Here is a 144,179-nt window from a genome sequence, read left to right on the forward strand (position 1 = left end):
CACAGCATAATTTGTGGAACGGTCATTGGCCGAACATGGCATCCTTTTGTTCGAAAATATATATATAGATACATTACCAGAAAAAACAGTTTGTTTTTATTCATATGTCTTTAGAATGTCTATTAGGCGTCCCAGATAGAACAGTCTTTAAACAACATCAAACAAACCAAACAACCGAAAACTTTTATTTTTTTACTCAGACATTAAAAGGTCGTGCTTGTGTGGTCCTTTCATTAAAAAAATGTATTGTAGAAAAGTGAATACTAAAATTACATTCATTGCGTAATTATAAAGTTAAATTTGGTTCGAGAAGTCAATGTTTCTGAATCTGACGAGCAGGAACAATTAACTTCTTGTTCTCTATCTCCTCAACAGCGACATCTTCGGGAGGGAAAACAAGAAAATTGCACCGAACTCCCCTTGACCCGAGGATCCCCAGACGACCTTTCGTTCACGCCTCGTTCCATCTGAAGTGACCGATTCCTCTGTTGATGTGCATGCGCGGAAGAAAATTAAACACGTGCTTAAGTAGGGGCAACAATTTTGAAACCTGGTAAAGATTTATGTAGGAATATAAGACCTGGGTTTCTAATTTAGACTCAATCATTGTACATTGAACCCCCTTCTTAATTCAGAATTCTGGCCATTCCATGAGACTTTTTACATTCAAATAAGTTCATCGTCCTCTGAATAAATGCAGCGGATTGTTTCTCGAATTTTAAATGAGCCTTGCCACGATTTTTTTACTGCCAGTTTTTTGTAGTTTGAAATTTAAGTAAAATTATAAATTTTCCATGTTTTCAACCGAAAATAAGAACAGTTAAACACAAAAACTTGTGAGTCAAAGTCCACACTTTAGGGTGAATAATATATCTATCGTTAGGTCAAAACAACGTAAGTTTACAGTATGGGGTATATCGATGAACTTTTGATTTGGGGGACAGTTTATGTTTAAAATACTTCTCATATCAATAAGGTCCTAAACAAATATATTTTCCTTGTGATCTCTCCTCATTATGAATGAATAATGAGCTCTAACTTCGTACCCCATGTGGAAACGACTATAATACTGATCTATACGACGCTCGGAATCATAACGACACGGGAATGCCATGGCAGAATCCGAAAAGGAGGTCAACTGAGGTACCAAATATTTTAAGGAGTCTTTGTGTTTTAAAATACTTCATGAAATAAATGCTAACATACGAACAAAATTGTGATGGTAAACGGGTATAAAACTATTTTAGCAAATATTATGGATAAATATGATAATATAATATTTGGAAGTTAATGTATATATATCTATTTTTTAGAAAATTTCACTGAGTACATGCTTTTAAAATCTCCGGTCATGATCTAGGAAAGAACAAATGTTTCCTTGTTCGGACAAACCGGATCCTCTACTTGTAAAACAAGTTTTAAAAACAAAGAAGTCCGGTTTACATCAGAAGTAAGTTAATGTTCTGTTTTAAAACTCTTTGCAACCGGAGGTGTAATCAGTGACAACAACACTGAAAAGAATCAAATAACAAAAGTCAGCAGAGAATCTCATGTTCACAGTAATATACTTTAAATGGCGAATTCACACCTAGATAAAAATGTTTCAGATGTATAAAACCGGATATCGAGTATAAAAATGTAATTATTTTTATTGTATTCCATGAAATAGCTTTTAATTAAAAGCACGAAAAGAAAACTTTTTTGAAATATATCTACTTGTATACAGTATATCCATAATTGTGTAAATGGCATTTTGATAAAGAATATAACAAATGTGTTTTACTGACACTTATTTTTAAATGCATGAAATATTTGATGTCACGACTTTCTAAATTAAGTGGCTTATAAAACCAGAACCTGACAGAAAACTCTTTCTGCTTAAAGAGAAAAACTTAATTTAAAAATAAATACCATCCAATGCATAGCTAAATGACTGTTGAGCTATGATTTATATGATATACACTGTACTGTACAACTGATTACACGTATATTAAGTATATGTGTATTAATAATCCAGTTTCATTTTTTTAAAAAAGTGTTCAAATATTGTGAAAGTGGGTCTTAAACTCATGAATTTGTATTCAATCTAACTTGTTCTTAAAAAAGAATAAAAATACGTCAAAACAAACTTTTATAATGAAGCTTTATAATTTTATCATGCATTTGGGTGGGGATGGGGGTTATTGCATTTCATTTCATCTCATTTCAGCTACATTCTATATTAGATCTATATTAGATGTATGCCTCGTAAAGGAAAGGGATTACAGATTTGATAAAATGTAGGCATATTAAAAACTATGTCGCCTCAAGAAACATTGACACGAGAATGAAAAATCTCCTTAAAAATGTGGGTCAGTAAACTTTACTGTGTATGCGAATGTTTCCTTACATAGAAAATGATGAAAGTATACAGTGAAGATGCAAAAATGTAGTGTTAAAATACTTATTATCACTGTACAGGGAGATGATGCGAATATGGCAAGCTAGCCTCAATGTAGACAATGCAGCGGCAATTTTATCTTGGATGCGAAATTTGGCAAATTCCTATAGTATTGTTACTTGTAAGATTTATATATTTGTAATAAAAATAAGAAATACGATATCATGCAGACACAATTCATATCATTAAAAGAGTACCATCTAGCGATGTATACCATTAGAATTCGGAATACATCAGTCATCTTCCATCGTGAAAACTAGTGTGCCAAAAACCAGTAACAGGCCAGAAAACCACACTGAAATTGCCAACTTGAGTCAAAAATTCAAATAAACTTAGATATGATATAAATATGAAAAACAGCATTTTTAAAATAAATGTGTTTGTAGTTTTATAAATCATTTAAATCGGCATTTTTTTTTTCAGTTACGAATGTGAAATATAATTGACTTTGTCACATGGTTGCATGTTTGACCATAAGGTCAGAAACTCGCCTTCTGAGCTGGCCAAAGTCTACAGGAAGGCATCCGCTTTTACGGAAGTTGATTTAAGGACATTGCCTTATATAGTCAATGTCTCACCAAGTTAAGGAAACAATGCTTTGACCGATAATATTATTTTGACACTCCATCTACAAACAAAATGCCATTGCCTGATTTTAGAAGTTATGACACAATGTTGGGATTTAATAAACATATAAATAAACTTTTCTTATTCACTGTGTGTAAATATTAGGAGTTGATCAGAGAGGTCAATGCCCTTAGTAATTGTAGGTTGCTTAAATATATTCTTAGTTTAAGTGTGATATAAGATAATAAAATGAGTTTCTATAGAAATTGCTAGGAGCACGACACTTCGTTTTGTTGGATTTCTTTGTTCGTATTGAATTCAGCCTGAAATTCTGTATTTACTACCACCCTGTAAATACAAATTTACCCAAAATCAGCTTAAAACGGTTTTTGTAACATAAAGTAAAACATTCTAGTTCTGCATTAAACTTTAAATTGTTTGTTGCGTACCTAACAATTCATAATTTTCAAGATATTCTTAATTTCAGATTATAGTGTCATAAGATGTTTTTAGACAAAAAAATTCAGCATTCATTACCAGAGTTTTTTAAAAGATAGCAATTGATTGAAATTCTAAGATGATTCACATAAAAAAAATATAAACATTATTAAACGAATATTCTGGATGTTTTTTTTTTAACAAAATTTGTCTTTGAAGAAGTGCACACCACTATATATAGACATTAAAATACACAGTGCACACAGTTCCTTCAAGTATTGAAACTCTTCAACTCCATGGAAAAAAGCAAAAAAAAGTTCAAGCTACGTTGCGTATGTCCTTAATGCAAAGAGACATGAGGCACATTCGGGGCTCCATCTTGTGTTTCTGTTCGGGTATCTTACCGAATCCTGATTTGATTTCATTTCGATGTATGTATTCTAACCGTAAACGAAATGTTGATGCATTTACTCTCTGGTATTGCAGTCTTTAAAACCGATCCAGGCCTCAACTTTGTACTAAACACGAAAAAATAGACCCCATGTGCAACTAAGTTGGTGGTTTAAAAGGAAAATTAGCAGCATTATACTGCATACATGTATATGTACATAGATAAAGCAAACATGGCTTTTGATTTTTTAAACACTTTCGATGATTTTCAAGTGATTTTATCTTGAAAGTGATTGAAAGCGTCAGACAGTTGTTAGAAAGTGAAAATATTGACTTTCTTATTAAAATGCTTTTGGGACCAAGTTATAACATATTAGAATGTCCTCTTAGCTTCCTCACTAAGTATGTGCATATTTATCATTTCACCAATAACTTTAAAGCCCTTTTATATTGAAAGAGAAATCAAATTCCGTAGACTTTAAATTTGTTCAAACAACCTGGGCTTACTTTTCAATATAAATTCATTTCATCTAAAAGGCTGTTCTATGTGTACTGATAATGCCTAATACTATCTATTTTCGATTTTATCAAATAATGTAAAATTTTACAGTGTACTTTACCAATGTAACAAACATTATGCTAGCAGACTACCTGTACTTATGAGTGTATTTTTCTTCCTCCTCTAGTTAAAATTTAGGACGACATTTCTTATTTTTTCAGCTGCCCGTAAAGTTGGTGATTGGCTATATTTGTTCTCAATGTCATTGAGATAACATTCCTCTGTATATAGGTTACTTTTACTTATACTCATTGCGGTATATCTTCGTGCAGAGTGATAGCATTGCAGCACGTACGTTGTCAGGATTGCAATGGTATTATAAGTACAAAGACCAAATATTCAACATGACGTAACAACCACTTCAGATTTCTGAGGTGACATTTCACTTGAAAACCTGCAAAAAGATATGAGTGTATTGACATTTTATGTAATCATTGATGTCTTGATTTAAAGAAAAATGAGTGCAATAAATACGAAATCCCTTTTAAAAGTGTTTTATTTTCAAGCTGTACCGTCAACATCAGAACTGTGATTTAAAATAAAATATTTATATTTCCTCCATTTTTATGGTCACTGAGTGCAAACAGACGACAATATGAGCATATTTTATACAAACAAAAATGCATGCATATTTCACATGTGTTAGTCATTTCGTATTTGCTTGAACCATCTTCAAAATATGTAGACATGCATAAAATTGTGCAAAAAGTGCAAGTTACGTAATTCATTGTTATGAGTTATCATAATAAATTAAGCTTAAAAAATTGTCATCCTTATATAATTGCATAAATTTCCGTGTCAAGGCACATAAGCCATTTTTCATCTTTAAAATTCGAGATTGACAGATTAATTAACGCACTTCCTAAGAAGTTTGGGATCAATCAGAACAAAAGTCGGTATCAAAATGATAAAAGTTAAGTTTGAATAGCAATTCCTCTAATTTTTGGGGTAAATTCGGGATAATTTCATCAGAATTTGGACGTGACAAATTCGTCCTCCAGAGTTCTCGATCATTAGAAAGTTATTTTGTCGTTAAAGACTAAGGAGTGTCTACCATCATAATGATGGGTGTCTACTAAATAGACGTATAATCATAAAGAGGTTTATGGGAAATGCACTTTTACGAAAAATAAAGCGGATGCTACCTTATACGTTCTGTGCACCGGAATTGAACATATTTTATTGACAGAGTCAAAAGGATAAGACATAATTTCTACAACTTCGATAGTCTTCTCCTTATACCGAATTTTATAAACCTGCCATTATAAAGTACAATAATTTTCAGTAACAAGTCAGTTAGTTCTGTGCACCTATGTATCTTCTTTTGAAATAGAAATTTCTTTCGACTAGAAAACTAAATTTGACAAAGTCCCCATCTCCCATCGTCCTCTTTTGAAATGTAAACACAAGACATGCAATTAATTACAGTACTTAAACAAAATAAATATATTAAGAAAATAAATATTGCAGTGTATTTGCAATACAATATTTTCAGTTAAAATAACCGACATCGATCGTTGGTTATAATCTATTATTAATTCATAATGAAAATTTATGTATTTATATATTGATGATTATCGTTGAATATCGATATACTGTACATATAATATGCAATTGTAATCAGCTAGTGTAATCATATTGTAATAATGTGTTCATGCCCCCCCCCCCCCCCCCCCCGTGGGCCCTTGATATTATTATTATATAAAGACAGAATTTTCCTATCTTAAAAGATCAACACTCCTACACATTTCCTTACAATGCTCGACCCTTTTTGTGTATATTTGTAGAGGAAGCTTAGAGAGAGACTTGCAGATTTTTTTATGAATAATAATTGATACGTCTGGCCATCATAATAATATTTCTTTTTTTTCAGTAGATTCGGCAATTGCAATGTAACAATTATGGATTGTAAATCATGGAATGTCGTCTTTTGCGTAGGCATGACATGCAATTGCTAATTTTCTGTTTCCTAGGTCAAAGGTTAATTAGCAAGAGAGGATTTGATGAGGACCAATAAAGGGTAAATAGTTCTATCAATGTAGTACCTATTCCTCCCATTATGTAGGTTTATCCTGAATTTTATTACTTTGCCCCATTTCCCCTAACATCGCCAAAGAAGCTCCATAAAATATCCCAGTGGCTTACCACGTTTATCTAGAGTCCAGCTTTAACCGGGAAAATATATAGATATGGATGTCGAGAGTTGGGATAATTTACGAGTGGCTCCAAAGCCTCCCATAAACAGTGATGAAAATAAAATAGGAATAAAAGGAAAGGTCCCCGTCCAATTTATTATGGAAATTGACAGAGTTCTGGTCCCTGGCCAAAAACTGCTGGGCAGTAATGGAGTACCTTGTCTACCTCCAACGAAGATTTTAAAAGTATTCATCATTCTAGTGCTAGAAAATCAAAGGTCCTTCGTCAAAAATAATCCGTCTTTCAAATGGGGGTTCGACATACCAGGACAGGCGCCTACTGTTCATTTTCTTTTAGTTTACTTTTTACAAAATCTCGGCATTTGATAAGCGTACACCGATGTTTTATGCAAATTTTTATTTAAAATACATTTTAGATATTCAAATTTTTCTTTGAGAATTTCTGTGATGGATATATAATGAATTCCTTACAATTCTCTTTTTGAACTCGATGACGCTTGGAAAATTTGTAAATTTGATTACACAAAATGTAGTAAACTAAAGTTAGTATGATAATTATTTTTTTATTTATTAAACGCATAAAGGTCATAATAATTTTCTCATCCAAGCATCATTTGAAATATATTCAGTTCTAAATAAGTACATTGACCATAAATACTAACAAAATATACGTGAATAGCAAGAAATATTTTTATTTCAAATTTAATCAGATCACGTATTCCTTTAAAGGTGCCCTTAGATGTCATATCTTTGTGTATTGCAAATGTTATTAAAGCTGTGATAAGGAGTGAAAAACAAACACCTTATTGCTAATCATTCCTGGTCAAAGTACACCTGAGTACACCCAAGTACAAGGGCGTTTCTTTATCTCGGAATTTATTAGGGAGAAGTAGATCGTGCAATGTTATTGGCCGACCATTCTTTTTGGCATGATTGATTATCGATTGGACGGAAATCAAGGGGAACGAATAACTTCATGGGTTATTAAAAGAGTAATGAAATGGCGTGGATTTGTATTTTGGCACGATGCATAAACGTATTTAATTTCACAATGCGTCAATTTCGTTTTCAACTCAAAAATAGTTTCTATTTAAAAAAAACAAACAAAAAAACCCGTGTTTGCCCCCTTATGTCAATTTGGTTTATATTTTTTTGCGCAAATTTACCTAAAATGTCACTGTAACCTTTACGCACAATGACTAGTGTGAAATACTGTCCCATGCCCATACGTTTACATCCCCATCTTGTTAATGTCAATTATTTTAATCATTTAATATGGAACGCCATAGCTGCCTTAAGGTATGGTACATAATGTTACATGGTGTGTTCTATATAATAAAGGGTTGAAAAAAAAACAAAATCCGTGTTTGCCCCCTTAAAGAAAATAGTGCCTGTCTCATATACATGTAATGTGCACCAGGGTATATTCTGTAACGTGCTGTCTCTCTTTTGGCTTATATTTGCATTGGCCTGCGCCCCAAGAAGTCAACTTTACCGAAAAACTTTTGTCACTGTAACCTTTACGCACAATGACTAGTGTGAAATACTGTCCCATGCCCAAACGTTTTCATCCCCATCTTGTTAATGTCAATTATTTTAATTATTTAAGGTGGCTTTGTCTGTCAGCAGTTGCCACAGGTCACTATCTGGTCAATGTAAAATGACACTTTCTCCAACATTCTCTAGTTTGTACAAATAATAGACTTTCATAGGAATACCATCAAAATGGGATGGAACAACATCTGAACAAGGATTATGCAATAGCTCTTAGAGTGTGATCATGTTTTCTCTTTTCATTTCCGGATATGTTTCTTTGAATTAAAAAGGGACATTTATTTAGATTAAAATGAACAACTATTTTCTTATGGAAACGTTTTAAGCTATAAAATAAATTGCATCAGAGGTTGTATAGAAAACAACTGTCCCTTTGACCCTGTTGCATGAATTATCTATTAATTAGCTTGCCAGTAATAAAATTAATAAAGATTTTCTTTTGTTATGTAATACCGATAAGAGGCGTTAGAAACGAATTCAACTAATTAGAACAAACTACGTGGAGACATGAAAATCTAAATTGGGATTGTCCAATGTTTGAAGTCGCTGTCATGTTCTTAATGACCGAAACCTGGAACGACCGTTTTCCTGTCTGGACAGAGTATACAGACGTGTAAACAGGCGAGGTTGGGAACTCTTGTGTTTTCAAAATCTTTGATAACAGGGAAAAAGAAAACTTTTGATCTTGTGAAGACCAAACAATGCATTTTAACAGTCCAACACCTTGTAACAATTGGTCGCAATCTTTGTCTTTTGTAACATGCTGTAACTTTGTGTAAGAGTTTGTATAGAGCCTAAGTAAGGCACTTGATTACTAGTATACCGTTAGGCATGCTGTAATAAGACTCGGGCACTTGATTGATCTTGTAATTTGAGTTGCACCACTAAGAGCCCAGTTACCCATCCTGTTGCAATAGTATGTAATGTACAGGACAAGTACTTATTAGATTAAAGAAAAATTTATGACAGGGTCAGTTTACTCATATTTCCAAGTTTAATATTCCAGTTATGTAAAGTAAACAAATCATATATGGAAAATCCTTATTATAAGCCTACCCTTGAGAAAACTCGCCTGTATGATGGACAGCCATATCGGGGGGATATGTAAAATAAATATATTTAAGTATCCCCTTATACACGAACTATGGCTTTCAAGGAGAATGTCAACAGATGCATTCTTATGACAGCGTGTCATCTTTGATTTAGAAGACGAAGTGTCTTCGTCTTAGTCAGGTTATCTATTTGATACAAATAAGGCAATAAGATTCGGCAAAGAGACCGTCTTAATGTCTATATCAGTGACAATACTGCCAAATGGATACTGACAAATGTATGTAAATAAAGGTTAATGGCAAATGTAATTTTAATTAGAAATTTGAGAAATCGAGTAATTAAACAATTCTTTGAAAGAATACACCTGTTAAAGGTATTTGTCATACTTCTGCACACTGCAGGGCGTCGAGAGAACTCCGTTTCCTGACATCTAATTACTCAAAATGTCACAAAATTTTACATAGATCAAGCAATCAAATTTATTCTAATTGTATGTAGATACGATAGTTTTGTTTCGCCTACATAAAAGTACTGTCAACATAAAAGTTTTCTTTTTAAAGCAGCTCTATGTTTTTTGATACGCTCCAATTCGGACGTATATGGACACAATTTTTTGAAATCTGGAATTTAAAATTTTAATGAATTTGTTTATATGTATATGTATGCTTTTATAATCCAATAAAAATCTTGCAGTGTACAGCTTTACTCGTGGGTGTTTATTTGAAAAGAAATAAAAGCAGTAATTTTCGTCATTGTCAGTGTTCGTCTGCTATGGTACTTAGAAACATGCTAATAATTCTTCATTGTGACGTAACTAAGTCTGGTCGTTCATTTGCATTCAATCTCCCTATGATCCAATAATAGCTAATTATTCCCTTGGCAAGCAAGGTGTTTAATGTGTGGTAATATATTAGTAAAAGCATGTCAATTGCAGGAGAAGCCCCGGCCGTTGGACGTAATGTAATAGCCAGTCAACACCTTGTCAGAAACCCCACAAGTCTTCAAAGTTAGCACCATAAACTTGACATTAGCGATATATCGACATTCATATGATGTTTATTCTTGCTTAAAATTAAAGTGATCAAGCTCATACCAGTAATTCAAAAGTCGAATTTTTGGGTTAAATATTGACCTTTTTTCTTTGTTGGTAGTGTTAAAAAATGTACTATTTATAACTACTTCTTTGTGTTAAACTTTGATACTAACTCACTGTCATACTTTCTTTGTCATATAAATAATATTCTTCGAGTCCAAGTCATCAGGATGAAAAAAACTAGAATTTACTACTGTTTTGAAAAAGAGGGGACACCTGAAGCTATAACAGTTATTGGTCATTGGAAGTTCTCTTTCCCTGGAGTATAACCTATGATTACCTGGAGAATGCATTGCATAAGGTAATAACACTAAGGAGAGACAAACAAACTTGTTCAAATGAGTTTTACAAACACATAAAGCCTTGTCGGCATGTTGAAGTAACGCTGTTGTCACAGCTTTATACTATCCCGCTGTCGCCATTATCGGTTCGTCATGATGACGTAACAATAGGCCAAAGGGCACCTGGGATAGAGTGTCCATTAAAATCCATTCTGCTTCACCAAGCGGGAAGATTGATAGAACAGATTAATATTATGCAAGGACACTCGACAGATGACCAATATGTATAACAGGTTTAACGACATGAACATAGTTGGAAATGGACGGGTTTCCGTGTTAATTTGTGTAAAGAAGTTAGAATGTGTCATCCAACTTGTCACATTGAACGATGAAAACAATGTATACTAATTATTATTTTCTAAAGCAATTAATTATGAATTAAAATGATTTAAAAATAAAATGAAATTTAAAAGAGGCCAAGTTTAAGTTTTATTTAAATTCTTATACATGACAGGAAGTGATAAAAAAAGTTAGAAAAAAAATATCTGAAAGAGAACAGACGTACATGTAATCTTTGCACAGAACTTTAAAAGATTTTTTGGTCTTTAGTTAACCTATCATAGTATATGATATTTGTTGTATCTAAGGTCCTAAAAATGAATTCAATGCGGAAGAGTTTAGATTTGCAAGTAAAGCATATTTCAGCAGTTATAGTTGGTTTATTGAGTGGGCTGAAATGTAGGAATTGAAGGTTTTATGGTTTTAAGCCCTTAGCCGGACCCCAGCTGGTTGTCGCATGTCGTGTTTTATTTGTTTTACCTTCAGGCCATAGATAAGATGGCTTTACCTGGAGCTTGATTTAAGATTTTCTGAGATAACTTTCTGTTGCCGATTTTCATTCTTCCATATTCTACAAAACGCATGAAGATGTAACAAAAAATATGTTGTTGCACTGTATTCGATACAGGGGTATAATTTGTCTAAAAGTAATCACACTTCAAGTTTATTCTGAGTTTTCAATTGATTAGCCTCATATTTAGAATGTATATTTGATGGAATTCAGCGCATCTACACAGGAGTATTGCAGCCATCTTTTTAGGGATATTATACCGTGTCTGTATTTGACAAAATGTATGGAAGGAACCAGACGCTATACCAATTAATCTCTTTGAAATATTGCTCAAGTAATATTTCTGTTCATCTCAATTTCCACTTCCATTATCTTTCCACTTATCATGAAACAAAATAAATCTGTCTATAACAAAATAAATCTGTCTATAACAGAGTTTTCATTTTTTGGAAGCAAGCCTATATGTTTTTAACATGTAAGCTTTTGAAGCATTGATCCAGTACCTTTTTTTACTCTGACAAAACATTCCAGGAATTTTTGCTTGTTCAAACGAAGGCAATAAATGAACACTTCGTCACGGTATACAAACAATTTCGTTTACATCCTATAAAATTTTATTCCAAATGTTCAAAGTTACGTACCATGCTATGTGCAGAATGCACATTATCTGCACGTACTGATTTCTGCAAGACATCAATGTCTCCATCCTTTTTTTTTTTTTGTGGTCTGTAATTTATTTTTTTTAACAGGTGGGCGTTATATGGTCTTATACGTCAAGTTTACAGAAAACCAAACCGCACCATCCATGGTAAATAAATGACGTACAACAGCAAACTGCTTGCATGCAATGGGCATACCGTCACACCCGCTTAACATTCAATTTCTTATCTCTGAGTATATAAAGTTTACTCCTTAAATATTTGTTTGAACTGTGAGTAATTAAACACTATCACCTGAAAAGTTTGAGCGTACCCCATCATTGACCTAATCTAAATCCTTATCTGCACGCACGCTGTGCAGTGGGAGTTAGGGGACTGACACCTCAGTATATCTACCCATATTTACCTACTTGTTATATATACCTGATACCTGTCTCATGGCGGGACACGAGGACGGGTTTTATCAGGTAACGTCTGCATAGATACAGAATGTAATATCACCACACACTTTAGAACCCAAAAAATGAGATATAGTCTCCAGCGTATTTCTAAAGACCGCTGATATACGGCATTGTGTTTATCTCCTTGTAAAAGAATTATGATATCTTTGTTCCCACGCCTATGAAATAAAATAGGTTTTATATTTCATCACTTTAATTTCAAACGTAAAACCCATGCCATATATGTGTATGTATTGCATTTTTAAGTCACGGAAAATGCACGTGATAAAATACATTCTTAATGTACTGGATGCTTCACTGTATATATAAAAACTCTGAAATACACACAAAAAAATGACGTGTAACTTAAAACTTTAAGCGTCATATATCTCTAATTTAAATGTTATCTTATGCATACTTTATGCTCATAAATGCTTACTTAGCACAATGGACATCGCATGATGGCAAGAAATTGATATAAATTGTATCATATACACCAAGCGTTAAAACTATTTTCAATTTAAACACAACAAATCTTTGTTTATGTATTAATGCTATATTATATGAATTTACACTATTTTGATTATCAAACAGGTAATCAAAGATAATATTCATCTTTGACCAATGTTAGCTATGAGTAATGACATCGTTTTATGTCAGTTAAAGGTTTCAGTAATATTGCAAAATCTAGCAAGTTTGGCCTTTGTATAGGCTTTATATTTCGTAAAAAATAGTTCCTGGAAATGTTTCAATCACTGGCAAATAACTGTCAGATGCTTCCTTCAGAGTATGTCTGATCTTGTACATCTTAATATGTACCATTTTTGCAAGTATACTTTTTTGTGAATTTGGAATGAACCTGCACCAAAAGCTTTGACGTGATTATTCTTTTATCTTGCAAATAAAGACCATACCGAGAATCTGAAGCATATCTGGTATGTGCATCCCTAATGCAATACCCCTGCGAGTTTAACCCGGCTTATAGTTACCCTAAAATGGACTTGCTACATAAACTTAAACTTGTTTAATCGTCTAGAAAATAGATCCAGCATCCGAAAGAAGTACAAATACTCGATAGGTGTTCTGTCACAGTGAAACATATGGAGATAACGAACAGTATTCAAGATCAAAAGTCCATTAACAATACAAAATTGGATGAGAAAACACGGACCTTGAAAACATCAGAGGTGGGATCAGGTGCCATGGAGGAGTGAACATCCCCTGCCAACCGGTCAAACCCGCCTTGTGCACAGGCACCTGACGTTACTTATTTTTCTTTTAATAAAAAAATATACCCCCTACATAATTATTAGGTAGGGTGTATATTTTTTTATTAAAAGAAAAATAAGTAACGTCAGGTGCTTGTGGCTGTGTGCTCCATCCCACGATCGGGAAACAACGGAAAAATCACAATATGGCTTAAAATTGCCAGTAAATGAACATGTTTCAACAGTTTTAACCTGATTACTCATCGGTAAAGTGTAGGTCAGATCAAGCATCCAATGCATGTAGGTCAGATGAAGAATCCGAAGCATGTCTGGTAGTGTACACCCATACATGTAGATGCATGATCCTTGCAGGTTTGGCGCCCGAGAGATTTAGAGTAATTTAAAAATGGACTTTCTCTGAAAGCTTTTATCTGTTCATACATTAAAAAAATATAGGTCATGTGCACCTTCCGAAGCAAGTTTGACACCCCTAGATGCCTCGGCCATGCGGTTTTTTTTTATCAAGATGGATCTTTATTTTTAATCAGTTTTAATCGGGATGACAACGCCAATGCCAAGATATAGATTAAGCTCATCTCGACTTCGGCGAGGTAAAAAGTGATATTGTATAAAAGATAGAGAGAGGGCCTATCAAGATTTCCTGTAAAACATCAATTGTAAACAAAGAATCAAATTATAATTATGATTACGGTGCGAACTGCTAGCGTAGTCGTCACATTAAGTTACTTTAATTACTGAATAAATTTTGTTTTTATTTTAATAGAATTGCATAATATCATCTACACTTAACCTTTTCAAGAATTTCTGGGCAGTCTTAATCAAAAATGTAAGGAGCATACACATTTAGAGAAAAAATCTTCATATTTAAATTCATTAGTATGATTCATTGACTTGGCGAATTAATTTATTTTGTTGGTTAAAAATGCAAAACTTTGGAGGCGTCTTACAGGTCGTTGTTTATGTTCCAATATAAACTTAGATCGTCTGATTTTTCTATGGACAAAAACTCGAAATCCGTTCTTTAAAAAATAATAATTCAATTCTGGTTGTAACGCTGTATTTGATTGGATAAAAAATTTACTTTATATCGTATAAAATGGGTTGCCTACGTCACAATGACTTGCGTCAAAAACGTATCAATCCGCCTGACGTTACATTCAAATTTTGTACAAACTGAAGTCATTTTGTTAGAACAATCATCTTTTTTTCTTACATCAAATGAATGAAAATTAAATTATAAGCATTCCGTAAATAAAACAAACAAATTTAAAAATGCTATTCCCTCTTTTAATGGGCAGCAACAAAAAATATATTCAAATTTCCTCATATCTTCACTGGACCAGGAAGTTATCAAGACAGGACGAATGTGGTCATCGAATGAGTGATACTAGTACTTGAGAAATACCAAAATGTGTCAAAATTTTGCTGACGAATAGAAAGTTTTTCATGAAAAAGCAACTGCACAAAATATCGGTGAAGATTATATGGAAGGCCTATGTTAGTCTGACGTCAATCCCATTAAATATTGGGATTGTTAATATGTAAATTGAAAGAAGCCCTTCAAAACTTGAATGAATCATTTTAATAGTGTGAAACATACATGGACATAATCTTACGATGAGATTACTAGTATTTTCTAATTTGGGTTTTTCTATTTCGTTCTGATTTTTCGTCGTCCAAAAAAGGGGATCAATTTGCTCGCTTTTCTATGGAGCTGTTGAACCATACCAAATAGTAGTCAATTTGCAGATTTCATGGTTAAAACAAGATTGTGTATTATTTTAATTTTAAACAATTTATAACAAAAACAATGAGATTGTACAGCATAAACTTAAACTTGTATGGACTGTGGCTGAAAAAAATCGCCCTCTTGATCCAGACAAAGGCTCAAGTATGGACCGTGGCTGAGTAGGCTGACCATAATATAGAAGAACAAATTCGTAAAAATTTTCTCTACTTCTGTGCTCCCAGCAGATTAATTGTGTGTATGATAAGCTACTGATGCTGTTCGTTCTTAAATTGTGCTTTGGTTACCATCAAGACCAATGATATGGAAAAAGTGGAATTATTGAAATTATGTCATTTTTTCCCGCATTTCCTGCTTTACTCCTTTACATTTTGCTAATACATGTAAATTATTTGCACTGATGATAATTACGAATAGCGAGTTCTTCACACTCATTTCGAGTTACTTTGCCCAAATAATATTTGTATATAAGATAGCTATCTTTTGTTTTTTATCCATGTACCTTTTAGCTTTTTTTCAAGTGCCCAACAGTATTTTAAAGGTAATGTGAAATAGACCTTTTAGTCATTGACCTTTGCTGGTAGGGGAAGCAAATCATTTCAGGGGGCATGGATTTGTCACAAGTTTTGTTTCTGACAGGTCTCGCCTAACGGGAGGACCTTAAAATACTTTTTTCTACCTGTTCCACTTTACTTTGTGTTCTCAGACAGCGTCCTGACAGGACTAAATGGACTATAATCACTAAGTTTGTCGCCTGTACGAGTTGACAAATTCTTGGTCGCACAAATGCACACCTAGGTAAACAGCTAGTATCTACAGCCATTGCCCCGAGCAACTTCACATGATAAGAAAGGTCTATGTGGTAACTATATCTCTGTACATCTTTGGTCTGTTGTTGCTATCTCAGGTGTACTTGTTAGAGGAAGGTGAATAATGGCTGTTCCTAGTCCCAAACATCGACAAACGCAAACTTAATATTAAGATATGAAGTTTTCTTCATGCATCCTGGTCTAGAGACAAAATGGACAAATACGTTTGGAATTGTTTTACTATGAAAATTTGTACACTTTGTTAGCTTACAAAATGTAAACATAACTTTTTTTTATGAGTTATACATGTATAAAGAAAAAAATCCACAAAAAAAAAAAAAGTCAAAAACACTCCATATATTTTGGCAAGGAATATTGTTACCTTCTGAAACAAGCATAGAACTCATGATGATATGTAAGTAAAACAAATAAATCACATTCCGGTATTATTATTTGAATTCAGAAATCATTCTTGTAATAAATGTCAAAGATTTACCAATCATAATGGCTACTGATTAGATGAATAGCACCATTATTGTGTGTAGTTTAACATCAATGTTAATCACAGTGATTTACAAATAATGCCACAGACGAAGCAAATAATAACGCCAAAAATACAAAATAAACAAACCGATTCTGCGACTGAAAAAAATGTATAATGTATATCAATGCAAAAACAGATAATATCTTCGAGAATGCGAGTCGTTTTCAAAAAAAAAAAAGCCTTACAAATACCATGTTACTAATATCGGTAAGAAATGAGACATTAAGCAGACTACTAATATATATACCGGTATGCATAAATCTGTCGCGTTTAATCATTTTTAGTCTGAAGTTGAATATTAATTTGTCCTGAAATATCCATTTTCAAATTTAGACTGAAAATGAAAAACTGCATATTCATAGCACCTAATAAAATTGTCTTTCTGATCGAATTTCGAAAGCATTTCTTTATAAGAGTACTTTCCCTCTCTTCGATTGACAATTCTGGTATTCACAGTCCTGGGGCTGTGATTATGTCACTTCCGGGGAATTCGAAACACTAGTTTCTTCTCAACGGAAGTGGCTGTGGTTATGTCACTTCCGGGGAATTCGAAACACTAGTTTCTACTCAACGGAAGTCGGAAGGACTTTTCGTACCTCCTCGGTGTTTGAGCTAGCACTCATTTTTCGATCTAAGCTGAGCTGTTGTGTAGATGTCCTCCTTCAAGAGGTTCTTTTTCACTGTTCAAAAGAGGCTCGTCAAAATTGTTTGAGTGTGGCTTGTGTTTTTCCTTAAAGATTTTCCAGAGTTCGTGCAACAGATCTGTAACAACCATATTTGTAGCGTTTTTAGAAATCACATACATAAGGAATACTCCGTCATTTCTGAGATATTCCCTGGAGAATTTTGCACACAACTTCTTATCGAAACCTGTGTTGATTTCATTGTTTATTTTCAAGTACTTTTTAACATATTGCACTTTATTATTTTGGTATAGCTGGTAGAATAACCATTTCAAAAGATTTATGGCTGTCAGAAAGGCGATCAGAAAAAACCAAAACCACAGGAAAATAAAGATCTTTTCGTTGAATAGATTAACAGGAAGTACGCATTGTACTGTCCATCGTTGAAGGTTCTGAAGTTGTCTGATCTGGAAGTCGCAGAGGGTGACGCGCGGAAATCGCGGGGACTCCATCACCGGTTCGTTGTCAATCAAACTTTGAATCACTTCAAACCCGTAAAGGTTGTATTTGGTCGCCATAAACGCATTTAGAATGAAAAATTGTCCAATAACGTTAGCCATGTAGACAACCTTGATGGTAATGAAGAGACCAATTAGATATGTCCCACCTCGGCGGTCGCAGATGAAGAAACAAAATCGTTCTGCTTTTTTCTTGGCACGGACAAATATATTGTTTCTGTATTCTTGATAAGTCCCCAACCATTTGTCGAGATAGTTGGCGAGGTTTTTGATAGTTTCCGCTCTGTCTTCGGGAGAACCAACCTGAGTTTCCTCTGCCATGGCCACAATTTTATTCAGATTCACACCGGAAGCACTATGAGTGAATCGCCAGAAAAGATTAGGGATTTTAAACATTAGCGCCTGGAAAAGTAGAATGATTGGTACCCACTGATAGTACGTTATTTCCGCTTCCTGTCGCGTACGAATATCAATTGGAATGGTTTCCTCCATTGGTATATAATACGTATTCGAAATCCAGCAGATGTATGTAGTGTAGGCTTCGTATGCATCTGTAAACTCGGCCGGGCACCAGCACTGGATTGGTTCCCCCACAAACTGCCCTGTACTGACGACGACAGCGAAGATAACGAGGAGAATAACCGTGTAACGATGATTGAGGCGATCAATCCAGTCATCGTTGTTGTTCCCTCGGAGTTTGGAAATAGAGGGGACCGCACCGAGAATACCTTCCACCCTGAAAATAAAGATAGTGTGATACAGAAAGCATGTCGATAGTAGATTTTATATTTCATTTTTGCTCATGTTTTATAAGAATTAAACTGGTTTTCTTTTGTTTACTTTAAATGTTGGAAAAGAATATATATTTAATTGTTCTCGTCCAAATGTATTTCAATTTTTTTAAGAGAACACAAAATACGAGAATATATTTAAAAAACATACTAGTATTACTATCAGTATATATATTAAACATTGTTTTAGAAAACCTAAAATATTAAAAGAAGCCCAAGTAATTGAATTTTCATAGTAAAGGTAAATTTACAACACTCAAAACCTATAAATTCAAGATTGATGGCAAATTTAAAATACGGCGTTTGCTTGTTTAAGGGCGTGGGCTCTTGATAAGTTATTTTATTTGAGATTTTCTGCACTAGTCCATTTAAAACTTGTATTACTTTTACTCTATGTGTGTAGGCTGACTTATCAGATGGATCAACACAATTCTTTCACCTGTTTGCCTTTTAATAGTTTTCTTTAAAATCATATTAATCAAGTGTAATCAATTTATCGATTTAACGAACACCTCTCAATTGCAGTGCAAGAAACCTTTTTTTGGTGTATGTAAATTGTTCATATTTAAAATTCCAATCAGATATATAATTCAGTTGACTTGACATAAAGCTAATGTTTGTTTATCACCTATCAAGATTACCTTTCATGCACTGAATTATTTATTTTTTTAGATATACATGAAATTTCCAGTTACTATTGCAATCTTTTATGACAACAGCAAAGAACTTTCCATGTAATTTTGCAAAAATATTTCAACAATCAATATACTAGTATTACATTAAAAGTTTAGACTTTATCAAGTTAAACTTTTGTGTATAACAGTATTCAATGGCATTTTTAACAACCAAGGCAATTCAAAATAAAATCCTTATTCAATTATACAAAACATCATAGAATTTAAGAGTGTTACAAAATTTCGATTTATTCAACTTAAGCATTAGAGAGCAACTCGCTGATGAGTGGAGCGGATCCAACTATACTCACGCCGTGGGCGATGCCAACGGAAAAAAGCTAAAGGACGGGACAAAACAAAACATTCAAATTTCGGTCTCGCTGACTTTACACTCATTTTGTGTTTGTCATACAAAAGAGGATTGTGGTTATTTTCAATGTTTTCAAACCAAACAAGCAAAAAGCTAGTAAGCCGCCAGGCAGCAGTTGGTTAGTTAACGTTAGTTCATTTGTTCATACGCTTAGTTTTATACTTACGACGTTGGGTCTCCCCCAATATCATAGATCTTGTGTCTATGGAAACCGGCGGAAATATTTTAACACCATACTAATTATTTTGCAGCAAGTGATCTGCATGTCAATACCTAAACATTTACGTCCACAATTTCTTCTTTTAGTTCTTAGAAAAGCATTGCCGTTTATCAGTTAATGAACAACACTACCTGTACAGATTTCTTGATCAGTGGCTGTTCCATCAATGAAATGAACTATGACGTACATATCAATAAAACAATTATTAAATTTAATCCTATTTTAAAATATTATATATACATATAAAAATATAAACAAAATGTCCTTCTTTGGTTGTTAGTACAGGGATTAACGTCGCAGTTATATCAGATAAAATCATTACATAAAGCGCTTAATTACGAGGTTTATGTATGTATTCATTACTGCAACAGCTGCAACATTAATTTCCGTACTAACAATCAAAGAAAGTTTTTAATTGTATAAATAATTTTCTGTGTTTAGACACCCTATCTTTCTTTAAAATTAACAAACCTTGGAAATTTTTCCCTCTATACCACCTGAATTACATGAACATATATCACACTTTTTGTCATAATTTTACTTACATCTAGGAAACACAACCTATCTAATGCTGATCTTGTAAGATTATGACATCATTAAAGAGCTAACAAATATTGTGAAACTTTAATGATCTTAAGTATGAAGTATTTCGCAATATTTGTATGAGCGCGAGCGTACCGTTTCGATCAGTCTCTAGTGAAAATCTAAGTAGTTTACGGTATAGAAAAGGTTACACTCTGTGATGTTGTAATATATACAAGGCAAGTTTTTCCAGTTAATTTGCTGAATTTTGACTGAAAACAATTTCGACTATATAAATACTTTCTTCACATCACTGAACTTCTACATCTTAGTTAAGTGTGTTCAATGATGTATGCCTTATAAATGTGTCACGACTTTCCACTGCCCCACTTTATCAAAACCAAGAGAGATATGGGCCTTGAATATTAAAAGATACTTCATCAAATGCGACGTGTGTAGGATAAACATACTTATCAGTTATGTCGCCTATAGTCAAAGATAGATTTCCCAAAAATTTGGGGGACAGGATAAGTCTATAATCCAACAAATTTTAACAATTTTGTGGGTTAATTTTCCCCTAAGGTCTTTACACATCATACTCTAAGATTCTTTCCGTGTTTTTTTTTTTACTTGTAAACACAATTTAAAAAAAAAAATTCTGAAAGGTTTGCATAAAAGTGCACACTTCCGGAAAGTTGACCATAAGCACAATTTTAACCTACCTGTAACCCTGAAAAACAATATACTAAAACATCTTCTATAATCCAATCAAAATCTTTTTTTAAACCAATTTGCCCTTAAACTAAACCTTAATAGATATCACACGAGTTTGTGGTACATACACGTAAATCTGTCTTAATAGTCTCGGATTTGAATACCTACATGGTTTAGGATAGTTCCCCTGATTTGTCCCGGGGTTTATGGTCCTCTATACCCACTACACCTGAGTCTCTGACCGTCAAGAAGAGTGTCCAGTTAAAAGTCCACAAAAGTCCCCAATTCACGTTATACACTTATCAATGGAAACTAAACGGAAGAGAAGTAAACATAGTTCTCTGATTTAGTCACACACACCCACAAGTTGGATGTCACGCTTGGCCTGAAGTGAACAGATACTCAGTTGCGGTACAGTCGAGAAAAAATGTGCTGTTCTACCGGTTTTTAAAAATCTCGAGGAGAAATCCTGGTAAATTATGATCCCCCGTTAAACCTTTGTACCTTTATCCGTAAGTTACAGGTATTGCTTGCACTACCTATGGACGTGTGGTATACATGTATTTAGATGGTCATGGTTGATTTTTTGTACAAAAAACGGAAAGATGAATCATTTATGTTACGTCATGAATAATTTGTTGACTGTTGTCCTCTATATCAAGTATCAAATTCTTGAGATAGACCCTGCTGTATGATATTAACACCTGAATTTGTTTTGTTGTTATATATAAGGAATGGGACCGGTCGTTCACCTTTTCCAACCGTATGTTTGTTTAACGTTCCTTCAAGAATCTTATATTCTTATATTGGGACGTCACCACTTGCCGGTGGAGGGTTGCATTTAAAGGTGGGCGAACATGTAACGTTCTTTCAAGAATTTTTCATTCATATCGAGACACCACCACTGGCCGGTGGAGGGCTGGAGATTTAAAGGATGAATTTCAAGAATACCACTTTCTTTTTCAAGACAGACCAAGTGATTTTTCTCGAAAGAATTTTACAAAGAAAATTTTTGTTTGTCAACTACTTTATATATTAATTTCAATTTGAAGCGATTTGATGTCTTTTTATGCCAGCACTTATTACGACACGAAATCTCAGTTTAATACGGTCAGGTCCCCACGTTTCGAAGTGGGATTCGAACCCATGACATTATTCCTCGGCTGTAGAGTAAAAGCTCTAGCGGTGAGTCACTGCGCTACGTGGAGGACTTTCCTAGCATTAAATAGTAATGTAACGTAGAAAACTTGCTCTATAAAATGATTGAATTTGAAATTTTAGAAATTTATAAAATATGACTATTTTCAATTGAAGGATCGAGGTCAACAAATAAGATTGGTTAACAGTCTGAAAAGAATATGTCCCGAGAAGAAGACTTCCTCTCAGTTATCTGTCCATAACTTTTCTTTTTTACTTTTACCGTTTGTCCGTGACTATCGTTTGTACTAGAAATTAGAATGAGCGAGAAAATCTTCAGTGAATGAACAATTTTCACTAGCACTTCCAACACTTTTCCCAAATACTATTTTCTTAACAGTCACCGGAGTCAAAAATCAGAACGTGGTTAAAAGTACTTTGTCACCGTCTGAACCATTCAAAACAATAATAAAAGTACATGTACTTCATCACCAGTCTCAACTGGACAAAACAACCCGAAGAAATCAGAACGTAGAGGTGCCGTCGGTTTTAGAATTAAGAATTAGAGACACCGCCTCCATCCCAAAAAGGATCACTGGAAAGTAAGGCAAGACATCGTAACATTCTTTTGATTGATGATGAAGAGAGAGTCTACCTTTGCACCGTCCTTTTCTAAGAACAACGGGATTTGAACTCCATTTACCCACTGACTGACAATATGAGCAGAGTATCCGATTGCAAAAAAAGTTTGTAGCTTTTGACAAATTTATTTTGCTGGTAGAGTACATAGTTTTTTTAAATGGCTTGATAATGTGGTAATTGTCTAGTTATAAGTCTCATGTTGTCTTTTTGTCGACCAATATCGATAATTCTTGCGCCTTCAGTTTAGAAGCTAAATTGTTGTATTTGTCCGTTATAGAAAACAGGAAGTTTAATATCTTTTCATAAAGATTTGAAAACATGCCCTTGAAAATCAATGAATTGGTCTATTTTTGTTTTTACTATTCCAATAAGGATTCAATAGAATAAACTGAGTAAATCTGGGAAAGATTTTAAATATAGATCATATTAAGGACGATCATTTTTTTTAAAAAAAAAAAAAAAGAATCTGAGTTAATCATTTTAAAATAGGTGTTACATTGAAGTCAACGTTATTTACAGTTCTGGATTAAGCCTGGTGATTTAAATAGGTGAATGTCCAGGAGTCTTGCTTACATTGAAAGATTAGAACTGAAAGGAATTGATATCACAAGGAAAAAAGAATCAAAACTGAACAATGAAAAAAGGTTATAGTTTTTATGACGATATTGTAAATTTGGTGACACACGAACGAACGTTGACAGATATGGATTCGTAAATACCCCTATAATAAAGAATCCGACATTTACATCAATATTGAGGGGAGAAATTGAGTCATATTAATTTTTCAGTTACGATCCTTTGAATTAATCTTTGTACATATAATGAAAAGAAAAAATATGTTATTCCAAATGCAATTAATATGAAAAATGATTTCAAACTTGTTGGCCTTTCCTTTTTGAAAAAAAACCCAGATAATTTGTATGCATGTACAATCATTATGAAAAAATATATGCTTCTCAATCAGTGCCAGACCTTATACATTCATTCTGTGGTGTCTACATAGTTACATAACCGACTTCCTAATATTAAACTCCGAAAACCCCTTTTCAAATTTGCTGTGTCCATGTACCATGGTAACCGTGTTTAAACAGCAGGGTATTACAAACATCGTAGGTTTAGAATTTAACCGTGGATTATAATCTTGTACTATCTAAAGTTGATAAAATTCAGATAACCGGCCAATATTCAATAACCCCCGACTGTGAAAGGTCAATGGTGTAATAGTTTATGAACCCTTTCTCCGTCTTTTTATGTGTCTCTAAGTGTTGATTTGGTAACCATGGGAAGAATTATTGCATATCATGAATGGTATATTATCCCCTATAAATAGCAGAAAGCCCGAAAACTATAGAAATAAAACTGTGAACATTTGTAATTTATCTACTTTGGTTGTGTAATATAGAGCCAGTTGTTACAAATGACACAAAAAGGCACGAAGTTAAGTAGGCCGGTATGTTTCAAAGATGCTCAAATACACATTGTTGGATTGGTTTTTAACAAAAGCAAAGACATGCAAAAAACGCATGGTTAATAGTTTTGACATGTTTTTCATGTATAGGGTTCAATCATGATGTCATTTCCAATAGTACATCTGCAAACTCTTTGTTCTGCTAAATACAAAAACTGACATCCAATATTGCAATAGTAGAAATTCAATCGTGACTTTTTCTACTACACAAAGACATCTATTTAAATTTACACTGTTTTTAAAAAAGTTGATGCTTATAATCTATTGTTTGTTTTTTGATTGTAGGTCAAGGAGCGACAGACGGTATCGGTTTCAACTATATAGGGTATGGATGCAGAAAGACCAACAAACCCCACGACATGTAGGACACTCGAACAAAAGCTGGGATGCAGAGGAAATGCATTTAAACATATTGCATTTTACAAATAATTAAAAGACTGGGTCACGACCCAGATCGATCGTTATTTGATCTATGCTTTGATTTGTAGATAAAATCATTAACAAGATCTAAGTGGTTCGGCAAGGAGCAACATTAACCACCTTTGTTTTAAGGTTAGATGACGGGTCCATTTTCCGTGGGTAGATTGTTACGTGATATTACGTGACCTGGCCTTTTGGTAATTCCTTTAGAATTATCTCATTGTCAGATCTATTAATTAGCATACAGAATAGCCAGAATCTCTTTATGATTTAACATTTAATTAGATTACTTATCGCTGACGCATGGTGCTAAACTTAGAAGATTTACACATTGTCTTTTGCGATAAGAATCCTTATCATTGTTAATAAACGAGATAAAAGATTAAGAATCAAGGTACGTACCATCACAAATCGTGCCAAAAAATAAATTGAAAGCTTGAAATAGATATAATAAAATGATACTCTACGAAAGCTATACCAGAATACCTTACTTTCTTATGAGCCATCGTCCCTTCTCATTCAAAGGGTCACCTATTATATATTAAATCTTTAAAAAAACTTCGATATAGTAGAATATGAAGTCCAAGTTAACTTACATTTTCGCCCCTCCTGTTCTCGATCAAAAATTGGACATCTATCCACAGGGATGGGTCAGTTTGAACTATTGTAGCCTTAGAACTGCTTGTTTGTTCAGAGACATTTGTTCACTGTCAGAGAGCGGGAAGACTTCTTATCTCACGGAAACATGGCCGTGCTAGGTCAAAAGTGGGTCGCTAACGTACATTACACCATATTCATAATTTTTTGTCTGGTGAAAGGGTACCCCATACAGACTTATTAATGCGATTCAGAATTTTACATAAATTATCATATTTAGACAAATTTACAATCTGAGCTACATATTACATAAGATCAAATAATTAAATTGAGAAATCTTTCAAATTTAAATTAAGTATTCATTCAGTTAGGAAATCAAATTTGTTTTACTTTCTTTTGAACGTTATGTATGTATCTTAGAAAGGTATTATTTTGAATGGTTTTAATCAAATTTTAAAAAACTTGAAATGTTTTGTCATTTATTTTACTTTGTCCAATATTTTTTTTTAAAAGTGTGGTTATAATTAACATTTTGTTTAAAGAACATTTACGCGTTTGCCCACGAACTTGCACGGGCTATTCTTCAAATAATAAATGAGAGCTTTTTTCTTTTTAATTTCATCAGAAAAATTCTCTTTTCGCGTTGCCTCTAATTTTCAAAAATGTGGATGGTTGTGAAAGGTAGGAAGCACTACATCACGCCACACAATTTTACTACTCTTTTTTAAAACATATATTTTACCTTTTTCAGACATGACTGAGCTTAAAAAGTAACTTTTCGTACAGCAATTATAAGAATTTGTCTACGTTTTACTTGTTTCGTTGGTGAGGCTGGACATCGGTTGGAAATTTTGTATTGCGATATTTTTACTATGTTGAAAGATGTATTGCAGTATTTTGAAATGACAGTTAAAAGCTCCTTTTCTATATTTTTTAACCTCCATCTACGTATAATTGGAGAGTGTTAATTTGTTAGTTTGTATGTTCTTTGATGTCCTTCTCGAGATTTTTTCACTCATATGGAGACGCCACCACTTGCCGGTGGAGAGCTGCAAACGTTGTCTTATACATGTACTCGGCACTAACAGCCATTGAGCAGTGAGGGATCTTTTTCGGACCGGGTCTCCAAGTCCCACAGTGAGACTCGAACCCGCGACGTAAGGATCAACTCTTTACTTCGCCAATTGCTCTTGAGCAGACGCTGTAAGAGGAATGTGTTAAAAACGGCTCTTGTAATTTCACTGCAGTTTTGGAACGAAATGCAAATATACAACAGTAACTTTATCGTTCAGTACTTTTTTTGGCAAAATTGGAAACGACCCTGACATACTAGTATTGAATTACATAATTATTTTATTTACGAAATCTAAAGCCGCAGAAGTTTGCTGTATATCGGTACTGGAAAAACGTCGCAGTAAGATGTTTCTTTTAACTAATCGCAATTTACCGAAACATCGATATAATTGTGCAGCCCTATTTGTTGGTTTAGGTACATGTATGATTTGTTTAAGCTGTCTGAATTTGCAAAATAAAATTTCTAAAGCGAACCACCCCCCACCCCCAACCGATAGATAGATATTCAAAACAATAATTCAATTTCATATCTTTTTCAAATATGTATAGCGTAGGATTTTTTGGATAGAACAATTACTAGCATATTGAGAGTGTGTGAATCGAAGGGGGGGGGTGTTTCTGACCACAGGTGTCTACCTTTGCTAGTCATTACTCCAATATAATGACCAAAATTACTTTTCGTTCTTGCCCTAATTTTTGTCCAGAATTTATTCTAAATGAAATTCTAATATACGTATTTTGCTATTTTAAAAGTATATAAACTTCTGCATTGCACGACTTGTACTTTATTTCTTTAAATTGTCATAAAAACTTTACAAATTACTATGCAATTTATGCACAAATAATGCAACAACGTAAGCTTGAATTTTTTAGATTGTGTTTAACGAGTAGTATTGTATACACTTTAATAACAGGTCGAATTTAAAAAAAAAATAACAAGAAAATAAAATTCTTCATTATCAAAGATTATTTTACGGCTAAAAAGGCAAAAATTAACTGTAATTCCATGAATTTTCAAGTGGAAGAGGAGGGAAATTTTTGAAATACATGTATTATTTTAACTTCCGTCTATCCATAAAAGTTGTCGATATCAATAGTTCCTCACTTTGGTATATAACTAGGAATGTACCCTATACTTTATCAATCGAGCACCTGGGGTACAACGTGAATTATATTCGGGTTATAGGTTAACACCTTAGTATGGGCATTTTATATATCTGTACATCAAAGGTAATAGAAGAATCTCACTATCAGGGGAACACCACGGTTCACACAAATCCAATTTATCGCAAGGAAACAAAATTAATACCCGGGCGTGAGGGGGGTCAATTTCTAGTTCAAGAAAGGCTGAAAAATCATGTCAGGTAATCGTCGTGTAATATACGTACATTGTAGTATACATTAAAGAAAAAAAGATTTGCAAATATAATTTATATGCTGACGGTTGACATACCGTTGTTTATGAGGTCTAATAAAATCATATGTCGGGAAAAACAACAGTAAAAGCCCTATTTCCTAGTACCTCTAGATAGTTTTAAAAGTGACATAATTCATACGGTTGGAAAAAAGCAATATTGAGGAAAAGGGGTGAAAGACTTGCAATGATGACAGTTAAGGGATTCAATTCACTGAATTAATAATTTTCTCAAACAAAACCAATTAAACTGACTTCTTGTATACGGAGAGAGAGAGAGAGAAGCCACTAACACAAGGGCCATCACATCCATCAAATGACTATAAACGCAATCGCTGTAGGCCATAGCGGAAACAGGCTGGACAATCAACAAAAATTTCCAAAGATTTTCCACAACAAATTATATACAGTCATATTGTCGTATATTTCTATTTCTTATATATATTTAATTTAAACAAATTTCATAAATACATGTATACTTTTTTCACATAATTTCACCAATTTTATATCCCTTTGTTCAGGTGAAAAAAGTAAACAAAAATAAACGCAGACAAGAAAACGCTTACCCTTCTCCCATCTCTGAGGCTGTTTGCTTCCTCTATCCTACTTGGGTATTCCAAATTGTATTTCGTTTTAGAGACACTCAAATTAATTATTTCCACTGATTAGGTGTAATTTGGGGGTTGGTTCAGTGACCCTCATCTAGAGCTGGGAACTTCGTTGGACTAGGTGGCCCGACCTCTCGCGTGAATGTCCCAGTCGGGCAATAATACACCCACAGCGAGCTTGACAAATGCTCGTATCCAATTAAAAAGAAATATACATTAATTAACAAATGCGTATTACGTATGGTCCTACGGAATTTCTATTAAAGCCTCGAGTGCATTTTTGGATGTATATGTTTTTACAGGTGAAATACTAAGAGTGTGATTTTATACTTTTTGCCTGTAGGAAATATGATCTTTTCTGAATCATATAAGTGACTTAACAAATCTTCTCTCCACTGATAAAGTTAAAGAAAATAAAAGAAGTTGAAACGTAGATGTAATGCTCATTTTTCTTAAATAATCGGGTAATTCAACCATAAAATTTCTTATCACGACAGACCATTTCATAAACATAAACAAAACAATTAGTTTACTTTTTTATTATTATTTATTCGCATCGCTGAACAAAGTATTTTTTTTATTCTGTAATACAAAAATAAGCACAAACCTTGATTTTCATTAAAAGGAATGCCTCTCTAATAAAAACAGCTTCAACAAGAATTAAAACATCTCAACGACATGGATGACTTTCAAAATCAAATGCAAGCTTGTGTCATGAAGACAAGATGAACAAATGACAAAAATAATAAAATGCCGAACATTAACAGTCATGAAAACGAGATCACATTTTAATACAGAAAAAAAAGAAAAAATGGGGATGTGGTTACATTTGAAAAAATTCTTATCCGTTTACAAAAACATAAAATCATTTCATCCTACATAAAATATCTGACGATAGTTGGTAGATTTATTAAAATATTTACAAAACTACGTAGCTACAGCGTTGTATACAAAGATATTATAGCATTTTCTATACATAGGAAGACAAGGGATTCGTTGTTGAACCTTTCAGAAACTGAAGGCTGAATGTCAAAAAAAAAAAACTATATAAAAAGTCTGCTGAATCTCACAACCCAGATACAGGCAACTTTCGAGCTCTCACTCCGACTGTTAGTAGTTAAATATGCGTTAGCTTTAAGCTGTGCCAGTTACTATACACTGTCAAATACCATTACCCAGATAATAGTCTTTAATGAGACTAGATTTTGTAATGCTTTGTGTTGTTTCGTTGTTTAACACTGTACATAAAATCATCATAGATATAGACGTTTTTCAAAAACAAATTGACTGTATGTAATATATGGAACGTGAAAAAGCACCAAGTCTGACAGGTGACTAAAAGACTGGCCTAAGGCTATAACTAAAATTCTGACATAAAACGGCTAAAAAATGGGAAAACTCGAAAGGCTAGAAGTCTCGATAATCGAGGCATCACATGAATTGCTTGGGAAGAAACTCTAGTCTTCTCGTCATCACGTGAGTGGTTCTTTAGCCTCATCAAGCATACTGCTTTCTGGTTCAAGTTCTCTGTTCTTCTTTGTGTTTTGTTTGTCTTTGAAGATATCCCACAATTCCTTGACGAGATCCGTGACAACAAGATCGGTGGTATTCCTAGCAATGATGCGAAGAAGGAAAACGCCATCATCGCGAAGATAGCTCTCGGCGAATTTGGCCGCCAATTTCTTGTCAAAGTTTGTATGAAGTTCGTTGTTTATCTTCAAGAACTTCTTAATATAGGCTACCTTATTCCTGGTGAACATAATAAGGTAGATCCAGTTGAAAAGGTTAAAGGTGGCAATGCATGCAACGAAAACTAACCAGAACCAAATAAAAATGAAGATTTTCTCGTTGAAGAGGTTTATAGGCAGAACGCACTGTACTGTGAAGCGCTGCAAGTTCTGAAGTTGACGGATGCGAATGTCACAGAGTGTGACGCGAGGGAACCTTGGGCTCTCCCTCCAAGGACCACTCTGTCCCATGTTCTCCATGAATTCGAATCCGTAAAAGTTGTATGAAGTGGCGAGGAATGCGTTCAGTAAAAACAGTTGTCCGATGGCGTTCACGACGTACAAGACTTTCACAAACAGATACATGGCGGTGAGGTATCTTCCGGCGCGTTTGTTGCAGAAGAAACAGATGAATCGAGAAGCCTGGTGCTTGGTGCGGACAAAAACGTTCCATTTGTACTCTTTGTTGGTATCCAGCCATTTGTCCATGAATCTTGCGAGGGCATACAAATCTTTTTGTCTGTCATCCGGACTGTCGTACTGTGCTTTTTCTGCGAAGTAAACGCATTTATCCATGTTCAAGCCTGATCCGCCATTGAAAATTCTCCAGACCATATTAGGAAGTTTGAATAAAAACGCCATGAAAAGTAAAATAATCGGCACCCATTGGTAATAGGTCAGTTCTGCGGACTGGCGTTGGTCGATGTTGACCGGAATTTCCTCTGTCAAGGGAACGTAGTAGGTGTTTTTCACCCAACAGTTCCATTTTGTATAAGACTCCATATGGTCTTTGAATTCTGCAGGATTCCAACATACTATCGGGTCTTTGAAGAACTGACCTGAGCTAATGGCAACCGTGAAAATGATGAGAAGCACGACTGTGACCACATGACTCATACGGTCCAGACCATCATCATTCGGCTTTCCGCGAAGCTTCCGAAAGTTTGGGACGTGTCCCAGTAGTTCAGACATTCTGTAAATAAAAGAAAATGCTATGATTAACTAAATAAAACCTACTTTGCAAAACAGTATTGAACGAGTAAAGATGTTGTTTATAATGGATACACATTCACTCATTTAGCCAGATTCGAAAGTCAAAATTCTCAGAAATTATCAACAATGTACTAGTCATCCAAGATTTCCCCAAAGTCCCCTTAACAAAAAGTCAATGTATCTACATTGATATATCAGTTTCATATTATCCCCACACTTTTCTTTACAAACCCAACCTTGTACATTTGAAAATGCTTTAAGTAATGGTCATTGAATGGCTGGTTGCTCACCCCCTTCTAAGATAATTATTGTAGCTGTTTGGTAATAATGTATGCAGTCATAAAGAAAGCTGGAACTTACCCCCCCCCCCCCCCACGAAGTTGATGGTGTGTTTGTCTGTGTTTGTTTGTGTGATGGTGTGTTTGTCTCTGTTTGTTTGCTCTGTGCGAAACGGAAATAACGTAATTGGCATCGGGATTTATGTCAATTACTGTCTTGATTTTAAGACACGCATGCTCTTTGCATAATGGTGTTATAGGTTTTTGTTTTCTTTTTCTTTCCCCCAATTTTGTCCCCCCCCTTTAGAAAATAATACTGCGTCCCTTACATCTTACTTCTGATGAAACTTTTTAAAATAAAATAAGATTTTTATTAAAATTGGCTAAATTCTTTAAAAATATATATAAATTAAAACCAAGAAAATAAAACTTGTTGATTGGGTTATATATTAGACCTTAAAATGATTTTTTATCTTCTCCTATATCGTATGCATATCACATCAATCTTCTTCTATCTTTTATTACAGTGCTTGATAGCTGAACAAACGAAGCCAAGCATATAGGTATAAAAATAAACGATATAATCTGTATATACATTGACAATTTCACCTGAGGCAAGTCAACTACAGACTTATGTGTAAAAAGGACCGAGGCTCACCACGGGAGAAAAATCACACCAAATTAATGCCTTTACAAATGTCACTTGCATTGGTCTTTTTGGTGAAGTGAATATCTGCCAAATGTAAGCCGTGTTTTGACAATTACCTATATACAAGCTTTATTTGAAAAATCATAAAAATGTCACATGTGACACACGGAATTTGTGACGTTCTTATAACTTACTATTTACAGAAAAAGACTTTCATATTAATAAATTATTCTTTCTATACTTTAAATTTAATATTTGGCATACTGTTTTCTTCATGTGCTTTCATCATATCATGTACATATCTGGAGATCTGAGACAGAATTCATAAAACTGTCACACCTGACATACAAAATTACATGTATTTGACGTCCCAATATTAAACCATCCAATAAAATACCAAATTAACATTAATAATAAATTAAAACTTTCTTTTCTTAATCACAAAATTCTTTGGAAGTGCTTCAGTTATCAAAGTTTGATGACTAATACTTTCAAATAAAATATCAATTTAAATATTTTTTCAATATATTTTTTAAAGTGTCCCTTACAATTCAAAGAACATTTTTTTAATAAATTGATACGAATACTATTTGATGAAATACCAAAGAAAGCATAGCACAAAGGCCTTGTTATTGACAAGAGGAAAGTGAATACGCCATATAGAAAAACCAAGTTTACATTACGCCACTTTTACATAAATAGAATTAGAAGTATACTTGAGCTGTGATTTCAATGTCTAACTCCTTAATGAGCAATTGAAAATACAACAAAATAAACTAAGTTAAGTGTGGCTTTGTTCAGTCATTTAAGGCCGTGGGTTTAATTTTGTTTAGGCGTAATGAGCTGCAATCTCTCATTATATTTTTTTGAGGGGAAGCCGTATGGCCTCGACGTGTTTACTAAACAATATCAGCTTACCATATCAAAACAAACTGCGTTTTATTGTGACCAGAATTTAAAACATGCCAACAGAACATTTTCAAAAGGTTTCGACTTTTTTTTTCACAGTGGTCCAAGGGCAGATAATTCTTGTATGGCTACCAGACTAGACTCAACAGGTGGATATGAATTCAATATCAATGTCCACAGATTTGTTAATTGTACGAAAAATTCATGGAAAATACATTTTAAAAATTCTTACATTTTGACAACATATGCCATAGAAAATATGAGAATACATATATGCATGAACATTACTTTTAGTATTAATTAATTAATTAGCGATGTGCAAACGAGCAACATAATTAACTTTAATGAGTTTCAACATATCCAAAGGATACACAATTAGTCTGTAAGATAACTGCTAAACAATAACCCAAAATATATAAAATATGGTGGATAAAGTATGTCTGCATGTCTTAGAAAAAATATTGTGAAAACAGTTTTGAGCACAGGGAAGTCATATACACAAGTTCTACACGACCCGTTTTAGACTAACAGTTATAAGACAAACGGACACTCTATGAGTCTTCATGAAATCTAAGACCGACGGTGTAAATGTTTTTGTCTACATTATTAAGGATCGCGAGAGAAATCGCGTCGTCTTAATGAACAAATGCAGTCTGGATAACATCGAGTCCTTATCAGCGGGCTATGAATTGTGTTAAAGGGGCTTTGACAACTTTTCAAATTTAAGAAATCTTACTTTCTTGGATAATTATTTTGTTCAATACTTACCTTTTTATGTGTCAAAACTCCTTGGTTTATGTTTCCCCTTGTCCGAAAGTGTGTTCCGAAGTAAAACCTGTAAAAGTTTCGTGCCTGTTCGTCGACGTTACGGTTCACTGGTCGGCCATCTATAGAGAGGGCCACCGAATTACAAGTCGTGGGGCTCCTGCGGGGAACTTAAACAATAAGGTGACCTTTTCCACAAAATGTTATTTATATTTTAAGCAAAATTATACCATAGACAGAATTCAGTACCAGTTCGGTATATATGAAGTGAACATATACAAATGTTTACTGAAATATTTTGAGTACAATTAATCGAGAAACACAAATATTTTTTTAAAAGGTACAAGTAATATATCGATAACACACATCTCACACATGGTATGGGGATCAAGTACCTTTTTGTGCCATTCGTTTTTTTTTGTTTTTTGTTTTTGTTTATTTTAACATAGTGGAAAAATTAATTAAATTTTTTCGTTTGGTAGCGATCGACGATTTTCTAAGACTTCTCTTCCCCTTTGTACGCCCCAGGGTCTACTTGTTGACAGACATGACATCTAAACAAAATTCTAGCCCCTCCCCTTCCAAAATTTCGTAATCTTACATACACTTAACGAAATAAAATTCAATTATTGCATTCACATTTTAAAAAAATATGGGATTGGTATTTTTGCAATTACTTTTTGCACTTTGTGACTTAAATTTTATTCTTACTTTCTAACATTTTTTTCTTCAATTTTTCAAAATTTTAATTTAATTTCTTACTCAAAATAAATAAAAGACATTATTTTTTTTTATCGTATTATACATTATTTAATAAAAAAAAATATTTACATTAAGAACTTAATGAAATGAAAAAAAACAACAACAACAACAACAACAAAACACCCCAAAAATTGCTTAAATATTTTATGCCATATCTAAAAAGTTTTTTGATTTTACTATTTCAGAAAAACAATTGTATTAAATATGCAACAGGAAAAAATAAATAAATAAACCCATTTAATAATCACTGTTTAGTTACTTATAGTAGACCATAGTTAACAATATAGTATCTTTGTTAGGGTTTTTACGGATGTTTACTGACACTGTTACGATATCGTATGTAGAAATAGTCAACGGGAGATAACTACAAAAGTCCTAAATAAGACTGACAAGAGTGGCATTTCTTGTTTTTGTCAAAAGAGGACCCTTTCTGACCACATTTGTCAGATTTATTTTGTTTCGTATACCCAGCTGTGAGTGTCTGCCTGTCATACCTGTTAAATCTTTTCAGTTGATCGTATTTAAAAAAAAAAATCCCTTTGCTCATTGAAGATGACAACGCCAGGAAGATACACTTTAATTTTAGTTAACGTGTATTAAGCTAGCTAGTTATAGATCCCCCTTTGTAAAACATTGCTTGAACCCGAGTGTCCCATTTTGGTGGTTAACTAAAATAATTTAATGTTCTCTGAAATTGAAGAAAAGAATAATAAAAAAATATATGATATAAATATGAATGGACGTACAACTGTGACAGACGACTTGTCTCCATTTGTGATCATTATTCTATAACTGTGAACAACAGAATTATAGCACAATTTATTTAACTTATCTAAAAATCTTCAGGGAAACCCATTCTTAAAGAGAGGATTTCACAAACAAAGGGTCAAACTTTTAGTAGAATATTGAAAACAATTTTTGATAAACATGGTGATGCATGCACATGCTATACTTCTTTAAAATCACAGCAACTTTTGTGTAAGGTAAAAAAAAGTCTTGAGAGTGCATATATCTGTGATTTCTTTTATACCTTTTTTTTTCGCAATGGAATGTACCTGTATATGTGAATTTTGAAATTTTTGTGTCTTATTTGAAATCAATGTCATGGCTAATTACAGGCTTTTAGAAAGGTAAAGGGGGTCCTCAATAAATTGTCATCATATACTATACCAGTATCCCCCACTCAGTAATGATCATGTGACCTTTTTTTACACCTCCCCCCTTTTACTTCCCTAGAAACTTTTTTTTAAATATAGAAATACTACAAGTGCTTGAGGACAGGAACCCCCCTTCTATATAGACCCCTGGGCTTTTTCAACTTTTTTCTCATAAATAATCTTTCATTGACATATTTGTGATAAGATCTATACCAACAAATCGATTTTTGTACTTTTGTTTACAGAATTAATTAAAATCAGTCTACAAGTGTATGAGGCTACGGGAGGAGAAAAGAATACAATATAAAAGAATTTTACAAAAAATCTTTTTTTTAAAAGTAATTGCTGTTCAACAATCACTATATAACGGTACTTGTTACCGAAAACGGAATAAAACTCAAGAGGGAGGTTCGTTTGGGGTGGGGGTGTTGGGGGGTTGCTGCCTAAGTCAGACGGATACACCAATTCATTAACTTTTCTGGACTTACACCCACGGGTTTAAAAATCTTTAATATTATTGATATATAAATGTAAAATTATTTTCTTCCAATAACAGCTGAAAAGAAAAGAAAATGAGAATTATTTCATTAGAATGACAATGCAATATGATCAAATATATCTTTTTCTTCCCAAAACCAACGAGTCGATCAGTGAAGACTCAAGTGAAATGGACACTACTCACTCAGTGGCGCTCCACTGCAGTCCTCGTCTATTCTCCCATCAGCATCATTGTCTGAAACAAAATCAAATTTATCATTGTATGATCATGTTTTCGTATTGAGGAAATCTACCCTGTTACTTATTAACATTAGTACGCTGTTAATTTCAGTTTACCTTTTCCATCACAGTCCTCCTCATCTACCTCACCGTCACAATCGTTATCGATTTCATCGCCCGGGGACATCGCCTCCGCTTGGCAACCCTAAAAATTACAAAAGAAGCTGAAAAATTTAGAAAGAGTTGTTCTTAAAACATAAAACTTTTAATTTAGAAACTAAAAATTTTTTTAACTGTAAAATTTTCATTGTGATAATATGTCCCCTACAAAAACTTTGTTTTCTTCAATTAAAATATGTACATGATACAATGATATTGCTTCAAAAATAGTTCGGAAATCCTTATTGGCATTTTCCAAACAAAAAAATCTCTGGCAATGGAACTCTGATCTTTAATCATATAAAACGTCCACTGAATATGGTCGACTAACAATCTTCCATGCGAAATTCTACATCTGTCTTCATTTACCCGTACGCACTATAAAACAGCTGTCAGTATTAAAAAAAAATAATAACAAAAACTTTTTTCAATTTCAAGGTTGTTATAATAAATTTCCATTATAAAATACCTATTTATTTTAACTACTTGAACAACAAATGATCAAACTATGTTTGTATAAATTATTCTATATATTTAAGCTATTATTCTAGATATCACTCACAGAATTAACAGGTTTTGTTAGCAGACCAATAGGGAATCCATAAGACTCGAGGTTAGCTTTACCGAACACGATTCCACCAATGACCGTGTTCGGGTTGTTGTGCGTGACGGTGTGGGTTCCAACAGATATTTTCACATATCCCGCCGCTAGGTTGGTGCCAGGGATGTGGACGTACGTTTGATTTTGTGGAAGGGGTTTTCCATCTAAAATTAGGCCCGCCGTCTGGCTGGAATCAACCACAAACATGAAATAGTTAAGATACTGGCCTTTGGAGTATTGAGGTGTAGTAAACGTGTAGTCGGCAGCATACTGTTCGATTGGAGGAATGGTGATCAGGCATGGATCTGCTGCATCGGAAGGCAGATTTGTATGTTTTGCCTGTGTTGCCGAGAGCTGATACAAAGCAATAGGGTGGTTAGATGTCACATGAGCGTACAACTTAGAGCTGTAATTCCTCTGCACATACTGCCCAGCGTGATTAATATTAAAATGATCCGTGAAATTTTTACTATCGATGACTCCAGTTACCCTGACACTGGTGTGTCCTTGGCTGGCAACAAATCTGAAAACATCACCCACGTCTCTTTCAGGGATTGGCACTGTAGCAAAGTTTTTACCCCAGGCCTGGACAGGAAGCAACATTTCCGTCAAATGATCACGTGAATTGCCAGTGTTACCAGCCACAGATACAACAGCTTTCTTGTTTCCGCTGATGACACCCACAGGTTTGTTCGCGATGATATGAGAACCAGTGAGGTCCCCGACAGAAGAGATTTCAAAGGTACTGAAGCGGTTTAGGGTAACGTTTATCCATTGGTTTCTGTGGTACACGTGACCATGGAAATTAACGCTAATGTTTGGATGGTTAGCAAGCTTGATGTGCACCCGAGTGTGGTCGTGGACTCCGATCACTGCAAATACACAGTAGTAATAGGACGGGGAGTAGGAGATGGTGTAGTATTCTTTTCCCAGCACATCAGTAGGCAGTGCCAGGTAGGCATCGTCCGAGTAGACCTCTCTGTTTACTCCATACACCACGATTTCTTCATCAGCCGAGATCGAAATCCCTTTGGTGCTTAGCTCGGTGTGATTTAACCGGAAGTCTTGATCCACGGCAACACGGTGCACTACTCCGTGAGTTATAACAAAATGCTGGTTAATACGTGGATGGTGAGATTTTGGTGACGTCACATTGACGTGTACGGGTTTGTTGCTGGACGTGGTAATGAAGATCTCGGGTTTGATGTCGGTGTGTTGTAGAATCTTGTTATCCATGAAGGTTATAATAAAGTGTTTTCCTTTACTGTCCAGTGCTCCTAAAGTCATAAAATCAAAGCTGGTTGCATAAACACCTTAACATCTGTTTTCTAATTGAGTTTTTAATGTTCAGGATACTAGTATATCATATATAATTTTTTACTTAATTCGAGATGAACACCGTTTTGTCGAACCAAAAAAAAAACTGAACTTTTGCCTTAAGCCCTTAAGTTGAAGGAACATAGTTTGGCCCCAAAATGCAATTAACTTGAAAACAAATTTAATTTTTAAAAAAATACATATATCTTGTGCTCGCTTCCATGACGTATGAAAAATCTTGTTTGGCTTAAGTTTTATTTCAAATGAATATTGTTTAAAATGATTATTAACTTGCAATAAGCATTAATATAAACCGGTACTCATGCATAAGATTTACAATTTTATTTGAAACAACACTTTTTTCTTCGTATTGTCTTCCCACAAATTTCTATTAATATAGAAAATTTGGTGTTATGACTATTTCGAATTCCGCTGACTTGTAGTTTTTATTGATTTATTTTTTATGTTGTTTTAGATTTTCATTTCGCAGAGGGATTTTTCCCAAATCGTTTAACCCTCTGTACAGTCACCAGAGTTAACTTTAAAAACGTATTTTTGTAATATTTTGAATTATATTGGTAACCGGTGACAGTTCGTTTATAAAATTATTTATACACTTTCATCGACGATTTCAAATAATAAACATCAGTAATTAAAAGTATATTATTTCTTTATTCTTTGCATGTAAAACATTTCCCCAAGCGAGTATTCCCCTAAGATCAAACAAGTTCAAGTACACCCCAATTATCAACGGGAGGTCAACATTACCGCTACATTGCCAAAAATTTCAACTCATTACCGCTACATTTTTTCAGATTTTCGACCGATCATCACCGCTACATTTTCGGCAAAAAACAACTCATTACCGCTACATATTGAATCAGCCAAAAGCAACTCATTACCGCTACATATCGACTTAGCCAGGTTTGGTTCGGTACATGTATATGAGTTCTAATCAACAGAATTTGGACAGTGGTTGAAAGTTTTCTTCGGTTTGGTTTTTTTTTTTTTCAGTCTTCGAGAAGTTGAAGAGTGCTTCGAGTTTGATGTGTTTTCCGAAGCACATTGAACGGTCATCGTCATTTCCACCTACAATTTGGGCAGATGCGGATGTTGAGTGTGAAAGTTTTCACAAAGAGTTTGGCACAATGTTTTATAGTTCACATCCGAGCATTTTTTATTTTTTTTGGCCAAGATTCAGTCTGTCCAGACAAAAAGTTACTTGAAAATGCATGCTGCAAGAAACAGGATTCTCCCAGGACGAAAAGAGAATAACAACACAGCGCAAAAAAGGGAACTAAAAGCTATATACGACAGTGGGGAAATGACAAGGAAACAGTATGTAAAGTAAATGGCTTTCAAGGCTTTACTGATTGTGTAAAAACATTTGACAAAACTTAAAAAACATCCTATTCAAAGTCCTACGTTCACCTACCTGTGGTGAGCAGGGGAAACGGGTCTTATGCATATATAGGTTGTACTGTACACGCATAAGTGGCTGGCTAACGAAAGAGGCAATGTAGCGGTAATGTAAGTTATTTTGTAGCGGTAATGACAATGTAGCGGTAATGAAAATTTTGAAAATATAGCGGTAATGATACGCACCCTTATCAACGTGACAGTATTAATTAATTCAGTATTTATTAATTGGATTTTCTCTTTTGAGTTTTGCAAAGCATATTTTAAAAGAGCTCACCATAAACAAATGGAAGCACCACGAGGGCAAAAATCCACAACTTGTGCGCCATAATTTTAGGTAATAGTACAGATAAAGGTTGCAAGTGTCCCTGGAATTCAAAATAGGCTATCTCCAAGATAATGATCATTAGTATGCAGATGATAAAATTACTTGTTACACAAATATTTTCTTCATTTATTTATTTATATGGTTGCGTTTTTGACAATGAAAGAAAAAAGATTGTAACAACATTATTACAACTCAAAAATTGTCAAAAAGAATCAACTTATGTATAATTTTGAAAACCTTTTCAGTAAAGGGGTTTGTATTGTTCAGTTTAATTATAGAAATTTAATTTAGATTTCTATAATTACACTCAATAATACAGACTATTTTTCTTAAAAGGTTTTAAATTTACTAGGAGATATTAAATGCAAAATTTACAATACATTCTCAGAAGTAAATTCAAAAGTTACAACAGGATACTTCCTTGAGATAACTAGGGAAGTTTTATGTTAAGATAATTTTTATTTTAAGTTTACTGGCGACTTACTTATTTGGCATAATATATGAATAACATGTCTTTTTAATCAGCATTTTTGATGTTCTTAGGTTGCCACAGTATCATGAGTCTGTAGATTGTTAATACATCTATGTGGTTGTGGTTTTTCACAAAATTCTTTTTATTAGATGTTTCTGTTGGCTCTTATATGTTTTATTCGTAAAATAAGAATACAGTCATATTTAAAGATCCAATTGTTTTCCAAGTATTGTCGTATGATTTAGTTCCTATTGAGATCTTATATTAATTTTTTCTTGTTGATATTCTAGCACAAACGACGTCATTTTGGACAATAGGTCCATTCTGTGTTTTCATGGAGATCTTGCAATGGAACCGTGTAGATTTTTGTTATTGATGTAAATAAAATGTGTAAAAAATAAACTAGACCGACTTTCTTAATTTTATAGAAGGGAATTTTCATCTAAAAGTTACCGGTAATTCTCAGAGTCTCAATCCTGCCTCTTTTTCCTTCTTCCTCGTCTCCGCCCCCTTCATCTGTCCCTTACAAAGCTGTCTTTGAAAGACCTTTTAAGCGGTAAGTGTGTTCGTACTTAACCACAGTTAGGTGGCCATCGTGGGATCCTACAGTCCTACCGGTATTCAGAGACTTTCCTGCGGTCATCTTCGTTGGCCACATGGTCTGTGCAAGGGATACTCAGCATCTTCCTTTAGCATCTTAATCTGGTTCTCATAATCCTCTTTTCTAGCTTTGCAATAATTATACAGGTTTCTCTTGCACATAGAAAGACCAGTATAGCAAGGGAGCACATTCGTTAGTTGGACTTCAAACGCAGAGTAATATTCCTGTCTCTCCAGATGTTTGTAGTTTTGCTAGCTAATACCGCAGTTATTTGTGCAATCCTTAACATAACTCCTGGTTTAGAATAGTTACCTTCATCTGATATGATGAAATCGAGTACTTTAATGTTTTCATTGTTTCCAGACATATGTTGCACGCACCATGATTTTTGAGGTGATTCCCTGGATGTTGTTGGTCATCGGCTTTGTTTTTTTTTCTGCACTGAACCTTTGCCATAAGCAGAGGCCACTTGGTTAAAGCGTTTTACCAAGCAATTCAGCTCATCCTCCTACACTGCGAGGCCATCTACTAGTATGTCATCAGCGAATCGAATCTTTTCCGATAGAGACTGTGCCTTTGTGATCATGGAGAGCATCTTCCATATTTTTATCAAGAAAGATATCAAAAAGGGTTGGAGGAACCAGGCAACCCTGGCATACTCCTACTGTTGTGTGGAACCAGTCAGGAATGCTGTTTTTCCAGAGAACTGCACTTCTCCCTAATATATAGCTCTTCGACTGCTCAGACTAGGTTGGCATTGCTGTTACATTTCTTCATGATGGTCCATGAAGCAGTCACACTTTGTCGAAGGTTTTCTTCAAATCAATGAACACATGATAAAGGGTTTGCTGGTGCTGGATGCATCTCTCGAAGATGATTTGTAGATTATATAATAGTTGATTAAACATTTACTTCTTCCTTCTTCCTGTTTAAAAGTCTGCTTATTCTTCAGCATTGATGATTTTTACTTCAGTCCATTTCATAGGATCTTCAGCATCACGTTTCTTGGATGAAATTAGATGACATAGACATGTTTGTAATTGTTTTCTGAATTTAAACATGCATATAACCTTGATGTCACACCCGCTATGAACCCTTTGTATTGATCAAGTATTCATGGCGTTATCTTTGTTGAGTTAGAACCCTCCCCCCCCAAAAAAATAACCAAGGTGTATCTCAGTAATTCATGCTCAGTTTTTAAATCACACTGAAAAGAAGACTGCAAAACTTATAATTTTTCCTTATAATATTTACCTCTTGCGTTGAGAAAAAGATTGATTGATTGTTTATTGTTTGACGTCCTTCTCGATAATTTTTCACTCATATGGAGACGTCACCACTTGCCGGTGGAGAGCTGCAAATTTTGTCCTATACTCGGCACTCAGGGCCATTGAGCAAGGAGAAAAAGATTTAAAAAAAATCAATAATCCATTTTATTTACACAATCGGTATACCACAACTATTAAGACTAAAACTAGAAAAAAGTTTAGTGTACTAGTATTTGTTTTATTGATATAAAAACTTCACTTCCTTCCAATAACAACTGAAAAGAAAAAAAATTCCACTCTTAAACATGAAAAATAGTAATAAAGAGGCAAGGATAGATATTCTACAATTGATAATAAATCGAAAAAGGGAAGCAAAGACTACTCACTCAGTGGCGCTCCACTGCAATCTTCGTCTATCCTTCCATCGGCATCATCGTCTTAAACAAAATAAAACAAAATAAAATGCTCAATAATATTACACCGAAACAATGTACTGAAAGTAATGTTTCAGATACTTATTAATAATGATACACTGTTGATCTCGATTTACCTTTTCCATTGCAGTCCTCTTCATCTACCTCGCCGTCACAATCGTTATCGATTTCATCGCCCGGAGACATCGCCTTCGCGTTGCATCCCTTCAAAAAAATAAAACGTACAGTCGTGTATTCTTGAAACATGTACATGTAATGTGACAATAATACTTATCTTGAGAATTGTTATCATTATTGCCATAGATATGAAGCTGATCTATAACTTTACTTGGGTTTCAAACTTAAGGAAAGGATAAATTATAAAATTAACATTCTTGCCTCTATATCTTTGAACTTCATGTACTTGAATAAACATTGGCTAATGCTTATATAAAATACGTTTTGTCACTATTTTTACAGTGATTAAACATGATTTTTTGGAATAAACTCACAGAATTAACAGGTTGTGTAAGCAGGCCGATTGGAAATCCATAGGACTCGATTTTGGCTTTTCCGAACACGAGCCCACCAATAACCGTGTTCGGGTTGTTGTGCGTGACGGTATGGGTGCCAACGGATATTTTCACGTATCCCGCCGCTAGATTGGTGCCGGGAATGTGAACGTACGTTTGATTTTGTGGCAGGGGTTTCCCGTCTAGAATCAGACCTGCAGTCTGACTGGAGTCTATCACAAACATGAAATAGTTCTGATATTCGCCTTTGGAGTATTGGGGAGTGGCAAAAGTATAATCTGCAGCATATTGTTCAATGGGAGGAATTGTAATCATGCTGGGATCTGCAGCATCTACATGATTGTGACCTTTATCCTGTGTTGCCGAAAACTGATACAAAGCAATTGGATTATTAGACACTACATGGGCGTATAGTGCCGAGCTATAATTCTTCTGTCTGAACCCCCCAGCATGACGTATGTTAAAATGGTCCGTAAAGTTTGTACCATTTATGACTCCTGTTACTCTTATATGCGTTTGGTCTTGGCTGGCGACAAATCTGAAAATATCACCCACATTTCTCTCCGGGATAGGCACTGTAGCGAAGTTTTTACCCCAAGCTTGTACTGGAAGCAACATTTCCGTCAAATGGTCACGTGAGTTAGCGATGGTACCAGGAAGAGCCACAACAGCTTTCTTGTTACCACTGATGACGCCCACAGCTTTGTCTGATATGACGTGAGAACCTGTGAGGTCACCAACAGAAGTGATCTGGAGGGTGCTATAGCGATTTAGTGTTGTGTTAATCCAGTCGCCCCCATGATAGACGTGGTTACGGAAAGTAACACTGACGTTGGGATGGTTAGCCAACTGGATATAAACATGACTGTGGTCATGGACTCCGATCACTGCAAACTCACAGTAGTAATAGGACGGGGAGTAGGAGATGGTGTAGTATTCTTTTCCCAGGACATCAGTAGGCAGTGCCAAGTAGGCATCGTCCGACCAGACTTCGCGGTTTACTCCGTATGCCACGACTTCCTCATCCGCCGAAATCAAAATCCCTTTTGTGCTTAGTTCGGTTTGGTTCAATCGGAAGGCCTGATCTACAACCACTCGGTGAACAATTCCACGAGAGACGACAAACTGTTCGCTGATTCGTGGATTGGTTGATCCCGGTGACGTCACGTTGACGTGTACTGGTTTGGTGCTTGATGTCGTAATAAAGATTTCAGGATTGATGTCTGTATTCTGTAAAATCTGATTGTCCATGAAAGTAACTATGAATTGCTTTCCCTTGCTGTCCAATGCTCCTGGAAATATTTACAGAACATGCATATATGTTAATGCAGATCTGACACGTTTGGAATTAGAATTTCATAATATTTCTTTTCTTTCTCCAGATAATAAACAAAACATGCCATAAGTCATAACTAAAATGGAAAATATTACAAAAGATATCAATTTTCCTGGTAAATGCAACCAAATCCAGTTTGGTGGCCCTTTAAGCAAGAACCCATCTTAATATCCAACTTTGTAAAAACTTTTTATTTTAAAAATGCTTTAAGTCAAACGCCAAATACAATAACCAAAGAGACAATTTAGGTATGGCTGTATGCTATCAGGTTTATTAATCCACCCCTTCTTATGTTTGACATTCCTTGGAAAATAAATTTTATATGACCATCACAAGTGTCCGATAAAAGATGCGTATATTATATAAGTTGTGTTCTTTATTCCACTCGTTTGGAACATCAAATTGACATTATTTAAATTACAAAGATTTAGAAATATCAATTGTAATGTATGTCCCGGGTTTATGATATAGACCAATTTAATATTTCAGGGGAGGAAAATTTTATCGATGCTTTCCCCCCAAGGTTTACAAAAAAGTAAGGATATAAAACAATTGCAATGTATGTCCCGGCTTTATGATATAAACCAATTTAGTATTTTTGGGAATGAAAATTTTATAAACCTGTGGCATGATATTAAGTCTTCTCTAAAGAAAATGAAAGGAAAATGAAAGGAAAATGCTCCCCCCCCCCCCAAATGTTTACTAAAAATTACGGACAGATGATAAAACAATTTTTTTGACGAAATTCTGTGTAGCGGTTAAAGAGGAGTTGCGCTGACAAACTGTTCATCTCTATATTCAAGGTATGACTAAACATCTAAGATGAAAAGTACCGAAATTCCCAGGAAAAAATAAAGGAATCGGAATTTCCTTGTACATTTTGTGTCCTAAATATGTGCAAAGTTTGACCGAATTCTGTGCAGCGGCTTATGAGGAGTTGCTCTGACAAACTGTTTATCTCTTTATTCAAGATATGGCCAAAAATCTAAGTTGAAAAGTGCAGACATTCCCGGAAAAAATAAAGGAATCGTAATTTCTTGGTAATATGCACATCTACACATTTTGTCCTAAATATCTGCAAATTTTGACGAAATTCTGCGCAGCGGTTTATGAGTTGTTCTGACAAAAAAAAATAGGACTGATGGACGGGTCAAAAACATTATTCCTCCAGCAACTTGTTTGGGGTATAAAAATTGTTTGTATCATTTGTCTTAACTCGAGAGAAATGTTGTCTGTACGCCCCTTTATGCATAGTTCAAAGATAAGAGAATTCGATTTCACCTGAACAGCTTTAATTCTGGATCAGTGAGAAACATGCTATTTAATATTCAAACACCCTTTCATTGTATAGAAGTAACTTGTTACTTCCTTTTGAATTGTTTAATGTATCTCACCTTTAACAAAGGGGAGCACCAAGAGGAGAAAAATCCACATCCGGTTCGCCATGCTTGTAGAATGGTTTTGTCATTCAACATTCGAAAAAGAGTTATCTATATAAATATTATGAGAGATAACCTCTATCTTATTCCTGGGGTCATTATGTGGGGATCTATAGTACTAGAATGTTAGGAGTACTTTTGATTTTAGCAGAATAAGAAGATTTCTTGATAAGCTGTAGCAACACTCCTACCGCATGTAGAAAGTACACCTACCACATTGTAAAAGTTGCAAACGTCTATTGAAATACATGTACAATAAGTCATTTTCAATTCAGTCTAATTATACAATGTATACTAGTACACGGCGAAAATTTACTCACACGTTTTACTCATTAGCAAATTTGCTCTTGTGTACAAAAGCAAAAAAATTGCTTTGCGTTCATTATGCACTGTAAATATATCATAACATAATTTCAAAATGATGTTTATTTAAATGGATGCAACGAGGAATGTTTTTGTCTCACAGAGAAAGTATCCGTGCTTTAATAACATTTATTGGAATACCAGCCGGGTGCTTCCGTAAAACAAAAAAAAACGTCAAGAAGAACCAAACATCAACTGCCTGATTGCCAAAAGATGGCTTACAGAAATTTAAAATAGATTTCTTTTAGAAAATACTAGGAAATTTTCCTCTTGATCTGTTAACAGCTCCATGAACAAGTGTCACCATCACGCATCATAGGTGATAAAATACTCGGTCTTCAAAAGAAAATGGCTATTGTAATTTACTGGGTTGCATCTTGCAAAGAATGTAGAATTGTAGGAAATCTTTGGGTTGAAAAATCGACTATGTGCAAGTGTTTCCATGATGTTTCGGAAGCTAATATTGATAATCTCAATGAATACACTTTGAATGAACTTTTGAGGGAGATGAATTGAAAGAAGTGATCAGAGACTACAGAAAAACAAATGAGGCTTTCCAAACTGTGGTGTAGCGATAGATGGAACCCACATTCGTTGATCAAGCTTGTCTTTTGAATATCTGACTTCTCAAACCTTATACTTATAGAGCCAATCTAACCTACTAACAGGTACATCAGAGTGAAGATTGCCATAGAAAATACATTCGGGCGTTTTAAAAGAAGATGACATTGTCTTAAGAGATTGGATGTCAACGTTGAATTTGCCTGCACACTTCAATATTAAAGCCCCCAACAGATGGATTGATTGATTGTTTAACGTCCCTCTCGAGAATTTTTCACTCATATGGAGACGTCACCGTATGCCGGTGAAGGGTTTCAAATTTAGACCTATACTCGGCACTCAGGGCCATTGAGCAGTGAGGGTTCTTTATCGTGCCAACGCCTACCGTGACACGGGACCTACGTTTTTAAGGTCATATCCGAAAGACCCATGTCTTTCACTTCTAGTGCCGAGCTCTTGACAAAGGAACAGTCACTACCTATATGTTTACGTCTTAGGTTTGACGCGGCGCCGGGAACGAATCGAACCCGGGCCTCCCGGTCACGAAGCAAGCGCTCTACCACTAGGCTACCGTGACCATCTGATGGAACTCACTGTCATTTGCCCACCTCCGCCAATGTGGTTGTATAAATACTATACATGTATTAGGAGTTTTATGAAGAGACTTACTTTTACATTCGACAGCTGACTTTTACATTTAAGTAATTGGAGTTGGTCTCTGTTTAAATTGTAAAAGTCAGACGTCGATTGTTTCCCTAGTCTGCTGAACTGCCCAGAGGTGTTAGCAAAATCCACAACGCTTTCAGATGGGACTTTTGTACAAAATTGGAAGCTAATACATTCTCACAACCCATGCGCATATTGTTTGGCTAGGCAGAATCTTTACATGCATACTTTTCTCATGCGACAGTCCCCTCCTTCGAAGTTGAAACTCCCTGTGATATACATGTATAACCGAAACCCTATATGTGCAGCTTTGAATATGTAAATTTCAAAGCTTAATTTTTAGTAGTATTACACTAAAATGAGTAAATATTCCACATTCTAATAGTAAAAATCATAATCAAAATTGAAAACAAAACAGAATAAATTTCCCAAAATTTTTCCTTTAAAAGTTTGAGTTCATAAATAATACAAAAAATCCACTGAATTGGTACTATTAGTTGTTCAGTTTTACTTCCTTCCAATAACTGCTGAAAAAGAGGAAAAAATATTTTTAAATTTAACAAAAAATAAATAAGTACAATTTGTGTGAAGTTAGCATATTAACTAATTTAGCTTCAGAATACCAATTCTACTTACTTAGTTCAGTACCGCTACAGTCTTCGTCTATCCTTCCGTCTCCATCGTTATCTGTAAATCCAAAAATCAGAAATAAATACTAACTGTTCACATGAAGACCTCTCTAGACTGAATGCAGCAAACACAGAAAAGTCTAGAATCGTTATGACGTCATTAGCACATCACCACAAATAACATTAAAGATCCATATGTATATTGCGATAAAAAAACGTGTAAATCCCGCAAAACTAGTAGATCTTTAGAACGAACGAATGAACATAATAGTAACGATGATTAGAAATTTCGAGAGAAAGGGAAATCAAAATGAACATTCTAAAAAAATTTTTTATAACAACTCTCATATGTAAAGAAATTCAAGCTACTATGAACCACAGATATGAGTAAAAGGTAGAATAACTAAATGCTTTGGTTGATTATTGTATACAGAGGGGGTCTTTAAAACTTCGTATTGGCTTTGAAGACCAGTCTTTCGGATGGGACCGTAAAACCAAGGCCCTGCATGTGTTGTAGTATGGCACAAAAAATATTCTTCTCTACCGATCAATAGTCCTTAATATCGAGTACAAGTCTTAAATTACCATCTCTCCACCAGCGAATTATTGAATAGTGGCGCCTTTGTATGAGTGAAATATTCTCGAAGAAACGTTAAACAAACAAACGGAAAATCAACTCATTATGCAAAACATTTAAACAAACTGACGCCAGTCGTTACCTTGTCCGTCGCAATCCTCTTCGTCCAATCTCCCGTCGCAATCGTTGTCTATTTCATCGCCTTTCTTCATCGGTGGTGCGTCACATACTGGGGCTTCACTTGTGGTCGGAGCAGACGGTGAGCTCGTGACTTGAGGATGCTGAGAAATTAAACAAAATAAAATTACACAAATCATAACATAAATTGGAAATTTCAAATATTACAACAGTTTACAACTATGCAAAAATATCTATCTTTTAATAAAGTACAATTCTCAGTCATCTTAGGTTTTCAGTAAGGCGTTGGATTCTCGACATCAAATAGCTTCTGGAATTTACACAGCCTTTCTTTCATTCACTGTTGAAATATACATGGAAAGGAAATTCGAGCGAATGTCATCGAGTGTAGCAGTGATCCAATGACAGCGTTTCGTGCGGCAAAGAGGTGGGGCTTAAGTTATCTCATGATTGTCAACAAGAGTCTAAAGTTCCTGTCAGATGTTATTGATTTTTTTAACCAATGATAATCTATGTCGCCATTTGAAAAACGCTAATTACGTAGCCGAAAATACCACGCCTACTGAAAGTCCAAGGATGACTGAATATTGTACTACTTTCCATAACAGAGAATCTTTGCATTAAATTTAAGAGAATTTTTGTGATTTGTTGTATAATGGCACAGTGATTTTGATCTTCTCAAATACTTAAATGTCGGTCAAGTTCTAAAACAATCTTTGAACAAGCACAACTATATTACAATCTTGCAGTCAACGATAAAATCAACTTTTGAAACAGGCTTGAAATAAGGTAATCAAAGTATAAATGGATAAAAAAGATATATTTAAAGGTGACTGATTCAACAACGCTTGAATTTACAGTGCAGGACGCCTTCTGTTTAGAGCAAATTGATCAGAAACAACTCACATGAACAGGATTGATGGGATTGACTAGGAATCCTATTGGAAATCCGTACGATTCCACATGAGCTCTGCCAAATAGGATTCCTCCTATTGTGACGTTGGGGCTTGTGTGTGTGACGGTGTGGGTTCCTACCGTTATATTAACGTACCCTCCTACAAGGTGCGCGCCGGGTATATGCACGTACTTCTGATGGTTTGGCAGTGGTTTTCCATCTAGAAGAAGGCCACCCTTTTGATGACTGTCGATTATAAACATAAACTGATTTAGGTATTGGCCTTTTGAATACTCCGGAGTTGTAAATGTATAATCTGTGCCGTACTGCTCAATGGGAGGCACCGTGATCATTGAGGGGTCGATATCTTCATGATGGTAGGCCTGGGTTCTGGAAAACTGAAATAAGGCGATTGGTTCACTGGCCACTACATGGGAGTACAGGAAGGAACTATAGACTTTTTGCACAAAGTCTCCGGCATGAGGAATGGTAAAGTTGTCAGTGAAGAGTGTTCCGTTAATTTTACCTTTCACCGATACTTTTGTGTTGTCTTTGCTTGCCACAAATCGAAACTCATCACCAACCGATCTCGCTGGGATGGGTACCGTTGCAAAATTTTTGCCCCATGACTGTACTGGCATCAACATTTCTGTTAGATGATCACGTGACCCACCCGTGTTACCAACTATGGTTTTCTTGTTACCACTGATGACTCCGACAGGAAGACTTGAAATCACGTGACTTCCTGTTAGATCACCAACGGAGCTTACTTGAAAGGTTTGGTATTTGTTCATAGTAACGTTTATCCAATCATTTTTGTGATACACGTGATTGTTGTACGTCACTTGAACTCCGTCTCGGTTCGGAAGCTGTATGGACACGTGTGTGTTGTCATTTCCAGAGATAACTGCAAACACGCAATAGTAGTAGGCCGGTGCGTATGAGATGGTGTAATACTCTGTACCTAATACGTCTGTTGGTAAGGCTAGGTAGGCGTCATCTGATGCCGTCTCTCTGTTGACGCCGTAGACAACTATCTCATCATCAGTTGTTATTTTGATGGCTTTGTTGACCAGTTCGGTATGGTTCAAACGAAAATGAGGATCGACTTCCACCTTGTGGACAACACCGCGGGTCACAACAAAGGACATGTGGATTCTAGGATTTGTGGAGCCTGGGGAATTGACGTGAACATGGACTGGGTGATTACTGGCGGTAGTAATAAATAGTTCTGGACTGATGTCAAGTTTTGGATTGTGAAAGTTGTCCAAAAACGCAACAATGAATTTTGTTCCCGTTATCCAATGCAGCTTAAAGATAAAAAAATTTATTGAAGACAGGACAGGATTTGTTGGTGTACATTGTAAAAAATAAGAATCTGTACATAACTCACAGTACACCAAAGGAAGGAAAAATAGTCCAATACACAAAATGGACTTCATTTTGTATACAACTGGAGATAAGACTGACAAGTTTCGAGACGGATTACCTAATTATATAACGTACATTTATACGTGGGCCTACATGTACGTGAATGATGGTCAGATGTTCAATGCTTACTTGGAAAAGAGGGGTCAGAAAATAGGCCAATTTTCGATTTTTTTTTTTTTTTATTATTTTTTTTTTAATGATCTATGATCACATTCGTCTTGAATTTTTTTATCACAGAAAGTCGCAGACTTAGATACAATGTCTGTACTAATAATTTTTCTGGTATATGAATTTCCACCCCCAACATTCCGCCTCCAACTTGGCTCATGCGGTGCATAAAATATCCTTCAACTTTCCGGAATATCGAGTTATCTCTCCTTTGAGTGATAAAGTAATTTGGTTTGTGAAAAAAAGTTTGTTGCAGATATTAATCTTGGGAAAGAGGGGACAAATAATACATTGAGAATTCTACTATTCAATCAAATTTTCACCGCCATTTAATTTTTTTCATCCCTAAATTGCGGATAAAATTTAAAAGACATTCCACAAATGGGGATATAAATGTCATTCTTTAAATCTAATTACCGGTAATGCGAACAGTAATATTTCTCTTTCATATATAGAGAGGAAAGACATGGATCGCTACATTTGACAAAATCTTATGTTATTATTCCTAATGTCAGTGTATTGTTTTACTTTCAATCTGGTCTGGGAAATCAGGAAAACTAGGTAAAGCTTTTCAGTGGACAATTTATTTCATATTTGTAAATTGATGAAATATCTGTGTAATAACCCTTTAAAAAAATTAAGATTTTTAAAAATTTTATTATGAAAATGTTTAGTTTTGATGGCGGTTGACGGTTCTCAGAGAAACGAAGACTGGCAATCCTTCCGATCTGTTACCGACTGCAATAAGTACATGCTGACCAATGAAATTAATTGTGACATCACTTTCTTGATCGGAAGAGAGCGACAGCGCATGTCCGCCCATAAATATGTTCTTGCGAGTCGAAGCTCTGTCTTTTTTGCCATGTTTTACGGTCCTGTGGCTGAAACAAATACTGAAATTGCGATTCCTGATTTGAAACCAAACATTTTTGCCTCTCTCCTGCGGTAGGCTAGTATACACAACCTAAAGTAATATGATAAAATAAAAATTAATATTCTGAGCACTAAATACGAGTAGTATGGAAAAGAAAATTTTTGAGTTCTTGAAATTTAGTTACCACAAATCCTGTATTTATCATTTAATTTTTTTCACATTCCTCGTTCTCTTTCAGTTTTCTGTATTATGAAGATTTGACTGTTCAAACGAATAATGCTCCAGATTTGCTTTACGCAGCAAACAAATATGGTCTGATGAAAATTGTGAAAAAATGCAAAAAGATTCTGGAAGAGACAATGTCGGTCTCCAATGTCTGCAGTATCATGGAAAGTGCTCACACTTTTAACGACGCAGAACTACTCCGGAAGTGTCGAGAATTTTTCTATAAAGAGTCCGTGAAATGTATCCAATCAGAATCCTTTTTAGATCTCTGTGCAGAATGTATAGATAACATCATTTCCTCTGACGAACTTACCGTAGAGGAGTACTTGATTTTAGAGAGGGTTCTTGAGTGGGCAGATGCTGAGTGTGTTCGGAAAGACAAAGATTTAAATGATGCCAACAGACGACAGGCCCTCGGTAAAATCTTGAATCACATCAGGTTCCCTATCATGGATTCAAAATATTTTGCCGAAAATGTAGCTTGTCGTGAAATACTGTCAAAATCGGAAAGGCTTGCTATTTTCACTTTTATATGCAGCGGTCATAAATCTCAGACTGATTGTAATTTTAAGACATCCAAACGGAGAGGAAGATATGCGAGATCTAGTTCTTCGAGGCAAAATGCCCACATGTCACAAAGTAACAGACAAAGAGTGGCGATGCGATTTGCGCGCGAAGGACACGTTTCACTTAGGAACGAAAATCTTTGGTATGTGGGACAGAAATCCGATAAAATTGACTTTACGTCTTCCAAGACAATATATATTCATGGAATCGTGATGTACGGCTGTGGAATTGAGGGGACAGAGTACAGCGTGAATGCCTCCATCCTTAGAACTGGTTTACCATTTCTTTCCAATGAACTTTCCCACGTGAGCACAACGGTTCCTGTGAGAGTACCATATAAAACCTTCAACGTATTCTTTCCGGAACCTGTGCACATTTCACCGAATATAAAGTACACGATATCTGTGACCATGCAGGGTCCACGAAGCTACTGGGGAGAAGGAGGTGAGGAATCCGTAACTAGTGACGGTGTTCAGTTCGACTTTCACAAATCGTCAGGGGAGGCAAATGGAACAGATGTGGATCACGGTCAAATTCCTGGACTTATATTCATTAAATAGATCTGAATTTGCTTGCGTCTATAAGCTACTTATTTTTATTTTTACACTCTCATTGGGTGACTATGGATATCTAAGTGTACAATGAAGGTACATTATTAGTTCTTTACTGGAAGGGACCATAGGTTTCCCCCTCGTCCTTCCTTCCATCTATCTGTATGTTCTTTATCGAACTAACGAGAAACTAAGGCTTATTATTAATTAATCTCTTTTTTTAAATTTGCAGTTTTGCCCAGGACTAGGTGTATTTTGCCTAATCTGACGCTAAATATAACCAGGTATCTCGAAATAATTTGAAATCTAATCGTTTGTTAATGTAATGAAATTTGTGTTCTAACTGTAATGCTTGCTGGTCTGTTATTACGCCTATACAGAATATTTCTTTGCATGTCGATTTAAAACTTACAGTCAAAACTATCTCGAACTCGACAGGACCTTGGAAAACTTCGGGATGTCGAGAGTCAAATACAACAAATGATTAGGACCTCCATTTCACTGCGACATATCCATGGTACACGATGTATCGGTGACTGAGATACCGAAGTTTTACTGTACAATAACAAATGAAATTATGACCTGTCAAATTTTTTCTTTCTGAATTTATACTCGTTTAGTTCTAGCCTTGTTTCAGTTATGGAAACAATTACTATATATTGAGATGTTTACCATTCTTACTCTGAATTTTTTTTATAAATATGGACATTTAAGTATAACTTGGATTTATAGTATTCGTTTGAACGGCGGGTTGTGTACAGCTTTTGGCGGGAGTGTGAAATGGAGTATTTGCTGTTCCGATTTTATTTCAGGTTGTGGATCGAATGGCGATCAGAAATGATTTTGTCTATAGTTTAGAATGTCAAGTTATTTACAGAGTGTATCATTCATTATATAACAAAGTTTTGTTCATCATCAAAACATATTGATTGCAGTGATACATATCCGAGTATGACATTGCTATTAAACATTAAAAAAAAACATCACCAATGTTTTTGTTGTTTATCAAGACATTTTATATATAGAAGCGCAAGCAAACAATTTTAACTCCATATCTATTAATTATTCATTGTGATTTTTTAAAGTTTAGCGATCTATTCTTGAAATTTGATCGAACGTTATTGGACTAAACATTTAAAACAGGCAATAAGAAGAGATAATTGCTAGATAAGTCTTGATTTTTTTGTTTGTTACGGACACCTCGGAAGAGTAATTTTCAAAACAATGATTACTCTGGGTGCATTGTAGTAATTCAAGGTAAAAAAAAAAGCTTTCTAACTTTGACTTTTCAATAGAACGCGTTGCACGGAATGCTCTTATTTAATTGTTTGCATTTCTTTTATTTTAACTGTTTTGTTTAAAGCAATGAGGCTTTTCGTCTCTGAAACTTCTTCAGCCACGTGAAATTGTGGAATATTAATCAGAATGGACATCCTGATAAAAGCAACAGGTAAGGCATACAAAAAATATCTTATGTGCTTCATTGCATTTATTTATTGATGGAAAAATTTATTTCATGTAGAGGGTTTAAAAATGTTCACGTCGTACTCTTGGAGTTGTTCTCCCTGCTTTTCTGATTTTTTTTTTCGTAAGAACAACGTGTAATCTGTCCAAAGACGGGAAAATCTCACATTCTGATGGAATAACACGAACATTTAAAGCTAAATGCCGGATTATTGATATTCAATAAATCAGAAATCCATATTCGGATTTAAGCGTTATTCAATTCAATCATTATCGACCACTTTTACTTCTCCTTCAACAAATATTAAAAGAATCTTTAAAAATACGCTGCATTTCTAACTATGGTTTTCACATTTTTTTTAAATTAAAATAGAAAAAGTTTTGTAACGTTTTTCTAAAAAATTCATAACACCAACTTTTTTTTATTTTTTAGTAAAAAAATCTGTGCATGGGAAAACACTTCATTTACACCCATATAAAATTTCCATTATGAAATAAAATTAATGAACAAGATTTTTTCAAACAAAAAATTGTGAAAAAATACTAGAGTAGTTTTGTGTATAACCTAATTTAAGAAAAAAACAGCGATGATGTTAATTAATAAGACAGCATTTAGGTAGCACAAAAATTAAAAGAAATGATTTTTCTAGCTGCAGGCCATCCAATACATTATTTTTCCAGAGAGCTACAGTGTTGCAACTATGCTTTTCCATGAGGCCTTATGGCTCAACTTTTTCTTTTTCGTATTTCTCGAACAACCGAGTACCTTTTTTCATGTTAATTTTTTTTATTTTATAAAAAGTGATACGCTATTAAGTTATTGAATATAATTTTTTTTCCATCAGACATGTCTTTTCATGACGGAATCATATTATACGTGCACATGCGTAAATTCACATAACTCGATATGCTTTTAAGAGATGTTTTAGTTCAGTGGAAACTCAATCGATGATTCCATTGAATATTGATATGCACATTGTTTGCAGAGCTTGGTTGTACAACTTGGTATTTGTCTAACATTTAAGTTCTTTCATTTGAGATAGAGTTGCATTCATCATATCCTTGAAATCTTTTTCCGATAGATTTATGGTCCATATTTTCTAAGCCGGGATTAGGATGAGGTATAAGTATTTGCTCTAGACCAGGGGGTACAGTATGAGATGTTTACGAGTGATTTTCTCACATTCTACGCATACACTGTCCTTCACCCGATGCCATTTTAAACTGTATTGATGACTGAGATATGATATTTAATTGCATTTGTAAGAATTCATTGGTAAAATGATATAAAGTTTGTATGAAACAAGGGCACCGCAAAGCGGAGCATCCCTTCTCACAGAGCATATCAGCATTGATTCTACATCGATCTTGAAAATATGTTTTGAAAATCTTCAGATTTGTGCTTATCTTAGGTTTTTTTTATCTTGTTATCAAACAATTTCTGGCTTAACTTTAGATTTAGCTTACCTGAGCCAAAGTGAATCAAATCAGTTGATTTGTTGGTCTGTTTTGTCACTGTAATTTTTATAAAATTCTCCATAACCAGTGAGCCAATTTAAACCAAACTTTACACATCTTAACTTATGAGTGCAAATATGAGGGTAAAAATGTTATAAAATGGCATACATGCATTATCATACAATTAAAATCAAATCTAAGTTCTGAGAATTATCTAATATATTAGAAGATGACAATCTAATTTAAATAAGGTAAAGTTGAAATTGCTTAGAATACCACGGTATTTTCACTGGTGGTCGTTTTACAAAGTAATGGAGAAATAAATCAGCAATGAAAAGCTTATATATACCTCTTTGTACTACTTATCTTATAAATCTACAGCTAGTTTTTGGTGTGTCATCTTCTTCACTGCATTTCAATATCCAAATGTATTTTTAAAATAAAAAGTAAGATGTTATCGAAAGGTGGAGTAAATTCAAGATAATCAAACGGCATTTGTTGCTTTCTAAAAATATCGCGTACCTTGTAACGAATGTCTTCATTATTTTACGACTAGAAATTAAATCTAAAACACCCTTTTAAGATTTGAACTGCAAGGTTGGCTGTAAAGCAAATACAGATTTAGTACAGATGGCTATTTCTCTTTTTGGTTTTTAACAATGTTTACATAACTCTTACGCAAATTCAAGATTTTTGAAATAAGGTGGTTCTTTAATATGACAGCTCTTTTCAAGGCCAGCCCTTTACACACATGGAAGTTCATTAACGGTATATTATCTCTAAGGTAATTGCATGGATTTCTTAAGGAAACGCACTCGAAGACACCTCTTTGCATTATAACAAATTATATACGAAACTTTTTAATTTATTTTTTTGTGGCCCATACTGACGATAAGTTGTTAATTACGAAACTGGCAAGGGGGTGGAATGACTCTCCAGCGAGCAATGACGGAACTCTTTAATCTTGATAGTGCTTCTATACTAACTGGCAACACAATCGTAACTGCGCACCCTACCCTGTACTCGATGTGGTAGCGATAGTGCAAAGTGAGAATACGCATGATAATTTATATTGCACCATTTCAAACTGCTGTAAAAGCAACCCTTCGATTGTACCGTCTCATTTAGGGATTGTCAAAAACATTGAAATTTATTTCCAGAGAATCGACACTATAGGGAGACTTATCAAACAGTGGAGAAAAAGGGTTTTAAAATCTGTCTGTGTCAATTCAAGTCTGCTTTTTAACTAGGATTACTCAATTGCACGAGAGAGGATTCAGTTTTTAATATGTAGGCTTAAAACGAAGTCTAAACGGATTTTTTCTGATCATTTATGAAAAGATAAGACAATCAATGGCAGATTCTCCGCTCGCTGATTTGCGGCACGACCTGGTCAATGCCACGAACGTTAGTCAGTCGTCTGCGTTGAGCGCATCACACGGATCAAATAAGCTGTATCCGGAATAATGATTTGGTAATTAGCAAAGTATACAAGCATGAAGGAACGGAACTTGTTTATGTGCTCCTTTCAAGAATTGTCACTTCCGGATATCACTCCAACAAGAGGACCGGAAGCGAGGTAATGTTACTATCAATCGCCTTGTTCGTATTTAGGCTGTCATTAATTTTGCAAAATTCCTAAATTTTAAATTTATGTGGATTTTTTGAAAGATTGGTACTCTGTAAAATCACACCTGTGAAACTGCCTTGTTCATATTATACATGTACCAACATTTAATTGTCAAGACAATAATATTTCTTTTTTTTTCTGAAATAGTTCCATTAATTTAAATATATTTAATATCTATATTTTTCAACTATTTTTCAATTAGGATTAAAAATAGCTTTAATGTTCCTCTGCGCTTCATAAGACAAAGAGATTGTGTATAGAATTGTTAATCAAAACATAACAACTTTAGAAAGAAAACTTTGAACGCGATGATATGCAAAATTCTATTTTAACGACAATAACCTCATTTTGAATGTGATAACTACTTTGAAATTACTCCATTTTTTGAAGCAATTTTATTCATTAGCAAAATCGATGAATTGATTTTGATTTTGAAATTCTCATTATAAGTGCAATGTTACTTTATACCCTGAAAATATCGCCAATATAATTGTGATTTTTACGTGATACTTCGTTCTATTGTAATTGTTAAATGCAGCTTGCATTCTGCATTTAAATACATGTATAATGGATTAATGGTTTAACTACGTGTTTTTTCTCAAAATATGACATTATAATGGATTTAAGATTTAAAATTATTGAACAAAAAAGAATTGAAGGTTGATATAAATTGTATTCGTTATGAATTCATATCCAAACTTTAACATTCCCGTATTTATTGACTTATTTCTTCAATCTCAGCACAACCTATAATTATTTTGATATTGCCGCGATTGAAAAGGGGCCATTTACTTGAATGCTAATATGTATATAATTTTACAGCTGTTTTAAAACACAAAAAAAGGTTTTTACCCGGACATTTATCATTTAAAGTGGTGAATGTGACTCAATCATCCGATTAAATTGACACGATTTACATTTCTTTTCCTCAATGTAAATATGAAAAACATGATTCAGATATGTAGAATATGATTTATCATTTTCTTTATCATAAAGGTGAAAACCTTTTCACATAACGTTCGCATTTTTCTTTGACATGCTAGTTTTTATCGGAATTTTGCACTTTTAATTCTCTACTTTATTGGACCAACACCAGAATTCTTTAGACTCGTCCTTTACCATTCATTTATTTGACATTTTTGTTCCTATTGCCTAAAGAAATTCAAACAAGAAAACGCCTTTTTACCAAACTATTTCTTTACTATTCCTAGTTTTGTGATATCGATGCACTGTACACAGGTTATTCTGATTCCGCGTTATGCAACTCTTAATTGCATGATGAATGCTTAGGTTTGTTCACTAACGATTTTTCAGAAATCGGTAAACATTTTTTTCGATGTTATCTCTGGAATCATTTGAATTGAGGTTTATAGACAGTAGATGTAGAGTACTTTACGAGCTGGGCTTCATGAATCCTGAGATTTCTAATATATTTTTTTAAAGGATCAAATCTTGGTTCTTATGGCTTTGAGTAATTAATCTAAACAGCACATACTTCTTTGGTTTTATTGAAAATGCCGTGATTATAATCATTCATCTTCGCAAGCCAAGGGTTTTCGGTCCGTAACACTCCCACGGACCGAAAACCTTTGGCTTGCGAAGATGATAATCATTGAATTTCTGAACTTTCTTTGCTGTCTTTGATTTATAATCTTTTTTGCAACCTTTATGTAGTAGAAAATGTATACGTCACAGTTGGAATGACGTCATTTCTTCCATTAGTGCATCTTTTTGTCAAGAGGAAATGTATGTAAGTTTCTTTAAAACTAAAAATCATTTGCCATTTTTTAAGTTCTATAGTGTTGACTTGTAGAAAACCTCCCTCCGCGACCCCACACGGCGGACAACTGTCTGGAAGTTGTCGGTAAAAGGTAACATAGCTATGGTGAAGGTTTCTAAGAAGTACCTGAAATAGGTCATGTCGTAGAAATTTTGACCCAGCACTGTTTATATAGCTTCATCTGTCCACATCATCAGTTGGATTGATTTTTTTAATGAAGGAGGTAAAGCTTTTTCATTTGGTTGTTTAATTTTTCGACTTCAGCGTTTGGGTATCAGGTTTAGAACTAAGGTTGAGTTTTTTATTTTATTTTTCGGATCACGAGTGTTGTATTTTCTTCTAGATATTGGAATGCATTGATATTTTACAGTAAAATGCAATTTGATTCCAGTTTCTTGATATCTAAAACTTCAATTTTCTTATACGTTTGGGAAATAATAAATGGATCTAGAAATCGGAAATTAATCATATGGAAAGTTCTACGACAGGGGCTATATATTTTATGCAGCAATATTTTTAATATTTGTAGATCTGGACTAGAAAAATCCTTATACATTATCAAAACGTTTTATAAAACTGTTTGAAACAAAAAGGTATGTGGAAACCTTTCGACAACCTGTGTCCATAACGAGCTATATTGTATAAGGTCATACGTGTTAGTGAACACTTCTGGAATTGTTTTTTGCGAATATTGCAGTTAGTTTACTTCAATAGGATAAAGACACAAACAAATGCAAATCATGTTGCAGATAATGAAGAGAGGAAGTGCCAGTTCGTGAGGCAGATTATCTGATTTCATTTGTCTTTAATGGTGTTTTGTGCATCAATCCACTGTATTTACGTTGCTTTTGATATTTTTGTTTCTTGTTTTCTTCGGTGTTTTCAATGAAAGACCCCCGCATTTGAAATAATACCACAATTTTTAAGTTGTAAATCAGTTTTCAATACAAAACGCCATTCATATTTTTGACAACAAGCAGACTTGTAATTTCTTTTATGTTCATTTTGACATTGTATTGATCATAACTCTTAAAGGATTTAAAGTTATGCACGCAGAGAAGTTGTTTAGACCCACATTATGATTAAAATCCGAAGCCATGTTCCCGATGCTGGTCATTTGTCTCTGCTTTTGGCATTTTAATAAAGTTCAGTCTCAAGTTTTTAATGAACATATATCTCTTTAGACCTTTCATCAATTCCAATATTTGCTTTTTAAATACCCATTTCACAAAGATTTTATAGGAAACGAGGAAGATGTGTTTAGAAACCATGTAATATTAGAACCAGGAGAGAACATATTTTACTTTCGTAAAAATCATCAGAATAAAAAATGAGTATTTTGATAAGCCTATTCAAAATTTATTTGATATCAATTGAACCGGAGAGGAATTCTTTAGTAATTAGACAGAGGAAGGGTAATAAATGCCGATATCCTTTAATACGCTGACGATGGGGAGGTGATATAGAATGTCGGGTCTGGAGGTCTGGTATTGTCAGGAGTCAGAGCCAGTCAAAAGACGAACTCAGGCAGGGAGTTTCTGATTACCAGCGCTGTGTACCGGATGTAAGTTTACTGAAAAAGCCGTAATCCAACGCGCCCTGGATCACTTCATCGAACCATTGGACCCTATACCTACAAAGAATCACCATTACTGCATGTGTGTGTAAAGAAGCCGTAATTACCTCGTTTGGACCAACTTTCTACATTTTCATTGTGCTTTTATATCCTCGACTTTCATACTAATCCATAGTTATATTTACAGACATTTTAGCTGTTTGACTAAACATTTTGAGACTTTGACACTTTACTATTGGAATTTGTTCCTTGTTTGGCAATGCTGTGTGAAGACATGATAAAAAGAAAAGAAAACAATTCCGGAGTGGGGATTGTGGACAATAAGCGACGAACGGGAATTACGTATAACAATAGAAATAACCTGCCATATGTGTGTTTATATTTACCCAAAAGTTTAAATACAGCAGCAGTATTACTGAAGTTTATTGACAATTCTATCAATGTTTGACGACCTATTGTTCTTTAGATTGGGTCATTGTGATATTTTCAAAATTGTTCTTCATACTTGTTTTGCATCCTTTTCCTGTGCTTAAAGTGAAGATGCCGTTGGCATTTGCAGCTAAATTTGTTTAAACGTTCCTATGATTAAGATGTATCTGGCAAGTTGCGGTCAACAAATTCGCCAGGTGGACGTTAACGATAATAGGAACCTGAAGATGGTCAGTGGCTATGACCTTCTGGACAAACTCTCCCGCCGAAGGATGTATGCCCGCTCCAATGTCCGCGAGAAGTCCTCCCTGTCAGACCACTATGACCAGCAGAATTTCGTCATCAGCCTTGATGACGTAGGAATTGAAGTTGAGGGTCTTGGGTAGGTGTTGCATCAGTGTCTTCTACTTTCAAAAGTGTCAATCTCTCTCTCTCTCTCTCTCTCTCTCTCTCTCATTGCACCCAACTGACAATATCGGATCCCATTTCAATAAGATAGAGAAAGCATTTCGTAAATTACATTACCTGCAATGAAAATCATTAAGTTTTGCAATATCAAAATCTGAAGAAAAAAAATGATTTGAAAAATAATTTGATTGAAAAGGATGATAATAGATAATACTACTCAGTACTTTAAAGATTCAACAGGCATGCATAACTTCTGGTTAAAGATGTCCAGATGCATAAAAACTCGAATAGATTTCTAATTTTGACCTCATACGGTTTCTGTGCGTGGATTAAACAAATTACTTGTGGACATGTTACACAATGTACATGTACGTAAGATTGACATTTGGATAAGGTGGATATTATCCGTAATGGTAATGAAACATTAATATTACATCAAGACAACGAACATTTATAATAATCAAGCATGCATTCCCTGTTGACCGGGTTACATCCGGCTTTTGCTTCTTATAATGATCGGGTAAGCGCAAAGATCCAAAGACAATTCAGTGTGAAATACTAGTTTATTACCAAACATTCTGATAAAAGTGAGTATGCATTTGACTTAAAGATATATTCTTTATTTTTAAAAACGCATGAATTAATCGGACCCTTTAGAAGATATTAATAAATGAGAAATTATTTGACTGTTTGTACATAATCTCAGAAGTTTCAGAAAAATATTTATAGTGGTCTTTTTCAACAGAAACATCAACTCTGAAGAATTTTTCCGATAAAGTCGTCGAATATTTTTCCATCCAAGAAAGGAACATCTGTTGGTTCAAGGCGTATTGAAAATTTATCAATTTGAATAATTTATAATCATGTTAAATGCATTTGTTTTCTCACTGAATAACAAATTCTTTGAGAGACAGCAGGTTGCCAGTAATTATATGTTTGATATACAAGGTCACGGAACTTCTTTATTCTCCTGCCTAATTCTTATCGACTCGATCATTCCGGGTCATTGCTAGACATCTGTCTTACCCGCCCGGAATTACCATTCTGCTAGTCTTAACATTGTTCACGGGGGTTTTTAATTTCGAATCAGTTTTCTCAAATTTGGCAGAGATAAGGCTTGTAGAGGATTAAGGTAGTAATGGTAGGTTAGACATTCCTTGATACTTCAAATGTTAAATAAAAATTAATGTCAAAATAATCATTTAAGTGAAGAGATAAATTAAGATGATAATAGTTTTTTGCCGATTAACCGATATTCTGTTGGCGTTTATTAAAAAAAAGGATATGAAGTGTTTGCATTTGATGACCATTGCATGAAAATGCTTATGTCATTCAGAATCATAAGTGTTGGCAAACTATGGTCAACATTGCTTCTTTACTGTCAATTCAGAACTGCTTAGATAGAAAGACAAGAAATGAAGGCTATTACATTTTTGGTCTCTCTTTAGGAATTATACAAAGCTGAAAGCTCTGAGCTTTCAGCTTTGTATAATTCCTCAAGAGAGACTATATAATGTAATCAGCGCATTCGCTTCTCACATCATCATGAGTTTTAAACTGTAAGATTGACATCTCAAAGAAATCAAATTCTTTTGCAACTTTTGAAAAATGATCTGGTCTACTCATCATTAAGAAGGTATTTCACAACATTGTTGAAGTATATAGACCGTTAGACAAATTCTCGCCGCATTCATTTGAATTTCAACATGAGATGAACATTTTAGGTCATTTTTTTTTAACCAAAAGATGTGAATCGTGGTTATGTTCATTTCATGTATGGCACTTTTTCTCTCCAGAAACAAGTTTATCAGACATTCTGGAAACGTTTTGTTCCTGTATAAAAGACATTAACTGCTCCTTCTAGCATTTATTTTTTATAACTATGCATCTTGTGAAGAAATTATTCTGCATGCCCTTTAGCAACGTGTAGGAACATATAGAACATATAGGAAAGAATATCCATTTAATGGCACATTGTTGAGAATAAATGCCGTATTTTCAATTGCTGTACATTAACTATATTGAATGCAGTTCCGTAAAAAGTTTAAATTGATGTAAATTGAAATGCATGAAGAGATTTATTTCGTCTTTGTCGGGAAGATAAGTGAAAATTATGACACCACTTGAGATCTAGGTAAATACAAGAAGTTAATTTGTGTAACATTATAGAATTCGTCCACTAGGGCGGTTATCTCAGATCGATAAGTCGTGTTTGAACTTCAATTTGAATGTTTGTGGCTGAGATGCTATCATTTAGAATTTGAAGAGGTTCGTAATCTTCGTTATATTATTTGCTTTTCACAGATCGATATTAGGGGATGAATCTGGACAGGTGTGGGATAAGTTCCCCTGCTGTTCTTTGTATAAGTGGTCTATTGCTAGAACATCTTTGAGGTAGATATCAGAAAGTTTTCACGGTGGGGCACCACGGAGTCAAGGGTTGTTTTTTGTGGAAATATTTTGGTAGTGTTGTTTTCAGCTGGAAATATCTATCAGGTAAGAATAAGGTAACTGAATAAAAAAATCTAATTGCAAGGTGTTCGATGTATGTATATTTTAATTTAAAGATTTGACGATAAGTAATTTATAATTTGATAAATAATTATACATAATTTTTAAAGAGAATATATATGCTGGTAAATAAATATCTACCGGTATATCAAGCGACAAACTTAAATGACGAAAAAGAGTAAGCTAAACTTTTTTTCTCTAAGTCCTGAGATTAAAGAGACATTTGAAGAAGGTGTTTATGCATACTTTTGCATCTACACAGGTACAAATTTTTTGAGGCTAAATTGTGTTTTTCATTTTAAGGTGAATATGGTTGTAAGTTTTTGAATACTCAGCAGCAGATGTATTTCTAATTTTCTATAGTTGTAGGTTTTTTTGAATGGTTTTGTAATGCTCTTTATCCATTCATAAGTAAATTAGAAAATTTTGTAAATTAAATGTCAGAAGAGTAATTGTGATCCATTTTTAACTCTTTTACATTTTAACTGTTAAAGATTTTAATTCAATCAACTTACTGAATCGAGGAAAAAAATGCTCCTGGTGCATACTTTCAATGTATCCCATTCAGTGATTTATTCTGTCATTTACTCCTCAGTTTATTAAAAGCCCGCTTAATTTACATTTTTCACATATTGATAGATTCTTTGATCGTCAAATACAGAAAATGATTTCATTTAAGATTGATATCTTTATTGACCCATTGCATAATATTTGGCATCAAATTACATTTTTATTAAAGATAGCATTGAATTTGTCTTAATCTTTTTTAAAACACTAGACACTTCAAGTTAAACCAGTGGGACTAAATTGTCGTGTATGAATTACAACATAAGGATTACCAGATACGCCTTTTATATCTCTGTCTCTCTCTATTTGATGTTTCTTGGATTCCAGTTAAGAGAAACAGTCAGCCCAGCCTTCTCTAGGTGAGGTCCCGTATCGTTAGGTCTAAGGACTGAATTTCTGAAGACGTACCAGTATCCATGTTGTGAGTTCTATAACACTATAGAACAAGGTCTGACCCGCGCTTGTCATCTCGTCTGTGGGGATTACAACCAAATGAAAATCTTTCTCGGCAATTTCTTGTAATTTCGCGGAATGATATTTAATTTATGATATATTAATGGTTTGTAATTGTGGGATAATATCGCTTTTATGGATTCCAGCAGATCCTCTGTTTACTGTGAGGACAGTGACAAGGCTTAGGGTCCATTGAAGCTGTCTTATCCCACCGATGATTCCTTTTCCTCTGACACTCAGATCTAATCACGATATCAGTAGTTTAAATAACAGCAAAAATATTTATCAAATACACAAAGTCCTTTAAATTTTTCTTCTTCGCACTTCAGAGTTGTTTTGACATATGATTTAATACCTTTGTGAATGTTGTCCCCTCCAGAACGGAGCACGCGATAATCATAGCTGGTTTTTGTTAGGCCTTCTGTATCTCTATTTAGTCTATTTAACCCGGTCTCTCTCTAAATAAGTGGGGACTTTTGATTTTATTTGTTATGAGTCTCTCTCTGTCGTGTGGAGGGTCTTTATAAGGAAAAACCAACATGTCAGAGGAACGCAAGCTGTTGAATTTGTTCCCTGTATCTTTGTCTTTGGAAGATAAACAGTTACTTGTGCGGTAGGTATTGATGCTTATAATTAAAAAAGTTTAAAGTGGCTCAATATTCTTAAAATGATGCTCATTTAAAGTCTAAGTCGAGGGAATTGAGGTACCAAGCTTTGAAAGTGCGTGCATTAAAATGTTTGTCTAAAATTAGAAGATTTTGCCTTGAATATACAATGGTAATTATGATGAAAATGAATATTAGTATCCGTAAATCTAATCATTTTTTTTACTAACTTGCATGAAAACGTTCTTCAAACGTTTAATAAACAATCAGAGTAACAACGTGTATCGTAACTTTAAAAGGATACGTGGACAATATATGGTTTCTTTTTCATCTATATTTTGGATCCCACCTTACATTTGCATGACATTTCTTAAATGCCAAATCTAACGTGATAATTTCTTCTATAGTCTTTCTTAGTCTCTTTGTAGAAAGAAGACTTAAATTGCAGTTGGCGTCAACCTAGAATTTTTAGTTCTACCTCTAATTTGTACATGAAAAACTTGGTCACAAGAAGAACGGTAATCAAAGAGACCCTATTATGGATTCCAAGAAATGTCAAGATAAACTTCACCTACTTCCGGAATGTCGCGCGCATTTTGCTTAAATCGTGAGCAAGTTTATTATACATGCAAGGTTCTGTTTCAGATAAGGGGTTGAACTTCCTGCAAAGTTGTCGATTTGTCTGCAGGGGATAGGTGGTCGAGTTTCCTAATTGAAATCTTGCTCGAATAACAAAATTTCTATGTGGTGACATTCGATTGTGTTTTGATGCAGTTTTGTTGATATTTGTATCGTTAGTTCTCTTTGTGAGCAAACTTCCGGTGCAGAATTATTAGATTCCATTTTTCAAGACAAAAGGACAAGTAACAATCAACAAAAATGGTTTCATTTTCGATCAATAGAGCATAAAAGTGACTGATTGAAAATACAACATTGTGAAGAAATTTCATAACAGTCAGTAGCGATAAAAATCTGTGTGTGCTTAGAGCATCGATTTTCCTTTATTACATTTATTACCTTCATAGGATTGAATTGCTATTTTGTAGGCACTAATGGAGCAAATATAATCAAAGTTTACTTGTAAATCACCACTGAAGACTTGTCACTAAATAAAACAGATGTATAGAACGAAATGAGAAATTTTGCAGATTAGAAAACTTAAATTAACTTCTCATAAACACATTATTGCTACTTCTTTAGAAATCTTGGTTAGCAAATGGTGGGATCAACCAATGTGCCGTAAACGCTTCAAGAACATTAATACCCCATGACTGTTCGGGTTGAAGAAACCAGGCGAATCTTTTCTTCCTTTCTTCTTCGCATTCTTTATGTATTTCAGTGAAATCAGTTTTATTAAGAAGTCGTGCATTTGTCTCTTAGGAACCGTGAAGACTTGGGGTATTTTGTTCGCCTTGTGACAAAAATCGTATTAGAACAGCTCAAAGAATCTGAAAACACGACGCAACGAAAGGGAGACTTCGTATTTGCCTCTGTATTTTCTTTTTCAAAGAAGGATGGTTTTGAAAAGATGCCCAGTGTCGCAGTGCGCACCTGCCACGGATTCTTTTATGTGGGTATTAGCTCCCCTTGATGGCCGTCCATTTCCTGTCTAGGAAACCCCTGCCGAGCATGTGTAATTAAGTGGCAATTAAAAAGAAAAGATTGGAGTGTACCGAGAGAAAAACCTTTTAACCTTTCTTACAAGACAAACATTAAACACTTCATTTCAAATATCTGTTATTGATCTATTCGTATATGAATATTCTTGCATTTTCTTTTGGTTGTTGTCTGAATATTTAAACACAAGTGTTGTCGGAGAAAACTCCTTTTAGATTTATGTGACGTCTCCGCGAGCTCTCGGGATTAACAGTTCCTTCGTCGTCAGTGATTTTTTGAAGTTTATTTCCATTTGGCTCTACATTTTGATGAAAAAGTTTGGAGAAATATAACGTATTTGACAATTGTTCTGTAAAAATGAGACAAAAAGGGTGTTTTCGATATTCCTCGGAATCGGATTTTCATTTACCTAGGTTGGTTTGTTCAGTAATATTTTTTTTCCTAGACAAACTTCAGTTCTAAGCTTTTATTCTGGACTTTATTATGCCAATTGCGTTAAGCAGATCGATTCTAGACTTTCATTTCTTTCCTTGTACACAATGTTTTTTTCTTTGTTTGTCAGATAAGAATTTCTGTAAGTGTGTTTGTAAGATAAAATTCGTCATAGAGCAACTATACATGTATATAGGTTTGTAGATTCATTTTTTAAAGCTTTTAAAGGTGGAATACGGAAAGAAAATAATTTTATTTCTTGTAAATGTTAAATTCTACGTCGTCTTGCGTGAAATCATCATGGTTGGAAAAATCCATTAATAGCTCTGAAGTTAGTAACTTTTATTTTTTCTTTTAAATGGAACTCTCAAAGATTACTTTCTCATTTTTATTCATTTTATTTTTTTTAAAAAATTCAAAACACAAACATTTTAAAGAAACAAACAAAAGGTCTTTGACTCCAGCGAAGGTTCCTCCTTTTACGCCCTATATACTGTAAAATTATCTGTCATGGCAGGTTTTTTTGTCGTTGTAGACTGATGGAGAGGACAAGCATAGACCACCGACGCTCTCGGACAGTGCCCTGGTTCGAGGACAATAGATCCTCCTATCAGCACCACGCCGAGTACCTTAAAAAGCTATCCACTCTGCGAGATGAACTTATTCTTCAGGAGCAGTCACACCTTGCCAATGCACTCGACAGATTACGCATGCGCCAATACAGCAGAGATAACGCGCTTGCGCGGAATAGATCAAAGGATTTTCCTCCAGACTCAAGGCGATCTTTAGTGACTACCATCGAACAATTCCAGAAAATGAGACCAAAGAGGTCTCCACCACATATATCCCCATTAGAGGGAAAACAGATTCTAGAACCACAGACTTATAAACCCTCCAAAAGTCCGCAGTTATCGGAGAAAGGTGCGTCTCAACGGTTAATGGACGACAGTGTTCGGGCAAACCTACAGAGGATACCACCAACAACCGTGCAACCGACATCTAGCATCCCGAATATAGGACGTAAATCCATCGCTAAAAGCAAGGAACTGGTATTAGATGGTTCTCCAATCCACAGGCGTGGTACGTTACCGTCGCGAGATGAGAGAGACCCATTGGAAATAAACCCGTTCAAAGCTGTGTACAAGGGTAATAATGGAACGCGTTTAAAGCGTCTAGTGCGACCAGATTCCGACGAACTTGATTTGCGAGCTCAAGCTATAAGGTTTGAAGCATTAAGTGATAAAGATAGGATAAATATGGACAAACTGAGAGAATATTACTGCATTTACTATCTACCAACAAACACACCAACGAACGTGTCAGATGACGAAGATTCAATGGAAATACCGGAAGAAAGAGTTGTGCAGGAATCGGCGGGATTTCAGCATGATAAAAAGAAACGTTTGACTCTGCTAGAGGGTAGAGGAAAAGGTGTACATCCCGCTGATCGTGTTATTAATTCTCCAAGGAAATCTCGAGAGGAACAAAATAACAACGGAATCACAGACAGATTGTTTCTAAATGGCCAGGGAATTCGAGACCAGGATGTGACAGTACCGGCGGAAAGTCAACCGCTGGAGGAAAGCCCGTCGTTCTCCATATACGGTGATCAAAATTGTGCAGTTCCTGCCCGGAAGCAAATCATTGTGGACATGCCTTCTATTGTATTCAATAACGCATCACCAGAAAATGAGAATTCTGACGTCTTGGAACGGAAGCGGCGTTCAGTGTTACAAAAGACGTTCAAGCAGAATGAGATCCGACAACGGGAACTACGTAATCTGTTCGATGACGTCAGAGAATTGAACAAACGTAGTGACGAACTGACAGAGTCAATAAAGTCCTCTTCAGATTAAAATAGTGCTTTCGCAAAAGTAGTATTACCATTCTTTTCAGAGACATTTTTCGTAATTTATTACATGCAGTAGCTCATCGGTGCCATGTCACTAGTTGCCATGTCATTGCATGCCAATTGTTGTTCATCTAGTCATTCACAAGAATCTATTCTATACACTTTTGTTTACATCAGTGCACATTGCTTAAAATTCTTTTGTTTAAAATATTTATGAAAGAAATGAATAAAATAAATTTCAAAGCTTTAAAAAGATGTGTTTTTGAAACACTGATGCCTCCATTTAGCAGATTTGGTGAAAGTCAAAGTTGCCAAATGCAAGGTCAAGACATAAAACATGTTGTTACCTAAGGAAAGGACTTGTCTGAATAATTATACCTGTAAAATATGAAAGCCTAAGCACCAATCAATAAAACAAAAATGACCAACATCAAACTTTTTTTAAAATTTGAGTCAAGGTCATGGTCAAAGTTACCAAAATAATGGTACCCAGAGGAAGGTCTTCTCGTTAGAGACGTATGTGTGAAACATTAAAGTCCAAACACCCACTGTTTAAAAGTTATGGCCAAGGTTAAGTTTTTCAAAAATAGGTCAAACTACAATGTCAAGGTCAAACATTATTGTTATCCAAACGAATGTCTTGTACTAACTGTTCAAAAGTTGTGGCCAAGGTTAAAGTTTTATTTTAAAGTTGGTCAAACTAATAAATTGTAAAAAATACTAGTACTAGTATATATAAATTCTTAGAAAAGTCTTCTCATATACAGTTTAAATACTAGTCCATAGATGAAGTACGAAAGCCATTTCCCAACTGTTCGTAGGTTATGACCAAGGATAAAGTTTGAAATTTTTTTGGCAAAAGTGGGTGAAACTCCAAGATCAAGGTCAAAAAACAAATACATGTATGTTAGAACCCAAAGGAAGGCCTTGTCACAAGGAATTATGAAAGTCTTAGCTCCAACCAATCAAAAGTTGTGAGTAAGGTTTAAAGTCTTTTGTGGACAAACAGACAGCTAGACAAACGGACGGACAGGGCAAAACTATAAACGAGTACTCCCGATTCTTCGATTTTCAGCATAACAAGATGTGTTTGTGAAACACTGATGCCCCGGTATGGTAACATAGCGAAGATTAAACTTTTCTGATATGCAAATTTAATATATTGTTTTTCAAAGTAGAGTATTCTCAATGGAAATACAATTGGGAAATATGAAAGTAGGCCAAGGTTAAAGTTTTTCATAAATACGAAAATCTCCAAGGTCAAAGCAATTTGTATCCAATGACAGGTCTTGCCACAAAGAATACATACTAGTATGTGAAGTATGGAAGCCCCAGTCCTAACCCTTCAAACGTTATGGCCAAGGTTACCGATTTTAAAAAGTAGGTCTAACTCCAAGGTTAAGGGATCATAATTCTTGATATCAAATGAAATGTCTTGTCACAAGGATTACATATGTGAAGTATGATATCACTAGCCCTTGGAGTTCAAAAGTTATGGCCAAGGTTAAATTTTTTTCATAAGTCGGAAATCTCCAAGGTCGAAGTCAAAAGGTCAAGGTAATTGGTATCTAATGAAAGGTCTTGCCACAAAAAAATACATCTGTGAAGTATGGAAGCCCTAGCCCTAACCCTTCAAAAGTTATGGTCAAGGTTACCGATTTTGAAAAGTACTTCAAACTTTAAGGTCAAGGTCAAAGGGTCAAATTTGGTGGTACCCAAAGAAAGGTCTTGTCTCAAGGATGAAATATGGAAAGAATCAAAGCACTAGCCATAACCCTTTTAAAGTTATAGTCAAGGTTTGCTTTTTAAAAGTACGTCAAACTCCAAGGTCAAGGTCAAAGGGTAAAAGTTCTTGGTATCCAATGAAGGGTCTTCTCACAAGGATTACATATGAAAGTCGTATCCCTTATCGTTCAAAAGTTAAGGCCAAGGTTAAAGTTTTTTCACAAGGACGGAAATCTCCAAGGTCAAGGTCAAAAGTTCATGATTGTTGGTATGTAATAAAAGTTCTTGCCACAAAAAATAAATATTTGAAGTATAAATGTCCTGGTATCTACTGTTCAAAAGATATGGCCAAAGTAAAAGTTTGGAATTTTTGTGTAAAAGTGGGTCAAACTCCAAGGTCAAGGTCAAATTTGGTGGTACCCAAAGAAAGGTCTTATCACAAGGAATACACATGTGAAATATGAAAGTCATAGCTCCACTAAATTAAAAGTTATGAGCAAGGTTGAAGTTTTTGCGGACAAACAGAGGGACAGACATACAGACAGAGAGACAGCTAGACAGACGGACGGACACGACAAAAACTATATGCATACAAACAAAAAAAATTGTGTTTGGACGAATGAATTTATCTCACTAGAGCATTTGCAGGGCAGTAGCAGTCCATATAACATTGATACTTTCTCAGAAGGAAATTAGTATTTGATATATTTAACATTATATAACCATTACTTTTTCTAAACTTACTTTAAAGGGAAATAAACATCTACAAAATCTACATCTTTTAATTATTAATGAGCTCAATAGACTACTAGCACCAATTGCGATATGGGACCAGAGCAAACATGGACATCAAAATACATGTACGTCAGAGATGGGATCAGGTGTCGTGGAGGAGTAGGCATCCCCCGTGGACCAAGGCTCGTAGTATTTAAAGGGGTTGCAACCACTTAAGAAACAACAACTAACATGCAAAAACTTTCATCAACTAAATCAAATTCTAAAAGAGCTAAATTGTCCAAACTCGAATATCCAGTTGGAGGGGATATTCCAACGTTTTTTACTCGAAATTTTTACTCAGAAATTACCACTAACTAAATTTCACTATACTGCAACCAAGTGTGGTAGAACAGTCTTTCAATAAACATTTTCAAGAACATAAATTAATGTTAGGGCATTCATGTAGCATCGTTTTTGAAAGTGGCGGGGGGGGGGGCAGCCAGAGAAATTTTTGTTTACTTACCTTAAAAAAAGTTGACAAGCAAAAAAAAAAAATTGCCCAAGGTCAAAAATCCTATTTCTTTGGAGGGGGGGGGGGGGGGGGGGGGGTAGAGGCCAACTTTTTTCAGGTACCGACTTCTTTCAATACCAATTTTTGGCATACAATACTACGTTTCCTTCATATCACTTTACCGTGGTAAAAACTTGGGGGGGGGCAACCTTTCAATGAACATTTTCAATGGTAAAAGTAATGTTTGGAAAAAAAGTCCCCCCTGTTGCTACGTGCCTGTGCCCTGTAGGGAAAATGTGCTCTTTGACATAATCGGACAAACGGAGACTATTTGATGTGTTGCATTTCAAGTATAATGGTTAAATCAAAATGACAGGGGGTCCAAGAAAACGTCCTCAAAAGTAAAATCCGCGAAGATAATTCAGTGTAAAAAAAATCGCCTTACAATTTGTATGGGAAACGGCGATCGACATTCATCTTTATAATTAAAGATTGTATTTTTAAAAAAAGTCATTGTATCGACGAAAAAATTTGCAAAAAATATTAATGCTTTTAACGAGATTGTTGATATCCTTTTATCATCAACTTATTTGACATTAGCTTGTAAACCTCGTTTTAGATATTGTTTGTACATAGTACATGCTCTTGCGTATCGATTCAATTGAAAGACGTAAATCCAATATGCAGGTGATATTGTAGATCTATAATGCTACATAAATAAGGGAAGTTTCCGATAGAAATGTTGAGGTCGTCAAGTTTATCATCAAGTTTTTTGTTAGTTTGCCATCCATTTTTTTTAATATCCTAACTGTGTCAGACTATTTGATGTGTTGCATTTCAAATATAATGGTTAAATCAAAATAACATGAATTGAAATGATTATTATCATATGAATAAAATTATTTATTCAATAAAATCGTTAACTGGATTAAAGTCTTTGTCAAGATTAGTTTTAAACATGTCATTTTCAAAACTGTGAGTGTATTTATTGTTGACTTCACAAAGTGTATTGCCAGTTCTTTACTAATTTACACGTTCTTTGTGACTCCATTTTAACTCTTTGAAATGATTTAATATATGTCATGTGATACAGTATTTTTTTTTAATTCAACTTATTCAGATTTATTGGGATGGGGTTTCCACCAAAATTGGTCATATCGGTAACTTAATCTCCAATATAAACCATGTAAACGTTATTACAAAAGTCTACATATGTACATGTATGATCGTCGTAATTGCGTGTAACATGGACTTCTGTGTCGATTGGTTTTGCAGATAAAGCATATTATACTGTATGCATTATTTCAATTAAAATTAAATAAATTAATCAAACAAGTTGATAATGGATTACTTCCGCCCAAAACTAGATTGAATTTTAGTCTCTGACAAGAATGTAGCTTACTGGTTTTTACTACGGAAGAAAAATAGCAATTCGACTTGAAACTATGCAATGGCAATATTTAGAATAATTGGTTGATTCCAATCAAAAACTAATAAAGAATTATTTATCTTAGTGTAGTCTACGTGTACCAAAGTACACTGTCTCTTGAAATAAGACCGCGCCAGTTGCAGGAGTGGCATTTTGAAAGTATTTCATACAAAAAAAATATTTTAGTAACCATAGAAACACCATTCATCGGAATTAGAAATATGTAGTTAGAATAATGTTTCTTAGTGTTACTTCTTGTGTGCCAAGTTATAATGAAATCAGACCAAAACTATAAAAGGAGTAGCGTTTTGAAATCTTAAGATATCACAGAAAATTCCTTTGTTTATTAACCATGGCAACATGATTCATCGCAATTAAACCAACATATAATATTATTAATTGTAGTGCAGTCTACTTATGTGCCAAGTTATACTGAAATCAGACAAAAAAACCCATATGTGGTGTGATTAAGAATCATTCCACTTTTAATTTTTTGCATTACTTCCCTTTGCATGCTCAAAATTGACACAGTTTGAATCAAAGGTGTTTTCCCTACTTTTAGCCATTGGCCCTAAATCTACATGCATTTCTTTTACTGGCTTTATTAAGAGGTAAGTAATGATCAAAACCACCTAACTTAAGATTTGATAAGGCACTGTGATTCAAAAGTAAGTATTTGGACCATTAATAGTCAAGTAGTAGTCTATGAAATATTTTTAAACAGGTTTATTCAATGTTCATTTTAAGTTACAACAAAGAAACGTTTCGTTTGTGTAGTTCAAAGATTTTAAAACAACAAGACTTACTGAAACATTACAAACATATAATGAACCTTAACTCATCTGGAAGGTAAAAATAAAGCAGATTGAGCAGTAATGGATTTTTTTCATGATAATCAGAAATAATTCTGAACTATGTAGTATTCATTCATTTTATAATACTCAATGTACATAAAACTCAGGTTTTGAGGAATAATACTGCTCAAAAGATTCCAATACTGTGAACCAACTATTACTCACAACAATTATTCAAAAAAGTGTCAGACTAAAATCCTGTTACAGCTGTTAATTTTCACAACTAAGGAAATGTTCATACTTATAAAATATCAAATTTGCTTGCAACAAGAATATATCTGCAAGTTAAATTAAGCTTCACACTTGCAGATAGTTCTTATATGCAAATTAAAGTTGGTTTACAGTATACAGTAAAACACGTTTAGTACGAACACGGATATAGCGAATTCACGGATATAACGTAAGTATCCTTTATTTTCCCGGCAAAATTCTTAACAAATCTTTGTAAAATTCTACGGTTATATAACTCTGATATAACGAATTTACGGATACATGCGAACTGATTTTGAGTCCCGTTGAGGTTAAATGTAATGAATTTTACATCTTTTATAACGAACTTTCAAAGATCTCAAAATTTGATCAATTAAACTGACTTTGTTTTCTTTCAGCATTTTTATATAAAAGTCAATTCATAATAAAACCTTAGTTATCGAAGGTATGTTTTGTAATATTTGCTTCCCTAACATATTTGATAGTAACACTTGAAGGAAAACATGCATATTGCGAAATCGCTATATATGGTTATACGAATTCGTTATACGGATATAACGAATTACGGATATAGCGAATTAAATTCACAGGTCCCCAGGACTTCGCTATAACAGAGATTTACTGTATCAATAAAATCTTAAAAGAATCTGAAGAAGTTGATGAATAAATGACACACAGATATGGTTACCTTAGCAACAGATGCAAAACTCTGAAATAAATGTATGTTGAATGAGAAATAATGCAAATAAATAAAAAATGGTTCATTGTTGTAAAAGAAACATCGTACATGGTTATAACATTGTTGATAATGTTTAAAAAATACTTTGGACATGAGGTGCAAGGTCACGTACAACCTTAGACAACAACATGCCAGGCAGGCACTTATCTCTAACTTCTACTGTGTAGTCATGCACTAATCAGATCTAATAACGGGTAAAAAAAAAAACAATGATCTATATCATAAGGGGACTATATACAGGCAGTTTTTAATATCAATGGCATCATTTTGTAGCACAACTCTCAAACATACATATTAGGAAACTAAACTTAAACACAAAAAACAGTTCACAAGAACAATAAATTGACACAGAGAAAAACACTTTCAACAAGATGAACATTAATTAAAACAGGAGACAAATGTTTAGATTTAAAGAATTGACAATTACAGAATATATTTCAATTATAGCTTGACATTCATCACAATAAATTAAAACATGTATTTAATAAAGCAAATTGATGAGATTCATGAAATAAATGTCAGTAGAAAAATATTCAAGTGTATTACAACCTTCAGATAGTTGTCATTTGTTTCCCATTTTTAACATTAAGGGGGTGACCATGCTCATAAAAAACATCTTATGATAATGGTGGCATACATGTATTCTTAAAAAAATGAAAATGTTTTACATGATGATCAAAGATGATAAAAATACATGTATAGACAACTTAAAGATAATGTTCTTTTTCACAATACAAAATGAATATGAAGTATTCAAATTCTTCACAGAGAATACTTGATAAATATTTTGAAAATATAAGTAGGGATGAAATGGACTAGTTTTCTTTCTAAGGTCAATAATCAAGAATCAAAAAACGCCTGAATCCTACCTGAATTCTCAATGTAGTTGAAGAACATATAATCTCACACTCAGGTATTATTAAGGATATCCGATCCTCAGCCAGGAAGGATAACTCCAAAAATCAATACTAAATTTGAAATGCATCAAAATGAAGCTTGAAAATGAATAATTTTTATGCAACAATTTTCATTTAATTCATCTTAATATGATGCAAAGTTTCTGGAAGTCGTAGAAAAGGTCTTATAAAAGTTGACATTTGTACCCTATAAAAGGGGAAAAATAATAACAGTTTTAGAGAAATGAGACTTTTCTTGAATCAAGGCTTAGATATCAATGTTTTTTAACATAATACGAAATACAAAGTGATTTGTGGTGTCTTGCAATGATAGCAAAAACCTTTTACACTATGTACTGTAGAATATATGAAGGAAATAGAAGTAAAAAAATACCAAATAAGTATAAAAATCATGACAATTTCTCTGAATGCCTGGATACCTATCATTTTTAAACCTAAAATATAATTGTTGGTCAATTTGCAATTAGAAAATGCATTGCAGATACAGTGGACCTTCAGATATCCGGACGCCAGACATCCGGACGCTTCACCTTCCGGACGATTTTTCTCGGGAACGGATTTTTTCAACGTTATTTCAACTCATTTATCCGGAAATGTTTAAGCCATAAATCCGGACGGCTCTTTTTTACTACAAAATGTATTTTTACGTTATAAATTGGTTCATTTATCCGGACGGTAAATTTTAATTTGTTCTTCCATTCTTGTCAACATTCACGCCTGAACTGAGTGATAATTGTTATCAAAACGCTGACCGGATTGATTGTTTTTACAAGACGATCACCTGTGACCTGTTATGAATGACACGATGATCAGAGATCGATCTCTCGTATATTATGACCATATCCACTAATTAGCATTAGTGGATATGGTCATAATATACGAGAGATCGATACACAAATGAAAATAAACAATTAACTGTGTTGGTAACAGAAAACAATTGTCTATTCAATTATTTGTTATCTACGAGATATTTATAATTTTATTACAGAGCTGGTTTTAAATATTTTTCTATTTATAGACGGGACGACATATGCGTAGTTTCATAATCACGTAGTCTACTCATGTGCACACACAAATCGGTATTGTAATTTCATCTGTAGATTGGTGGCAGTTATCATAAAAAAACCCCTAAAACATTCAATCAAATTTGAATAATTTTAGACAATCAATGATTTCGCTTTGGATGATTACTGCGTGAATGTTTATTATGTCAGATTTAGCGTCCACAGATGAGTGTTCAAATTAAAAATTATACTCGATACTGACAGCTCGCTTGGGTGTAATCAAAGCTGCAAATGAGACAATTCGCTTGGCTATGTTCATCAATTTATAGAAAGTAGAGAGTAAAAACTAAGCTGGGTAATTAAAAATATGCCCATAAGCAGCGGTATATCCAATGTTATTCATTCTGCTTCCAGCTACAACCATGTTTAAAACCACCGGCAAAGAGAGCGCGAATTGTGGCATTTAGTTCTTAGCTATAAAAATATTTATTATATTTGAAAAAAGTGTAAAAGTAGTGCTGATGTATACTAAAGATAAAGTGTTCAAAAAAATTAATTATTTTCTATATGATATACCATTTATCTTTCTTTATATATGAGTTACAAAACAAATACAGTATACATGTACCTGGAAGAGAAATCAATAGAATTCAGATATCCGGACGCTTCACTTATCCGGACAAATTGCCTGGGAACCAAAGCGTCCGGATAAATGAGGCACCACTGTATTCCAATTCTCTTTTTCTGCAAAAAATATTGGAGATTTGGCATTTTTTCCTATATACATGTAATATGATTAACTTTAATCTTTAACTTTAAAGAAATTCTGTGGACAAATTTACATAACTTCATGGATTTAGAGATACTTTTATGAGTAATTTTGATTTCTTTACTGCTAATTTTAAATACCTGAGGATCGGACTACCTTAAAACATGAAAAAAAAAAAAATCAGGTACACATTTTTCTCAATACGCTTCAAACTCTCAATAACATGTATTTCTATATAAAAATACCCATCCAATAATTTTCATAATGACCATCATATAATGTAAACGCATGCAGCTATGTGACTTTGTAAATTACAATCTCCAATCCTGCAAAATATTTCCATGGAATGTATGATAAATTCAATAGCTCTGGCCTGCCTGACTTTTTTGACAGATCAACAGGTATTGTCAACCGTGACTAAAACACATTTCTTACAATTATTTTTTGACTGATATTTACATAAATTTTGAAAACTTCAACTCCATAAACTTCATTTAAATGTACTTCCTTCAACAAAAAATCCGTTTTAAATTAAAAATTCATCATAAAATTCAAATATGGCAGTAAACTATTAATAATTAAACACTATTCTCATACAACAACATATAAATTTTTTGACGGGATCTGTTCAATTCAGATTTTGGTGTATCTGTCTCTGCAACCCAATGATCATTTCAAATAAAGGTACCGGTAACTGCTGTCAGGAGAATAAATTAGACACCCACGTCAAATATCCAATCAGAGCTCAGTACAGTGACCTTCAGCATTTGTTGGTGTCCTTGATCTTTTTGCACTGAGGCTGATTAAGCAGCTGGTTGAGGGTCTTTTTAATCCTAAGACTAGTGAGTCTGGCTTTAGGGTTACACTTCCAACATTCCTGAATCAATTTACTCATCTGGAGTAAAATCTGAAGTAAAGCAATAAAAGATTACAAACAAGATATATTAAAACTATAAATTGTAAAAGTATTCATTTCAAATATAGATTTCAGGTTTTACCCAAACAACCAAGTTCAGCTTATATCTATAAATTTCAATGTAACAAATTTGTCCCTTAGAATGGCCGTTGATCTAAGGAATGTAAAACATTTCAAAATGCATTCCTCTAAAAATATTACTTGTTAATTTACTATCTGACTAAAGAGTGAATTAACGTACAGAGTCTGAGGACCATCTGTTGGGAATGGCTGGTCGTTGTTGATCAATGACGACAACTTTCTTCATATCATCAAATGAAGGATCAGAGGGCACCACATCCCAAAATGGTGGCTTATAGTCATCAAACATTCCTGTGAATACAGAATTAAAGCATTAAAATAAGATGTTAAACATGTTCTTGTTCCTGTGGTAAAAAAGGGTTTTCTTTGTAGATTGCTTGCTTGTCTCAAGAGGCTGCAACAGATATGCAGCCTTGCAATTATTTGGTTCATAAATATAGAAAAAGCAATATAAATTCTATATCAATTTCTCAAACTTTTTCGTACCTTCTGTAACACATCTCCTTGCAATCTCCCAAATCACAAGGCCAAATGCATACACATCCACTTGTTTAAAAGCTTCAAAATACTCAGGATTCAAGGTCTCATCCAGAAGCTCTGGGGCCATGTACCGCTTAGTACCTACTTTATTATTCCGACCCAAGTCTATCTTATTGTTCTCTTGAGTATGTGTGACAGCAAGTCCTAAATCCCCAATACAACAATTTCCATTGCCCTTCACCAAAATATTCTTTGATTTAATGTCTCTGTGGGCGATGGCAGCTTTACCCTGGTTTCCTACAATCTCCGTATGTAGGTGCACGAGACCTGCAGCTGCAGAGTGACAAAGTCGTAACATTTCCTCCCAATCTAAAGTTGTGGATTGGAGGTAGTCATAAAGTGAACCATTTTCATGATAATGCATGATTAACCAGAGCTGAGTACAAGAATTTCGACTGGTCATATCAGAGGCGTAATATCCCAGAATTCCCTCATGTCTGAGCAGACAGGTGTTGTATATTTCGGTTTCTCGTAACCAGCTGGCTTCATCTCTGGATGAGAAGATCTTTACAGCTAAATTCTCATCATGGTATCTCCCTCGCCACACAGATCCATAGCGTCCTTTACCTGTGTACAATCAGACAAACACATGTATCAATAAAACCAAGCACTCATTACTGCATTTGTACATTAATATATTACCTATAATGCAACAAATTTTTATAAGAACAAAACTGTTGAATCATCATTGTTCTTGGGAGACCAATGCTCGTGGATTTTGTGGGGCACCCTTATCTACAAATTTACATCCCCACAAACAATTTTTTGCCAATATATTTATTAATTGAATCTTCTAAATATAAATTTGACAAGAAATTTCCTTTAACATTATTATTCTTACCAATACATTCTATGAGTGAAATACTCCTTGCCACAGTCGCCTGGACCAGAAAAGGAAGACCGGATCCACTCCCAGAAGTGCAAGATTCATCAATCAGTTCCTATAAAGGTAATTCTTACATAAGATGTTTTATCACATTAAATAGCTATTATATTCCCTCAGAAATAAATAAAATTTGGATCAATCAATAAACAAATTAAAAATAGATATATTGATATATTTTTTTAAAGTGTTAAACGGCTAATTTGATGACAAAATATATAGATAAACAGTTAATAAAGGTTTTAATAATTCACTTATTTATTTTACACTTTCATCTAAAACACTTTTCAGAAAATAATTTACTTTTTTATCAAATTCTTCAATCCATGATTGCTAAAAGATTTGGCTTTTATTTTTCTTTCCGTTTAAAAGTTTACATGCTAATTCTAATTTGAGTGGCCTCCCTTACCTGTAGAGTACTGTCTCCGACCTGTGTGACCCTGATTCCCCCATACTCCTGGGGCAGAAGTTCCTCCCTCACCCTGGGGCTCTCCTGACTCCCGGGCTGCCGCTTCTGGAGGTGTCGGAATACCAGGACTACGATTACCACGGCTACGATCAAGACTCCAATAGGAACCAGTACCGCCATTAACATGTTCATGTTAAATGTTGTCTCCTCAGCCACTACTACAAAACATAACCAGCAAAATTCAAAATTAAGGTACGTTCTATTATTGTAAATTGCTAGATTGTTTGAAAGACTTGTTAAATCAATCCATTTTGCATCTTTCAATAAAAATTGGATCAGTGTTCAAACAAAAGATTGATGTCACAAATATAAATTTATAACAGAGATACCCATCATGTTATACCTTTGGGTGGTAGTGTCAGATCTTCCACATCTACATTACAGAGATTATAGGCGCAGCACTTGACCACAAGGTTGGGGCCCCCTGAGTCTGGCCTCCATACCACGTTCCTCTTCCCCTGACAGTTTAACAGGTGCTTCTCCTTGTCTGCCCCACAGCCTTTACGGATACCATCCTCCCCATTCAAGGCAAAACACTAGAAATAGGGCATGTGTCCATCAAAATCACAACCAAAACAGTCAAATCTATATTATACATCTAAAAATTCAAGATAAAAGACTGATCAAACTTCCACCTAGTCTTTACAATACAAAGTGCCCTCCAAAGGAAATAACTAATATTAATTGGGACAGAAGTATTCATTCTTGCTTCCCTGCAGATGTTTCAGAAAGTTTTATTCTGGATATAACTGAAAGCAATAGTATTCCCTCCTATTCTGGGAGGTGACACAGTAATTCTAGTAAGGGCAATACTAACCACTGACACCCTGGAGGAGTAGCAGTGGGTTGTTTTTTTTTTGATTGATGATACAGTTGAAGGTTAATAAGTAATATAAATAGGGCAATAGTACTCACCCCTGCCCCTCTGGAGGTATTACAGTAATTTTTGTTATGGAGACAGTTGAAGGCTGGCTGACAGGCACACATATACTGGTCCTCTTCATTCACTGTACCACTCATATTTAAGTTTCTATCCAAACCAGGCAGGGATAACCCTGTAAAAGAAATATTTCTCATCATTATATTGAAGAGTTTAACTTCAGAATCTTAAATTCTGAAGGGGGCCTTGTAGTATGTGAATTTGAGGAATCAAGACCATGTAAATATAAGGAATAACAGTTAGAATTTTTAGTTTCATGACAATGATCAATCGATTGGCTTGCCTGATAATTTTATGCATACAAGCCAATCGATTGCTCACATCATGAAACCAAAAAATCAGACATTTTTGAAATAGGTACTATACAGGTATATTTTCTGTGTTGCGAAGGAAATAAGAATGTTAGTATCAATGTTTATTTTATATCATATTGATATTTTAGAAATTCCTCCAATCCTAAAAGTATGCATTAATTAATTCTTTAATCAGTTGATTACAAGCTGATATAATTAAAAGAGACTTTTAATTATATATATATATATAAACCTAAATAATATAAAACTGCAAAATACATGTATTTATTAGATATCTTATTGCCTAATACCGTAAATAATAAAATACCTTTTCACCATAAGCATGAGAAGACTACAGAAATGTACTAACATCCAAGAAAGAAAATTTGCAATTTATGACATGCATTTATATGGTTTGAATGTACTGAATATTTTTGCAAGACGTGAAGTGATGTTTTTGTATGCAAGACATCAAGTTCCCAAACAAATATTAGCAAAACAAAACTCAAGTAGTTTAAAATGAAACTCTGAAAAAAATCTCTCAAGCCATTATATATATTTTTTTCTTTTGGATACAGGTTTTAGGGATTGTATTACTTCCAAATTACAACATTTCAGATGTTAATATGCCATTCATATTCCAAGAATGTAATATGGTCCTCTTCTCACATTTTTTAAGGTAAACCTAAAACACCTGCAAGATTTCACCTTTTAGAAGAGTCCAACAACAATGAACACTTTAAATTTATAAACCTTATAATTCTATTACTGAACAAGAAATGAAATACATAGCTAAAAAATATTCCTTTTATATATATTCTTGCAATGAAAAAAAAGTTGGGTTACCTTTTAGAAGACGAGAAATATTTCCCTAGTCTTAAAACACTTGATTAACCCAGACTTTCCTTCATAAAGCACAGGGTTAAATAATGACTTATGCACAGTGTGTTTCACAGATAGATTCAGCTTTTTATCATTTTCAGAACCTAGCAATTTTAAACATCCCTGTTTTTCGAGTGCTTGCAGGGATTACAATACTATGGGAGTTGACAGTCCATACAAGTTGACTCAGTCTTGTGTGCGGGGATTCCACCAGCCCCCCAGTGTCAGTTACAAATAATAGGACCCTCCACTGCAATATCTATTGACAAAACCAAGTTACCTTTTAATCTTACAAATTTATTCATTAAGATGTTGAACATTATATACAATAGAGTAGTATGTGATTAATTTATATAAGACCCCCACGAGAAGTATTTTATTTTTTCTAACTTGACGTTCCTGTGATTATGTAGAGTGGGTTGCTGCACGTTTAAGTCATAAAACAGGAAGTGACACTTGTACAATGGTCTCTGCAGAGGAACCACTTGTGTGGAGACAGGCTGGCGTGGCCCCTCCCCCCTTTATCTAACACTACCAAAAAACATCCAGACTTATCTTTACTACCTTACTAATGAAAACCTGCTCTTCATCATAACTAGTTATAAAATGCCCGCTGCAAGATATTTTACCTTTTTCTGAATTCTCTCTAATTAGTTTTTTTTTTACTTCACTTTTAGCATATTTATAGTTCTGTACTTATTATCAATAGACATATTAGATGCTGTGTTAAAGCAGGGGATGACAAATCCCATTGCCCGACGCCCGGGGCTAGTGAATTTTAGGGGTGGGCAAGTGGAATTTTATCAACCACTTGCCCGTGGGCAAGTGACTTATCAAAAATTAGAATTTATTTGTAGGCCATTTAAAAGCTGGTCAAGGGGGCTTGCTCAGAATTTGTCTTCCTCTTTTTGGAAATATCTATAAATACAGAATTAGTTTATGGTAGGGCAAGCAAAAATTCAGGTAGGGCAAATCAATTTTGACCATGTACTTGCCCTTGGACTAGTGCCTTAAAAATCTATTTGTCAGCCCCTGGTTAAAGTGTAGTTATTAAATATTAACCAAACTCATATAGTTACTGAAAGGTTGATTTGCTCATCACTCAGACTCAAGTCCAATATACTATTCCAGTATGAGTAATCTGGTAGATGATGCAGCGACATTTTATGTATACAATATCTTATAAAACAGATAAAGTCTGATCAAAATTACAAGCCTTAGCTTATAAATAACATCAAGCCTTCTTTTCCTCAACAATCATGTGTTAACAAAAATTACAATATGTACTCAGAAAATAGAAGTCTGCAATAAGCAATAAGGCTTTCTCTTCCTGAAGGGCTGTCTGACACTGCCCCTTAGCTGGGAGGCTTTGGCAGCTGTATTTCAAATATTTTGCTAGTTCTCACAGAGTCTGACATATTTTAAGGATAGTTTCAGCGCAGATGTCATATCCATGGTCACATAATAAAGCTTCTGACTGATGCAATATTCACATGACAGTGCATATGCACAGAATGCACACCTGGTGCATCCTTGCCCTAAATTAACCCCCATAGAACAATCACGAGCTGGGTGGCATATGTTACCAAATATAAAGTAACTGTACTCAAATGACACAATGATTGGGGCATGAAATAAACGTTAAACTATCAAGGTACAACTGTACTGTTTTAATGGTGTAAAAAAAAAATTATTCCAATTAACTGCACAATTCTCCGATATAAATGTTAAAGGAATTTAAATATCTCTAGTCAATATGATCAATTTACGTCAGGTGTCTCAATTTTAAAAGAAGAAAACCTTACCTACTGCAGAATTAACTTGTCTTGAATAGCAATTTTAAACCTCCTTCACAGCTAGAATTTGAAACAGTTCTCCCCCCAAATCCAGTGATAAAATATTAATTTAGCTCTGTTTGTGCTGCACACATACTCTAGTAACATTTTCCAAGTGATCCCAAATTAGGAGCGATTTAAATACTGAATACCCTTTTTCTTCCATTTCTCCTTTCTGACCATGTGGCAAAAATAACAGCGAGGAGTAAATTAGACCAGAGACGTGCCAGAACATACATGAAGAGGGTCTACCGGCTTCTCTAATTTAAATTGACCTGGGTGAAAATAAATTTATAAATCAGATACAATGACTGAGTTCTATGTGCGAGTCCACACCTGGGTATTAAAGGGAAAAGTAAACACTTGACGATCATTGTACTGCAGAGGAGCTTTATTCCAAGCAATCCCCGAGTTCCTGTACAAGTCCCCCATTTGAATCATCAGTCGTGAAAAACATAATAGGATTTTATTCAGCTGCTAAATCGTCAAAAGAGATGTGTAAGAGATGATAAATTTAGATTAATATTAACGTCACCATAAGTCCCCTGAACTAGGCATGAGAAAAGAAAAATTTCAAGGTGTTCAAAGTGCAAAAAGTAACATTATGTGAACTATCCAAGCAATCCTGAAAATCCAATATCTTATTGATTTTTTTAACTGAAAAGTGAAAACACAACAGAAGTCCTTTTGTGTGTATCTTCTATATCAGGATATGTTGAAAAGCTTTACACTTATTCAAAAGTTCAAGTTGATATTCAGACTGAAATCTGATGAATTTAAAAACTCTGGATAAGTTTCAGTTCAATGTTTGATAATGCAAAAATGTTTCCGTTTCAGTGGAATATTATTCAAGGACATCAATTTCAAATCTTTTCCACTATTCAAATTCATATTTTCTGGGCTAAGTAGTTACATGTAATACAAAACGATATTCTTAATTGAGACAAGTACAGTCCAATCTCTTTATCCTTGAAATTGATGGGACCCATAAATCGTTTTGACATTTGTATCCTAGATTTTAGAAACTACATGAAATTCAGCATTATCATATTAATATAGAAAACAAAACATATTATTTTCCACATAACATCCTGTATCATTCCAAGATATTTATATCAGCCAGAGGATCAAAGGCCAGAAGGTTGATATTGGTAGTGGTCAAAGACTGATATGTGATGTGGAGAAAGCATATTTATTACATATACTTACTGTAAATGTGTTATATTTAGCATATACGATATTTGGAGGGAATTGATTTTTGAACAAGACTGTAAGCGTAGATTTGATTAAAAGCATTTCTAATTTAATAATGTTCTTATTTATGTATAGTTGTACTTGAGTTAGCGGAAGATTCCAAAAGTGTGAAAAAGAATACACAGCCAAATGCAATATGTTAACACTAGTATAAAATATACATAAAACATCTGCTTTAATAGATACTAACCATTGCTAATTTTATCTAAGAAGATCGAGTAATGAAAAAATAATTGGAGAATGTTAATGAAAGAAAACAGTTGTGTTTTCCCAATTACATGAACTGCTTTTTAAAGGTTAATGTCATGTATGCAACTGCAAGCATTGCAAGGGGCATGATATAAATAAAATATGTATCAGGTAGCCTTCCAGGATCCATACTGTGCAGTCCTGGAAGCTGATATGACTATTGAATGAATATGTTCTTAAATAATGAAGTTGTGGTTTATTAATTAAAATAACTCTATTTCACTGACACCTTTTTTTTTTATTTCTGGATTAATTAAAAATGAAATACTAAAATTTATATTTCCAACATTCTGTAGTTTTCATTACTGACATTTAAAAGTTTTCATTATGTAACAATAATCATAAAGATCCTTTCCAACAGTGAAAATAAAAATTCCACAGATTTTCCATCATTGATTTCCAACATAAATTAAAATCTGGTGCAGTCACCAACATATAAATCGGTGGACATTGGATTTTGGGAACAAAAAATGCATATAGCTCAAGCAAAACTTTTAATAAGACTTAGTGCTACATTTATCATGATTTATATACAATTTATTATATAATACTTTTATTCAGAAAATGAGTGGTTTGAAATAAGTGTAATATTTATATCCTGTTTTATTTTGTGCATATTTGATTGTTTGAGAGGGAACCCTAAAATATTCTGAAAATGTAATAAAATAAATGTAGGAAATAAAAATTAAAAATGTTGAGAATTAATTTCAAAATATTAAAAAACTGCAAAATCTAGGAAATGAGATGCAGTGATCCAAGACCTTTAACCATATTGTATAGGTCTCTATTACTTAGCATCCCTGATTCTGTTTAAGCTTCAGTTTTTTAATAATCATGTACAGTAAAACTCGGTTGGTTACAATGAAGTCACTACATAGACCTATTAATTACTTCACTATATCCGTAATTTTTCATATAAGGAATTCGTTAAATTTATATAGCTGGTTATCCACGATAACTTTGCAATAATTGGGGATTCGCAATATCCATGTTCGCACTAAACGAGTTTTACTGTATAAAATAGCTATGCCTCTGATAAAATGGACTGGGGGACTTTTTAGTGTGCAATCACTATATCAACAGTGTTTAACAATACATGAATGAAAACTCTAATTAAATAAAAATTTTCTTTTCTAAATCTACATCTGATGTTTCACATATGAAATTTCACTAAAAAAAACCCCCTACAGCCCACGACCCAGATTTGTGTATGATAAGTAGAGTAGCAGGTGCCCGTAAGTCTGGGTCGGGCTCACGCACACCCCACAATGGGGGGATTCACGGGAGGATTAGCTTCACGATCAAGGCAATTGAACATATAAAATATTCAAAAATATAAAAGATTTGTCTTATATGACATGTTGATTATCAATAATAAACAAAGAACAGAAAAAGAAAGGGATACATATACAATCTCAACACTAGACATTCAGTCGCCAACTGTTTTTATCGATTCTAAATTTAAAACTTGGTTTAGATTGTAAAACATGTGTCAAAAAGTTAAAATCTAACTTCATAAGTATCGTTACTGTCAAGCAGTAGAATATTTTGCACTACAAACACTTACCCGAACCTGGTGTTGTTATTGTGAAAACTAGCAGAAAAACTCGCAGCATTTCTCCGCCATGACAGTTCTTTTGTGACCTTCAGGTTAAAGTTAAAAGGTCAAATTTATTTCCCGCGATATTTCAAACCATATAGGCCTACACTACTTTAGGTCTATGATGTACAGCGTCTATTATATTTATATAAAATATTTTCTTGTATATTTTTTTTTATCCTATTAATAAAATACACGTTTTTTTAATTATGACAAATTGAATTATGGCTAAATACAGTAAAAATTTCATGAAGAAGAGGGGTCCTGAAAACAAAACTTTTCAGTTTTGACAACGGAAATTAAATGGGTTTGCCTTTTATTTGATAACTTAAACTTAAATTCATAAATTTAATTAATTTTTTTAATTAACACTTTATTAGATATCTTCTTAAGTCAAGGGTTTCTGATCTGCTAGGTATACTCTCATCCTCTGACCTCACATCTTTGCTAGTAGGGTTTCTGACAAATCCTCAAGGTTAGCAAAGATGTCTTGATTTTCAAAGAATATTTTAAACAGTTTTCACACTTGATGTATTTGAATCTTTAACTTAGACTGTAATTTTTCAAGATTGAAAATTAGGAGTATGATTTAATTCTTTATTAGATGCAGGGTACTTGTTCAGGAGAATACACTGTTTTTTGATTTGAACACATGAACAACTGTCTATCAAACAGGAAAGGAGAAAATGTAAGTCTAGGCCCAGAATTTGAACCAGGTACCCCTAGAGGCATATTTAGTCAGGTACTCTACAAACTGAGCTTTCTAGGTCAAAATCTATGGTCAGCAAAGCATTTTCTCCTTGTCTGTTACATATTTTGGTGCCTGTCATTTACTTCAGAATGATTGAAATCAAACCTTCCACTGCTCCTTTATGCTGATGGCAGTGTAGAAGCTACATTGTCTTGGAGGTCAAGACAATTTGGTATGCAAAAGTATAATGGTTTTGTCTGTGGATATCAGTCTGGGTAGCTCATTTGGAAGAACACCTGAATAATGTATACTGATGCCAGAGATCACAGGTTCACAGTCTAGCCTAGCTTACATTTTTCTCCTTTCTAATTAAAATTAATAGTTTCCATCTACTTTTTAAACACAGTGCGAAGTATTCAAATTCTATAACATTTAGCAGAACATAAAGATTTTGACTTCAGAGATTCCAGCAGGCCTTACCTAAACTTCTCTTAATAATTTTTTTTTAATAAAGCAACAAATTCAGTCCTAAATGTGTTCAATGAATATTTATTGTTCATATGCAGTAAACAACAAAGAAATGATTCAAAAACATTAAATCAGAATTGTATAAAAGTTGTGATTCATATGTGTAACAATGTATTACATAGTTACATGTTCTGTGTTAGTTCAATATAGAATTAATCTGAATGATCTTTATAAGTACCAATCCATTGTGGGTTTTTCATGATTCTTGATTCATTCACAGAATGTAGAACATTGTTCTTGGCATACATATCTGATTCTAATACATGTAGTATAATATTGCAGGTACATTTTTTATAATCATCAATTCAAACTTGGAGGTAAATAACTAGTGAGCAAAAATTTTCGAAAAATATTTCATATACCCCCTGGTAATAAATCATGTGATGAACAAGAAGTCTAAAAATATCAAGATTATAAGCACCTTTTACAGTCATAAAATTATATAATCACAAATACAAAGACAGACTTAACAAACTGTAATTAAATATTTTTTTATCTACTTTAAAAAAAATTTAAAATGTATGCAATGAGAATTAAAATGAAATTATTATCTACAGTAAAAAGCTATGATAGTTTTCTTAATTGTAGTACTGACTATTGACTTATGCCAAGAAAAGAAGGCTTACGGGCCTACATCACCTGATTTTTTAAAGGGAACTTCATCTAGCTATATGCCATATTTATCTAAAGTGTCTCATTAAACAGTTCTAAAACAACCAAAAAAAGGTTTACTCCAGCTTGCTAGAGATTCATGCCGAGATACGTACTGTTGCGAGAGACATTAACTGAGGCTTTTAATGGAGGAGTAATTTATGGTTCAAATTTTAAAATTGCCTTATTTTAATTCGTCCAGTTTAAAATTTGCCCTCTTGTAAAGTATGGTTGAACTCGAGGGATATTGCTTATTCTAATATGAGGAAAAATCTTGTTCACATTTCTAAGCACAAGTTTGTCAAATCTGTATAAGTAAAGAAGAAACTTTTGAAAAATTACATGCCACTTCAAACTCAGCTCTACCAACATCTGAATTTTCCAAGGGAAAAAATCAACTTCAGTCAGGTACAAATATGAAATACACTGTACAATATTAATGCTTTTTTTTTTCAAATATATACTTGTACTTTACATTTCTTGTAATAATCTCTGATATTGAAATACATATACACTTTACTATACTAGTACATGTATTGACATATTTGGTGTATTCCAAAAATAATAATTAAAAAATATGACACAAAATGGTAATTTTTAATACACTTAACATGGGGGTAAGACAGGCACATCACACAAGGTATTATCTTATTGTGGTTTAATGGAAATATACTGTTTTAATATCGCAAAAGACAAAAAAAAAAAAATGTTGGCGATGTCAAAATTATCACAACAATGGTACATGTATAGATTTCATTTGCCATTTTTTTGATAAGTTCTCTGAATGTAAACATTTCAAGCCATTGTTTGAATAAATCCCAGCTGACTTTTTTTTTTTTTCTACATTTAGCTAGAACCCACTATAATCAAATTTATATATACTAAATAAATGAAATAAATACTATCTGAACAAGCACCATTTCTGAAATCAACAATATCACAAAGATTTATAATCACAAGAAAAACACAGTTTCATTAGTCCTTCAAATTAAGTTGTGAATACAAAGTTATACTGTTCATTTGGAAGGATATATTAAAAATATCTCCTACAATAGTCTGTGTAAAAACTAAAAAGTTGATCAACATGACTGTGTGACTCTGTAAGAAAACCAAAGATCCCTTTGTAATTGAATGTACGTTTAAACAACTTCTTTTAACTTCTGGCCCCTTTAGTTCTAAACGGTAAGGCTTAATTGAACAACTTCATCCTGTTTTTACTACTTATTCTCCATTTACATATTAAACAGATTTAAATTCTTTTCCCCCAAAGCTTAAGATAATATTAAGTTAATACTTTGGTCAATAAAAAAACAAAACAAAAAAAAAACAAAAAATAATTGCCTGTATATGCAAGCTATTAAAAAAATCCTGATTACAGATGAAACTCACTGTATTGGTATTCATTTTGACAATGCACTTCTTTTCAGAAAATAAATTTGCTGTATGAATGAGTAAATATCAAAACATTATATATGACTATTTTCTTCCAGTGCAAAGAGTGTTAACCTTTCTTCCCCAAATGTCAAAAAAAAGCCTTATTTAGATCCCCTGCCTTTTCCCATTTTGTCATGGTTCTATCCCGTCTTGTGTTATGTGGAGAGTTGCAGAATTTGTCGTATTTTGTCGACACAGACATCGGAGGCCAGTCTTGCCTCTTTGCTTGCTGTGGAGAAGTTGAGGAAGCCATGAGGAAGATCATCCACCGGATGCAGCTCCACCTGGTTACCAAGGCTACGCAGTCGTCGAGCAAACATCACCGCATCATCCAACAGGGGATCTAGGTGGCAGGCCTTTAGAAAACACGAAGGTATCATTAAAAAGAAGATAAAGGCTGTCATTCATGAATTTGTTTTTTTAAGAAACATATATCGTCTATGTAAAATAATTTGAAATGATTAGAACATCAGTTTATATAAATAAATATACATATTTTAAAGTTCTTTAAATACAATCTATTTTAAGATGTCCTAGGGCCTTCACAGTCACTGAATATAAATAATTATAGGCAGTAAGTGGTACAAAACACATCTTGAGTTCTATCCATGTTTATTTACAAACACATTTACAGGCCTACTTACCACCATTTTTATGGGAGGTAGACACTTCAGCATTTCATCAGGGGCCAGGAACGGTGACATGTAGGGATTCTTTACTATTGGATGTTTCCGGAACATCTGTAGAGGACTGAACCTCTTGTGAACTTCCTTGGTGTACTGGGGGGTGAACTTTCCAGTGAAACCGTATCGTAGAGATTCGCTGATCTCGGGACAGGAGGGACTGTGGGTAAGAGAGTGGCTATGGTGGTTTATCATTGACAGGTCCAATTCCAGCTTTTCTTTACTGTCCTGTGAAACTGACTTCTGCATTCCTGCCATATCTGACCTTGTCAATGACCCTGCCATTAAGTCCATTACACAGGAAGTATGACCTGGTCGGTTTTGTTGTAAATGTCCGTCAGATTTGGAAGCAGGAAGGGTGAAATCATTCACCGCTGTATCATCATTGGTTGGTTCTGAGATGTCTTCAGGTTTTACAATATCATAATCCTCCTCTTCAGAACTTTCTAGAATAATTTCATCGGAGTTCTCTGTGGTTAAGTGTTCCACCTCTTCTATACTAGACTCCGAAGCCCGATTGACCGTCTTTAAAATCGTAATGTCCTCATCTGAATCTGCACAGATTCCCTCCAGAACAGAGGACTGCTGACTAGAAATATCTGGCTCATCATGGAGTGATTCAATGGAGTGACATCTGTTTGATTTGTCCATTTTTTGTCCAGAAATGTTGTGGTCATCTAAATTCTCCAAAGATTCAATGGAATGACAGCTACTTGTCATTGAGGAGAAGTTGTCTCCCTTGTTTCCAGTTTTGTCCTTGTAGTTAAAGATGTCTTCATCATGGAGTGCCTCTTCTGCCTCAATGATCTCAAAAGGTTCATCTACTGCATTCTCTATCTTGTCTGCTATCCCAGCATATGCTTAAAATAGATTAAAAAAATTTACTTGTTACATCATGGACATGCTTTGCATAAATACATGGCTTATCACATGTAATGGCAACTCAAACATTGCATTAATTTTTTAAAATGCTATCTGCAGTCTTTATGACTTTCTGTGATGACCCCTGTTCATCCTTACATTTAACATGCTAGCTGCAATAATGTAGCCCTCCCCCCTTTTTTTAAAAAAGAAAAAATCAGATTAAAAAAAATAAAATAGGAGAGGGATACATTATTGCAGCTATTAACACACATAAATTAAACTGTAAAACATCCTTATAACTTTGAAATTAAGAAATCTGTAGAAAACTTACCTGCCAGACACCTCATCATGATTCCTACTGGTAGGAGGGGGTCCATCAGGGCTAGGATGCGGGCAGGAGAGGGTGTGTACCTCACCAGGACCACAGGGTAGGCAGTCATAATCCCGTCCGGGATCTGGATCCCACAGGATGCTGCCCTCAGAGCAGTGGAGATCATCAGGTTCCCTCCCGCACTGTCCCCAGCCAAACACAAGGTCTCTCCCGTCCAGCCTACAATTCAATCATCATGTTTTATTAAGGCTTTGTAAATTAATCAGGCCCAATACACATATTACATACCATAAACCAACATTCTAAGTTTACCAGTATCTTTTACCTTAAAAAAACCATAGGTAATCAAAGATTACGAAGCTCACCTCGACGAATGTAATCAGTCTAAGTAATGCAAATCTCAAATCATATTTTCTTAAAAGTAAGTATTTATTCTGACAACAATATTCAAGCAAGTGCTGTTTAAATAGGTCTTAAAGTTCATTGGGATTGATCTGTTCCAAAAACTTTAACCTGGTCACTCATCTGGAAAATGTAGGTAAGATCCAGCATCCAAAGCAAGTTTTGATTGTTCATCCTTAGATGCATCATCCATGCAAGTTTGCTCTAGGTAGGACTTATGATTACTTGGGAATAACCTAGTCACTAATCTGGAAAATGCAGGTCAGATCCAGTATCCAAAGCAAGACTGGTAGTGTCCATCCCTAGATGCATCATCCATGCAAGTTTGGTCTGGGTAGGGTTAATACTGTAGAAGCACCAATTTTCGTGGAGATAAAATTTCGTTGATTTGTCATCAAAAATAGTTTCGTTGGCATTTAATTTCGTTGTTTTGAGAGTAAGCCTTTTCAATATATAGTCATATAAAATTTTGTGTGGGATTTAATTTCGTTGATAATTGTTTCCAACAAAATAAATGAAATTAAATCCCCAACGAATATTTGTGCTTTTACAGTAGTTACTTTGGAATGGACCTGCTCCAACCTGGTCACTCATCTGGAAAATGTAGGTCAGATCCAGCATCCGAAGCAAGTCAGGTAGTGTCCATCCCTAGATGCATCATCCATGCAAGTTTGGTCTGGGTAGGGCTAATAGTTACTTTGGAATGGACCTGCTCCAAAAACTTTAACCTGGTCACTCAACTGGAAAATGTAGGTCAGATCCAGCATCCGAAGCAAGTCAGGTAGTGTCCATCCCTAGATGCATCATCCATGCAAGTTTGGTCCGGGTAGGGCTTATCGTTACTTGGGAATGAACCTGCTCCTAAACTTGAACCGGGACGCCGACGCTAACGCCGAAGCCAACACCGGGGGTATAGCACAAGCTCATCTCGACTTCGTCGAGGTGAGCTAAAAATGTATCAAATTTGTTCTTTATGAATAAAGCTACAATTCTCTCTGATGAACCATCAAAAGTTAGGGCATGTAAACATTCTTTTATGTAAGGCCTAACTGTTTGTTGAAAGACTTTTGTCTTGATATTTTTTTATTGTTCAAATGAAATAATGTATAGCAATTATACTTTCGTTTTAGTCATTCTTATAGCTCTAACATAAATCTTATCAATGTACACTTTAATGTAATTACCAAATAAGAAAATTCATGTTTCGTGACCTACTTTAATCTTTTGCTTTGAGACCATTTTCTATAAAACATTAAGACATTTACCAAGTTTTGTACGATTTTTGATGGCCCAGGCATAGGCAAAGAAGCACTCTTCTAGAGCTCTAGGAAATGGTTGTTCTGGAGCCAGGGAGTAGTCTATAGACAGTATGGGAACATTGAGATCCTTAGCCCACTGTCTGAGATAGATCCCGTGGGATTTGGAGGACTGGGCTACAAACCCTCCCCCATGACAGTGGATCAAGAGACTGCTGGACATTGGGAGGCGATGGCGGGGGTTCTGATTACCATGACGCAACTCCTGTCAACAGAATAAAAGATGGGTCATACCGGTATATCAAATTATATATCGTAAGTAAACAGGACTTTAAACTTCAATTTTATTTATAGATTTGATAATAACATCTCTTATACTGTATATGTACTTAAAAAAGCGGGATTCATATTTTTGCTCAGAAATCGTACATATATACAATATACAGTGTGGAAGTGTGTAGCGCCAATTCCTGAATAAGTCAACAACTCAATACACGTTGATTGCCCTAAATTTTGAATATGCTAATTTATGTACACGTAGAGTATTACACATGAAATGAATTATACATGTAATATAATTGAAGATCAAAGCATATGATGGTAATATTTACAGACAAATCAGAGAAACTATCAGTACCTGCCCCTCCCTGGGTTCATATGACATCAGTCTGACTTTCACTGGTCCTGGCCCAGTGTGGGCACAGGGAGCTGTTATTGTGACCATGTCTGTTGGATTGTCAGAGTTCACAGCTGGTAACTCAAAAGACTCTGGCATCAGGTACATCACCTCATTCACCTTAATGGCTGGACAAACTAAAGAAGGCAGGGCCTAAACAAAATAAAGTCAATGTTGGCAGAAATATGTTTTGGACAGAAATATAAGAACAGTAAAATTAGGTAGAGTTTATGAATACATTACCTGCATAATGTCAGACTCTGTTATGGACCAGAAATTCTTGCAGAATTCTACACTGGCTGTTCTTGTTACACTCACAATCTGTCAGGAAAAAAGGAGAAAAACTTTTCAACATTGTCTGATTGAGACAATTTCATAAATTCAGTAAAAAATAAGTCTAAATTATTCATGTATTTTTACACTGGTTTCTTTGGTCTTTATTGTGCTACAAATGATTGCATCTTCATATTCCTATTTTACAATAGGCATTTTACTACTTTATCAGTGTTTAAAAATGTTTCCAATAAATCAAGAGATTAGTTGAGCCCAAAGCCGTAGTCATAAACTGTACTCACCTGCTCTGCTCTGAGTTCAGGGTTCATGAAATACTTCCCGCTGTGAATCACAGAAGTGGTCAGCTGTTTGAAGTTAGTTTTCTCCAGGTATCCCTCACTGAAGGATGCCATAGCAACAGCTACTGTTGTCAGGGGTTTGTGCATGCTTTCACAGAACTAAAATGTACAAGACCGATATGTGGCATTTGTTCCTACATGTATCAACTTTTCATGTGACAGTTCAACAAATAAATTCTAGCATTTTTATGACAGCTTGTTACTTATATCTTACTCATGCAGATGATTTAAATAAACATGGTCTAATATAAAAGATACTAAGCAGATTAAATCAATATTAAAGTACAAATTATTGATGACAAACCTGGAAACCTAAACATCGTCCATAGAAACAATTTTGACCCAAACTCTCTACTTCCTCCATCAAGCGCTCTACCACAGGGTCGTTTAAATTGTCTTCATCAGCAAACAGTGACCCTTCCTGACTGTAAACTACAAGTTTTTGGGCATAGTAAAGAGTGGCTCTTAACTGGCCGAGACATATTACATAGGCCTCTAGTTCCTTGCTGTAAAAGTTCCCTCGGAAAAATAAGGAACTGCGATTGGCATTGACATAGCGAGACAGTCTTAAAAGGTTTATGCAGCATTTTTGGACAACTTTCAGAAGGCTGCGATATCCATTAGCCTGTGTGTCTGGTGACAAATCGTACTTTGGAAGAAGTGGCACTATCTGTTCAATGGATGGCTGTATACCTCTGAAAAAAATTGTAGAAATATTTTTTTTTTAATCAAATATATTTTATATATTTTTCAATTAATTCTTTCATTTAAGGCAACAAAAAAGAGTGAATCATTTTTAAAAAGTACTGACATTACTATCAATGGGTTGTTCACTGTGAATTCTCTCATAAATTGTACAGAATTACCTTCCTAACCAACATCTCATCACAGTTTACCACTCACCTGTCAAGATGCTCAAATAACATGCAGAAAGACTGATGGAATTTAGCATGTGTGCTGCTTGTTCCATGCTGAAAAAATTCAATGTTACTGAGTGATAATGCCCTTAGATCTCTGAATAAAGAGTTAAATAGTCTCGCCATTTCGAATGTCAAGTGACATGTCGCAATATCATCCAGCTGTAAATAAAAACACAACCAAAGTTCAAACCGGAAGTACTTCAGCAGAGAATTTTTCCAAAAAATCTTTATCTGCTAGATTAATTATTTACAATTTAATTTAATGACGATGATTGATTTTTTATTAAATAAAAAATATCAATTTCATTTAATATATTTTCTCATTAATATTTCAACCAATGAGATTCCAGAGTTCTAGAAAAGCAGAATGAAAAACAAAAAGATGAAAACGGTAAAAACATTTGACAGCTGATATTTTAGATATGTTTTGTTGTAATGACAGACTCTTTTTGCTACTTTAACTCGTTGTATCACTTTCCTTTATTGTCGCTGTATAGCATGGCTAATGTTTTGTAGATAAATAAGAGTTGATGCTTTTCTAAAATTGCGATTGTTTTTGTCTAGTCAGGTTTCATTGTTTACGCCATAAGATTTGCTAATACGTCATAATAAGAGCACTGTTTGGTGAATTTTCATGTCAGTATATATTGAGAAAAATATAATGAAAGATTTTTTTCATGGGATTTTTCATCCTTAATATTCACTAAATTAGATTAGCATGTCTAGAAGTGTAATTACACAGTGTAATTTGATGTTTGTGGTTTTGAACAAGTGATCATGATCATCACAAAATTCTTTGATCCCTCTCAACTTCTCTACACTTTAATAAAATATCACTCTATAGTAAATCATTTAGGCCTATTTAAAATTCTATACATCAGATGCCAAATTTAAAAGTCCTAAATTTAAGTAATATACGTAAAAAAAAAATACAGAACATATTCTATATTTACCAAATATTGGCTATAATTTGTTAAAAGGACAAATCCCTTTCCCCAGTCGACAATAGAACACACGTTTTGATGTGGCGTCAGTAGTCTAGTGGTTAAGATGCCGGACACCAAACCGAAAGGTTGTGAGTTCGAATCCTGGCCACGGCAAATCAACGTTGTGTCCTTGGGAAAGGCACTTTTCACGAATTTCCTCACTCCACCCAATTGTAAAAGGGGTACCTGGCTATAGACAGTGAAAGATATTGTCAGAATGTTAGTGTTCTAGCGCCTTAACGGCAGCTTGCACTGAGAAAGATTCTGAATTGTTATGGTCTGCTGGGGTAATAATGTATTGTGAAGTGCTTTGAGTAGCATTTATGCTAGAAAAGCGCTATATAAAAACAATCATTATTATTATCATTATTACATTTTAGGAGATTGAAAGAAGAGAAATTATGATTTGTGATCATGTCCTCCAGTCTGTTCTATACTGAATTACTTAATCTAGATTATCCCTGATGTAATACACTGCTCCCTCTTTGTCAAACTCGATCATCTCTTAATTTTGAACTTCAGTTGCTTTTAATTTTAACCAATAATCAAACTTTCCCAGATGATCTTGATAACATAATTTGTTGAATTTGTAGAGTTGACAGTAACTGGTATAATAACGTGAGACAGACAGATTCCAGGGGGCCCAGTTGTTCTGAAAGATGGCTGAAGCAATGGAAAGTGTAGAAGACTGCGAAGGAGAGAAAATTCTGGAGGCTTCACATTCCAACAACAAGGCAGGAAAAGACGGACTTCTATCCAATCACAAGATTTCACAGAATGAATCGGGCTTTGATTTAAGCCTCTGTGATGGCTCACTTCATGCAGAAAGCTTTCGGTCAGATCTCACTGCCAACAACACGAGTGATTTAAATCTCAGCATACCCAAGTTTGATGACAGCGGCATTGACTTTGAGAAGTCTCCCATGTCAAACAGTGCCAAGGACAGTGGTCTTGGGCCAGAGCGCTCACCAAGTCTGAAAGATTGCTCTATGTCTGAGCTGGATCTCAGCGAGTCTGTCTCGGAGTGTGTGACAGACAGTGGAAGTGTAGCAAGGACTAGTTCAGAGTGCAACTCAAAAGTGAAAACAGAAAAAAGAAAAACAGAAAAACAAAATAACAATAAAATTAATCACGAAGAGGCCAACTCTGTTAAAAACAGCACTGCCGATACATCTGAGAATAATAAAAGTGATGGAGCAGTGGGGAGTGACAGTGCAAATGAACCAGAATCTTCAAAGATAAATAATGTTGACATGGAAACCAAAGATTCTGATGATGACTCTGACATTGGTGCATTCAGAAAGCGCCCAACCAAAAAACGCAAATACCGATTCCAAAGGATCACCTCGGACAGTGAAGATGATGAAATCATCCAGCATGAGGGAGAAAATACTACCGAAAGTCAAGGTGAAATGGCTGACATTGAAACAGAAAGTGATTTGGATTCTGATGACTTTTCAGATGATGAAATAGAGGACAATGAGGGATCTGTGAAATCGAAATCAGATGATCAGAAATCAGATTCTGAAGAAGAGAAAGAAGAAGAAGACAAGGTCAAGCCAAAACAGACCTGGTTTGCATTGAAAGACCTCAGTAAACGAGAGATGGGGTTCTCCAACAAAACTCCACCCTCAATATTCCGGGAAAAAGTGCAAGGTAGCTTACAAATGGTGCAGAGATTCAAACTACAGTACAAGATGGAATACCATGATGGATGTGTCAATGCTCTCAGCTTCAACAGAATAGGTAATCTTTTCTGAGTCTTCTTTTTTTTCATGACAATTTTTTTTCTATCAGTCCATTTTATTTCTGATGTTGAATGTCTTCACATTGCAGTTTATAGTGAATACCATGATATGTAAATTCAGAAGTCATTGCATTATGGTTTGTAGTGTGTAAATCTGACAGATATTTGGCAAGAGTGTAGTGTACAGATGTATAAGAAATAACAAATTCAGAGTATTAATTTCAGCATGTTCAGATTATGTAAATATTTCAGTAGTAACAAAATGGCATTTTTAGTCACTTTCACATGTGGGAGTTCATGATGAGTTATTTCCTGTTTTGTTAAGATGTGAAATATGAATAAAGAATGACTAATTACATAACAAATCTTGATTTGGTTTTCTTTGCAGGTACTTTGCTGGCTAGCGGCTCTGACGATCTGAATGTGATTTTATGGAATTGGATAAAAAAGAGACCTTCACTTGTGTATGACAGTGGTCATAGAGGCAATGTGTTTCAGGTATCTTTTCTGAAATTCTTACAGACTTTTTACAATTTAAATGTGTATACAACATTATGGATTGTCCTTTGACGTAATTTTTTTTTTTTGAGAAATCATCAGGACAATTTAAAATTTCCTTTACTCAGTAGAAAAAAGAAATGAGATGCTTATCATGCTTATGATCCTTTTTGTAGGAACACATGGAGATGGGTGTTGTGCTCCACAGTTAATTGCTATCCAATAGTGTTTTAATTTTTTTCAACACTGATAATCATTGTGTAATCCTTCTGGTTTTGTAATACAGGCCAAGTTTATGCCATTTAGCGGTGATTGTCATGTAGTCAGCTGTGCTAGAGATGGTCAAGTAAGACTGGCCGAGTTATCACTGACAGGTGTGTGTAAAGGGACCAAGAAGCTAGCACAGCATAAAGGGGCAGCTCACAAGGTAAGTCTACCCACTCAATTTACTGTATACATGCAATGGTATTAAAAATTTTAATCAGTTACTTTTAGGACACTACATTGTAGATCACTAAATTTTTCGTGACACCTTATTTCTGCGAGATAGTCATTGACTCTTTCTTATCAAGACTTTATACTTTTTATACGTAAGAATGAAATTTTGTGAGCTCATTGTCTCGAGTAATTTCGCGAAAATAAAGTTCCCGCAAATAAAAAGTGATTTACAGTATACAGGAAAGTAAAAATGTAAATTATTGATTTGATTTTTTATATAGATGACCACTAATTTGAATGTGTACTCTTTTTCCCAGCTGGCTTTGGAGTTAGACTCCCCCCATGTGTTTCTGAGCTGTGGTGAAGATGCTATAGTGTTTTCAATTGATTTGCGAGATGATAAACCTAACAAGTAAGAATTGTAAATTTTTTTTTGCATCAGTTTTTTTCTAAATAAAAAACATTTACAAATATTCTATAAACCAATCATATGACATGGTTTACACAATGTTTCTGATTTCAGGTTGTGTCAGACGAAGTCTGAAAATCTGTGAAATTCTTTTGAAATGCTACTCCTCCTGCAGTTTTAATCCGGTAGGGTTCCCCTATACAGCATCCATTCAAATCCTGTCAACTCCAATGAATTTTGTGTGGGAGGCCGAGACAGATACATCAGGTACATGTATTTAGTGTTTATACATATACATGAATATGCTGTTATAATGTATATAGGTTTGCATGCCAGTAAAGTCGTTTTACCTGACACATTACAAAGTCATGTCATGAATTTGTATTTTAAGAAAAATTAATGTAATGAATTTCATATGTTTTTGTAACAAAGCAGGTATGTGTATTTCTTGTATGTACATGTATTTTTACAATATGGGCATTTATTACACTCATGTAATTTTTTTAATGTACTATTTTAGAGAACTCCTAACAACACATTAAACATGTAAATCAAATAAGTTTATCAACATCATACAATGTACATGTAATAGTTTATAAACATCATACAATTTACATAGTATTAATTTGTGTTTTGATGATTTTAGAATTTATGACAAAAGAAAGATTGCAGATGTAAGTAAATCTTATTAAAATTAAATCATATAATGCTGTCTGTATTTAATTTATTTAAAAGCAGTGTGTATTTTAATTAAACCTGCACTCATAATTGTTACCTTTTGTATAATTTTAGCTAACCTGTTCTGAATATTGAATTGATCATTTATTTAATATCCATTATTGTCACCCCTCTATAATATTTCAATGTTTTTCAAAATAACTTAACTTAGCCTATCTGGCACAAATAACCTAAGAAGAAGACTGTAGCTTTTTATAAATGGTCTTACTTGTAGCTAAAAAATCAGATGTGCATGATAAAAACAACTGTACAGTCAAACATTGTTGTGCTACAACTTAGTTATGGTTGTGATATATTGACACTGTTGGGATGCAAAATTTTGTACTGAATATTTGAAAATCTCGAGAAATTATAAAAATATTAAGAGAATCCCTAACAAGCTAATGTATTCTCCTTTGAATTATAATAAAGAAGCATATTTGTTATAGTAGAGGAATATGATATTAAGGGACAAGTATTTTTAACAGACATTTTTTTTTTAAATTTCAGACTGAAGATGGAATTGTCAAAAAGTTTTGTCCGCATCATTTGGTAAGAGAATATATGGAGCCAGTTCTGTTTAGAAGCCTTCTGAAAATATCTGCATAAATGTATACATGTAATATATAATTGTTTCTTAAGTATTTGATATGTGCTAGAACATAAAATAATTGTATATTGTTCTTTTAGATTGACAGCAAGTCCAAAGCTGACATTACATGTGCAGTGTATAATTACAATGGAACAGGTAGGTAGTTATAAACAAATTACGAGCAGATAATTTTAAATTCCATCGCTATCTCAAACTTTGGCAAAAGTCCAAGAGTCAGGTTGATGATGTATCTCATTGATGTTAGGGCTGCTAACTCACTTTGATGCATCTGGTTATATTGTTTATTGAAAAAGTTATTGAAAAATGTTCATAGTTGCATCTTTGTAAAATATGGAAAAATAATTGTCACTAAAACACACCAACAGGTTTTGACAATTTTTCTAGAATGAAAATAGAATATGCTTATCACTAATCTGCTAATTTGAACAAACTATTAGAATGTAGCCTTATATACTTCTTTTTCAGAGGTACTGGGCTCCTACAATGATGATGACATTTATTTGTTTGATAATACACATTCCGATGGTGCAGACTACATTCACAGATACGGGGGTCACAGAAACAGTGCCACTGGTGAGTAGAAATGTATTTTGATCTAAAATCAAATAAAGGAGAAGCTACATGTAGGTCAATATTCCAGATATGTATAAATGCTATCCTAACCCTAATGCAATTAAGTCTGTTTTAATAGTAAATACCTACTACAATTATTTGAAGCAAGGAATGATAACATGACATAGGAAAACTACAAAAATAATGCTTTAGTTGGTGTATAAATACCAGTCATTTCTTTTTCTTTGTTTCAGTGAAGGGGGTGAACTTTTACGGCCCCCACAGTGAGTTTGTTGTCAGTGGGAGTGACTGTGGCCATGTGTTCCTGTGGGACAAAGAAACAGAGAGTGTGGTACAATTCATGGAGGGAGACGATTGTGGAGTGGTGTGTTATCATATATGCTAAATTTTAACTTATATTAAAATATCTCATCTCATGTAAGCTACATAATATTACAATTGATAAAAAGTCCCATTGTCATAGGTCAGATTATTATTTAGGTATAAAGTAGGCTCTGTATAATATTCTGTAGTTTGATCAACAAATACGCCTGAATTTTGTTTGAAGTTTGCTCAAAGGTAATGGTTATTTTATATTTGACACAAGATCAATGTGTTGGAGCCCCATCCTTTTGCCCCGGTTTTAGCCACCAGTGGTCTGGATCACGATGTGAAGATTTGGGCCCCCACTGCAGAGGAGCCAACCGTGTTACCCAACCTCAAAAAGGTAGATATGAACACCATAGGGCCAAACTAATGCCCTGAATATTTACCATTAGATTGAATGAGCCTGTATTCATTTTGCGGGATATATTCTCTGTTTTATGCAATTAATGATGATGACTTATTCTGATAAAACAGACAACCAAGAAGAATAGGAAGGAGAGAAATGAGGAGAATTTGAGTGACCCTTCTGCCCTGCATGACATGTTGGACGGGCCAATGATGTACTATATAATGAGACAGATCAGTCGAGCACGGAGAAGGGTAATACAGTTACTGTAATATAACAATGAGATATTGACAGTGAGGTTATAGGAATGAGAAGTGATGTGAGTTTGGATAAATAGGCTTAAGTGTATGATTTGCAAAAGTGTTTCTTCAAAATTTTGAAATTTGCTGCCCCAGGCACTGGGCTTGTGGGTAAGAGTGTGGGGGCTCTAGGGTATTCTGTAAAGTCATCTTTGTAGATTTAGGAGTATATCTACCAATATTAACATAATGATTTGTGGACTAGGTTTATTCCTATACAAATAATAATCTATAAAGCTTTTATATTTCCTATCCATATTTTGAATTTTAGAATGAACCAGATGCCGATGATTCGAGTTCCAACACTTCCGACTCGGATTCTGAAGATTCCGAATTTGGCCCAGCGGACAGGCTTCAGTGTGCACAGCAGTAAATCAGCCATGTGTGACCAAAATAAATCAATGTCAAAGGGCTGTGCCAGATTAATCAAAAAGCTTATGCAGGAATTCTGGGAAAAAAATTATTCATAGGAGACTTCATTTTCATGCTTCAATGTAATCATGCTAGAGACTTCATTTGATTTTACAGCATTTTGCATGATCTTGTATTTGTGGATAGTTAATATGTTTACTTCAGATTATGTTTACTTTTTTGCTTTTGTTTATTTATTCATGAATTTGTACAAACTTCATTGGATTTGTTCCTTTTTTTCTGTTTAATTAATAATAGATAATATATCCTACATCATGAAATGATTTGAGTTAATGCATATACATGTATATTTAACAACTGGAGTGAACTTAAATGTTAATGAAATTATATTGATGGTGAAAACCAGACAGTTTGTGTTCTCAATAAAAATTTAATTTAATTTGTTTGTTTTTACTTCATAGTGATGTGCACTTTTAATGTAACATAATGCCCATGGGGCCTTTATGGTCACCTGTGTAGCATGGTTTTCTTGAGCTCTGATAACTGAAGCCCCTCCTGAAACTTGAATTCTGGCTTATGTGAAAAAATCACAATTAAGTGAGAATTCTATATTACACTGTAATATACTGTAGATTCCTTATTTTTCGTGAGTACTTTTTATCGCGAACTGGGTCTTTAACGTCAAATGGCGAGAATTATAATTCGCAAATGGACGGTTGATCAACAGAATTTACATAGATTTCAGCACCATAAAAATAAAAGGGAGTAATATTTTTTCATGAGTAACACTTCTTGCGAAATTACGCGGAAATTAATTCCTCGCATACAATTAGGAATGTACAGTAGTGATTTTCATGCATCTTCTCTCCGAAGTTTAGGAGAAAGGAGATAAGGTGCATTTGATAATGTGTTTATATATGAACCATTCAGCCCAATCCGAAGGCTATAAATGCTTACAGTTCTAGTTAAGGACCAAGTGTGGCAGGTTAAACTAATGTTGATGGAAGACTGCTAGATGACCAAGAGTGACACAAAAGCCTACTCCTATGAATGATGAACATGTATTTATAGGCATTTTATGCCAATGTATGCAGTATTCTGAATAAATATTGTTCATATCCACATATAAACCAAGGTTCTGTGTTGCAGTAGGTGCAAGCACTAAAAAGATGCTTGCACCTTGCCTGCTCAAAGGCTCTAAATGCCTAGAACGTGTAAATTCGCAGCCCTTTGCTGACAAGTGGATGTGCCTCAATATGAGTGAAAAATTAGACTTACCATACTTCATAATGAATGCAATGCATTTTAGTAGGAACTGATAAGAATTTTCTGGAGACCCCCCCCCCCCAAAAAAAGTACCCTATTTATGTAAAGTTGACTTTAGGGTAAAACACCACACAAATGTCCACTTTTCCCTAATGCAAAGTCCTCATATTATAAGCTTTCCTCAAATTCCTATACAGCATGATACAAATATCAATTTTACTAATTAATGTAACACAACTGAAAGCATTTTCCTTAGAAAAGTTTATTTAGCTATCAGAGCAAATAAAGATGTCTTGAAGCATGGAATTTGTACAGAACTTTCAATTTGTTATTGTCATTTCTACAGTTTATGTACATTTTACATTGTCTATTGTCCATACGTATTAAACATGAACACATTCTGTATACACTCCTCCACTGCCTCTGATGTGTGACAAAGTGAAGTCTTCAGTATAGGGCTGCCTCTTTTTGCTGCATGAACTTCTTTCCAAATCTTTCAAGACTGAAAAGGAATTGAAGTATCTCTCAATTATGAGATGTGCAACATCATCCATAGTACACATACATAGGAGGTTAAGATTTAAATATTTTGCTATAAGTTCAAATGAAAGAGAAGTAAAATTGGTTTTTAACAGAATTCTGTGGAAATGCATTTTAATATTGATGAGTATTTTGTGTATTTATACATGAATGTGTCACACAAGAAAGAAAGAAGAGATCTATATACAGAGTTTTCTTGGATTTGTTAAAACACCGCTTATAAAATTTCATATGCTGCATTCTTATTAGTAGAGTGTAATGCAATGTATACATATGTGCTCAACTAAGTAGTTCCTTCCGTTCTAAAATCAGACACAGAAAGAAAGAAATGAAGTCGGTATTAAAATATATTGCAAATGAAATAATCTGATATAAAATCAGAGATTAAACTTCAACTTTCAAAACAATTTTTGCTTAATCTGCAATTTAATAGTTGCCTTATATTCATTTATCCAATAGATTCTGTATAGTCCAGTTATCTGGAAAATCTATTAAATAATATGGTTATACTATCAACCAATTCAAATGTACGAATTGTAAATGATTGGTAAGGATACCTACAAGAGGACCATGGGCCACATCGCTCACCTGAACTTTGTTTAGAGAAAAGCAGATATCAATTTAGTATTGAAAAGTGGTCCCATCCTTCCCAAGAATGATCTGAGCAAACTTGTACATGTACATATATACACTACATGGAGATGCTTGCAAATTATTTTAACTTATCATGACATTGTTGTTCTTTGAAAAGAATTTAAATGATTTTTCCCCTATATTCATAATTAAAACTTTAATCGCCAATTGTTGCATAGCCCCTGGGTTACCATTTGAATGAATTTGAATCTACAGTATGTAATGAAGCTTTTAAAATTTTGATGCTATTAAATTTCGATTTTTTTTTCATTATTTCCCCTTGAAAGAGAGTGTGGTAGTTCATTTCTAGATCATCTTCACCAAAAAGTGTCTTGCGACAAGTTTGGTTGAAATTGACCCAGAGTGGTTCTTGATAAAAAATTGAAAATGTAAAAATCTAACAGACAACAAGACAGATGATATATACAACAAATAGAAGGATGGTCAACACTCTTCAATCAAAAAAGCTCATTTGAGTCTTTTGGCTCAGGTAGGCTAAAAATGAATTAATCTGCATGATATATTAGATGAAAACCAACAAAACATGAAAATGATTTCACACAATTTTGAAGAGCACAGCACAGCACCATAGAAGCAATGGATACCATTATCGATAAATGGGAATATGTTCCAAATCAGCTGATTGTGTACGTTGATAACAAATGATATAGAAGTAATACATGTATGTTAGTGTGTATCTATATAGATCTATAATTTCTGTAATTTGTGCACTGTCCTAATCTTGAGGGCATACTTTGCAGTGTACAGATCGTAATTGATTTTTTGAGAATTTGCATGGGTTGCAGTGGTGAAGCATGAAGCTTTAAGCACATAAAATGTTCTCCACTTCACATACCCAGGAAAATGAAGCTGCTCCATACATCTGAAAGATTGGTTTCAATACATAAAAAAATAACTTAATTAAAGGCTGGTGTATTGGATTTCACACGTCAATGCATATGTATTTTTTCATTGTATTCCTTGCACTTGAAGTATGTAAAGTGAATGGAATGGTATAAAATGTTTTAAAGTCATATATGGCATATTTTTGATAAGTTCAGACTAACTAAAATTAAAAAGACCTTTCTATTTGTTTTGTTTCTTTATATAAAGATAGGACTTCCCTGCAAATTACACAATTTAAATCAGTCATGTTTTATAGATATCACAAAGTAAAAACAATAACTGATTTATTTCCATCTCGGAATTAAATAACAGACAGAGTTTAAAGTCAATTTAACTATAGAAACATGGGGATATTTAAGGGTCCTCCACACCATGTGACTTGTGACGTACATAGAGAAAAAATACTTTTACTTCCGGTTTTATCGAGTTTCTGCATGGACGATTTGGCCTAGTACCGTTTGTAAAAGAGTCTTACAAACAGAAAGTTTGCAGTACACTGAGAGCGACACCTAATCATAAACAATGAACACATGACATGATCACGGAGTGACTGATGGAAAAAGATGTGTGGATTTTTTTCAAATAAAAGAACAACAGACGTATAGGATTATGTTACATAATAATTCGTAAACAACAGGATCCGGTGTGATGAGAAACGTTTAGGTTTATATTTATACTTTTAGGCTAATCAACCGAGTCTGTTTTGATAGTTGAAATTTTGGCACACTAATTTGTGCGTTTCAATAATACATTATCTCATTGTGTGTTTATAAAATAGTGTGCATTTCTAGTTTTCCTCTTATATCTGTCCAGTTCAGTGGCCAGTAATTACTAAATATAGTATGGTGACGTATGCAGAGACTTGCCAAAGTTTTTGAGTCCTGGGCAACAGGAAAGATAACTCCAACAAGAGGCCCACGGGCCTTATAGGTCACCTGAGCATTATGCAACAATTTTCCAGTTATTGAATTTGATTCATGTTTTAAGCCAGATGCTATATGACATTCACAATTTTGAAAGAGGCACCATTGATCATCATAACAATACACTTAGCAGTTGCTTAGCTTGGTTACTGAATACCCATATGCAGGGTAGGGGAACAAAAATGCATTCCAACTAACCAGTAGTGCCCCTAACACTGTGACATAAACCCCTGACCCTAGGTCCACACATTGCACAAATTTCAAAAAGGCACCCTTAATATAAAAAAATAAATAAATGTTTTATAAATACAAAAGAGCAGATTTCAAACAATAAATTCATTTTCAGTATATAAGTAGAGCCCCCACCCCACCCCTGACCCTGGGGCTTTGAAATTCACAATTCTGCAAGATTAGGGCCCTTGCTCATCATAACTATAAAGGTAGTTCATCTGCTTTATACCCAGAGACAAAGAAAAAAAATTTCAAAGATTTAAATGTATTTTCATTATATAATCAATTGAGCCCCGCCCCCCTAACACCAGAACCCCTGACCCTGGGGCCATAAAATTCATAATTTTAAAAGAGGCATTCTTGCTCATCATAACTATGTACTTAGTTTATTTAATTCCTAGGAGCAGAGAAGAAGATTTTCAAAGATTTACTATATATAATCTATAGAGCCCCGCCCTAACACCAGAACCCTTGACCCTGGGGCCATAAAATTCACAATTTGGGTTGAGGCACTCATGCTCATCATAACTATGCACTTAGTTGGTTTATTTAATACCTAGGAGCAGAGTAGAAGATTTTCAAAGAATTCATGTATTTTCACTATATAATCAATAGAGCCCCTCCCCCTAACACCAGAACCCTTGACCCTGGGGCCATAAAATTCATAATTTTGGTAGAGGCACTCATGCTCATCATAACTAAGCACTTAGTTAGTATATTTAATACCCAGGGGCAGAGAAAAAGATTTTCAAAGAATTCATGCATTTTCACTGTATATAATCAATAGAGCCCCGCCCTAACACCAGAACCCCTGACCCTGGGGCCATAAAATTCGCAATTTTGGTAGAGGCACTCATGCTCATCATAACTATGCACTTAGTTAGTATATTTAATACCGAGGGGCAGAGAAGATTTTCAAAGAAATCATGTATTTTCACTATATATAATCAATAGAGCCCCGCCCTAACACCAGAACCCCTGACCCTGGGGCCATAAAATTCACAATTTTGGTAGAGGCACTCTTGCTCATCATAACTATGTACTTAGTTGGTTTATTTAATACCCAGGAGTAGACATTTTTTAGAGAAGAAGATTTCCAAAGAAATTATGCATTTTCACTATATACTTATTTAGCCCCGCCCTAGCACTAGAACCCCTGACCCCAGGGCCATGAATTTCAAAATTTTGGTAAAGGACTCAATGCTGATTACAATCATGCAAACAGTTTGACTGCTTGATGTCCAGGAGTAAAGAAGAAGATTTTTAAAGATTGCATTAATTTTAGTGGTTTTGGCCCCACCCCTCAGGCCCCAGGGGGGCAGGGATGAAAACAAAATTCACAATTTTTGTTCCCCTTCACCCATAGATGCTTTGTGCCAAATTTGGTTGAAATTGGTTCAGTGGTTGCAGAGAAGAAGCTGAAAATGTTCAAATGTTAACACACGACGGACGACGAACGACGGACGACGACGGACGAAAACGGATAGCAATAGGTCACCTGAGTTTACTCAGGTGACCTAAAAAGGAACTTTGATACCAAAGATTTTGAAAATATTTTTTCTACATCAGTGCATTTAATTTTAATTCAATTTTTTGATGTAATCTAATTCATTAATGTTTCTTCTATACAAAAGGAGTACTTATTGATTTTTCTCGAGATGTTTTTTTTAGAGAAAATGAGTTTTATGTACTTTTTATGAATATAAGAAATTTCTGTAAAAAATATGCTGATCGATAAAATTAAGTTTTTATGGTTATTCTGTGAGCTTAAAAATATACGAAAGGATAAGACAAAATTTGTTGTGCTAGGTATGAAACGCCTTGGGAAAAAATTCTTGAAACCTGTGAAATAATTATTTTAAAAAATCAGTATAAATTACATTTTAATCCGTGGACAGTTTTTAAAGGTTGATAAGCTTGTTAAAAGTAATGCTCAGTAATATGAGAACATAAGCTGTGGGTGTGTGGAGGACCCTTAAATCAATGAAAATTTAAATTTGAACATAAATAATAAATAATCATATAAATCTACACTTAATCTAGTATTATTTTTTTTTTTAGCTCAGATACACCATATATAGCTTTAACTATATATTTTTTTTTATTGGATTTCTTTATTTATATGTGAAACAGTTATGAACAGTATATATAAAAATGTTAATGAAATGCCCAAAGATGATCCCACTAATTGAAATTTAAAGTTGTAATTACATATCACTTTAAGAATACCCCTTTACAGGTGAGATTTTCAATGTATTCAAACTAAGAATTAAAAAGAAATATATACATGTACATATGTGCATTCACTGACAACTTGACATATGAGAGCTTTCAACCCACTGACAGGAAGATAAAAATAATCTTTAAATCTAAGTTATACTCACATCATCCAGTCGTCCCTTGCTTTTTGATTTGTCAGGTTTTGAAGACTTCGGCTGTTTTGGCCGACTTGATTTTTTCTGCCCCTTTTCATTAGGTTTCTTCACATTTAAGAGAGGGTGAATTTCTACAATGGAAATGATTTTATAAGATATTAATATTCACTATAAAAAGTTATCAAAAAAGAATATATTAAGTACTACTTCTAACAGTACAAATGGGAGTACACTTAAATTGAAACCCGTGGTCTGGGATGGTGACTCCACCTTTTATCAAGTGAGATGAAAAAAATATCACCCTATCTGTCATCTTCAGAAGAGATAAATGTAAACTGTATCCACTAGCAAAAGAAGAGCTAAGTAAACCCTGCTTACCCATTACATAGGAATAATGTTAAAGAGTCTGCAATTGAACTGCAGGAGAAATGAAGGACATTTTTAGCCTACCATCTAAAGGAGCATCAGGGAGGTCCACTTCCAGTGTCTTGACTTTCTTTTTCTTTGGGGAGGGGGTGTTGTCTGTGTGGGGTTGGCTCCTCTTCTTCTCCTGTGCCTCCTCTGCCACCTAAACATATGACAAAACCAACACAGATTCATAAATACAGTCATTCTTCACTTCTGCAAATCTCAGAAATTTTATCTATTCAAAGAAGTCAGTAAATTCCCCAAAGAAATTGTCGACTGGTAATTGAGTTTTAAATTTAAGAGACTGTATTTCATTTTTTTTTTGTAAGATTCTGATATTGCACAATGTATAATGTACCATTATAAGCATAAACTATGAAGTAAAATGCCATTTGACATTATAGCATGAATTATATGAAGTAATGTTATTTGACAATGATGTGCTTGAGCACAGATTGTTCTTACAGCTTCAGGAGGCAGGGCCCAGGCTGACTCCTCAGGTTCCTCAATGTCGGGGGAAACAGGAAGGTACAGTAACGCTTCCTGGTCCTCCTCGTCCTCATCACTAAAACAGGAAGTCAATTATACATAGATACATGTAGTGCCAAATATCTATAATGACATCATATTAGTAGTTTCACTCATTGAGACATATTTTTTTTCTACATGACGCCAACATATTAATAGATGAGATTTTTCTCAGAGTCAAGATACCCACAATGCAGGGTTTCCTTACATTTTCTTTTTGAGACTGGGGCACTGTAGGAATTACTTTAGGAAGTTATCTTTCTTTGTACATAAATTCTCATAAGTTGATAAATTCTGCCATGTGCATATCTACCAATTTTGTGACTTTTTGTACATAACCATTTACATACATTTCCAAATTTTTAGTAATTAAACATTATCTATCTGTTAACAACTTGACAAACATTTAAATATTTCTACTTGTTTGTTAAATGTTACAGTGCATTATGTAAATGTACTGACATTACAACCTACTAATAAAGTACCAAATTCTTCATTGTAAAAACACTCACTTAACAATGACATAAAGAGGTTCCATGCTCAGTCCAAAAAAATAAAAATAAATGATATATAAAAAAAATCTCTTTACCTGCTGACAAAGGCCTGAATAGGTTCAATGGTGGTCACATCCACCTCAGAATCTTCCTCATCAGGCCCTGAAACAACAAATACATTTCATTACTGTAATTACTTGTACACTGTAGCGTAATGTGTCTATAGCTTTATCAATGCATCAATGTATTACAAAAAAATATTACATTATAAAGTGCAAAATATCCTTTAGTGTGAGGATTATTCCAGTAACTGATACACTGGCTGTTTAATCTAGGCATAACTTTTAACTTTATTGAATTGTGTTCTTAAATAGGGACCTTTATCAGCATTGGGCAACACAGTTGTTAATTGTCAATGGTCTTAGCTAGGGATTATCTTTGCGCTAGCTAACATTCAGATAGAGTCTTTGAATATTGTCCAAAATGCATTAAAAAATTTAGAAAATAAACAACTTTTACTTTGAGACTTTGAATTTATTTATTATTACAAAAATTAGGAATTGTATTAAGAGAAATTTTTATCCTTTTTGTTATTTTTAGACTTACCTTTAGTTTCCTCTTTTTCTTTGTCCTCATCCTCGACATCAAACTCTGACTCTCTCTCTTCATACTCTACGTTCTCATCTAATTCCTTAAAATCTGGTGCAAACGCACTCCAGTTTTCCTATCAATAGCAAGAAATGCTTAAAATACCATCAAGTTATTTATTTTTGTTAAAAGGCATTTTACGAGTACAAGTAAATACATGTGTACTTAACAGGATCTGCAGGATCTGTGTTTCCTTTCTTGTAAATGATGTATTGTATAATACTTACAACTTGATTTTGAGCCCATATTGACACCAGACCACTGGATATTGAGGCTATGATTGGTCGTACAGGATGCCACTGCAATGAAATACTTATATAAAGAACCTTACGTTCTGTTCTTCATTAACATGATAACACAGAATGCTTAATGTATAGATGTACATTTGTAATGAGATTTTTGTTTACACCAGCATTTCTTACCACCACATCCAGCAGGAGTTCCCCTTTCGTTCCGTGGAGGATTTTGACCAGATTACCTACACTCTTCTCCCAAATGTAGAGTGAATGTTGTCTGGCAGACCCTGCCACAATGAATTCCCCATCCCCGAAAAACAGCACTTCTTCCACAAAAGTCTGGAGAGAACAGTTTTTAATTCACAACAATGAAATCCTTTGTTTAATTAAAATGTGTTCTATTGCAGTGATTTTTCTACACCTAATTTAGGTCCGAATATCGGCCTGTTCCCCTCTCAAAAATTACCGATTTTTTCCCAATGTCTGTTGCTTTTTTTCCCAACACAAAATCGTTGTTTTTGTTATATTGAATTTTTTTTACGTACGACTTATCTAAAATGGAACGCTATTGTTCTCAGTCACTAAGACTCTTCTAACAACAGTAAGGAACAGCAGATTACTCAAAGCGTTTACAAGACCTAGAAAAACACATGGGTCTCCTTGTCAAACTTGTGTGTAAATACATCGTTAGAAAGTGTAAGATGCATGTTAACCGGTGAAACATAGCTTTATTTGTAAATCCAAGTACTAATAGTTCTACAAGAAGCATCCCTGATTCCAGGAAAATCAAACTGTTTCTACATATGGCAGATGCAACTAGTATTGCAGAGAAAAATTGCAGCATTATGTTTAGCTAGAGTAATTAGAAAGCTTTAATAATTACTTTGAAAAATAAATGATTTGTAATAAATCATGTCAGATTATTGTATCTTAAACCATGGCTATTACAAGAAGGATTTTCTCTTATGTCTACCATAATGTCAGAGCAAAAAAGGAAATACATGTATACTGATATAGTCACAATAACACTTTCAAAGATTTTAAAAAAGGTTAAAAATATAGAACTGTGTTTAATTTATTATTTTGTAGCAAATAAATTGATTAATGATGTTACATTTACTTACATAGTTTATTTTACCTGCCAATTTAGGTTACATGACAATTTTAAACATTTTTCCCAATTTGATACAAATGTCGACGATTTTCCCCAATTCTAAAGGCCCAGGCCCCTTTTAAAAAATGTAGAAAAATCACTGTATTGTTATATGTTTTATTATAAATTACTGAATTTTATATTCAATAATGATTCTGATAAAGGCAGATAAAAAGTACTGGTCATAGATCTTGCATTTCTGTTCATTTGTTGGGATAATTTTTTACCACAACAACGGTACAAATATGTGACATTTTTTAGAAGCTCTGGTGCCTTACTTGTTGACCAGATCCTGAAGTTTTTGGATTGGCTCTGGCTCTCCGTCTTTACCGCAGGCAAGGACCTCCCCACTCTCGTAAACTCGGATGATACGGTCTGCTGAATTTACCAGAAAACACCTGCAAAAAGAAAAGATGTTAATTCATGTTTTAGATTGAGATTCATGTCCTCATCAATAGCAAATTTTCCCAACTTTTATTTGGTGTTTCATTTCATTGCAAGCAACTTTTTTGACAAAAGAAATCAGAAACTTACTCCCCCCTTCTAGCAAACTCAATGGATTTAATGGCAGTTGTGTTGAGTGTTCCAGTTGTTACCCTAAACGATGCCTTCAGATCCAAATTGTTGCAGGTAAATACCAAGATCTATCAAAGAAATAAGTTATTACATAAACATCCATATGCTGGACGTTACACAATAGTGACTGAGTGTAGTATGTTTGAAATTGCATCAGAAAGAAGACAGTTATGTGACTTACCCTGCCCTTGGCATTTCCTGTGTAGATGTGTTTACCTCTTCTGTCATAGGAGGCAACAATGTTCAGGTCAGACTGAAACAGAAAACATACCCCTAGATGTTCAATGAAAGCTACACAATCTTAAAAAGATAAACAATCTAATCTTCACATAATTATGAATGCCAAGCAACAGCTTGAAACCTAAAATTATTCATTGCAAGTTCTATTTTTCTGAAAATGATGAAATGTTCCCTTGATAGTCTATGGATTTCTTTGGCTACAATCTTACATCATCATCCAGAGGGACAACTCTGTGTTCTCCACTGATGTTCATTAGTACAGCAGGGTGCTTCATTGGACACACAAGAAACTGTTTACTGGAGAAAGAAAAATAAGTTTTAGAAAATATAAATATTTATAATATGATTATTATAGACATTTGAAATGAAATACAATTGAATAAATCATTTTGGATTAAGAAATCTAAGCCCCCAAGAGATGCAAATTTCATTTATCTTTCAAATCTCAAATCTAGATTTAGAAAACTAAAAACGTATGTATACTTTTCTACTATATGTATATTTCCATTATAATTTAGTAAGTCAATCAGCAACAGTACCTATCACGAGGATGAAACTGCACTTTCAGGATGGGGGAAGGAAACCTGAATGTTTTATCACACTCTGCTGACACCACGTCCCATATTGACGCTGTGTTGTCTGTCGCCGCACTTAACAGTTTCTTTCCATTCCGACTCCAGCTAGAGAACAGTAGCAGAAAATTTTTCAAATATTTTCTTCCTGATATATTGTTTTAATTAGCATACATGTAATACATGTACCAGAATACTATTTTCAAATATAGCAATAAGGAATATTCAATAAACAAAGGTTTTAAAATGATGTATTAATTACAAAGAACATTATTTAAAAAAAAAAACTTTGCTAAATATTATTTAGAGAATGACAAGGGTTCTGTATCATAGATACAAATTTGTGAGTTGATGTGTGGGTAGCATATCTCTTGGATATCTCAAAGATTTTTCCCATCCAGTTCGACATAACAGGGTTTGACTGCTATGTCAAATACATGTTAATGTCAATTTACATTTCTGACTTTTTGGGTCTTCTGTGTTTCAAGGAAGTTCTACAGAAAACATAGTACTGCACTCAATAAAAGAAATCAAGGGGTACAAATACCTTAGACTGCATACAGGATGGACATGAGCACTAATTATTTTGGCAATTCCTCTTGTCAGGAAATCCCATATGACAATTCTACCATCGTTACAACCCACAGCTAATAAGGTTCCCTGTCTGTTGAAGGCACAGGTAATGGCAATGCTGATGCAGTCCAAGGCTCCATCAAAATCCTACGAATGAATGACATACATGTACCTGTTATTTACATAATCACTTGAAGATAATTTTGTTTTTCTTTAAAGAATTTTATAATATCAACACCTTACAGATATTGAGATACTATTAGTTATCCAGGTTCGATCAATGGTGTAAGGGGATTTACCCTGGGTTTTATTCCATACATCCTGAGGGTGAAAGTCGAAGGGTGTATGGAATACAACCCGGGGTAAATCCCTGTACACCTTTGATTGGACCTGGATAAAGAATTTATTTCATATGTACCCATAAAAATTCTTTGTAAACATCAGAGTCTTATCACCTGTGCCTCAATCTATTAATAAGATAACTACAATGCATTGTGATGTCATATTTCGTTTTTATCATAGAGAGAGTACGCAGTGTGCCTTCACGTTTTCATTTACCCCGTACAGGGTACTGTGTTGCAAGTTTCCATAGAGGATGTAAAAATTGGCATGTATTTTGCTGGCTCTGATTCCATAATTGATCAAAGAGTTAATTTTGGTGAGTCAAATTGAAGCAGATTCAGAGTTCAATGACATTACAAAAGAGAAGTTTATCTTTTTGATGATTTTTATATCCCTTGAAAACCATTGTTGCACTCAATTGCACAATGCATGTTATCAGGTCCAGTCCAAAGACTGTTTCTACCTATGTAGCTATTAATAGCTACGTAGGTATTTAAAGCTACCCAAAGTAGCTATTTTTACCTACTTTTTGTATTATCTACATTTCGTGGCCAAAGGACTGAATGGCGCAACATGGTAAATACCATATTTTTTTTATACAGTCACACTAATGATGAATACGACAAAATTTTGACCAAAAAAGGATTACTTCCTGAATGGGCAATTTTACATTACTTTCTATGCAAAATTGATAATAAACATAGTAATCATTTTTTGGCCAAATTTTTGTCAAATCCATCATCAGTGTGACTGTATCAATAAATTCAGTGCTCACCATGTTGCGCTGTTCCTGCGTTTGACCACAAAATGCAAGTAAAGCAGAAAGTAGGTAAAAATAGCTACTTTGGGTAGGTTTAAATACCTACGTAGCTTTTAATAGCTACGTAGGTAGAAATAGTCTTTGGACTGGACCTGGTTATCACACATGACAATAATATTTCATGTAATTATTACCCTACCCAATACTGTATTGCACTACCTGATTGTTTCTTTTCTTAGTTAAAGTAATTCAGGGCCTAACTACAGAAAGCAAGACCTGTAAATAAGTAAACATACCTCTGGGTAGTTCTGCCCAAAAGATTCTAAAAAAAGAAACAAAACTGAATTAAATTCTCAATCATTAATTTACTGAAGAATTGGAAACAATCTTTAAAAAAGGTTCATGATTAACCACAGTCATGTCACTCAAAGTGAAACAATTAGTACCCATTGTTTAAGTCCTCTAAAAATTATCATAATCAACCCTGATATTAAAAAAATACTGACGAGGCAATTCGAAATATACCAAGTTATCTTTCATTTTCTGTAATCTGATGGTAGATAATTCTTATTATATAAGTCAATGCATCCAGTTGTCTAAATATATATAATCTACAAAGATTATACCTAAAAGTTCCAAATTCATATCTTATAATTTCTGATTTTCCATTTGAAAAAGCATTTCTTTCAATCTTTCATTCGTTGGCTTTGTGTTTACATCTCGCGGCACAAATATTTTGTTAACTGCATTTTCATTGGTTGGCCAAAATCTACTTTCATTTTTACGCCACTGGGCTTGTCGGGAGTTGTCGGAACATGACGGAAAAGACCGAGGAATGTCTCTCTATTTTGTACGTTCATGTATTTATTGTTTTAAACAATTTATTTAATTATTTAAATCTGTGAAAAACAAAATCATTTATGATGAGAGAAGTACATGTGGAAGCTGCAGGACAGTAGGTACAGTCAATATAGCCTATGTCAAATCCCTTTCTGCCTTAATTTTGGGTGACTGGAAAAACCCGAAACCCCCCGATTTTTGGAGAATACCCATACAGGAGGGGTGAAACCCCAATAAAGTGGTGGAAACCCCATAAAATTGAATGTAATGGGGTACTATAAGGCCTAAGGTGATGTTTAATTGAATGATATTGACATCCGTAAATTTTTATAGCCAATTTTACAGGACATACTAAAACAAGTCCCACGGGGAAAATAAGTCCCACATGAGTCCCACAGAAAAATAATGAGTCCCACCAGGATATATGACATTTTATTAATATTTAACAACATATCTTTATAGATTACCATTGTTTAGATATATTTTGAATAAAATTTTGTCAAAAAATGTTTTAGAAGCCGGTTACATCGATTAGTTACAAAAACAAAGAACGATAACTCCTATATCCTGATATAGCTCTATAGTATTTCCTAATCCCAACAATTATAATTACATTTTAGTATTTTTTGAAAACAAATATTAATAGATATTATAATTTTATTATTAAATTAATTATATTTTTAAAAATGCAAGAAGTTCATTTGAAGATGTTTTCTAATGATCGTGTATAAACAAAGCGCAATAAATCTTACATCTGCCTCAAGTATTAAAGTAACAATTAAGCCATCCATATTTTAATTGTAAAGATTTTATGAAACTTTCACAATGTTCCAGGATTTATATGCCTTCTGTAGCAGTTCTAACAACAGGAAAAAAATACTACCAAAAACAGAATTTTCAATCAAATTTTATATAAATTTATTAATAACAATGTTACAAAATCAAAACTTGGGAAATTCAATGATTTTTTTCAATGCTAGTCTTATGGTTTATCAAACATATGAGAAAGAGGTTTTTAATTAATATGTACAATGCACTAGCTCAATAATCTAAAGCCTCTCTTTCTTTTGAAAATTACGACTTTGCAATCCTAGGAAATTATACAGACCTACAGGTAATGTTTTATAGATCGATAAAGAAAGTGAACTAGCTATTTACTAATTCATAATAGATATGAAATTGGAAGTGATTTATAGCTGCCAACAGTGATATATACTAGTAATAGTAGTATTTTTTATGATATCTTAATTTTTTTAAAATTACATTAAACTGTATGTTTTTCTTATAACAATTAAATGAGGAATCAAACTGCAAAAATAAAAAGTCCAGCTAAGATAGATGTGTTTACATCCCTTAAAGATTCTTATGTTGTGAAGTTTAGACTGCATTAGAGAATTTTCAGATGCATGGTCTTGTATTCAGGTATCCTGGAAATATATTTGATGAATATGATGAACTTGTGGAAAATAAATGTGTTCATCATTAAGTTATAACATTTGTTTTAATTCTGTTCAAGTCCTAAATTCTGTCGAAGATGGAAAGCACTTCTTATAATTATTAGACTGCAGTTTTAATTTGTTTATTTGTTTACAGTGCAAATTACAATTCTTATAGTGCACAATGTCACTATAATAAATAATAACTTTTTGAATTCGCTGACATTCAATAATGCAATTGCAGGATTTCAGAACCTAAGTTATGGACTATAAACATGATAAAGTTTGGCTACTGAAGTCCGCGTATATACAATTTGTTTATTAAAAAAAAAACTTTTCTTTCAGCTAGATCAGAATTAAATTCAACTTCTAAATTTTTAATTTTATTTTTGTACATATAATTCATGGTGAAAATCAAATCAGTATAAAATTCCAAGTTTATCAAATAAGATATTTTTTTTTTAAAAGTTCCACATCCAGAGTATCACTGGCTTTAATAATCTAAATTTTTATCTTTAATTACATGATGGATAATGAACACATTTTTTAATAAAGAAATGGATAGATAACAGCTACACTCTGCATTGTATTTGTTCTACAAATTAATAAAAAAAAAATCTTCAATGGTTGTGCCTTTAATACTTTTATTTTGAATTTTTTCATACAATTCAAGAATTTTACAATACTGTTTATGCTGACTAAGTCTATTTTAAATCACAATTCTTTATTAATTTAATTTTCAAAGAATGTTTTTATTTATGAAATCAAATATAAAAAAATTTGATTAATGATTTCATTATTATGACCTTATTTGTCATACATAATAGGAGCTGAAATTTCAATAATTCTACATTAATTTAAATATTTTATTTGAATTCAAAATGGTATAACCTAGCCCCAGCCTTGTTCAAAAGTTATTGTAATAGGTATACAAACAACAGGGGGATTGAAAGGTGTGAATAACATCCCCCAGGTGTTGTATACAGGTATACCAGGGACGTATCTCTACAGGACTCTGTGTATATACACAATAAACATGGGTGTCAGGAAAACTTACCAAGTTGTTGTTAAAATACATAAAACAACAGTAAAACTATTTTAGTTTGTAAGAAACAAAGTAATAATATACTAGAATAAAATAAAACATACTTTTACTTGTATTTAGCGTTAATATACGTTGGAAGAATATTTTCAAACGAAACTTAAAAATTCAAGTAAAACTGAAGAACAAATTAAATTCAGAAATAACATCATATTAATTTAACTTCCTTAATATAAAAATATTGTCACAAATATCTATTTTTTTTTTTTAGAAAGATAGTTAGCTTTCAGTAGTAATCAAGCATTGTCAACATAGTTCTTGGCCATTGTTTACATTTGAACAGAGTTATCGTTCTTGACTGTGGTCTGAAATCTTCAATCGTATATTAAACACACTAAAAACATTTTATAAAAACTTTTTTTGATATATTATCATATAAATATAATATTCTTTTAAAATTACCCTTTATTATATGTATTTATTGGCCCTTTTGCTGTGGGACTCACGTAGGACTCATGTGGGACTTATTTTCTCCGTGGGACTTGTTTTAGTATCAGCGAATTTTACCTCAGAATCGACGGAAATCGGGCGCCATTACGAGTTTACCGTACACCACGCCCGATCTAAATTCGAAGCGAGCTGTTTGTCAATATAATAAGATAATATTAAAATAATTCATAATAATTTCCACAATTATATTTGTTTTACAATGATAATAGTAAAATATTAATTATGTAATATTTGTTTTACAATGATAATAGTAAAATATTAATTATGTAATAAGTATTTAACAAAAAAATGTAAGGACGTTAGCCATTAAGAAAATATGAATTTGTGTATTAATTATTATTCATATTATCCCAATGTTACCAGCTCTAGCCACGTGGAGGCCTCCTTTTTGTAGAGCCATAATTTTCAAAGCAACTTTAACAAAAAAAAAAAAAAAAATAGTAAAGATAATTCATTACTTATTTGTTACAAAGAGAACAAAAAAATAAATAAAATTCAAAATATGAAAATACTGAATTTATTTTTTTTTTAGACAAATTCTGAATGTAGGGATATAAATTTGAAATTCAAAGGTTCAAAGCAACAATAATAATTAAAAATAAAAATTATATTTACTAATATGTTACAAAGAGAACAAAAAATAAATCAATGTCAAAGACCTTGGTGTCATTGATTTTAAAGACCCAAATTAGTTCAGTATGCATATACTAAGTATATAGTCTCTATTTCTCCTGGTTCTTAATTTATGGCAAATATTCAATAAAACTATTTTTAGCATATAGGTCACAGTTAAGGTCACCAGGTCATTGACCTGGGTGTAATTTGAAAGGACTTAATAAGTGGAATATGCATACCAAATATGAAGTCTCTATAGAGACCAATGATATATATATATATATATAAATGGTTCAAAAAAAATAACAAACTGCAAAGGTTATAGATTACAAACAGATTGGACAAAAACAATATGCACCCTAATCTATCAATCCGGGCACATAAAAAATGTGTGTATAAAAAATATTAATATGCCACTGTAAAAATGTCCAGCAACTCTGCATTAATTTTCAAATAACCTTATAATTAGCTGCCCATCACATATTCCCTAATGCCAATCAGTATAATTAAGAAATAAAGTCCGCGTTTTCGTGAATGTTGAAGAATAACCTCCGCGAGGTCGAGAAATGTTGTTTGAAAGATAAAAGCCGAGGCGTCAAACAACATTTCGAGACCGAGGAGGTTATTCTGCATCATTCACGACAACAAGGACTTTATTTCTATTCTTCCATGTCTACTAAAAATCGCTAAAATACGGCTGATCGTTTCCTCTATGGTTTTTAAATGGTTCTGAAAAAATGGTTTCGGAAAATTAAAAGATAGAGAAATGTAGAAAAAATGGTTTTGAATTGAAAAATGGAAAGAAAATGCTGAATGAATGGAGATAAAATGGAAAAATGCCATTTCTTTTTGCTATGGGTGTACTTTCCTGGATCCATAGTACCACAAATCATTTGCCTAAACAGACTTCCAGAGTTCAGAGGCCAATAATCAATCAGTCTTAAACCAAAAAACAAAACCAAAAATGTTTTTAAGATTGTATATTTATTATTTTTTCTAGAGGAGGGTTAGTATCAGGCAGTATTCCTCCCCCGCCAGACGGGTGCAGACCAGTGAATACTGTTTGGTGTTGTGTTAGGTTAGAACTTAGAATAGGGTTAGTATCAGGCAGTATTCCTCCCCCGCCAGACGGGTGCTGACCAGTGAATACTGTTTGGTGTTGTGTTAGGTTAGGTTAGGAATGTTATTGTTTTTTTAAATGTTGCTAATTAAATTATAAATTCCTTTCTCTAACATTTTTATTATGTTATTTTATTTCATGTATATTACTTTCATTTGGCTGTAATATTTTTATATATGAACAAAAGATTGACTAGGAATAATAATCCAGTATCTTTAAGTTTTTTAAAAATCTTTTTAAAGTTTTTTTTAATTTTTTATCTTTCGGTCATCTTTCGGTCCTTTGGTTTTAATATTTTGTTTCAAAATTCAAATCATGACTCTACACTTAAGGAGGCCTCCACGTGGCTAGAGCTGGGAACATAAGGAAACTATGAATATTTTCAGTTATTACTAATTTAAAAGGTCTTTATTTATTAATTTGTCATGAATTATCAAAATTATCAAAATTCATATTTTCCTTATGTGTGTGCTAACGTCCTTAAAATGAAATTATGTAAAGCATAACTGTACAATTGAGAATAGTAAAGGTTCAATGTATATACACATGCCCTGCCAGAGGGGGTTGGTCAGACTAGCTGGGAACCCAGGTGTTTAAACAAAAGGTGTTTATTATCAAGTTGACCAAGTGTCATCAGCTGTGTATATAGTGCATGTACACACACAGGGGTGCCTGTCTATCCCAGTACAAAACAACAGAGCTAGCTGAGGTGTGAATAATATATTCTCACAATAATGTTACAATACCAACTGTACAAGGATTCACATATGCAACATGCACATTTTTATTATTTTTTTATCAGACTTTTTTATTTCATAGACCTGGATTCTAATAATTTCATTGTGATGGATACAGGTTGCTTTCTCATATCAATGAGTATATTTTTTTTCTATTACTTGCATAAAAAACAAAACAAAACAAAACAAAAAAAACAAACCAAAAAAACAAAAAAAAAACAAAACAACACACTCTCCCCCCCCCCCAAAAAAAAACAGAACCAAAAACATTAAAACAAAAAATTAGTAACTGGAAAATAATAATGAATGAATACTGAATTTAAAAATTAATTATTAAACATAGAAGAAAACATTTCAAAACAAACACCTTAATTAAAAATTAAATAAATTAACAAATTCATTCATTAGTTAATTTAATTTAATTACATGTTATAAATGATTGGAATTGAGAAAAATTACTTTATTCCTTGATTAATGGACTAATTAAATTCATTAAAAAAAAAACCATTCAATTAAAAATTTCACTGTAATGTCTTTCATTATAATAATTACATTAACAGATTCATTCATTATTTAATTTAATTTAATTACATATTATAAATAATTGGAATTTATAAAAATGACTTTATTTCTTGATTAATGGACTAGTTAAATTCATTAAAAAAATTCAATTAAACATTGCACTGTAATGTCTTTCAACATGATAAATATTTCATATTTCTTTTATATTCTTAAGGTTTCCTTACAAATAATTTTTTTAAAAATAATATTCATACATAATTTGATATTCATATTGATCAAGATTACAGTAATTATTTCCACGGATTACTCGAAACGACTTCAGCGATCGCGAATTTAGATCGGGCGTGGTGTGCAGTATATCAAGACAAGAAGAAACCCGTCGATTCTGAGGTAAAATTGGCTATAAAAATTTACGGATGTCAATATCATTCAATTAAACATCACCTTAGGCCTTATAGTACCCCATTACATTCAATTTTATGGGGTTTCCACCACTTTATTGGGGTTTCACCCCTCCTGTATGGGTATTCTCCAAAAATCGGGGGGTTTCGGGTTTTTCCAGTCACCCAAAATTAAGGCAGAAAGGGATTTGACATAGGCTATATTGACTGTACCTACTGTCCTGCAGCTTCCACATGTACTTCTCTCATCATAAATGATTTTGTTTTTCACAGATTTAAATAATTAAATAAATTGTTTAAAACAATAAATACATGAACGTACAAAATAGAGAGACATTCCTCGGTCTTTTCCGTCATGTTCCGACAACTCCCGACAAGCCCAGTGGCGTAAAAATGAAAGTAGATTTTGGCCAACCAATGAAAATGCAGTTAACAAAATATTTGTGCCGCGAGATGTAAACACAAAGCCAACGAATGAAAGATTGAAAGAAATGCTTTTTCAAATGGAAAATCAGAAATTATAAGATATGAATTTGGAACTTTTAGGTATAATCTTTGTAGATTATATATATTTAGACAACTGGATGCATTGACTTATATAATAAGAATTATCTACCATCAGATTACAGAAAATGAAAGATAACTTGGTATATTTCGAATTGCCTCGTCAGTATTTTTTTAATATCAGGGTTGATTATGATAATTTTTAGAGGACTTAAACAATGGGTACTAATTGTTTCACTTTGAGTGACATGACTGTGGTTAATCATGAACCTTTTTTAAAGATTGTTTCCAATTCTTCAGTAAATTAATGATTGAGAATTTAATTCAGTTTTGTTTCTTTTTTTAGAATCTTTTGGGCAGAACTACCCAGAGGTATGTTTACTTATTTACAGGTCTTGCTTTCTGTAGTTAGGCCCTGAATTACTTTAACTAAGAAAAGAAACAATCAGGTAGTGCAATACAGTATTGGGTAGGGTAATAATTACATGAAATATTATTGTCATGTGTGATAACCAGGTCCAGTCCAAAGACTATTTCTACCTACGTAGCTATTAAAAGCTACGTAGGTATTTAAACCTACCCAAAGTAGCTATTTTTACCTACTTTCTGCTTTACTTGCATTTTGTGGTCAAACACAGGAATGGCGCAACATGGTGAGCACTGAATTTATTGATACAGTCACACTGATGATGGATTTGACGGAAATTTGGCCAAAAAATGATTACTTCGTATATTATCAATTTTGCATAGAAAGTAATGTAAAATTGCCCATTCAGGAAGTAATCCTTTTTTGGTCAAAATTTTGTCGTATTCATCATTAGTGTGACTGTATAAAAAAAATATGGTATTTACCATGTTGCGCCATTCAGTCCTTTGGCCACGAAATGTAGATAATACAAAAAGTAGGTAAAAATAGCTACTTTGGGTAGCTTTAAATACCTACGTAGCTATTAATAGCTACATAGGTAGAAACAGTCTTTGGACTGGACCTGATAACATGCATTGTGCAATTGAGTGCAACAATGGTTTTCAAGGGATATAAAAATCATCAAAAAGATAAACTTCTCTTTTGTAATGTCATTGAACTCTGAATCTGCTTCAATTTGACTCACCAAAATTAACTCTTTGATCAATTATGGAATCAGAGCCAGCAAAATACATGCCAATTTTTACATCCTCTATGGAAACTTGCAACACAGTACCCTGTACGGGGTAAATGAAAACGTGAAGGCACACTGCGTACTCTCTCTATGATAAAAACGAAATATGACATCACAATGCATTGTAGTTATCTTATTAATAGATTGAGGCACAGGTGATAAGACTCTGATGTTTACAAAGAATTTTTATGGGTACATATGAAATAAATTCTTTATCCAGGTCCAATCAAAGGTGTACAGGGATTTACCCCGGGTTGTATTCCATACATATGTATGGAATAAAACCCAGGGTAAATCCCCGTACACCTTTGATTGAACCTGAATAACTAATAGTATCTCAATATCTGTAAGGTGTTGATATTATAAAATTCTTTAAAGAAAAACAAAATTATCTTCAAGTGATTATGTAAATAACAGGTACATGTATGTCATTCATTCGTAGGATTTTGATGGAGCCTTGGACTGCATCAGCATTGCCATTACCTGTGCCTTCAACAGACAGGGAACCTTATTAGCTGTGGGTTGTAACGATGGTAGAATTGTCATATGGGATTTCCTGACAAGAGGAATTGCCAAAATAATTAGTGCTCATGTCCATCCTGTATGCAGTCTAAGGTATTTGTACCCCTTGATTTCTTTTATTGAGTGCAGTACTATGTTTTCTGTAGAACTTCCTTGAAACACAGAAGACCCAAAAAGTCAGAAATGTAAATTGACATTAACATGTATTTGACATAGCAGTCAAACCCTGTTATGTCGAACTGGATGGGAAAAATCTTTGAGATATCCAAGAGATATGCTACCCACACATCAACTCACAAATTTGTATCTATGATACAGAACCCTTGTCATTCTCTAAATAATATTTAGCAAAGTTTTTTTTTTAAATAATGTTCTTTGTAATTAATACATCATTTTAAAACCTTTGTTTATTGAATATTCCTTATTGCTATATTTGAAAATAGTATTCTGGTACATGTATTACATGTATGCTAATTAAAACAATATATCAGGAAGAAAATATTTGAAAAATTTTCTGCTACTGTTCTCTAGCTGGAGTCGGAATGGAAAGAAACTGTTAAGTGCGGCGACAGACAACACAGCGTCAATATGGGACGTGGTGTCAGCAGAGTGTGATAAAACATTCAGGTTTCCTTCCCCCATCCTGAAAGTGCAGTTTCATCCTCGTGATAGGTACTGTTGCTGATTGACTTACTAAATTATAATGGAAATATACATATAGTAGAAAAGTATACATACGTTTTTAGTTTTCTAAATCTAGATTTGAGATTTGAAAGATAAATGAAATTTGCATCTCTTGGGGGCTTAGATTTCTTAATCCAAAATGATTTATTCAATTGTATTTCATTTCAAATGTCTATAATAATCATATTATAAATATTTATATTTTCTAAAACTTATTTTTCTTTCTCCAGTAAACAGTTTCTTGTGTGTCCAATGAAGCACCCTGCTGTACTAATGAACATCAGTGGAGAACACAGAGTTGTCCCTCTGGATGATGATGTAAGATTGTAGCCAAAGAAATCCATAGACTATCAAGGGAACATTTCATCATTTTCAGAAAAATAGAACTTGCAATGAATAATTTTAGGTTTCAAGCTGTTGCTTGGCATTCATAATTATGTGAAGATTAGATTGTTTATCTTTTTAAGATTGTGTAGCTTTCATTGAACATCTAGGGGTATGTTTTCTGTTTCAGTCTGACCTGAACATTGTTGCCTCCTATGACAGAAGAGGTAAACACATCTACACAGGAAATGCCAAGGGCAGGGTAAGTCACATAACTGTCTTCTTTCTGATGCAATTTCAAACATACTACACTCAGTCACTATTGTGTAACGTCCAGCATATGGATGTTTATGTAATAACTTATTTCTTTGATAGATCTTGGTATTTACCTGCAACAATTTGGATCTGAAGGCATCGTTTAGGGTAACAACTGGAACACTCAACACAACTGCCATTAAATCCATTGAGTTTGCTAGAAGGGGGGAGTAAGTTTCTGATTTCTTTTGTCAAAAAAGTTGCTTGCAATGAAATGAAACACCAAATAAAAGTTGGGAAAATTTGCTATTGATGAGGACATGAATCTCAATCTAAAACATGAATTAACATCTTTTCTTTTTGCAGGTGTTTTCTGGTAAATTCAGCAGACCGTATCATCCGAGTTTACGAGAGTGGGGAGGTCCTTGCCTGCGGTAAAGACGGAGAGCCAGAGCCAATCCAAAAACTTCAGGATCTGGTCAACAAGTAAGGCACCAGAGCTTCTAAAAAATGTCACATATTTGTACCGTTGTTGTGGTAAAAAATTATCCCAACAAATGAACAGAAATGCAAGATCTATGACCAGTACTTTTTATCTGCCTTTATCAGAATCATTATTGAATATAAAATTCAGTAATTTATAATAAAACATATAACAATACAGTGATTTTTCTACATTTTTTAAAAGGGGCCTGGGCCTTTAGAATTGGGGAAAATCGTCGACATTTGTATCAAATTGGGAAAAATGTTTAAAATTGTCATGTAACCTAAATTGGCAGGTAAAATAAACTATGTAAGTAAATGTAACATCATTAATCAATTTATTTGCTACAAAATAATAAATTAAACACAGTTCTATATTTTTAACCTTTTTTAAAATCTTTGAAAGTGTTATTGTGACTATATCAGTATACATGTATTTCCTTTTTTGCTCTGACATTATGGTAGACATAAGAGAAAATCCTTCTTGTAATAGCCATGGTTTAAGATACAATAATCTGACATGATTTATTACAAATCATTTATTTTTCAAAGTAATTATTAAAGCTTTCTAATTACTCTAGCTAAACATAATGCTGCAATTTTTCTCTGCAATACTAGTTGCATCTGCCATATGTAGAAACAGTTTGATTTTCCTGGAATCAGGGATGCTTCTTGTAGAACTATTAGTACTTGGATTTACAAATAAAGCTATGTTTCACCGGTTAACATGCATCTTACACTTTCTAACGATGTATTTACACACAAGTTTGACAAGGAGACCCATGTGTTTTTCTAGGTCTTGTAAACGCTTTGAGTAATCTGCTGTTCCTTACTGTTGTTAGAAGAGTCTTAGTGACTGAGAACAATAGCGTTCCATTTTAGATAAGTCGTACGTAAAAAAAATTCAATATAACAAAAACAACGATTTTGTGTTGGGAAAAAAAGCAACAGACATTGGGAAAAAATCGGTAATTTTTGAGAGGGGAACAGGCCGATATTCGGACCTAAATTAGGTGTAGAAAAATCACTGCAATAGAACACATTTTAATTAAACAAAGGATTTCATTGTTGTGAATTAAAAACTGTTCTCTCCAGACTTTTGTGGAAGAAGTGCTGTTTTTCGGGGGATGGGGAATTCATTGTGGCAGGGTCTGCCAGACAACATTCACTCTACATTTGGGAGAAGAGTGTAGGTAATCTGGTCAAAATCCTCCACGGAACGAAAGGGGAACTCCTGCTGGATGTGGTGGTAAGAAATGCTGGTGTAAACAAAAATCTCATTACAAATGTACATCTATACATTAAGCATTCTGTGTTATCATGTTAATGAAGAACAGAACGTAAGGTTCTTTATATAAGTATTTCATTGCAGTGGCATCCTGTACGACCAATCATAGCCTCAATATCCAGTGGTCTGGTGTCAATATGGGCTCAAAATCAAGTTGTAAGTATTATACAATACATCATTTACAAGAAAGGAAACACAGATCCTGCAGATCCTGTTAAGTACACATGTATTTACTTGTACTCGTAAAATGCCTTTTAACAAAAATAAATAACTTGATGGTATTTTAAGCATTTCTTGCTATTGATAGGAAAACTGGAGTGCGTTTGCACCAGATTTTAAGGAATTAGATGAGAACGTAGAGTATGAAGAGAGAGAGTCAGAGTTTGATGTCGAGGATGAGGACAAAGAAAAAGAGGAAACTAAAGGTAAGTCTAAAAATAACAAAAAGGATAAAAATTTCTCTTAATACAATTCCTAATTTTTGTAATAATAAATAAATTCAAAGTCTCAAAGTAAAAGTTGTTTATTTTCTAAATTTTAGCTAACCCCCGTGTTCCATCACAGGGGCTTGCATGTGTAGAGAAAATAAATCAGTTAAAAAAATTAGTACCTCGGAGAAAAAAAACACTCCGAGGTACTAATTTTTTTACCTGATTTATTTTCTCTACACAAGCCTCTGTGGTTCCATATCACAAAGGTTCTTTTAACCTTTTTATATAAAATATTTTCTATATCATATTCACAAAGTATTATAACCGAAAAATCCCAAATTTAAGCTATTAAAAACCAGCCTTATATAAAATTTCATACCCTGATCATGTTAAAAGTGTACACTTATTATGTTCCCCAAACGAAGTTGGGGAACATATTGTTTTTACTCTGTTTCTTATTATTATTATTCTTATTATGTTCCCCAAACGAAGTTGGGGAACATATTGTTTTTACTCTGTTTCTTATTATTATTATTCTTATTATTTTTCTTCTTCCTGGGAAAATTTTGTCCACGAGTGATCTTGGAAACTACACATCCGACTTAGATGAAACCTTTTTAGGGTCAGTAGGCATGTTATGTAGAGTTGCCAATCAAAGGTCATTTTGCGCGCACGTGCTTGCAAGAGCGCGCACGTGCAACAGGTGAAATTACCAATAAAATGGATATTGCCGTAACTTTTCTATTCTTTGATGAAATTTTTTGAAACTTATAATGTAAGGATGTAAGGATACATTAGTAGTATAGACAAGATAGCATGGTCAAAATAGCAAGATCTCACGCGCATGCACGTGTGCTTCGCTCTGATTGGCTGAAACTAAAGTCTCAATAACTTTCTTGTTTCTTGTCATAATCCTTTGAAATTTTGAACATAGTCCTACATTATAATGATCTACCGCACGATATATAAGAATTTTCATGAAAGCATGCGCATGTGCGTGTGCTGCAAGCTGATTGGCTGAAACTTTAAATGGCAATATCTCCTTTGTTTTTTGACGAAATTCTTTGAAATTTAAAATATAGTCATGCATTAGGATATCCTACAAAATGATATAGAAAAAAAAATCATGAAATCACGCGCATGCACGTGTGCTGCAATCTGATTGGCTGAAACTTTAAATGGCTATTTCTCCTTTGTTTTTTGACGAAATTCTTTGAAATTTAAAATATAGTCATGCATTAGGATATCCTACAAATGATATAGAAAAAAAATCATGAAATCACGCGCATGCACGTGTGCTGCAATCTGATTGGCTGAAACTTTAAATGGCTATTTCTCCTTTGTTTTTTGACGAAATTCTTTGAAATTTAAAATATAGTCATGCATTAGGATATCCTACAAAATGATATAAAAAAAATCATGAAATTACGCGCATGCACGTGTGCTGCAATCTGATTGGCTGAAACTTTAAATGGCTATAACTCCCTTGTTTTTCAACCAAACAGGATGGGATTTAGAACATTGATAGATGTAAGGGACTCCTACAAGAAGGTATGATCATCATGCACGTGCACGCACGTGCGTGCATTTGAAACGAGTATATTTAAAAATACTCTTGAATGAGTGATTTTTATCACTTTTGGACTGAATGCTTTAATATATAGTATATGGTCATAACGCACATGCATTCACATGCGCTTGGGTGCAATGCTAAAAATTGAATATAATTGGTATCCTTCTGGGAAAACGTTGTTAAAGTCAAAAATGCACAGTGTTTGTCTTATTTAATGAAGCTTACAGGGAATATGGCACTGAAAGGGAGCTGGGGAGCGTTTGGGGAACATCTGTAACGGTTCCCGTTACAATTAGCACTAGTTATGTTCCCCAAACGAAGTTGGGGAACATATTGTTTTTACTCTGTTTCTTATTATTATTATTATTATTTTTCTTCTTCCTGGGAAAATCTTTTCCGCGAATGATCTTGTAAACTACACATCTGACTAAGGTGAAACCTTTTTAGGGTCAGTAGGCATGTTATGTAGATTTGCGGAACGAAGGTCATTTTGCGCGCACGTGCTTGCAAGAGCGTGCACATGCAACGCGTGAAATGACCAATATAATGAATATTGCCGTAACTTTTTAAATTTTAGATAAAATGTTTTGAAACTCATAATATAAGGATATATTAGTAGCATAGACAAGATGACATGGTCAAAATTGCAAGATCTCACGCGCATGCACGTGCGCTTCGCTCTGATTGGCTGAAACTAAAGTCTCGATATCTTTCTTGTTTTTTGATAAAATCATTTGAAATTTTGAATATAGTCATACATTAGGGAGATCTAAAGCCTGGTATAAAAGAATTGTCATGAAAGAATGTGCATGCACGTGTGCTTGCAAGAGCGCGCACGTGCAACACTAGAAATGTCCAATATAATTGATATAAACGTAACTATTTAATTTTTTTATGAAATGTTTTGAAAGTTATAATATAAGGATATATCAGAAGCATAGACTAGATGACATGGTCAAAATAGTAAGATCTCACGCGCATGCACGTGCGCTTCGCTCTGATTGGCTGAAACTAAAGTCTCAATATCTTTCTTGTTTTTCGACAAAATCCTTTGAAATTTTGAACATGGTTATAAATTATAAAGATCTACAGCATGCTATATAAGAATTATCATAAAAAGCATGCACATGCACGTGTGCTGCAATCTGATTGGCTGAAACTTTAAATGTCTATAACTTTCTTAGTTTTCAACGAAACGGGATAAAATTTAGAATATGAATAGGTATCATAGATTCCTACATAATGGTACTATCAAAATTGAATGCACGAACATTCTTTCATGCAAGTGCGCGCGCGAAATACGCAAAAGGGCCAATATTTTTAAAAAACATTAAAATGTATATTGTAAAGATTTTTTTATTTATTCTCACGATATATAGATATGCTAATTGTTTAGACAACATGCTATGATCATCTTGCATGTACATGCACGTGCGTGCGCGTACAATGCGTTAAATGACATATAGTTGATATCATTATACCTTTTATAATTCTTTGATTAAATTCTTCGATACTGATCATATTTTGTAAAATGTCGTACAGGAATTAGGCACAAAAAGGGATTTGGGGAGCGTTTGGGGAACATCTGTAACGGTCCCCGTTACAATTAGCACTAGTTATGTTCCCCAAACGAAGTTGGGGAACATATTGTTGTTACGCTGTTTCTTATTATTATTATTCTTATTATTATTATTATTATTTTTCTTCCTGGGAAAATCTTTTCCGCGAGTGATCTTGTAAACTACACATCCGACTTAAGTGAAACCTTTTTAGGGTAAGTAGGCATGTTATGTAGATTTGCGGAATCAAGGTCATTTTGCGCGCACGTGCTTGCAAGAGCGCGCACGTGCAAAACTTACAATGACCAATATATAATGGATATAACCGTAACTTTTCGATTTTGTGACGAAATGTTTTGAAACTTATAATGTAAGGATATATTAGTAGTATGCACAAGATGATATGGTCAAAATAGCAAGATCGCACGCGCATGCACGTACACTTCGCTTTGATTGGCTGAAACTAAAGTCTCAATATCTTTTTTGTTTTTTGATAAAATCATTTGAAATTTTGAACATAGTCATACATTAGGGAGATCTACAGCCTGCAATATAAGATTTATCATGAAAGCATGTGCATGCACATGTGCTTGCAGGAGCTCGCACGTGCAACACGAGAAATGTCCAATTGATACAGACGTAACTATTTAAATTATTGATGAAATGCTTTGAAATTCATATTATAAGTATATATTAGAAGGATAGACAAAATGACATGGTCAAAAAAGTAAGATCTCACGTGCATGCACGTGCGCTTCGCTCTGATTGGCTGAAACTAAAGTCTCAATATCTTTCTTGTTTCTTGTCATAATCCTTTGAAATTTTGAACATAGACCTACACTATGAAGATCTACAGCGTGATATATAAGAATTTTCATGAAAGCATGCGCATGCCCGCATGCTGCAATCTGATTGGCTGAAACTTTAAATGGCTATATCTCCTTTGTTTTTGACGAAATGCTTTGAAATTTAAAACATAGTCATGCATTGGGATATACTACAATATGATGTAGAAAAAAAATCATGAAATCACGCGCATGCACGTGTGCTGCAATCTGATTGGCTTAAACTTGAAATGGCTATAACTCCCTTGTTTTTCAACCAAACAGGATGGGATTTAGAATATAGATAGATATAAGGGACTCCTACAAGAAGGTATGGTCATCATGCACGTGCACGCACGTGTGTGCATTTGGAACGAGTGAAATGAAAAATACGTTTGAAAGAGTGATTTTTCATACTTTTGGACTGAATGCTTTAATATATTGTATATTAAGATATGTAGATAGTGTAGACAAGACGATATGATCATAACGCACATGCATTAACATGCGCATGGGTGCAATGCTAAAATTTGAATATAATTGGTATCCTTCTGAGAAAACATTGTTAAAGTCAAAAATGCACAGAGTTTGTCTTATTTAATGAAGCTTACAGGGAATATGGCACCAAAAAGGAGTTGGGGAGCGTTTGGGGAACATCTGTAACGGTCCCCGTTACAATTAGCACTAGTTCTTATTATTATTATTTTTCTTCCTGGGAAAATTTTGTCCGCGAGTGATCTTGTAAACTACACATCCGACTTAGGTGAAACCTTTTTAGGGTAAGTAGGCATGTTATGTAGATTTGCGGAATCAAGGTCATTTTGCGCGCACGTGCGTGCAAGAGCGCGCACGTGCAAAACTTAAAATGACCAATATATAATGGATATAACCGTAACTTTTCTACTTTGTGACGAAATGTTTTGAAACTTATAATGTAAGGATATATTAGTAGTATGCACAAGATGACATGGTCAAAATAGCAAGATCGCACGCGCATGCACGTGTGCTTTGCTCTGATTGGCTGAAACTAAAGTCTCAATATCTTTTTTGTTTTTTGATAAAATCATTTGAAATTTTGAACATAGTCATACATTAGGGAGATCTACAGCCTGTAATATAAGATTTATCATGAAAGCATGTGCATGCACATGTGCTTGCAAGAGCTCGCACGCGCAACACGAAAAATGTCCAATATAATTGATACAGACGTAACTATTCAAATTATTGATGAAATGCTTTGAAACTCATATTATAAGTATATATTAGAAGCATAGACAAAATGACATGGTAAAAAAAGTAAGATATCACGCGCATGCACGTGCGCTTCGCTCTGATTGGCTGAAACTAAAGTCTCAATATTTTTCTTGTTTCTTGTCATAATCCTTTGAAATTTTGAACATAGACCAACATTATGAAGATCTACAGCATAATATATAAGAATTTACATGAAAGCATGCGCATGCCCGCGTGCTGCAATCTGATTGGCTGAAACTTTAAATGGCTATATCTCCTTTGTTTTTTGACAAAATGCTTTGAAATTCAAAACATAGTCACGCATTAGAATATCCTACAATATGATATAAAAAAAAATCATGAAATCACGCGCATGCACGTGTGCTGCAATCTGAATGGCTTAAAATTTGTCCGCGAGTGATCTTGTAAACTACACATCCGACTTAGGTGAAACCTTTTTAGGGTAAGTAGGCATGTTATGTAGATTTGCGGAATCAAGGTCATTTTGCGCGCACGTGCGTGCAAGAGCGCGCACGTGCAAAACTTAAAATGACCAATATATAATGGATATAACCGTAACTTTTCTACTTTGTGACGAAATGTTTTGAAACTTATAATGTAAGGATATATTAGTAGTATGCACAAGATGACATGGTCAAAATAGCAAGATCGCACGCGCATGCACGTGTGCTTTGCTCTGATTGGCTGAAACTAAAGTCTCAATATCTTTTTTGTTTTTTGATAAAATCATTTGAAATTTTGAACATAGTCATACATTAGGGAGATCTACAGCCTGTAATATAAGATTTATCATGAAAGCATGTGCATGCACATGTGCTTGCAAGAGCTCGCACGCGCAACACGAAAAATGTCCAATATAATTGATACAGACGTAACTATTCAAATTATTGATGAAATGCTTTGAAACTCATATTATAAGTATATATTAGAAGCATAGACAAAATGACATGGTAAAAAAAGTAAGATATCACGCGCATGCACGTGCGCTTCGCTCTGATTGGCTGAAACTAAAGTCTCAATATTTTTCTTGTTTCTTGTCATAATCCTTTGAAATTTTGAACATAGACCAACATTATGAAGATCTACAGCATAATATATAAGAATTTACATGAAAGCATGCGCATGCCCGCGTGCTGCAATCTGATTGGCTGAAACTTTAAATGGCTATATCTCCTTTGTTTTTTGACAAAATGCTTTGAAATTCAAAACATAGTCACGCATTAGAATATCCTACAATATGATATAAAAAAAAATCATGAAATCACGCGCATGCACGTGTGCTGCAATCTGAATGGCTTAAAATTTGTCCGCGAGTGATCTTGTAAACTACACATCCGACTTAGGTGAAACCTTTTTAGGGTAAGTAGGCATGTTATGTAGATTTGCGGAATCAAGGTCATTTTGCGCGCACGTGCGTGCAAGAGCGCGCACGTGCAAAACTTAAAATGACCAATATATAATGGATATAACCGTAACTTTTCTATTTTGTGACGAAATGTTTTGAAACTTATAATGTAAGGATATATTAGTAGTATGCACAAGATGACATGGTCAAAATAGCAAGATCGCACGCGCATGCACGTGTGCTTTGCTCTGATTGGCTGAAACTAAAGTCTCAATATCTTTTTTGTTTTTTGATAAAATCATTTGAAATTTTGAACATAGTCATACATTAGGGAGATCTACAGCCTGTAATATAAGATTTATCATGAAAGCATGTGCATGCACATGTGCTTGCAAGAGCTCGCACGCGCAACACGAAAAATGTCCAATATAATTGATACAGACGTAACTATTCAAATTATTGATGAAATGCTTTGAAACTCATATTATAAGTATATATTAGAAGCATAGACAAAATGACATGGTAAAAAAGTAAGATATCACGCGCATGCACGTGCGCTTCGCTCTGATTGGCTGAAACTAAAGTCTCAATATTTTTCTTGTTTCTTGTCATAATCCTTTGAAATTTTGAACATAGACCAACATTATGAAGATCTACAGCATAATATATAAGAATTTACATGAAAGCATGCGCATGCCCGCGTGCTGTAATCTGATTGGCTGAAACTTTAAATGGCTATATCTCCTTTGTTTTTTGACAAAATGCTTTGAAATTCAAAACATAGTCACGCATTAGAATATCCTACAATATGATATAAAAAAAAATCATGAAATCACGCGCATGCACGTGTGCTGCAATCTGAATGGCTTAAACTTGAAATAGCTATAACTCCCTTGTTTTTCAACCAAACAGGATGGGATTTAGAATATAGATAGATATAAGGGACTCCTACAAGAAGGTATGGTCATCATGCACGTGCACGCACAAGCGTGCATTTGGAACGAGTGAAATGAAAAATACACTTCAAAGAGTGATTTTTCATACTTTTGGACTGAATGCTTTAATACATTGTATATTAAAATATGTAGATAGTGTAGACAAGATGATATGATCATAACGCACATGCATTCACATGCGCACGGGTGTAATGCTAAAATTTGAATATAAGTGGTACCCTTCTGAGAAAACGTTGTTTAAGTGAAAAATGCACAGTGTTTGTCATATTTAATGAAGCTTACAGGGAATTTGGCACCAAAAAAGGAGTTGGGGAGCGTTTGGGGAACATCTGTAACGGTTCCCGTTACAATTAGCACTAGTTATTATTATTATTATTATTTTTCTTCTTCTTCCTGGGTACTTTTTTGTCCGGGAATGATCTTGTAAACTGTTCGTCCGAGGTAGGTAAAACCTTTTTAGGGTAAGTAGACATGTTATGCAGATTTGCGGAATCAAGGTCATTTTGCGCGCACGTGCTTGCAAGAGCGCGCACGTGCAACACTTGAAATAACCAATATAATAGATATAGTCGGAACTTTTCTATTTTTTGATAAAATGCTTTGAAACTCATAATGTAAGGATACATTAGTAGTATAGACAAGATGGCATGGTCAAAATAGCAAGATCTCACGCGCATGCACGTGCGCTTTGCTCTGATTGGCTGAAACTAAAGTCTCAATATCTTTCTTGTTTCTTGTCATAATCTTTTGAAATTTTGAACATGGTCCTACATTATGAAGATCTATAGCATGATATATTAAAATTTTAATAAAAGCATGCGCTTGCACGTGCTGTAATCTGATTGGCTAAAACTTTAAATGGCTATATCTCCTTTGTTTTTTGACGAAATGCTTTGAAATTTAAAACATAGTCATGCATTATGATATCCTAAAATATGATATAGAAAATATTCATGAAATCACGCGCATGCACGTGTGCTGCAATCTGATTGGCTGAAACTTCAAATGGCTATAACTCCCTTGTTTTTCCACCAAACAGGATGGGATTTAGAACATTGATAAATATAAGGGACTCCTACAAGAAGGTGTAGTCATTATGCACGTCTTGCACGTGCGTGCACGTGAAATGACTAAAATTAAAAATACACTCGAATGAGTGTATTTTTTAATACTTTTGAATTAAATGCTTTGACATTAAGTATATTAAAATTTTAGATGGTGTAGACAAGATAATATGGTCGTTACGCACATGAACACGCGTGCAATGCCTTTTTTTAAACTATATTTTGTATTTTTCTGGGAAGACAATGATTAAGTCTAAATTCCATAAAGTATTTCTTATTTAATAGAGATTACAGGGAATATGGCACCAAAAGGAAGTTGGGGAGCGTTTGGGGAACATCTGTAACGGTCCCCGTTACAATTAGCACTAGTTTCATCTTCTTTACCCACAAGGTCAATTTCAACAAAGGTTGGCACAGAATATCCTTGGTTGGTGACCGGGGATCAATTCGCCCTTTTCCAGGGAAATATAATTAAGAAAGGGGGTCTGTTACAACGCACTTTGAAAAAATAAAATTTCTTTTCAAAGTGCGTTGATATCGACCATATTAACGCACTTTGAAAAAATATGTATGACTTGGTCAATATTCTTCAAAATCTTAGGTATAATAAATAATTGAACCTGTTGGATAACTTTTCGGTGATAATGTCACTTCAGGATGTGAAAGTGAGAGATTGTGGTTTTTTCATACTTGAAAATTCTTTCTCTCTTAAATGTTTTACTGTACTTAATTTTTTTTTTTCAGTTTGCATGCATTTAATGGAAACAAAAATTTATTGAAAGTTTTCAATGTCACACCAGTAATTAATGCAAATACATATATTTGGGTGTAGCATAGGCATCAGTACCTGCGAGGGGGGGGGGGGGGGGTTAGTCACACAAATGTTTAGCAAAGATATACATAATAGAGGGTTCGAATCCCACTGTGGGACGTGGAGACCGGTCCTTCGGATGAGACCGTAAAAACCTTGTCCCGTGTCGCAGTAGGTGATGGCACGAAAAAGATAATTCCCTGTTCAATGGCCCTAAGTGCCGAGTATAGGACAAAATTTGGAGCTCCCCACCGGCAAGTGGTGGCGTCTCCATATGAGTGAAAAATTCTCGAGAGGGACGTTAAACAATATACAATCAATCATAATATAGGAATTAAATATTGGGGCTTACCGAGGGGGGGTCCACTTTCAATTTGCTACCTAAGTAAAAAAGAGTTGGTCTGAGAGACCTTCTTTATACTCATCTTTTCCTTGTTCTCGATGAGGGTTAATCTCGATTATCTAAGTCTAGAATTTTTGTGTTATACATATTTTTTTTCAAAGTGTGTTAAATGTCCACATGGTAAAATGTGTACATGTGTAAATTTTTTTCATAGTGAGTTGATTTTGTCCCAATTCTAACGCACTTTAAAAATTTTTTTCAAAGTGCGTAATATTTTCAAAGTGCGTTGCCACAGGGGTCACTATATACATGGGCGATCAAAGTTTTCACATGACAATTTCAAGGAAAAAAATCTTCTTAAAAACAACAAAGCCAGGATCTGTCATATTAAGATGACCCAAACATCCGTAGGTATTTAGTGTATATTTATACTACCCACTTGAAACCATTTTTTTTAAATATTCAATGTTTTGTGATACATGTATGCTTTAGGAGAGTGTTTCTATTGTATATTATCACGCTTGAGGAATTAATTAAGACACGTAAAAATAATCATGTATGAATTACTACAATAATTTCACCTTTACTCTTTTCACTTAAAAAAATCTTGAAAAAGCAAAATATGCATAGTTTACAAGTAAAATGAAAGGTATTTCTTGTGTCCTTTTTTTACTCCAGAAGAATTTGCTCATATTTGATATAACAATATTTTTGCATTGTCAGGTACGTGAGTTCGATCAAAGCGTTACTCATCACTTTGCATATGCGTTCAATTGTTGGAAAGTCCCACGAAATTCCTAAAGATTAAATTAATTAAGCCCTATATTTATACTCCGATTCAAAAATAAAACTTGTATTAAATGATTGATTATGTGTCAAAATCTCACGAGAGAACGATTTCCGTATCACAAATAAATATGTATATGACCACATTTAACGACTTTTCAAATTATTACCAGAGTGTAATGGCGTGGTATGTGTATGTGAAGTAAAGTGTTGAAAATGAAACCGGGTTAAATTTTAACTTTATAAAGTATTTTTGTCGATACTATCGATTGTTAAGTCAGATATATGTACTTGTAGGTAGAAAGTGACCCTATTAAAGTTTATCTAATAAATATAAATAGTCCTGTGAATAATCGTAAAAAGAATACTATAAAAATAAAAAAAAAACAGTACATTTTCAACAGGTTTTTCATATAGTCATATTTGAATCCAGTCTGTCCTCCATTATTTTTTTTCCCATCATTTATTTCATTATTATTTTATGTATCTGCGACATACATTGTGTATGTGTTTTTCGCTTTTATTTTTTTTCTCTCCCATTTCATTTTCTGATTATATATACTGTATATATCATATGCTTGTACCTCTGACTTGAATTTATATGCTGTGAATATTTTTCATTTTCCTCATGTACCATGTATTTTAAATGGTTTTGAGTGAATAAATGAACTTGAACTTGAATCAATATTGACCAAGTATATGGTTTCAACAGACATTAGACAGAACGTCAATCAGTACAAGAGACTGTGCATGAACAGTGCATTTTTATCTTTCGAAAAAACTTCACTCGACAAAAAAATTTCCTCTGAATGTTTCGCATAAACCCGTTTTCGATATTAAAAAACCAGCAAAAGTAACCGTTGATTTGATGAGAACTCAGCTCTAAGTACTGTTATAAGAGGAAATTCCTTCATCCTTCCTGGTGCATATCTACATCATTCTCAAACTCTACTCATCAGTTAAATACGATATTTCTATCTTTATACTAGTATCTGAGAATTCTATCTTTAGATCTAAACTAGTCGGTTGACCATGCAAAGAAAAAACCTAGATATACGGTATATCATATCAATCTCGACATAATTACTGGGTTGTTAATTTGAATTCATGTCAAATACAACGACCATACAAGAAAATGTTAATAAACATATTCCATTCAGTCTGTTCTTCAAATCCCTTTTAAAGTAAACCGAATGAGGAATTCGAAAATGGTCAGTTTCAAACTTTTTTTTTCAACAAAATCACTTAAAACAGAATTGAATTTAA

General features: G+C 33.9%; 10 protein-coding genes and 2 pseudogenes across 25 annotated transcripts; 4 read left to right on the top strand and 8 right to left on the bottom strand.

Moving 5' to 3' along the window:
- Nucleotides 1-16,486: 16,486 nt before the first annotated feature.
- On the bottom strand, nt 16,487-28,899 carry LOC134236708 (innexin unc-9-like). Of its 5 annotated transcripts, none has more exons than XM_062718892.1 (3): nt 28,560-28,899; nt 19,727-19,753; nt 16,487-18,686 (listed from the first exon to the last, which is right to left on the bottom strand). In XM_062718892.1, exons 1-3 carry the CDS (start codon nt 28,568-28,570, stop codon nt 17,441-17,443), a joined length of 1,284 nt encoding a protein of 427 aa, XP_062574876.1. In that variant the 5' UTR covers nt 28,571-28,899; the 3' UTR covers nt 16,487-17,440. The 5 variants fall into 5 exon arrangements, with proteins under 5 accessions (XP_062574876.1, XP_062574875.1, XP_062574877.1 ...); XM_062718891.1 differs by lacking the exon at nt 19,727-19,753 and adding an exon at nt 19,952-19,987; XM_062718893.1 differs by lacking the exon at nt 19,727-19,753 and having other exon boundaries at nt 28,560-28,898.
- Nucleotides 28,900-29,129: 230 nt separating this feature from the next.
- On the bottom strand, nt 29,130-34,083 carry LOC134236709 (innexin unc-9-like). Its single transcript, XM_062718896.1, has 2 exons — nt 33,926-34,083; nt 29,130-31,301 (listed from the first exon to the last, which is right to left on the bottom strand). Exon 2 carries the CDS (start codon nt 31,298-31,300, stop codon nt 30,074-30,076), a length of 1,227 nt encoding a protein of 408 aa, XP_062574880.1. The 5' UTR covers nt 31,301; nt 33,926-34,083; the 3' UTR covers nt 29,130-30,073.
- Nucleotides 34,084-36,363: 2,280 nt separating this feature from the next.
- On the bottom strand, nt 36,364-40,417 carry LOC134236710 (IgGFc-binding protein-like). The gene is made up of 5 exons (XM_062718897.1): nt 40,332-40,417; nt 37,280-38,595; nt 36,676-36,763; nt 36,524-36,574; nt 36,364-36,397 (listed from the first exon to the last, which is right to left on the bottom strand). The coding sequence occupies exons 1-5, from the start codon at nt 40,381-40,383 to the stop codon at nt 36,378-36,380; spliced, it is 1,527 nt and encodes a 508-aa protein (XP_062574881.1). The 5' UTR covers nt 40,384-40,417; the 3' UTR covers nt 36,364-36,377.
- Nucleotides 40,418-42,952: 2,535 nt separating this feature from the next.
- On the bottom strand, nt 42,953-46,510 carry LOC134236712 (IgGFc-binding protein-like). Its single transcript, XM_062718898.1, has 5 exons — nt 46,400-46,510; nt 43,649-44,961; nt 43,274-43,361; nt 43,110-43,160; nt 42,953-42,998 (listed from the first exon to the last, which is right to left on the bottom strand). The coding sequence occupies exons 1-5, from the start codon at nt 46,449-46,451 to the stop codon at nt 42,979-42,981; spliced, it is 1,524 nt and encodes a 507-aa protein (XP_062574882.1). The 5' UTR covers nt 46,452-46,510; the 3' UTR covers nt 42,953-42,978.
- Nucleotides 46,511-48,662: 2,152 nt separating this feature from the next.
- LOC134236719 (uncharacterized) lies at nt 48,663-52,736 on the bottom strand. Its single transcript, XM_062718915.1, has 4 exons — nt 52,632-52,736; nt 50,285-51,583; nt 49,383-49,521; nt 48,663-48,721 (listed from the first exon to the last, which is right to left on the bottom strand). Exons 1-4 carry the CDS (start codon nt 52,734-52,736, stop codon nt 48,663-48,665), a joined length of 1,602 nt encoding a protein of 533 aa, XP_062574899.1.
- A 369-nt stretch (nt 52,737-53,105) lies between these two features.
- Nucleotides 53,106-54,098, top strand: LOC134236720 (BTB/POZ domain-containing protein 6-like). The gene has a single exon (XM_062718916.1). It carries the CDS (start codon nt 53,106-53,108, stop codon nt 54,096-54,098), a length of 993 nt encoding a protein of 330 aa, XP_062574900.1.
- A 1,356-nt stretch (nt 54,099-55,454) lies between these two features.
- Nucleotides 55,455-71,119, top strand: LOC134236713 (uncharacterized). Of its 8 annotated transcripts, XM_062718905.1 has the most exons (3): nt 64,810-64,968; nt 65,139-65,330; nt 69,555-71,119. In XM_062718905.1, the coding sequence occupies exon 3, from the start codon at nt 69,559-69,561 to the stop codon at nt 70,873-70,875; it is 1,317 nt and encodes a 438-aa protein (XP_062574889.1). In that variant the 5' UTR covers nt 64,810-64,968; nt 65,139-65,330; nt 69,555-69,558; the 3' UTR covers nt 70,876-71,119. The 8 variants fall into 8 exon arrangements, with proteins under 8 accessions (XP_062574891.1, XP_062574884.1, XP_062574888.1 ...); XM_062718907.1 differs by lacking the exons at nt 64,810-64,968; nt 65,139-65,330 and adding an exon at nt 55,455-55,539; XM_062718900.1 differs by lacking the exons at nt 64,810-64,968; nt 65,139-65,330 and adding an exon at nt 57,925-58,590.
- Nucleotides 71,120-80,427: 9,308 nt separating this feature from the next.
- Nucleotides 80,428-89,782, bottom strand: LOC134236714 (activin receptor type-1-like). Of its 5 annotated transcripts, none has more exons than XM_062718908.1 (8): nt 89,656-89,782; nt 83,551-83,690; nt 82,979-83,171; nt 82,576-82,793; nt 82,125-82,224; nt 81,230-81,850; nt 80,904-81,034; nt 80,428-80,653 (listed from the first exon to the last, which is right to left on the bottom strand). In XM_062718908.1, the coding sequence occupies exons 1-8, from the start codon at nt 89,702-89,704 to the stop codon at nt 80,507-80,509; spliced, it is 1,599 nt and encodes a 532-aa protein (XP_062574892.1). In that variant the 5' UTR covers nt 89,705-89,782; the 3' UTR covers nt 80,428-80,506. The 5 variants fall into 5 exon arrangements, with proteins under 5 accessions (XP_062574892.1, XP_062574894.1, XP_062574893.1 ...); XM_062718910.1 differs by lacking the exon at nt 89,656-89,782 and adding an exon at nt 86,738-86,853; XM_062718909.1 differs by lacking the exon at nt 89,656-89,782 and adding an exon at nt 85,031-85,070.
- Nucleotides 89,783-90,912: 1,130 nt separating this feature from the next.
- Nucleotides 90,913-98,945, bottom strand: LOC134236716 (hormone-sensitive lipase-like). The gene is made up of 9 exons (XM_062718913.1): nt 98,740-98,945; nt 98,141-98,531; nt 97,780-97,935; nt 97,448-97,525; nt 97,166-97,357; nt 96,538-96,793; nt 94,871-95,089; nt 93,637-94,535; nt 90,913-93,348 (listed from the first exon to the last, which is right to left on the bottom strand). The coding sequence occupies exons 1-9, from the start codon at nt 98,877-98,879 to the stop codon at nt 93,148-93,150; spliced, it is 2,532 nt and encodes an 843-aa protein (XP_062574897.1). The 5' UTR covers nt 98,880-98,945; the 3' UTR covers nt 90,913-93,147.
- Nucleotides 98,946-99,112: 167 nt separating this feature from the next.
- LOC134236717 (DDB1- and CUL4-associated factor 8-like) lies at nt 99,113-106,559 on the top strand (annotated as a pseudogene).
- A 1,145-nt stretch (nt 106,560-107,704) lies between these two features.
- On the bottom strand, nt 107,705-120,270 carry LOC134236718 (retinoblastoma-binding protein 5-like; annotated as a pseudogene).
- A 6,900-nt stretch (nt 120,271-127,170) lies between these two features.
- Nucleotides 127,171-132,433, top strand: LOC134236692 (retinoblastoma-binding protein 5-like). Its single transcript, XM_062718864.1, has 11 exons — nt 127,171-127,293; nt 127,598-127,623; nt 128,854-129,026; nt 129,465-129,605; nt 129,848-129,935; nt 130,132-130,203; nt 130,317-130,426; nt 130,563-130,682; nt 131,775-131,928; nt 132,052-132,123; nt 132,275-132,433. Exons 1-11 carry the CDS (start codon nt 127,275-127,277, stop codon nt 132,431-132,433), a joined length of 1,134 nt encoding a protein of 377 aa, XP_062574848.1. The 5' UTR covers nt 127,171-127,274.
- The last annotated feature ends 11,746 nt before the right edge of the window (nt 132,434-144,179 follow it).

Source organism: Saccostrea cucullata, unplaced genomic scaffold (genome assembly GCF_032062105.1).
Source record: "Saccostrea cucullata isolate Sc308-1 unplaced genomic scaffold, CSIRO_AGI_Scuc_v1 ctg122, whole genome shotgun sequence".
NCBI classification, from domain to species: domain Eukaryota; kingdom Metazoa; phylum Mollusca; class Bivalvia; order Ostreida; family Ostreidae; genus Saccostrea; species Saccostrea cuccullata.

Bases quoted from the DNA above. Each gene is read 5' to 3' on its own strand.
- LOC134236708 (XM_062718891.1), bottom strand. The intron at 18,687-19,951 runs GTAAGTATAAAA...CTTTATTTTCAG, and splicing joins ATTGGGGGAGACCCAACGTC to GGTGGAAGGTATTCTCGGTG.
- LOC134236709 (XM_062718896.1), bottom strand. From the start codon at position 31,300: ATGTCTGAACTACTGGGACACGTCCCAAACTTTCGGAAGCTTCGCGGA.
- LOC134236710 (XM_062718897.1), bottom strand. From the start codon at position 40,383: ATGGCGCACAAGTTGTGGATTTTTGCCCTCGTGGTGCTTCCATTTGTT. The intron at 38,596-40,331 runs GTGAGCTCTTTT...TTATGACTTTAG, and splicing joins GGTGCTTCCATTTGTTTATG to GAGCACTGGACAGTAAAGGA. The intron at 36,398-36,523 runs GTGAGTAGTGTC...TTTTCTTTTCAG, and splicing joins CTGCAGTGGAGCGCCACTGA to CTGTTATTGGAAGAAAATAA.
- LOC134236712 (XM_062718898.1), bottom strand. From the start codon at position 46,451: ATGGCGAACCGGATGTGGATTTTTCTCCTCTTGGTGCTCCCCTTTGTT. The intron at 43,362-43,648 runs GTGAGTTTATTC...ATTTTTTTGAAG, and splicing joins TTACACAACCTGTTAATTCT to GGATGCAACGCGAAGGCGAT. The intron at 42,999-43,109 runs GTGAGTAGTCTT...TTTTCTTTTCAG, and splicing joins TTGCAGTGGAGCGCCACTGA to TTGTTATTGGAAGGAAGTGA.
- LOC134236719 (XM_062718915.1), bottom strand. From the start codon at position 52,736: ATGGCAAAAAAGACAGAGCTTCGACTCGCAAGAACATATTTATGGGCG. The intron at 49,522-50,284 runs GTGAGTTGTTTC...TTAATTTCTCAG, and splicing joins ATCCCATCAATCCTGTTCAT to CATCCTCAAGTCACGAGCTC. The intron at 48,722-49,382 runs GTAACGACTGGC...TTGGATTTACAG, and splicing joins AGAGGATTGCGACGGACAAG to ATAACGATGGAGACGGAAGG.
- LOC134236720 (XM_062718916.1), top strand. From the start codon at position 53,106: ATGTCGGTCTCCAATGTCTGCAGTATCATGGAAAGTGCTCACACTTTT.
- LOC134236713 (XM_062718899.1), top strand. From the start codon at position 62,579: ATGATTAAGATGTATCTGGCAAGTTGCGGTCAACAAATTCGCCAGGTG. The intron at 62,809-69,554 runs GTAGGTGTTGCA...TTGTCGTTGTAG, and splicing joins ATTGAAGTTGAGGGTCTTGG to ACTGATGGAGAGGACAAGCA.
- LOC134236714 (XM_062718908.1), bottom strand. From the start codon at position 89,704: ATGCTGCGAGTTTTTCTGCTAGTTTTCACAATAACAACACCAGGTTCG. The intron at 83,691-89,655 runs GTAAGTGTTTGT...TTTCTTTTACAG, and splicing joins AATAACAACACCAGGTTCGG to GGTTATCCCTGCCTGGTTTG. The intron at 82,225-82,575 runs GTAAGGGAGGCC...TTACCTTTATAG, and splicing joins TCGGAGACAGTACTCTACAG to GAACTGATTGATGAATCTTG.
- LOC134236716 (XM_062718913.1), bottom strand. From the start codon at position 98,879: ATGGCGAGACTATTTAACTCTTTATTCAGAGATCTAAGGGCATTATCA. The intron at 98,532-98,739 runs GTGAGTGGTAAA...AATTTTTTTCAG, and splicing joins TTATTTGAGCATCTTGACAG to AGGTATACAGCCATCCATTG. The intron at 97,936-98,140 runs GTTTGTCATCAA...TGTACATTTTAG, and splicing joins GACGATGTTTAGGTTTCCAG to TTCTGTGAAAGCATGCACAA.
- LOC134236692 (XM_062718864.1), top strand. The intron at 127,624-128,853 runs GTATGTTTACTT...ATTCATTCGTAG, and splicing joins TTGGGCAGAACTACCCAGAG to GATTTTGATGGAGCCTTGGA. The intron at 130,204-130,316 runs GTAAGTCACATA...TTTCTTTGATAG, and splicing joins CAGGAAATGCCAAGGGCAGG to ATCTTGGTATTTACCTGCAA.